The sequence below is a fragment of the Hevea brasiliensis genome, chromosome 2 (assembly GCF_030052815.1).
Source record: "Hevea brasiliensis isolate MT/VB/25A 57/8 chromosome 2, ASM3005281v1, whole genome shotgun sequence".
Classification (NCBI taxonomy): Eukaryota; Viridiplantae; Streptophyta; class Magnoliopsida; order Malpighiales; family Euphorbiaceae; genus Hevea; species Hevea brasiliensis.
In genome coordinates, this window is record NC_079494.1 from 80,182,658 (window position 1) to 80,326,836 (window position 144,179).

The 144,179-nt window shown below is 34.6% G+C and overlaps 1 non-coding gene across 1 annotated transcript; it reads right to left on the reverse strand.

The window, feature by feature from the left end:
* Positions 1-75,486: 75,486 nt before the first annotated feature.
* On the reverse strand, positions 75,487-75,592 carry LOC131178092 (small nucleolar RNA R71). The gene has a single exon (XR_009147225.1). It is a non-coding gene; the product is annotated as a small nucleolar RNA R71 (small nucleolar RNA).
* Between the last annotated feature and the right edge of the window lie 68,587 nt (positions 75,593-144,179).

Here is a 144,179-nt window from a genome sequence, read left to right on the forward strand (position 1 = left end):
AAATGTTTGATACATATAGTACATTTACATCATAAATATGAACTAATGGAGAGAAATCTCCTTGTATTGGTTGTATAGGAAATAAAAAATCCTGTGAAAAGATATGGAAGAGAAAAATGAGACAATAGAACAGTCTGTGACGGCAGAAGTACAAGTTGAGGCCCCAGCTCCACAAAGTGTCGAAGGCCTGACTGTACCAGATTTATCGGTACAAATTACTGCATAAATGGCCCAGCAAATGACCACTTTCTTTCAACAAATGGCTGATACTCTGTCAGCTCAAGCTCAAGCTCAAGCATAAACCCAACCCCCATAAGGGCAGTGTGAAATAGAGAAGAGGGAGAAACCTATGGGTCAGAGCTCGAACAATAATTTGGAGAAGAGAAAAGAATTTGAGGAGCCCCGAGCTCAGAAATATGACAGAGGCGGATCATCAAGGCAGAGACCACCAAGATCTAGTCGTCGAACAACTAGAAGTTCCTATTCTGCCCGTTTCTGCCATGTTTGTGGTAAGCTACATGGAGGTATTTGTCGTAAGGCCTCTAGAGCCTGCTATAATTGTGGAAAACTTGGACACTTTGTTAAAGATTGTACTAGAGCACCTCGATCAACTCTCGAAAGTTCACCGACAGTTAGTAAAGGTCGAGATAGAAATAGAGTTGGTACTCCTCACAACCATAACATAGTGAATCAACCCGAACATAGTAGCACATCAGTTAGAGCGTCCACTATGCGCTAAGGGGAAAGAATAGAAACTTCGGATGTAGCTGCTGGTAAGTTCTTAATAAAAAAAAAATAAAATTTATTGTTTGATCCTAGCACTACTTAGTTGTATGTTAGTGTTAGAACTATATGTTCTGTTATTATTCCTTTACATGGGAATAAATTTTGATGCAGTAGTGATTAGTCCTTTAAGATAAGGAATGTGATAATAAGTGAAATTAGTTCTAGAAGAGTTTATCAGCGAAAGGTATTTTCTAACACACCATAAATTATAAAGCTAAATGGCAAGCCTACTTAATGTAAGGCAATAGGACATAAAAGTAAATTGCAGTAATAGAATTGCTCTAGATGAGGGCAAAGATGTTACTGTTAGTAATTGTTAATGGATATTGTAAATAGAATAGGATTCGAATATCAGTAAATTCGAAAAGGATAAAATATAGGAAAGTTTGATCTATGGGAATGTATCGTAGTAACTATGCAATGTTCTTGATATTTATATTATAAGCTGCAGATTACAGTACTGACTTGAGATTATTGTGTAGAGCTACGTACGACTCGATAGTACACCAAGATGAGAATAGTTGCCAACGGCATCTGTATTGGTATAGCTATGTCAGGACAAAATTTTATTATTGGAAATGAGTTTGGAAATCCTACTTAGGGAGTTAAAACTCAAAAAAAATTAGATTATTGAAAGGTTATAGTTCACTATAAAAGGAAGTAAGTTATAGAATATTAATAGATAAAAAGAGTTGTGGAAGTAAAAATTTGAACAGTTGGTTTAGATATAACAAAAAAAAATGTTATGAATATGAGTAAGATTGTTGACTAGAATGGTCAAAGGACCCATGATTAGATAAATAATTTTAACATGGCCTCAATGGTCTTTCAAAAAGGGAACAAGAATTGAAATATTAGACAGAACGATAATAAAAAAAGATTAGTGCTGTATAAACAAAGTAAATGTTATATTAGATTCTTAAAAGTTTTACACAAATTCAGAGGAAAGAAGATTATACGATCATATAGAAATGAGAAAATAAACGTGTGAATATTGTAAGACGGCTATTGGGTAAAATTTCGCGGCCAAAATTTATTTTAAGGGGGGGGGGGGGAGAATTGTAACATCCCTATGTTCGGTAGTGCGTTCTACTGTTCCGGTGACCAGTGTCTGTCCGGACAGCTAGGATGCCAGGAATTATATTTAAATATTAGTGTGGAGATATAAGGTATTGAAATACAATAGAGAAAAATACAAGAAAAATAAAAGAGAGAAAATGGAACTAAGCTAAACGGACAAAACCGTACCGATGGGTGACCGCACCGGGAAGTTGCGACGTGGGCTGTTGACTAGCCTTGGACCGCGGGGAACCCTAGAAAATATTTTTGAGACTTAAATAGACATCTATTGAAAAATAAATGGTATTAGAAATGTCAAAGAAAAATTAAATAATTAGTACAAAGAAAAACAAAAAGATCGAGAAATCGACAAAAATCGGTGTTACAGAAAAAGCCGAAAAGCAACCCGAATACGGGCATTGTGGTCAATTGACACCCCGAGTTGCCTTTTTACCTAAATGTACATTAAAAATAAATGATATTAAACTTTGAAAATACCATGAAAAATTAAAATGGTGGTCTATAATTTAAATAGTGAAAGAAAAGAGGTTAAATGTGGGAATTGTGAAACTTTAATTAATTAATCTTTAAAATATTGTTAGTGCTCCACTAATGCAGCAATTTTGGACACCTATAAAAGCTAAATGGGACAGAAAATTCATCATCTTCAACCTTTAAACATACCATCCAAATCAAGCTCTTCCCAAGTTCTCCCATGGCCGTCTACCATTAAGCTTAAATCCACCTATGTTCAAGCCATCTTTTTCACTAGCTCCCTTCATTAAACTTGACCACCATACCTTGGGCAGTATACTTGGAGCAAGAAAGATAAGTTTTGGTGAGATTTTGAAGAAGTCCAAAAGAGGTAAGTGGGTGTTTTCAATTCTTGTTTCATTAAAAGTGTAACCAAGGTTGTGGGTAGTTGATTTATGGAAGAATTTTTGATGTTTGATGAATTATTGGAGTTGAGCCATTTCGACAGCCATGAAACCTCACCATGAACAGCTTGTCCTTGCATGTAAATGATTGTTTGGATCTTGATTTAAATGTTTAATTGTATTGAAGTTGAATTCCATGTGTAAAGTTTGATTTGTAAGCTTGAAAAGTGAAAATGGAAGTTGATGGGTATGTGTAAACTTATGGCAGCCTCATGAAGAAGATTGAAGTGTTTAAGTTCATGAAATATTGTTGAATTATGTTGCTTATGGTGGCAGCATGTGTATGTGAATACTTGTTTGGATTTGGACATGTAAATGAGGTATGTTCATGTGGTTAAATTATTGTAATTGGACTTTGAAAATTCTGAGTTATAATGTGTATATTGAGAATGGTTACAAGCTACCCAAAATGACAAAAATGTGATGTAATGTGTGATAATGGTATGGTACCAAATCAGAATTGGCATGAAAGGTTAACTTGGTAAGTATAGAATGTGTAATTGGTAAGTGATGAACAATGTGTAATAGGGTAGTGTACATTATAGCTTAGAACCTTAAGTGTATGACTCCAATTGGTATGAGACTAATTGGACGTGAAACTAGGTACAAAAAGTGTCAACTTTCATGAAGGAAGCTTACCTAAATTCTGTCCACAAAGTGACATAAAAATTGACCAAATCCGGAATAGGTAAGTGCAGGCCAGAATTTTTGACCATATGAACAGTAGTCATTAGTATGACCATAACTTACTCAAAATAGGTCCAATGGACCTGAAATTTTTACCATGGATAGTTTAGACATAGATCTACAATTCTTATGAGGACACCAAAGCCCAGAAATGGCCAGAACCAAGCCAAATAGCTTGCACAAGTTCAAGTACCAAAACTGGCCGAACCAAAAGTGACCTAAAAATGACCTAAGCCTACCATTTTAGTGTATTCTGTCCAGCATTGGTAAATTGACCATATCTTGGTCTACACAACTCAGAATGACCTGAAATTTTTCCCCAAATGCAATAAGACATAGACCTACAAGTTTGTAGTTTGGACCGAAACCTGAAAATCGAGGAAACTAGGTCATCCGGCTAGGTCAAAATAGTGTACCGAAATCCGGTAAATTGCAATAAAATACAATACACTTGAAAATGAATTTGGTAACATATACCAACACTAAAGGGCTATAAAATGTGACATATTGGTAACATTAGAATTGACTCACTTAGAATACATCAAGGGTCAACATTATAGGTTGACTAATGAAATGAATTGAAGAGAATAGTACCAAGAAAATTTAAATATTGGATTTTATTGTTAGAAACAAATTCATTGAGTACTGAAACACTTTAAATTGTGTGTTTCAGTTGAAAAGGATATTGGGAAGCATAAGGAACATTGAGTCAAGGCCTAGGGGAGACTCAAATCAGGTTTGTGCAAAACTAGTTTTTAATTGATTTTATTATGAAAATTTCATATGATTAAATGACGTTATTTTCCTTATGAATTATGTTTATCAAGTATTGAATTTAATTCAATGATTATTGAAATTGTTATAGTATGTATGAATTTAGCTTTATGAAATGGTATTTCAACAAGTGTTAAGCATTGTTGCGAATTGAATAAATTATGTTTTGGAAAATTGTGATAGAACATGTTTTGAATTGTGATGGGCAATTTGCATGGAAAAATGCAAATTTATGATTCGAATTGTGATGAGCATAAAAATTATTGGATATTGGAATTGACTTTGAATCGAATTGTATTGTGATTTATGCTCACTAAAAGGATTGTGATATTGTTTTATATCTCACTATAGATGCTTGACTAGGTTATTACTCGTCTCTCTCATTTGTTGAGAAGACAATGGAGTTAGTTGTGTTTTGATTATCATGGTACGTGCACAGGCTTAGATTCTCCTTTTATTAGAGGTTAGATCTAAGTTTTATGTTATGGCCCTTTCGGAAGATTTATTATTGTGATGTGTACTGTGCACGATGATTCGATCTTCCCGACCATAGGGAGTTAGAATTTGATTCGACCTCCCCGATCATAGGGAGTTAGAATCATCCTGAAGATGGCCCTTTTGGATTAGTCTTGCATAGTTAGTGAGATAAAGAATGATTTTTGAGATAAAGAATGGTTTTTGAGATAAAGAATGGCTTTTGAGATAAATAATGACTTTTGAGATAAAGAATGGTTTTTGAATAGTAAAGAATTTCAATTTCAAATGGGATTTATGTATAATTGATTTTATTGGAATTAATCTTTATTTCCATAAATTGTTGAAATTACCTTAAATGTTTAGTTGTGATTTAATAAATTGAAATTCGTGATCAAAGTCATTTTATACAAATGATTTATATTATTGGCAATGAATATTTTGAGTTTTGGAATTTGATGAGTATTCAGATTTTCAAATTATTTGCTGTAAATTTTATCAATGTATATTGTACTATGTTTTAAATTATAGTTGTGCACCACTGAGTTCACCACTCAGCGATAGCTTTGTATGCTATCGCAGGTGAAAAGAGCATAGAGCAGTTGGGTAAGCTTCTTTGAAGACACATTCAGATCAGCTCCAGGTATATCATAGGTATAGCCATGTACATAGGTTTTGATGTATGCATGTGATAATATATATGTAAATTATTTGAGCAGTTGTATCAAAACTCTAGTAAAATATTTTGGTATGTAATTAAATGTAAATTATTGTGATATAAATGTTGAGTCTTGTAATCAATGAAATGTTCTTTATGATGAGATTGGTTTGAAAATGAATTGATTTGATTATTGAGATTTGAATTGTGAATTGAAATGAAGTTTATTGGAGTTGTATTTGAGAAAACATATTGTGAGTGTTTTCCTTTTCAGGTTTGAAGAACTGTTTTCTCAAACTACACCCGGCACTTCGCCAAAATTTTGAAAAAATTTTATAACGCCAGATTTTAAGCAATGATACAAATTTCATCAAAACTGTTTTAAAATCTCTTATAGTATATCTAATGTGTTATCGGTAGGCGAAGTACGGTAATTCATTAGGTGTACTACGGGATCATGTTACATCTTACGGAGGAGTAGGGTGATATAGGGAGAGAGTTGAAATTTGTTGAAATGGTTGAATTAAATTTACTTAGAAATGATTTTTGATGAGTATGTTTAAGTTAGATTTTGATTGGTGTATGTTTGATGTAATTGAGGATTGTTGAAGTTAGGATTTAGGACAAACTTAGGGTTTTGCTCATGTGTTTGTAACACCCCTATTTGTATAGCCTGGTATATTTCACTATTCTGATGACCGGAGCCGGTCCGGACAATTAAGGGGATTAGAACCACACTTAAGACAACTAGATAAGCCATAAATACAAATTTTAAAGAACGTCAAGTTTAGCACATTAAAGTTAGGTAAAAGTAAATTTAAATTTATTTTTGGATTTATGCTAAGTTATGGTACTGAAACACTGTGAAACTGTGTGTTTCAGTGGAAAGGAACATCGGGAAAGAACCCGAGGAATCGAGTCAAGGCCAAGAGGTGACTCGCTTAAGGTTTGTACACAACTAACTATTTTGTTATCTTTCACTTCTAAATTGATTTGAACAAGTTTTTTTTATGATTTATAATTTTGTTGTGCTAAGGATTTTAATTTGTTGAATGAAATTGTATAAATTAAATGTAAATTTCTTATGCATTTAAGAATTTATTTCATGGTTTTGAGGATTGTAAATTTTAAGTTTGATGTGTTGCCAACCTTAAGCATGAATTTATGATGATTAAATATGTTGATGATTTATAAACACTTTGTAAATAGAAATTGTTTTGAATATGATTTGAAACCACAGTTGACATAGCAAAATATGTTGTGAATTCTCATTAGCTTGTCTAGTGAGATATCTCCTCCACTAGATGGGGCGAGTTCCTTCCTCTCTGGCTTGCCAGTTGGGGAAGAGTTTGAATGAGTACTCATATATACTAGCTAGTCTTTGTTCCTCCCTTTTAACCTCGGTTATTGGGAGAGTGTGAAATGTCATGGTGTACAACACGGCATCTATTTGAATTTTGGGTCATGGGTTCAACTGTGTGAATTGTTGGCAACGCCCTTTAAATTATGCACAGTTTGATAAATTGTGGTTGAAATAAATAATTTGTTAGTGATTCAAAATATTTTTGTATTGTTTCGGGATTTAAAAGAAATGTAGATAAATAGTTACTATTTGATCAAAATGTTATTCAAATGAATAATTTGCATGAATGAAAATATTGATTTCTGAATGTTATGAATTTTGAAGAATTTAGAAATTTTAAATTTTTATTTGTTATGAATTGTCAAGCATAACTTGTATTAAGTTTTAAATTATTAGTTTGTGCACCACTGAGTTCATCACTCAGCGATAACTTTGTATGCTGTCGCAGGTGAAAGAAAATATAAAGCAGCTGAGCAAGATTACTAAAAGGCATAGTAAGACTATCTTCGGGTATATCGTAGGTATACTCTTGTACTTTAGATTTTGATGTAATTCTGTAATTGTATGTATGAAATTTACTTTGAGCAGTTGTACCAACTCTTTTGTAACATATTTTTAGATTGTAATGAAATACAAATTATTATAAGGTTATCTTGAGATTTTATGTATTTATAAAGTTTTGCACTACTAAATTTTTTTGTTACCTTAATGAGAGGTTTCAACGTTTGATTTAATTTAAACTGTGTATTGAGTTGCTTGTGTTGATTTGTGAAATGAGATCGAATAATGGAGTTGTGATTGAGAAAAATATTGGGAGTGTCTTCATTTTCAGGTTTTGAAGAACTGTTTTCTTAAAATACAGACGGCACTCTGTCGAAATTTTTGTAAAAATTACGGAGATTTTAAATATCTAAAACTTAGATTTATGTTAGACTTTAAATAAAGGTTTTTAATATCTAAAAAAAAAATTTACCCACTAATTTAAAAATGAATGAAAATTGTTTTAAAACCCCTTGTAGTATATTTAATGGGTTACCGGTAGGCGAAGTACGGTAATTCATTAGGTGTACTACGGGAGCATGTTACATCTTACGAGGAGTAGGTGTGATAGTGTTGGTGAATGGAAGTCCTAATGGTCAATTAGTGACTATTTGGCTATATTTGATGAGGAATTGAAGTGATTTATGCCAATGGAATTGAGGTTAGGTATGCTGCCTTAGGTGACCTGCATGGCTGAATGTGAGTCCAGCAAGTTTGGACAGCTGCAACTTGAGAGGTGTAGGTTCAATTGGTGCAAGGCTAATTGGACATAAAACTAAACACATAGCACAACTTTGATGAAGAAACCTTTCCCAGAAAACAAACTTAGAATACCCTAAAAATTGACCAAATTCGGGTAACCAATTCTGGACCTGGTAAAAGTGACCAAATGAACAGTGTTGGTTCATTTGGCCATAACTCAGTGTAGAAATATCCAATTGACCTAAATTTTATATCAATGGAAAGCTTAAACAATTTAGAACAACTTTCATGAAGAACACAAGCCCAAATGCTGACCATAACCCATCCAAAATGCTAGCCAAAGTCAGGACCCCTACCCTACCAGAACCAGTTTTGCCCAGAAATTCTGGGTAGAGACTAATCTGGCTAGTTACGGTAATTTGGCCATATCTTGAGCTAGAAAACTCCAAATGGAGTGATTCAAAAAGGGAATTAAATAAGACACATAAAGGAACAACTTTCATGAAGAAATTTTTGTCAAAGTTTAACTCTAGCCAGGTCCAATGGAACTGTGAATTTGGACCTCAAATTCTGAAAATTTGAAATAAAACCTAGGAGGCTAGGAATTGAGTTTGACAATCAATGCCAACAAAAATAAAATGAAAAATGTGGTATCTTGGTGAACTTAGGCTTAAAAAATCTATTGTAAATTAATAAGTCAACCTTTGAAGGGAAATGTTCAAGTGAATAGTAACCCCAATGATATAGGAAATGGTATACTAAATTAGAAAAATTATTAGGATGGTTAATATAGATAATGTGATTAATGAATTTAAATTCTTAAAGTTGAGTGACTCTAAAATTTAAGGAAAATTTAGTTAAATTTGAAATCCATAAAATGTTCATGGATTACTTGAAATATGAATGATAATTTATATAAATAGTGTAATGAATAAATGGATCATGTTAATGTATGAATGGGACATTAGTTCTCATTATTGTAGAAAGGAAAAGTACTTTGAGTACAATGGTATATGGGAACCATTGTTGTGAATTGTGATCAACACGAATGATATAATGAATAAATATATGAATTATGATGAAGGCAAAATTTATGTAGAAATGTATTTTAAAAATTTATACTTCTGTTAGGAATAGAATTGAAATGTTATAAATTATAATTGGAATTTGTCATGAAATAATGAAGTCATAAAACACAATATATTAACATTTAATGATGTTATGTGCTCTTGTATTGCCTAGACATGTGTGTAAGATTGGATAGATTGGCATGCCAATAGTGTATTATTTTAGCAGTATTGCATAAGGCTTTATGCTTGTATTCATGGCTTTATGCCCGCACTCATGGCTTTTATGCCCGATTACTTGTTATCATGGCTTTTTAGCCATACTGACTGCATACGTGGTTGACGTTCCGCATTTCACGTCCCATGGTATGACGGCCCGAGGCACCACGGTGTCCAGTGCCAACGACCCATTATCCAGTTTAGTCAGCCTGTCATAGGTTACTTGAGCAGTAAAATTTATTGAAAAAAAAGTTAAAAATATTAGAAATTAAATAAATGAGTGAGAAGACCTAAAATAAATTAGATTAGTTATTTAGCAGAAAGAATTGAAATGAACTAGACTGATGTTAAAAATTTATCTATTATGAAATGTCTCTGAGAGCCTTAGTTATTATGAAATAATCAAAGATAACCTAGAAAGTATTGAATTAAACGATACAAAAGATTAGTAATAGAATTATAATTTAAATAAATGTTACAATAAACTATGTTTTATTTCCATCTGTATTTGTATATTATTTTCTTTGTTATGTTATTGCACCACTAAGCAGAAATGCTTAGCGCGATGGATTGTTTCCTTTGCGCAGGTACTAAAGTTAAAATCCAGTGGACAATTGACTAGGATTTTTGGAGTTCTGATCTGCAGAGTGTTCAAAGTTGTCACCTCCTCAGTAATGCATGTAGATGGGGCTTACATTAGTCATTTTATGTATTTTATATGTAAAAATATTTCATATGTTGTAATGTAAACTAAGAATTTGTAAGTAATATTTATGTGATGTAAATTAATAAATTGATTAGTTCATATATAATTAATAAATATATCATGTAAATTATGAAATTATGTAAATTAATGAAATTTCAAAATTTTGCTTATGTGATTTGAGCATGAATGAGATTGTATGGATTTGAAGACAGATTTGAAATATATAGATGATGCATGAAATGATGAGATTATTATTGTAAAATATTATTGAAAATTTCAAGTAGGTGATATTGAAATACGTCAACTGGATATAAAATAGGGAAAACTCCGTCAGTTTCTCTTATGAATTTAATTGATATTAATATATAACGAGAACAAATTATTTAAAGAATAAAGTAAAATAAGATAGGGTGCTCCGGCACCGCGTGTGACATGTCTCACTCGGCTACACAGTAGACGGGTGAGGGGTGTCACATTTAGTGGTATCAGAGCATAGTTTAGGCGTTCCTAGGCATAGATAGATAGAATAAGATTGTGTGCATAACATGCATTGCATTCATATGAGTCAAGGTGACACTAATGCAGATCTGTTTTCTCTGGTAAGGTTAAATAAGGAGGTAGCAGTTTCTCAACTACTTACGTCAAGTAAATTTTGAGGATGAAATTTTTGTTAGAGGGGAAGAATTGTGACATCCTCACTTTAGGTAGTCCGTACGTTTTACTATTCTGGTGACCAATGTCTGTCCGGACAGCTAGAATGACTGGAATTATATGTAAACTAGAGTGAGGAGTCATAAATAACCCAAATAATAGTAAAAAAAATTAAGGAAAAATTTTAGAAATAAAATGCACTAAAGTTAAATGAGCCGGTGCCCTGGCGATGGGTGACCCTAATGGGAAGTTGCTGTGAAGACAGCTAGTAGCCCTAAACTCGAGGGAAAATCCGTGAAATAATCTTTGGGACTCCAGAAAAGAGTCATTGAGGTTTCGATGGCATTAGAATGCCAAGAAAATGCTTAGAAAAATTTTTAGATCGGTACAAACAATTTTAGTCTATTAAGCAAAACGAAGGGCATTTTGGTCATTTCGTCTTCAGAGATGATTTTTGGCCAACTTGTCCAGTTAAATAAATAATTATTATGATATAAAATATGAATAACTATGTGACACCCCTTACCCATCTACAATAAAGCCGAGTAAGATGTGTCACACAGTGTACCGGAACACCCTATTTTATTTTAATCCATTTTATCCTTCCTTATTTATTTTTTTATCATAGCTATGAAGTAAAATTAGTGAAGTATAATTTATTTAAGTCATTTATGGAAAACATCAATTTATTTAAGGTTCTACAAATTTTATAGAAAATTCGACAGAGCACCGGCTAAAAATGGAGAAAACAGTTCTTCGGAACCTGTGAAAACACTTTCAAATTTTTCAATCAATCAATCCCAAACTCCATTTCATCAACAAAATCTCAATATTTTTCAATAATATTTCCATTTCTCAATCATTCATATCATATGATATTTATGTAAAAGTCATCAATAAATATTCACTTTTTCATTCAGAAGCACAATTTTCACTATTTACATCAATACCAAAATACATTACATAAGTCTTAATTACACATGAGAAAATAAAAGTTAATTACAAAATACCCAAAATGAAACCTAGTGTCTTACCAATGCACTGATGTCGGTGAGGTGACACAGACACTATGCAGAGCTGCAGAAGGTCTCACCCAGTATATGGTCTACTGGGCTCTCAGTCGGTCTCTCTAGAACCTACGTGTGGCAAAAAGCAACGCGCTAAGCAATAATGCTGAGTGGTGCCAATAATAAAATAAAAAGAAATAATAGAAAATAAATATACAGTGCATGTTTTGATGTCTTATGCAGACAATTTTTTGATCATTATTGGTAATCTTATTTATTTTGTATTTGTTATATTCATAATTTCATTAAATTTATCCACTTTCATTTTTAGTTGCCCTTGGGCAACCTACACTGGACGACTGGACTGGATAAATGGGTAAACTGGCACTGGGTATCAAGTACCTCGGGCCGTCACACCATCGGTCACATATGTATCTCCCGGTGTGCAACAGAACAGCTAATAAGCTGTAATAACATTAGGCACAAGGCCAACTCTCAACACAATGTCAGAATGGCTAAAAGCCATAAAATCAATGAATAGCATAGTGCCATGTGCAGTACTGCTAACTGAACCCTATTGGCATGCCAACCTATCCAAACCAATCTTGCTAGGTTTACTAGGGCATGTTACACTTTTAAACTTTACAATTCTTGAAATTTAGGTTTAGGTGTTACTATTCATTTCCTTAGTCAACTAAAATGTTGACTTTTGCATAAACAATAGGTACATCTGGGAAGTATCTCAATAGCAAATTCAACTTCCCTTTCTGGTGGCAAGCCAGTCAATTCTTCTGGGAACACATCTGGGAAGTCTCTTACTATGGGTATGTCACACAAATTTGGCTTAGCCTGCCTAGTATCCACCACATGTGCTAGGTATTCTTTACAGCCTTTTCTCATTAGTTTTCTTGCAATGGTGGCTGAGATGACATTGGACAAGAAATCTGTCCTTTCCCCCACAACTGTGATCTCATTACCCACAACTGTGATCTTTATATTGTCATTTAATCCCTCTTCAAATCTCTTACACCTTTTGGCTTTATTAGGGACTATCTCCCTTCCGTAATGGCTCAGTCTAACAAATTCCTTTTCATACTCTGCCACTGTCAACTGTCTCTGCCTCAGGTTAATGAACTCTTTTCTTCTCTCTTCTAGGTATACACTACCCACATATTTCTTCTTGAATTCTGAGAGGAAGAAGTCCTAAGTTATTACTTCTAGCTGCACTTCACTAGACACTGTATCCCACCATTGGTAAGCATCATCTTGCAACAGAGATACAACAGCTTCTAGGTTTTACTCTGGCATGCAGTGGAGTTATTTTAAAACTCTCCCTATTCTGTTCAACCAGTTTTCGGCTGCAACAGAATCATCTTCTCTCTTACCAAGGAAATCCACTGCTCTGAATTTTCTCAGTCTTTCCAGATGTGATTTCTGCTGTGGAAGTGGTGGTGGTGGTGGCATTACTCCAGCCATTTGTCTGAAGAACTCGGCCATTTGCTGGAACATGGCTGTGGAGGCTGAGCAGGCTCTGCTGGAGCAGGTTCTTCCCTATCCCCAGTCTCAGCTACTGTAGGTGGAGCATGACTCTCCACTTTCTTCTCAACTACCCTCTGAGATGTGGGGTCCATATCCTATTCAAAATAACAAAGACAAACAAATCTGCATTAGTGTCACCTTGACTCTTACAAATGCAATGCATGGTATGGACTCAATCTAGGCCCATAAATGCCTAAACCGTGCTTTGATACCACTAAATGTGACACCCCTTACCCGTCTACAGTATAGCCGAGTAAGATGTGTCACACGGTGTATCGGAACACCCTATTTTATTTTAATCCTTTTTATCTTTCCTTATTTATTTTTTTATCATAGCTATGAAGTACAATTGGTGAAGTATAATTTATTTAAGTCATTTATGAAAAACATCAATTTATTTGAGGTTCCGCAAATTTTATAGAAAATCCGGCAGAGTACCGACTAAAAATGGAGAAAACAGTTCTTCGGAACCTGTGAAAACACTTCCAAAATTTTCAATCAATCAATCCCAAACTCCATTTCATCAACAAAATCTCAATATTTTTCAACAACATTTCCATTTCTCAATCATTCATTTCATATGATATTTATGTAAAAGTCATCAATAAATATTCACCTTTTCATTCAGAAGCACAATTTTCACTATTTATATCAATACCAAAATACATTACATAAGTCTTAATTACAAATGAGAAAATAAAAGTTAATTACAAAATACCCAAAATGAAACCTAGTGTCCTACTAATGCACTGATGTCGGTGAGGTGACATGGACACTATGCAGAGTAGCAGAAGGTCTCACCCAGTCTGTGGTCTACTGGGCTCTCAGTCGGTCTCTCCAGAACCTACGCATGGCAAAAAGCGACACGCTAAGCAATAATGCTTAGTGGTGCCAATAATAAAATAAAAAGAAATAACAGAAAATAAATATGCAGTGCATGTTCTGATGTCTTATGCAGACAATTTTTCGATCATTATTGGTAATCTTATTTATTTTGTATTTGTTATATTCATATTTTCATTAAATTTATCCACTTTCATTTTTAGTTGCCCAAGTAACCTATACTGGACGACTGGACTGGATCAACGGGTAAACTGGCATTGGGTATCAAGTACCTCAGGCCGTCACACCATCGGTCACATATGTATCTCTCGGTGTGCAACAGAATAGCTAATAAGCTGTAATAACATTAGGCACAAGGCCAAGTCTCAACACAATGTCAGAATGGCTAAAAGCCATAAAATCACAGAATGGCATAGTGCCATGTGCAGTACTGCTAACTGAACCCTATTGGCATGCCAACCTATCCAAACCAATCTTGCTAAGTGTACTAGGGCATGTTACACTTTTAAACTTTACAATTCTTGAAATTTAGGTTTAGGTGTTACTATTTATTTCCTTAGTCAACTAAAATGTTGACTTTTGCATAAACAATAGGTACATCGGTTCTAATACTCCCAACATACCACATTTTGCATTCTAAAATTGTTGGTATTGGTTGCCAATATCATTTCTAAGCTTAGTGTTAGTTATTCAAAATTTTTAGATTTCAAGTCTCATGTTTACTGTTCCATTGGTCATTTGTAGAATAGGAATTTGGCAAAATTGTCTTCATGAAAATTGTTCCTTATTGTGTCTAGTTACATTTCTTTTTTTGAATCACTCCATTTGGAGTTTTATAGCTCAAGTTATGGCCTAAACACCGTAACTGGCCAGATTGGACAGAATCCAAAATTTTGGGAAAAACTGGTTCTGCCAGATTTGGTAACATAAGTTTGGTTGGCAATTTGACTAGGTTATGATTAGAATTTGGATTTATGTTCTTCATGAAAGTTTTAGGTCTATGTCTCAGATTTTTGCTGGTAAAATTTCAGGTCAATTGGACCTTTCTACACTGAGTTATGACCAAATGAATAGACACTGTTCATTTGGTCATTTTGCCTAGGCATAGTGCAAGTCACCCAGATTAGGGCAATTTTTAGGTCAACTTAGTTGGGTTTTCTGGGTAGGGTTTCTATACCAAAGTTGTGCCATTATATGTCTAGTTTCATATCCAATTGGCTTTGCACCAATTGAACCACTATAACTCCATTTATAATTGCCCAAACCTACTGGACTCATGCTTAGTCCTGCCGGTCAGCCAAGGCAGCTTACCCATACACAAATGCCAAGCCTCAACTCACTTCATTTCTTCTTCACACACAACCAAATGGTCACTAATTGATCATTAAAACTTATTTTCATCCTTACATGAACAAAGTCTCAAGTTTGTGTCCAAACCCTAACCTCTGCACTTCACATCTCATGCACATACCACCATCCAATTATACAAAGCATATAAACAATTCAATACACACTAGTAGGCATGTGTAATCAACTCAATTCAATAAAACCACTAAGCCCTCATTACTGGCCAAAATTTTGGTTCTTCATTTAAGCATAGTTTCATTCATTTTCCATGAAATTCCATCTCATTTTAACTTAATTCTAAGAATTAAAGAAGGCAGAGGTCTAAAAATTGCACTAACCTTCACTTAGTCACTTTTCAAGACTTAAAAACTTCACTTACTTCCTTTCAAATTACTTCACAAGGCTTGATCTAGTGGTAGGGATAATTTTTAATGAAGGCAAGTTAGGGTTTTGAGGTAGTTTGATGGGTGAACCAAAGCTTGGAAAAGCATTAATGGAGGAAGAGGATGGAGGTGCTGGTTCGGCCAAAGGAAGAAGATAAGGAATTCTGATTTTTTTCTTTCATTTGCTGCCCATTTATTTATTTTAAGTGAGTGCTAGCCATGTGTCATCATGTGATTGGTTAAAATTGTTTTAATGACATCATAATGATGTCAAAATTCCCATTTTCTTTCATTTTCTTTCCTTTTATTTTCTACTCATTTTCAATTAAATTTTTTAACAATATTTATTCACATTCTATGTCAAAATAATTATTTACTTAATTGGACAAGTCGGCCAAAAATCACCTCTGAAGGCGAAATGACCAAAATGCCCTCCGTTTGGCTTAACAGACCAAAATTGTCTGTATTGATTGAAAAATTTTTCTAAGCATTTTCTTGGCATTCTAATGTTATAAGAATCTCAATGACCCTTCTCTGGAGTCCCAAAAATTATTTTATGAATTTTCCCCCGGGTCTAGGGCTCCTAGTTGTAAAAACCGCAACTTCCCACTGGGTTACCCATCGCTAGGGCACCGGCTCATTTAACTTGGTTGTATTTTATTTCTAAAATTTTCCTAAATTTTTCTTATTAATATTTGAGTTAATTATGGTTCATCACTTTAGTTTAAATATTTTTTCGGACGTTCTAATTGTCCGGACCAACACTGGTCACCGGAACAGTAGAATGTACGGAGTTGCTACAGGGAGGGTGTTACAAAATATTGCTAAAAATTTAATTGAAAATGAGTAGAAAAGAAAAAGGAAAGAAAATGAGTTAAATGAGATTTATGACATCATTATGATGTCATTAAAATGCCCTCCACCAATCAAATTTCAACAAGCACTTTAAAAGGAGATAAATACATAGAAAATGAGATAAAATTAAACACAAATTCTATTCTTCTTCTCCTTGGTTTCTGCAACCCTCTTCCCTCAACCTCCAAACTTGATTCTTGCCACTAGAGCAAGACTTAAGCAGCAATTAGAAGAAGAAAAAGTGAGGTTTTATAAGCTTGGAGATTAGCTCTAGCAAGGTTAGTGCTATAATCAAGTTATTTTCCTTCTTTAATCCTTGTTAGTATAGTGAATTAAGTTAAATTTTTATGAAATTGAAAGAAGCTGATGAGAAATTGAAAGATAAATTTTTTGCAGTCATGGGAGAGAGTTGAAATTTGTTGAATTGGTTGAATTAAATTTACTTAGAAATGATTTTTGATGAGTATGTTTAAGTTAGATTTTGATTGGTGTGTGTTTGATGTAATTGAGGATTGTTGAAGTTAGGGTTTGGGACAAACTTAGGGTTTTGCTCATGTGTTGGTGAATGGAAGTCCTAATGGTCAATTAGTGACTATTTGACTATATTTGATGAGGAATTGAAGTGATTTATGTCAATGGAATTGAGGTTTGGTATGCTGTCTTAGGTGACCTGCAGGGCTGGATGTGAGTCTAGTAAGTTTGGGCAGCTGTAACTTGAGAGGTGTAGGTTCAATTGGTGCAAGGCCAATTGGACATGAAACTAGACACATAATGGCACAACTTTGATGAAGAAACCTTGCCCAGAAAACAAACTTAGAATACCCTAAAAATTGACCAAATTTAGGTAACCAATTCTAGACTTGGTAAAAGTGACCAAATGAACAATGTTTATTCATTTGGCCATAACTCAGTGTAGAAATATCCAATTGACCTAAATTTTATATCAATGGAAAGCTTAATCAATTTAGAACAACTTTCATGAAGAACACAAGCCCAAATGTTGACCATAACTCATCCAAAATGCTAGCCAAAATCAGGGCCCCTAACCTGCCAGAACCAGTTTTGCCCAGAAATTCTGGGTAGAGACTAATCCGGCCAGTTATGGTAATTTGGCCATATCTTGAGCTAGAAAACTCCAAATGGAGTGATTCAAAAAGGGAATTAAATAAGACACATAAAGGAACAACTTTCATGAAGAAATTTTTGTCAAAGTTTTACTCTAGCCAGGTCCAATGGAACTGTGAATTTGGACCTAGAAGGCTAGGAATTGAGTTTGGCAATCAATGCCAACAAAAATAAAATGCAAAATGTGGTATCTTGGTGAACTTAGGCTTAACAAATCTATTATGAATTAAAAAGTCAACCTTTGAAGGGAAATGATCAAGTGAATAGTAACCCCAATGATATAGAAAATGGTATACTAAATTAGAAAAACTATTAGGATGGTTAATATAGATAATGTAATTAATGAATTTAAATTCTTGAAGTTGAGTGACTCTAGGATTTAAGGAAAATCTAGTTAAATTTGAAATCCATGATATGTTCATAGATTACTTGAAATATGAATGATAATTTATATAAATAGTGTAATGAATAAATGGATAATATTAATGTATGAATGAGACATTAGTTCTCATTATTGTAGAAAGGAAAAGTACTTTGAGTACAATGGTATATGGGAACCATTGTTGTGAATTATGATCAACATGAATGATATAATGAATAAATATATGAATTATAATGAAGGCAAAATTTATGTAGAAATGTATTTTAAAAATTTATACTTCTGTTAGGAATAGAATTGGAATGTTATAAATTATAATTGGAATTTGTCATGAAATAATAAAGTCATAAAACAGAATATATTAACATTTAATGATATTATGTGCCCTTGTATTGCCTAGACATGTATGTCAGATTGGATAGATTGGCATGCCAATAGGGTATTTGTGACACCCCTTACATGTGTTAGGATGGATTGTTTCCTTCGCGCAGGTACTGAAGTTAAAATGCAGTGGACAATTGACTGGGATTTTTGGAGTTCTGATCTGCAGAGTATTCAAGGTTATCACCTCCTCAGCAATGCATGTAGATAGGGCTCACATTAGTCATTTTATGTATTTTATATGTAAAAATATTTCGCATGTTGTAATGTAAACTAAGAATTTGTAAGTAATATGTATGTGGTGTAAATTAATAAATTGATTAGTTAATATGTAATTAATATATATATCATGTAAATTACGAAATTTTGTAAATTAATGAAATTTCAAAATTTTGCTTATATGATTTGAGCATGAATGAGATTGTATGGATTTGAAGATAGATTTGAAATATATAAATGATGCATGAAATGATGAGATTATTATTGTAAAATATTATTGAAAATTTCAAGCAGGTGAATATTGAAATACACCAACTGGATATAAAATAGGGGAAACTCCGTTAGTTTCTCCTATGAATTTAATTGATATTAAAATATAACGAGAACAAATTATTAAAAGAATAAAGTAAGATAAGATAGGGTGCTTCGGCAGCAAGTGTGACATGCCTCACTCGGCTACACTGTAGACGGGTGAGGGGTGTCACAACTAATCAGTGGTAAGACCTATATTCTTTGATGGCAATGATTTTCTCTATTGGAAGAATATGATGCATTACATCCTCAAATTAGAGGGAGTAGACTTATGGCATGTTATTGAGTATGGCCCCTTTACCCCAACCAAAATCATAAATGGTGAACATGTGGAGAAATCAAAGAGTGAATGGAGCGAGCAAGAAAAAAGAAGGGTGGCTCTAAATGACAAATTAATTCATGTATTGTTTTATGGTCTAAGTAGAAGTGAGTATAACAAGGTGTGTATGATGTCTACCACCAAGGAATTTGGGATGCTTTAGTAGTTACCCATGAAAGGACTAGTTAAGTGAAGAAAAATAAGATGGGTTCTCTAATATACTAATATGAGTTGTTTAAGATGAAATCTGATGAAACCAATAGCCAAATATATGATAGGTTTATGGAAATCATTTAAGGAATTAAATCACTAAGGAAGATCTTTACAAATGAAAAGCTTGTAAAGAAAATCTTAAGAAGTCTTCCAAAGGAATGGCCACCAAAGGTGACCTCCCTAAAGGATGCTAAGGACTTGAGCAAGGTGGAACTTGATGAATTATTGGGATATCTCATTGACTATGAGATGACACTTAAAAGAGAGCGAGTGGAGGAACCAAGCAAAGCTAAGAAGAGCATTGCTTTTAAAGTGTCCTCTAAAGACTCAAGTGATGAAAAAGAGCTAGATGAAGAAGAATTTACCTTAGTGACAAGGAGGATTAGAAAAATGCTATTTTAAAATAGGAAGTTCATTCCCAAGAAGAACTTTAAGATGGATAAGGGTGAAAGTAGCAAAAGGGATCTAATCATTTGCTATGAGTGTAACAAATCGAGTCACATCAAACTGCAGCGCCCAAAGTTAAAGAAGCCTTTTAAGAAATTCAAGAAGAATGCACTCAAGGTAACATGGGATGAATCTAGTGACTCCGAATAAGAAGAGATTGAAGATGAAGTTGCCAACATATGCTTCATGGCATTGGAAGAAAGCTCCAATGAGGTAACTTTAAATAATAATGTTGTTGAATTTTCTTGCAATGAACTAGTTAGTGCTCTTAAAGTTATGAATGATGAACTAGAATTGAGTTATAAGAAAAACAAGCTTTTGAAAAGTGAACTAGCTAGCTTGAGGAAGGAAAGTGAGGCCTCATCTAAGGATTTTATACCTTTAAATGATAAATTGCAAAAATCCTTAAATAAGGTCTCATTAGAAAATTAGAAGTTAAAAAAAGAAATTCTTAAACTAAAGACTTCTCTTTTCAAATTTGTTAAAGGAAAGACAAACTTGATGCCATTTTGGACTCCCAAAGGTCCTTAGCATCAAGTACGGCCTTGACTATAGCCAACTTGCTCAAGCATCTCCTTTTAAGATCATGTTTTTGAAAGCTACTATTTTTAGTGAGCCTAGTCCCCAAGACTCTAGCCCAAGAGTGTTTAATTCTAAAAGGTAAGAGCCAAAGACATTTAATGGCAATGCACCTCCACATCAATATCGTATCCCTAGACAAAATGTTCATAGGGCATCTACACCTAGAAAATTTTCATCTAGACATAACTTCTTTAGGAATTATGCCTCTAGGCCTCATAACCATCATGATAATCATAATGCCTCATGCTCACATACTCATGATGGACATCAAAAGAGCAGTTACATAAGAAAATATGCATACTCATATGCATATAGACTAAGAATAAGAAGGTTCAATGGTCATTATCACTATTGTGGCAAGTTTTTCACACCAGCTATCGGTGAGCAATTAGAAAAGTTCATCTTGGCTATGGTAGAATGTTTGACTTTAAAGATGATGGAACTACTAACCCTCAAGGACCCAAGTACATTTAGGCACCTAAGGTGTGCTTGAAATCCTCAAAACTTGAAAGTAAATGGTATTTGGATAGTGGATATTCAAGGTATATAACTAGTAATGCAAACCTCTTCATTTCTCTTGAAAAGAAGGATGGAGGTGGACAAGTAACCTTTAGTGACAATAGCAAAGGTAAAATTATGGAAATAAGTAAGATTGATAAGGAAAATTCTCCAATTCTTGACAAAGTACTTCTTGTTGATGGTTTAAAATATTATTTGCTTAGTGTAAGTCAATTATGTGATAAAAGTTGTAGAGTTATCTTTGAACCAAAATCATGTTTTGTTTCTAGAATGTTCGATAATAAAATTTTATTTGTTGGTTAAAGAGTTGAAAATATTTATGTTATTGACTTACAAGTTATGTCTAACAAAGATATAAAGTATTTTATATCTATTAGTGGTGACTCTTGGACTTGGCATAGAAGGCTTGCACATGCTAGTATGGAGCTTCTTGTAAACTTGAGCAAGGATGAGCTTATAGAAGGTCTTCCAAAGATGAAGTTTTAAGAAACACAAAGTATGTGATGCATGTAAGCAAGTCAAGAGTTCATTTAAATCAATTCATAAGGTATCTACTTCTAAACCTCTTCAATTGTTGCATATAGATTTGTTTGGTCCAACTAGAGTAATTACTTTAGGTAGCACACATTATGCATTTGTTATTGTTGATGACTACTCTAGGTATACTTGGGTTGTGTTCCTTACTAATAAGGATGAGTGTTTTGATGCTTTTGAAAGGTTTTCAAAAGAAGGATCAAAATGAAAAAAGGTTTTTTAATATCTTTTATTAGGAATGATCACGGTAGAGAATTTAACAGTGAAAGATTTGAAAAATATTGTGACTCACTAGGGATCACTCACAACTTTTCATCTCCTAGGACTCCCTAACAAAATGGTGTTGTTGAAAGAAAAAATAGAACTCTTTCAAATATGATGAGGACTATGCAAAATAAATATAAGTTACCAACCTTTTTTTGAGCGAAGGCCATTAATACAACTTATTATATTTCAAATAGAGTTTTAATTAAACCTTTTTTTAAAGAAAACCATAAGCTCTGAAATGGCAGGAAACCTAAAGTAGGCTATTTTAGAGTTTTTGGTTGTAAATGCTTCATTCTAAATACCAATAACTTGGATAAATTTGGCTCTAAAATCAACGAAGGTATTTTCTTAGGGTACTTTATATCTAGTAAAGCATATAAAGTATTTAATAACAGAACCTTATTTGTTGAAGAGTCAATGCATGTTATATTTGATGAAGCTAATCTTTTGTTCCTACAAAGGATGTTTCTTATGATGATGAGTTTGTAGATAACCTTGATGAGTTGACCCTTGAAGATCCCTAATCTAGTAGATATCAAGCTCAACTCAAGGAAGATCCATTTAAGGCATTGGGAGATGAAGTTGAGCTTTACGAGCAACTAGGACAAATAGTTTCATATAAAGGAGTTCAGCAGGACTTGCCTAAGGATTGGACCTTTAATAAGGATCATCCCAAGGACCAAATCATTGGTGAAACTTCAAAAAGGGTAACAACTAGATCCTCCTTTAGAAATGTATTTAATAATCTTGAATTCATTTCACAAATAGAACCTAAGTCTATTGATGAGGCCATTAATGATGAAGGTTGGGTGCTTACTATGCAAGAAGAACTTAGCTAATTTGAAAGGAATAAGGTTTGGACCTTAGTTCCTAGGCCTAAGAACCATCCGTCCATAGGCACCAAATGGGTATTTAAAAATAAGTTAGATGAAGATGGCAACATAACTAGGAATAAAGCTAGGTTGGTAGCCAAAGGCTATAACCAAGAGAAGGGCATTGACTATGATGAGACTTTTACCCCCATAGCTAGATTAGAGGCCATTAGAATCTTGCTTGCATATGTATCATATATGAAATCTAGACTCTTTTAAATGGTTGTGAAAAGTGTCTTTTTAAATGGTTTTATTGATGAGGAGGTTATGTTGAGCAACCTCTCAATTTTGAAAATCATGAATTTCCAAATTATGTTTTTAAAATTAACTAAAGTCTTATACGTTTTGAAACAAACTCCTAGAGCTTGATATGATAGGCTAAGTAATTTTCTTTTGCAAAATGGTTTTTTAAAAAGAAAAATTGATACAACTCTTTTTGTAAAAAATTATGATCATGACATTCTTGTAGTACAAATATATATTGATAATATTATATTTGGTGCTACTAATAAATGTTTGTGTGAAGAGTTCTCTAACACCATGAAAAATGAGTATGAGATGAGCATGATGAGAGAACTCAAATTCATCAGTGGGCTTCAAATCAAGTAGGCTAAGGATGGCATCTTCATCAACCAAGCCAAGTACACTAAAGAGTTAATCAAGAGGTTTGGGATAAAGAACAACAAGCCAAGTAGGACTCCAATGAGCACAAACACCAAGCTAAATAAGGATGAAAAAGGAAAGTCGATTGATGAAAAGCTTTATAGAGTTATAATCGATAGTTTATTATATCTCACCACTAGTAGACCAAACATTATATTTTCGATATGCTTATGTGCATGCTTTCAATCATGTCCCAAAGAGTCTCATTTGCATACCGTAAAATGCATTCTTAAATATTTGAATGGTACATTGCATTTAGGTTTATGGCATGCCCACTAATGAATTTGATGTTTAGATAAATGCATTTGTATTGTGAGAATTAATTAAAATTGATTCTTTATTATTGAACATAAAATAGTTGTGCTTTGATTATTGTGCTTTCCATCTCTTTTGATGATGCGAAAAGGGGGAGATATATTGTGGATGACAAATATATCCATTGGAAATTGTTTCTGGCACCATCATTCAGCTAGAACTCATTACATATCATTTATCTAGAACTTCTTACATCTTCATATTGAATTTATTGAGTAAAAAATTTTCCTTTATATGCTCCATTGAGTTTTTTAATTGAGGGATCAATTGTTTTTAAAAAGGGGAGTACATTAAGGGAAAGTAATTTTAAAAAATCATATACTTCACTTGTACTTAATTTTTTTACCCATCTTCTAATTAGTTGTCATCATAAAAAAGGGAGAGATTATTGGACCATGATTTCTTAACCCATGTTTTGATGATAATAAGCAATTAGTGTGTTACTAATTATATTGAAAGTGTTTGTAATGAGTTTCTAGGCCTCAAATTCAAAATTATCAAATTGCTTTGAATCAAGGTTAAAGAAGAGCAAGATAAGGAAGCAAGTCTTTATAGGATCCTACAATATAAATTTTATTTATTTTTATGCCTTATGAATCCCATTTAATTAATTGTGTTGGCTTAAGTTTAGGTTTTACTAAGAAAATCTTGTTTAACTTAGTTTTTACCTAATTCTTGACCAAAAGGGAATTAAATGAATTTTTTATTTTTTCAAAAATATAAAATTAATCTTAGGAATTATTTTAGTTGAAAATAAAAATATAAAATTAATTTTAGGAAGTGTTTTAGTTGAAAATAAATTGAATTAGCTTTCCAACGCTTTAAACGGATTGAAAATTTAATTTCTAAGTTAAAAGTTATGCATTTTTCAAGTTTTTTGGATAACTGGACAGAAGGTGTCACACTTTACCCCTCTGTAAGATATGACATGATCCCGTAGTATACTTAATGAAATACCAAACTTCACCTATCGATAAATCATTAAATATACTACAAGGGATTTTAATGTATCAAATTCATTTCTAGGTTTAGCGTGGTGATAAAAGAATAATCAAAGCGTCTTTGATTCAAATTGGTGTCGTAAAATTAATTTAAGAAGAAATAGGCATTTTTAAAATTTTTGCAGAAAATCCGCATGGTGACAGCTTAAAATTCAATAAAACAAATTTTCACCTGTTAAAAATAACTTGTGACAATTTGAAAAATTCAATCTCAAACTTTCCATTATCAAATAATCACTTTCTCATCACAATTCAAAAAGAAAGATAACACTTGTATTCATTGAGATTAAAGAAATTCATATTACAAAAAATTACATTAACTAAAGTTACAAAATAATATTACATAATTTATGTACAACTGCTCGAATGATTATACATACATATAGTCAAAATTACATCAAAATGAATTTACAAAGGCTATATCAAGTACATATACCTGAAGCTCAATCAAACTTAGCTCCAAATCTCTCACTCAGCTGTCTTCTCCTTTCCCCTACCTGCGACAGCATAAAGAAGCTATCGTTGAGCGGTGAACTCAGTGGTACACAACTATAATTTAAAACTCAATATAAAACATGCTTTGCCAAATCATAACAAGGAGCTTGGAATATCCAATTTTCCATAAGTTAAGAAACCAAAGTTACAATTTTCAATCACACAATTCATTTATTTCAATCACATTTTATCAAAGCATTCACAAACCAATTGTGTTGCCAACAATCACACAGTTAGGGCCATGACACAAAATTTCCAATCAATGCCATATTGTACACCACGACAAAACAATCTACAACCTCACTAATCATAATTAATGAGGGAGGTGGCTAGCTAGCAATATGAGTACTCATCTGAACTCAATCTCAACTGGCAAGCCAAAGAGGGAGGAACACAATATCAATTTCACCTCAAATAATGAGGGACACAAATCAAATTGCCATGCCAACTATGATTTCAAAACAAATTCAAATAATTTCATTCAAAAAATCACATTGCAATTCAAATGATCACATTTCATGCATCAAATTCCCCTTATAGGGTTGGCAACACATCAAGTACTCAAACACTTATAAAAGCATTCAAAATCTGGCTCACCAAATTGATAGCCAACATCCGCCTTTCCATAATATAAATTCATTTCAAAATTTAAAAATCTTCAAAACAAGGTAAATAATTCTTAAATGCATAAGAAAAAGCATGGTTAAATCATACAAAGTTCATTTACAATGTTAAAACAAAAAGAAAGTCTAGTTGTGCACAAACCTTCTTTGAATTCTCTTTTCTTGGCTTAGTCCTTCCCTTCCTTAGAATGCTCCTTTTCCACTGAAATGACACATTTGTAAATCTTAATACTCATTTTAATCTTTACTAATAGCTAATCAAATAATTTCCTAAGTTACCATGCAATTTTATGATTTCTGGGTTCAAGGCAGATTCAAGACCTGACCTTAGAACCCAATTCTAACATAGTTTCAGTCATAATTTGGGAAAGTGATCTTAATGAAAGTTGTTCCTCTATGTCTTATTTTTATTTTACTTTTTGAATCACTCAATTTGGAGTTCTGTAGCTCTAGTTATGGTCAATTTACTAAACACTATCCCAGGTGTCTTACCCTATAATTCCATGTTTTCTAGATTTTTACCTTAAATTTTCATTCTGTATCTGGGCATCTTAAGCTCATAATTTGGACCAGGTCCCTAAAACAATGTTTTAGGCCTTTGTCTTAGGTTTCCAAATCATTTTGAATCACTTCAATTGGAGTTTTTTAGAGGAAGTTATGGCCTGATAACCATTTAGAGGTCACAGGGCAATTTGGCTAAGGTACAGGAATTCCAGATTTGGCATTCCTGACTTACCCTAATAATTTCTCTACTTTTCCCTAAGAACTGGGTTCACGTTAAAAGATGAAAGTTGTAGTCCTATGTCTTATGAGTATTTTGGCTTTAGAATCACCTAATTTTCATTTATATAGCACTAGTTATAGCCATTTTTCCAAAACTGGTCGGATGCCTAATTCCTCACATTTTTTAGGTTCAGTCCAAAATCAGGCAGATTTGCTAGACTAAATTTGTCTAGCAATTTGTTCAAGTTAGGGTCATAATTTGGTTTCATGATCTCCATAAGAATTGTTCTCCTATGTCTTAGGTTTCCATGTGTGACACCCCTCACCCGTCTACAGTGTAGCCAAGTGAGGAGTGCCACATTCGGTGCTGGAGCACCCTATCTTGTTTTAGCATATCTAATGTAAACTTTTAATATCATTTAAAAGTAGCAATCCATGTGTAGAAATTTTTTTTTTTATAACTTATTTCTGTGGAGACCCAAATAGAGCCTCCTATGTTTTTTTAGCATCTGGCGGGTTCCATTAGTTACCTGTTAAAAATAATTTCATATCTCTACATGTCATATCATGTCATTTTTGCTCATACAATTTCAAGTTCATTCATTCATTCATATAGAAATTCGTATGCAGAAATTCATATCTTTATTTATAATCCAAAAAATGTAATTACAATTTTTATTTACATCACAACTAGTAAATACATCATGATTATACATAATGAACCAAAATACTAGTCTATACATGGGCCCTACCAAAATACAAAAGAGTGGTGAGGTGACTCTGGATGGTGGCAGATCTGGTAAGAGCTCTATCAAGGCACTACTGGTGCGGCTGCTCGGACTGGTCTCCAATGCCTACGCGATGGAAAACTAACGCGCTAAGCATAACGCTTAGTGGTGCATAATTTATAATAACAATAACTGAAAAATTTAAATAATAATTATATATATGGCAATTTCATAATTTCTAGGTATTTTACATTTTCATTTCACTTTGGAAATAATTTAAATTATCGGGATATTTTCTATTTACTTATTATATATTTAGTCTTAATTAATTATTATCAGTGCCCAAGAAACCTATAACAGACTATAAAAGCTGGATACACGGGAGTATACGGGTTAGACAACCATATGTCTACCCTGTATACATTTGTCAGGCACGAGGCCAGTTGTCAAGCTTGTAAAGCTAGAAGTAAAGTAGGCACAATGGCCAATAAGTAGGCATATAGCCTGTATAACAATCATAATAGACATATATTATCAGTTCATGATTTTCTCGGTAGGCAGTACTACTATCTGTCGTCCCTAATTGGTATACCAATCGATCCAAACTAAATAAATAAGTTTAGGTATACTATGGGCAATTACACATTATTACATATTTATTTGAATGTTCATATCACTTTATAGTGGGAAAATAGGTTCCACATACCTCTTTCATGTGGTTTAGTGTTTAATAGCTTGTTAGGGTTAAATTCCCTACCATAAGATAATTTATCTCATGGACTTTTCTTTAGTTTCAGTTTTTGTGTCTCACATTTACCTATCCACTTGATCAGTTTGTAGCCACTGTTTGGCTACACTTCCTTCATGGAAATTGTTCCCTTATGTCTTATCTTTATTTTCCTTTTTGAATCATGTTAATTTGATTTTTAGAACTCAAGTTATGGTCAGATAACCATAACTAACTCATTTCCAGATTCTGGTTCCTTAACTAGGCAGCTTTTGGACTTAAATTTACTTAATTAATGGAACATGTTGCAGTCACTTTTAGGCATGGTGATCTTCATAGAAACTGTTTCCCTATGTCTTGTGGTCACTTAAATTTTTAATTACAATATTTCAAGTTTTGTGGAGTTATTTATGGCCAATTAACTGACCTGAGCTCATGTACCCTGTGCCAACAGGGGCTTAGTTCAGGACAGTGACTGCAGGTCACTTTTTGAGATTCTTACAGGCATAATTTGAGGTATGTTTCTAAAACAAAGTTGTATCCCTGTTTCTCAGGTTTCTAGAAAGGTATGGTTTATCCCAATTGGATTTTTCTAGTGGGAGTTATGACTAAAAGACTATTCTAGGGTCAAGTGAAGTTTGGTCAGATTCCAGGTTTTGATGAGTGACTTGTTCTAACTGTTTGACCTAGTTCTTTTGATTTCTGGGTTTTGGCCAAAATACCAATTTTGTAGGTTTGTGTCTTGTAGACATTTTGCCACTGGTTTCACTACATTTGAGTTCTTGTAGACCAAGTTATGGCCATTTTGCCAAAACTGGTTGGGTGAGTTTATGTCCAATAGTTTTTGGACAACCTAATTCTGGGCAGTTTTGTGACCCAATTTGGGCTAGCAATTTAGTTTGGTTTTTGGCATTTCTGGGTTCAGTGGTCTTCATGAAAATTGTAGCCCTATATCTAAGCTTTCCAATGGTATCAAATTCAGGTAATTTGGACCAATATAGAGGGAGTTATGACCAAATGAACATGTACTGTTCATTTGGTCATTTTCTGGGTTTTGTGTAGGATCACCCGGATTTGGGTAGTGTTTAGGTCAAGTTTTTGACAAAATTTAGGCATGGTGTCTACATGAAAAATGGGCTATTTTGAGTCTAATTCACCTCCAATTGGCCTCATACCAATTGGAGTCACACATTTTCAGTTATGGTTTCACAAACACACTGGACTCATTGAGTCCCAACCTGCAGAAAATTGACACTCTCAAAATTCAATCTCCTCCAACTTCCTTACTTCAATTTGCTTGCATAACACTTCTATAAGCAACAATCTCAACTCAATAGGTCAATTTCAAGCATTTACATAAAGTCCTTAATCATTTACATAAACCCTAGTTTTCAAAGTTTCAAATTTGCACAAACACTACACATTCAAACTCCCAAACATATCAACTTATCACACATTCTCATGGAACCATTTTTCATCAGTTGAAAGCAACAAACCTTAAGGTCCCATGGCTGCCAAAAATTCAAGGGATTCTTTCCTCAAGATTTTCTTTTTAATTTCATGAATTTTATACTTGGCTAAACACGCTTTTCATGTTTAATGAAGAGAAGGAGGTGGATTAGTGCACTAACCTTACTTGAGCTTCCTAAACTTAAACTTTCTTGCTTCTTACTACTATCAATAGCTTCCTTATGGAGTGGGGAGTATTTTTTGTGAAGTGAGCTATGGGTTTTGGGTGGAAGAAGCTTGGGAAATCAAGCTTGAAGCTTGACAACAATTGTAACACCCCTATTTGTATAGCCTAGTATATTTCACTGTTCCGGTGATCGGTGTCGGTCCGGATAATTAAGGGGATTAGAACCACGTTTAAGATACCTAGTTAAACCCTGAACACAAATAATTAGTAATTGTCAAATAGTTAAGTATAAATAAGAAAAACAGAACACAAGAAGTTAAGTGAGCCGAGAGTCACAACGATGGGTGACTTTCTCGGGAAGGACTGCGAGGTCGATTTAAACTCAAATTTCGAACCGTAAAATGTGACGCCGTGGTCCTTAGGACTATTGCAAACACAGTAGAAAAGAGAAAATCATGAAAAAGAATTGTTAAGTAGGTCAAATAATTAGGTCAGGGATTCGGAAGAAATATTGAATTACTTGCAAACTGGATCAAATTGGCGAGGGGCAATTTGGTCAATTTACCCCTAGAGCTGACTCCTGACCTAACTGTGCAATAAAATAGGAGAAAAGAAAATTTCAGGATTAAGAATTAAATTAAAGAACTAAGGAAAAATAAATGAAAGAAAAAAAAAGAAAAAGAAAAAGTTGAAAAAGGTTAATTACATCATGCATGACATCATGCATGATGCAATAAACCTAATAATTAAAAAAATTGAAATTTTAGGATAATTGTGTCTTACTAAAGATTTAAAAATACATAAAAGAAAGGAAAAAAAAAAGACTAGTATCTTCTTCTTCTTCTTCTCCAAGCCGATCTCACCCTCCCTCACTTCACCCTTAAAAACTCCATGGAAGCTTACTTTTAAGCTTTATAAACCCTAAAATTCCCATAATTTTTCCCATTATTATTGGTTAAACCTTACTTTGGCAACTAGAAAAGAAGATTGATCAAGAAAAAAAGAAAAGAAGTGGAGAGAATTGAAGAGTTGAAATACAACGAAAGAGGTTAGTGGTTGTTTCTGAATTCTCTCTTTTCATTCATGTTCAAGTAGTTAAATTACACTAGAAATTGGTAAACTATTGAAACAAATCAAAAGTGTGGACTATAAGTGAAATTCGGCCAGCAGTATGTAGGGTTGAGAATGAATGAATTTGATGCATTTGAATTGTTATTTAGGTTGAATTATGTGTGTAGACAATGGATAGATGTTTAGAATGCATTAGGTTTGAATTTTATGAATTAGGGTTTTGGCACCTAGGGTTTGGGAGAGAAAAAAGTGAGAATTAGTTTAATGATGTGGCTGACCTTACTTAAGTTGAAAAATGGCCATGTATGACCAATTGTGGTGTGTAGGAAGTGTTGGAATTAAGTTTAAATTCGGATTAGTTATGGTCATTTTGCAGGCAGCATGACCTAGGTCCCTTTCAGGGACCAATTGAAAATTTACCAACCCAATTGGTGTGAAGCTAATTGGGAATGAAACTATAAACAAAATGGCACATTTTTCATTGAAGAATCATGCCCAAAAAGTGGCCATAGCATAGTGAACAAGTTGGCCAAATCCAAAATTGGGCACACTACCCTGAACAAAAATGACCAAATAAATAGTATTTGTTCATTTGGCCATAACTTGGGCTAGGCAGGTCCAAATGGCCTGATTTTTGTTGCATTAGAAAGGTATGACATAGTACTACAACTTTCATGAAGAACACAAACCCAAATTATGCCCTTAACCAAGTCATTTAGCCACCCAAAGTTAGTGACCTAAAACTTCCAGAACCAAATTAGTTGCCCAGAAAATCTGGGTTAGACCAATCCGGCCAGCCATGTTCAAATGGCTATAACTTGGGCTACAAAACTCAAAATGGAGTGATTCAAAAAGGGAAATAAAATTAAGACAATAAGGAACAACTTCTATGAAGAAAACTTAGCCAAATTCTAACAGCAACATGACCAATGGAACAGTGCAACACAGGACATCAAAACTAAAAATTTGAAATTTTGCCTAAAAAACTTAAGTTCTTAGAAAAGAACCAAAACCAACAAATTAGGTAACCAAAATATGGTATGTGGGTGAAATTAGAATTACCATGCCTATTAAGCATTAGAAAGTTAACAAATTGACTTGAATAGTATCGTGAATAGTAACCCCAAAATATAAATTTTAAAGAACGTCAAGTTTAGCATATTAAAGCTAGGTATAAGTAGATTTGAATTTATTTTTGGACTTATGATAAATTGTGATACTGAAACACTGTGAAATTGTGTGTTTTAGTTGAAAAGAATACCGGAAAAGAACCCATGGCATCAAGTCAAAGCCAAGAGGTGACTCGCATAAGGTTTGTGCACAACATCAATATTCTTTAAAATTCATTTACAATGTGCATGAAATCTGTATTATGCTTTTGACTTAAATTGTTGAAAGTTTACTTGTATATATTTGAAATGGCATTAAATGTTTAGTAAATTGCTAAGAAAGTTTTGAAATCACAGTGTCATGACCATATATTTGAATGCCTCACTAGCATGACTAGTGGGGGAAATTAGTTTCAAATTTTGATTCCTTCTCTGGCTGAAGTGTTGAGGTGTGTGCCAGTAGAAGAAGAAATTAAATGAATATCTATATATTTGAGTTAGCTAGCCTTGTGATGTGATTTCTCATAAGCCCCTAGCTATTGAGATGATTATTGTTTCGAATGGCATGATATAACTGTGTATTTTTATGAAATTTGTTTTGAGACTTCCTAAATGAAATTGTTTGGACTAAAGGTTGTAAATCATGTTTTGTATCTATTTCTCATATTCCGTTCAGTATTTGAATAAATGTGTTTTGAATTATGCATAAATGTATTTTAGTATGTTGTGCACCACTGAGTCATAGTACTCAGCGATGGCTGTTATTGCTGTCACAGATATAGAGACTAGAGGAGCAGCAGAGTGAGCTGCTGAGGATTGTGGAGCCACCTTCCCTGAAGTTTTATCGGGTATATTTTATACCCTGATTGTAATAATTATTTTGATGTATGTAAATGTATGTACAAGTAGAACTGGTCATGAGCAGTTGTATAAAGTTTGTAATAATATTAGTTCGGATTTTTCTAATGTAAATTCTGGATTGATGAATGTAAATTGTTTTAACTTTAATGAAATATGAATGAAATTATTTTGTTTTAATTTGAATGAAATTACTTAGTATTATTTTTGATGAGGTTTGAATTGGAAATTATTGATTTGAATTTTGGAATTTGAGAAATGATGTTGAAATTTGTTGTGGTGGATGTTGAGTTGATGAGATAAATCATTGGAAGTGTTTTTTTCAAGTATTTGAAGAATTGTTTTATCAAAATACAGACGACACTCTGTCGAAATTTTTTTAAAATTTGCGAAAAAATAAAAAGGGACAAAAATTTTAACTAGTTTACAAACTCTAATTAAATGCTTTAATGCCTATTAGAAAATGCTCACCACTTCTAAAAAGTAAGAAAATGATTTTAAAATTCCTTGTAGGATACTTAATGAGTTATCGGTAGGTGAAGTTCAGTAGTTCATTAAGTATTCTATGGGATCATGTTATGCCTTATAGAGGGGTAAGGTGTGACATGTTTTAGTGGTATCAGAGCAAAATTTTAAAGTTTGTTTTAACTTGTGAATTTGTGTCTTTTCTTTGCTAAGTACAACTGCTCATTGTCCTTATTTGTTACATACAGTGCATTACATCATAAATATGAACTAATGGAGGGAAATCTCCTTGTGTTATTTGTTTAGGAGATATCCTACTCCAGACTGATATAGAAGAAGGGGATCACTCAGTTGAGCAATCTGTTGAAGCTGAGGCACAAGGGGAAACCCCAGCTCTACAAAATGTCAGTGGGTCAGTGGCACCAACCCCACAAATACCGCAGTTTCCTGCATAGTTCGCACAGCAAATGGCGGCAATGTTTCAACAGATGGCTGGGGGTATGCCTGCTCAAGCTCCACCCCAGACTTCTGTGGTGCAACCTCAAGCTCCAGTCAGACAGTATGACAAGCTGTTGAAGTATGGGGCTACAGAATTTAAGGGTACAGTAGACCCACTAGAGGTAGAGTAATGGTTGGAAAGAATGGACAGAGTATTCAAGAAATTGCACTGCCAAGATGAACTGAAATTTGAATATTCGGTATCTTTGCTACAAGAGGATGCTTATGATTGGTGGAAGACCATCCCCACAGCTTGGCTGAACCACCAGTACTGACCTGGGATGACTTCATCAGAGAGTTTAGACAGAAATACATCCCAGATGCATATGTGGATCAGAAACTACAAGAATTTCTGAGTTTGAAGCAAGGCAACAGAACAGTGGCAGAATATGAGAGGGAGTTCTCCAGCTTAAGCCACTATGCTGGGAGTCTCCTTTATACCAGTAAGGAAAGGTGCAAGAGATTTGAGACTAGTTTGAAGCCTAGTTTGAGGATGCAAGTAGTGGGATTCAGACACAGTAGCTTCTCTGAGCTCATTTCTCAGGCACTTGAGTTGGAAAGAACTGAATCAGAAGCGACCCCAGTAAAAGAAAAATCAGAGAAGACTGAGAAATCAGAGAAAGATAAAGGGGAAAAGTCAGTAGAGCAAAGTCCTAGTGGTACCTCTGGGAAGAAGAAAAAATTTGGGGGACCTAATAAAGGTCGAGGTGGAAGGTTTGGAAGGGGTAGATTCTCCGGACAGAGACCACCTTGGTCCGACCAGGGGTTCACATCCTCCCCGCCCCTGTGAAACTTGTGGCAAGATTCATGGGGGAGAATGCTATTGGGCAACGGGAGCTTGCTTTAACTGTGGAGGCAAGGGTCATCTTGCTAAAGACTGCACCAGTGCCCCTAGATTTGGTCCAGCTCCTACTACTGCAGAAGGATCTATTCAGAGTCCTACTACCAGAGGTTCACAATTGGTTGGCAGAGGAAGAGGCAGAGGTAGAGGCAATGCTTCGGGCAGTCAGGGTACTGTTGGTCAGTCAACATAAAAAAGTGCTTCAGCCAGGGTTTATACGATGAGACAGCGAGAAGAGGCTGAGACTTTCGATGTGGTAGCTGGTACATTCTCTATCTCTGATCAAGAAGCATTTGTGTTATTTGATCTGGGTTCAACCCACTCATATGTTAGTGCTAGCATAGTCAGTTCACTTGCTGTTTCGTGTGTCAAAATGGGTTTTGAAGTGCTAGTAACTAGTCCATCAGGACAAGAGGTTTGGGTCAACAGAATCTATAGAGACTGTCCTTTGGTGATCCAAGGACATGTTTTTCTGTCAGATTTGATTGAAATTCCCTTCAGAGATTATGATATCATCTTGGGCATGGATTGGTTAGCCAGGCATCATTTCATGATTGATTGTAGACTGAAGATAGTCACTTTTGGTCTCCCTTTGTACGGTGATGTGGTAATACATGGGGAGAGGCAATTACTGCCATCAAACATCATTTCGGCTACACTAGCCAGAAGGATGATCAGAAAGGGGTGTGAACCATACTTGGCACATGTGATAGACACCCAGATTCCAGCACTAAGGGACATCCCTACAGTATGTGACTTTCCGAATGTGTTTCCTGATGAATTGCTAGGATTACCTCCAGAAAGAGAGGTGCAGTTTGAGATTGATGTTATGCCTAGTGTGGACCCAATCTCCATAACACCATATAGAATGGCTCCAGCTAAATTGAAAGAGTTGAAAGTGCAGTTGCAAGAGCTGCTTGACAAAGGCTTTATCCACCCTAGTGTGTCACCTTGGGGAGCGCCAGTGTTGTTTGTTAAGAAGAAAGATGGCACTCTCCGTTTATGTATTGACTACTAACAGTTGAATAAGGTGACAATAAAGAATGGATATCCATTGCCCTGCATTGATGACTTATTTGATCAGTTGAGGGGTGCAGCAGTGTTATCTAAAATTGACCTGAGATTAGGTTATTATCAGTTGAAAGTACAAGAGCAGAGTATTCCTAAAACTGCCTTTAGAACCCGCTATGGCCATTATGAGTTCTTGGTCATGCCATTCGGGTTAACTAATGCTCTTGCTGCTTTTATGGATCTGATGAATACTATCTTTAGACCATACCTCGACCAGTTTGTTGTGATATTCATAGATGATATATTGGTCTATTCGAGGAGTGCAGAAGAGCGTGATAGACATCTGTGAATTGTGCTGCAGACTTTGAGGGTGAAACAGCTATACGCCAAATTATCGAAGTGTGAATTTTGGCTGAAGGAAATATCCTTCTTAGGGCATGTAGTATCAGTAGAGGGCATCAAGGTAGATCCAAGTAAGATAGAAGCTGTACTTAATTAGAGGCCACCCAGAAATATCATAGAGATTCACAGTTTTCTGGGTTTAGCTGGATACTACCGCCAATTTGTGAAAGGGTTCTCCATGTTGGCATCTCCATTGACTAAGCTGCTTCGAAAGGATGTGAAATTTCAGTGGACGGATAAATGCCAACAGAGTTTTGAAGAGTTGAAGAGATGTTTGACTGAAGCTCCAGTCCTAACTTTACCTACCTCGGGTAAAGAATACACAGTTTACAGCGATGCTTCTCACAATGGGTTAGGCTGTGTATTGATGCAAGAGCGGAATGTCATTGCCTATGCATCACATTAGCTAAAACCACATGAGAGGAACTATCCGACACATGACTTGGAGCTTGCAGCTATTATGTTCGCTCTTAAGATTTGGAGACACTATTTGTATAGGGAGAAGTGCTATATTTACACAGATTATAAGAGTTTGAAGTATCTAGGCACTTAGAAAGAGTTAAATTTGAGACAGAGGAGATGGTTAGAGTTGATAAAAGACTATAATTGTCTGATAGACTATCAGCCAGGGAAAGCTAATGTTGTGGCTGACGCCTTAAGTCGTAAGACTATGGCAAGTCTATGGGTTACTCCTTTGTCTATGGTACATGAGTTGAGATCATTACTTGCCAGCTTAGAGATTAATGATGAGGGGCAGACAACAGTTGCATGGCATGTACAGCCAGTGTTGATTGATCATATCAGAATGGCTGCTCAGAATGATGAAAGATATCAGAAGTTATTAGAAGAAGTTAGGCAGGGCAAGAAACCTAAGTTCTCAATTAGAGAAGATGGTCTACTGCTACACCAGGGCAGAATGTGTGTTCCTAATGATGTTGATTTGAGGTAGATCATTTTGAAAGAAGCACATGAGTCTCCTTTTGCTATGCACCTTGGTAGCACAAAAATGTATAGAGGGCTGAAAGAGCACTACTGGTGGATGGGTATGAAAAGAGATGTGGTAGAATTTGTTTCCAAATGCCTAACTTGTCAACAAGTAAAGGCAGAGCAACAAGTACCAGCTGGTTTGTTACATCCACTACCAGTACTAGAATGGAAATGGGAGAGAATAATAATGGATTTTGTGATGGGACTTCCGAGGACACAGAAGAGTTATGATGTAGTATGGGTCATTGTTGACAGACTGACCAAGTTTGCTCATTTTCTGCCAGTCCGGATGGACTACAGTTTAGAAAGATTGGCTAAGTTGTACATTGATGAGATAGTAAGACTGCATGGAGTGCCAGTATCCATCATATCAGACAGAGATCCTAGGTTCACTTCTAGATTCTGGGGTAGTCTTCAAAGAGCCCTAGCAATTAGATTGAACTTCAGTACGGCATTTCACCCACAGACAGATGGCCAGTCTGAGAGGGTAATTCAGATCTTGGAGGACATGCTACGGGCTTATGTGATTGAGTTTGAGGGCAGTTGGGACTCACACTTGCCTTTGATTGAGTTTGCTTACAACAACAGCTACCAATCAAGCATTGGGATGCCTCCATATGAAGCTTTGTATGGCAGAAAGTGCAGAACTCCCCTATGTTGGGATGAAGTAAGCGAAAGAAAGTTGATTGGGCCAGAAATTGTTCAGCAAACTGAAGAGAAAATCAGATTGATCAGAGATCGACTTAAGACTGCCTCAGACCGTCAGAAGTCCTATATTGATTTAAAGAGGAGATATTGAATATGCAGTGGGTGAGAAAGTATTCCTCAAGGTTTCCTTTTGGAAGAGAATTATGAGATTCGGCAGAAAGGGAAAACTGAGTCCTCATTTCATTGGGCCATATGAGGTTCTGGAAAGAGTGGGTCCTTTGGCATGTCGTTTAGCACTACCTCTAAAGTTAGAGAAGATACATAATGTCTTCCATGTATCCATGTTGAGGAGGTATCGATCAAACCCATCTCATGTACTACTAGCAGAAGAAATTGAAGTGAATCCAGACCTCACATATGAGGAAGAACCCATAGAGATTCTGGCTTATGAGGTGAAACAGCTACGGAACAAGCAGATACCGTTAGTGAAAGTGCTGTGGAACCATCATTTAGGCCAAGAAGCTACTTGGGAACGAGAGGAGGATATGAGGAGACAACACCCACAGCTATTCAGAAATTGATACCAGGTAAAAATTTCGAGACGAAATTTATTTTAAGGGGGGGGAGAATTGTAACACCCCTATTTATATAGCCTGGTATATTTCACTGTTCCGATGACTGGTGTCGGTCTGGATAATTAAGGGGATTAGAACCACATCTAAGACACCTAGTTAAGCCCTGATCACAAATAATTAGTAATTGTCAAATAGTTAAATATAAATAAGAAAAACAGAACACAAGAAGTTAAGTGAGCCGAGAGTCACAGCAATGGGTGACCTTCTCGGGAAGGATTGCTAGGTCGATTTAAACTCAAATTTTGAACCGTAAAATGTGACGCCGCGGTCCTTAGGACTATTACGAACACAGTGAAAAAGAGAAAATCATGAAAAAGAATTGTTAAGTAGGTCAAATAATTAGGTTAGGGATCCGGAATAAATATTGAATTACTTGCAAACCGAATCGAACTGGCGAGGGGCAATTTGGTCAATTTACCCCTAGAGCTGACTCCTGACCTAACTGTCCAATAAAATCGGAGAAAAGAAAATTTTGGGATCAAGAATTAAATTAAATAACTAAGGAAAAATAAATGAAAGAAAAAAAAGAAAAAGAAAAAGTTGAAAAAGGTTAATTACATCATGCATGATGCAATAAACCTAATAATTAAAAAAATTGAAATTTTAGGATAATTGTGTCTTACTAAAAATTTAAAAATACATAAAAGAAAAGAAAAAAAAGACTAGTATCTTCTTCTTCTTCTTCTTCCCCAAGCCGAACTCACCCTCCCTCACTTCACCCTTAAAAACTCCATGGAAGCTTACTTTTAAGCTTCATAAACCTTAAAGTTCCCATAAATTTTCCCATTATTATTGGTTAAACCTTACTTTGGCAACTAGAAAAGAAGATTGGTCAAGAAAAAAAGAAAGGAAGTGGAGAGAATTGAAGAGTTGAAATACAAAGAAAGAGGTTAGTGGTTGTTTCTAAATTCTCTCTTTTAATTCATGTTCAAGTAGTCAAATTACACTAGAAATTGGTAAACTATTGAAACAAATCAAAAGTGTGGACTATAAGTGAAATTCGGCCAGCAGTATGTAGGGTTGAGAATGAATGAATTTGATGCATTTGAATGGTTATTTAGGTTGAATTATGTGTGTAGACAATGGATAGATGTTTAGAATGCATTAGGTTTGAATTTTATGAATTAGGGTTTTGGCACCTAGGGTTTGGGAGAGAAAAAAGTGAGAATTAGTTTAATGATGTGGCTGATCTTACTTAAGTTAAAAAATGGCCATGTATAACCAATTGTGGTGTGTAGGAAGTGTTGGAATTAAGTTTAAATTCGGATTGGTTATGGTCATTCTGCAGGCAGCATGACCTAGGTCCCTTTCAGGGACCAAAACTGAAAATTTACCAACCTAATTGGTGTGAGGCTAATTGAGAATGAAACTAGACACAAAATGGCACATTTTTCATTCAGGAATCATGCCCAAAAAGTGACCATAGCATAGTAAACAAACTGGCCAAATCCGGAATTAGGCACACTGCCCTGTACAAAAATGACCAAATGAATAGTGTTTGTTCATTTAGCCATAATTTGGGCTAGGCAGGTCCAAATGACCTGATTTTTGTGGCATTAGAAAGGTATGACATAGTACTATAACTTTCATGGAGAACAAAAACCCAAATTATGCCCTTAACCAAGTCATTTAGCCACCCAAAGTTGGTGACCTAAAACTGCTAGAACCAAATTAGTTGCCCAGAAAATCTAGGTTAGACCAATCCGGCCAGCCATGTTCAAATGGCTATAACTTGGGCTACAAAACTCCAAATGGAGTGATTCAAAAAGGGAAATAATTAACACCCCTTACCCGACTACAGTGTAGCCGAGCAAGTTATGCCACTCAGTGTGCCGAGCACTCTATTTTATCTTAATTCATTTTTATTCTTCCTTTTTAAATATAATTTGTGAAATATAATTTATTTAAGCCATTTATCGAAATTATAATTTATTTGAGGTTCCGAGAATTTTATAGAAAATCTGGCAGAATACCGGCTAAAAATGGAGAAAATCGTTCTTCGGAACCTGTGAAAAACACTTTCTATGATCATATTCAATCATCTCATCACTCTCAAACTTCAATATCAAAATCTCAACATTTTTCACCATTCATTTCTCAATCATTCATCTCATGTGATAATCATGTACAAGTCACAGTTATGTATTCACTTTTCCTTTCACAAACACAATTTTCTTAACAATTCCTCTATTTGTCATTCATTCATTTCACATCATCATTAGACTCAAATCATAAATAAATTCTCACATGTGATTTATAATCACAAATTACAAGTACTTACATTAATACAAAATTATATTACATTTGTTTCAAATACACATGATAAAATAAGAGTTTAATTACAAAATTTACAAAACCTCAAAATACAAAATGGGACCTAGTGTTCTACCAATGCACTGTGGATGGTGAGGTGACACGGACACTATGCAGAACTGTGAACTGCCTTACCGACTCTGTGGTCTACTGGGCCCTCTGTCCAAATCTTCAGTACCTACGCGTTGCAAAAGCGACGCGCTAAGCATAAAGCTTAGTGGTGCCAATAATACAAGAAAATATAATATGCAAATAAAAATAATAATTTCCTTGCTATTGTGTTCATAAGAAATGAATAATTACTAACTTATTGTTTAGTCGAGGGCTAATCATGTTTTATGATATTAACTTCTTCATGCATTTCGTTAATTATTTTCTTCATGATCTTGAGCTTCTTTGTATTTTTGTAATCATTCCTGATACTTAATTTTCGTATTTTCTTTAATAATCAGTTCAATCACAGTTATACTTTTCCATGCCCAAGTAACCTATACTGGACGACTGGACTGGATAACGGGTCGTTGGCACTGGACACCGCGGTGCCTCGGGCCGTCATACCATGGGACGCAGAACGTCAACCATATATGCAGTCAGTATGGCTAAAAATCCATGATATCACATAATCGGGCATAAAAGCCATGCATACGGGCATAAAAGCCATGAATACGGGCATAAAAGCCATGAATACGGGCATAAAGCCATGAATACAGGCATAAAGCCTTTCGCAGTACTGCTAAAACAATACCCTATTGGCATGCCAAACTATCCAAACCAATCTTGTTAGGTATACTAGGGCATTTGATACTTTAAAATTCTTCAATCTTTGAATTTCAACTTTTGGTGTCACTATTCATTTCATTGGTCAACAAAAAAGTTGACTTTTGCATAGAAAATATGTACATTGACTTTGGCACTTCAAACATACCACATTTTTCATTTAAAACTTGTTGGCATTAAGCATTAATACCATTTCTAAGCTTTAACCAAGGGAAACAAAATTTTCAGTTTTTGAAACTTAACTTTACTATTCCATTAAGCACTGTTGCAGTGGGAATTTGAGGAAATAGTAAACATGAAAGTTGTTCCTTATTTTGTCTAGTTGAATTTCTTTTTTTGAATCACTCCATTTGGAGTTTTGTAGCTCAAGTTATGGCCAAAATAAGTTTACTGTTCACGTGTACTGTTCATGCTGCAATTTTGGGTTTTGGCAGATTTTGGTCCAACTTTGGTCAGTAGTTTGATCAAGTTAAGTTCATAATTTGGTCTAACTTTCTTCATATGAAATGTTCTACCATGCCTTAGGTTTCCATCGATTCAAGAATCGCCTAAATCCAAGTTTTCTAGAGAGAGTTATAGTCCTCCAAACATTACTGCTCAAATGAAAATCTACAGAGTTGCAGGTTTGATAACTCAACTTTGCCCAATAATTTGAATGGGTTAATGGCATAATTTGGGGTGATGTTCTTCATGAAAGTTGTTTGTCTATATCCTATCTTGTTGCTGTAAATATTTCAGGTCAATTTGACCATTCTACAGTGAGTTATGGCCAAATGAACAGTTACTGTTCATTTGGTCATTTCTGCAGGTGCTGGTTGCAGGGTATCCGGATTGGGGCCAACTTTTGGTCCTCTTGCTTTGGTCTTTTGGGCATGGTTTCTTCAGAAAAAATGTGCCATTATAAGCCTAATTTCATTTCCAATTGACCAAACACCAATTGAACCAACACAATCCAAGATATGGCAGTCCAAGTGGACTGAAATTTCAGTCACTATGCTGCTGTCTTTAGGCAGCCTTCCATTTCAGTTTTGCCATGCATTAACTCACTTCAAATTATGATTAACTTGCCTTAAATGGTCACTAATTGACCATTAAAATGTCCATTAATCACTTCATAAACCAAGTCCAATTCTTCACTCCCAAAACCCTAATTTCAAATTTCAAAACTTAATCAATTAAATTCCTATCACTTCTCATGCATATAACCTCATCAATCATCATCACTAATCATGTATATATGCAGGAATTCATCAAACCCCATAAGGTTCCCAAGGTTGCTGAATTAGGGATGTTTAATTCCTTAACTAATTCTTTCAATTTCTTGAATTTCCCACTTAATTTGGCATGCATACTACACCTAAAATTGAAAGAAAAGGTTTTAGTGCACTAACCTTTAAGTGGCAGATTTTTCCCAAGTTTAATCTTCACTTTTCTTGTACTCTCTTGGCTGCCAAACACTTCCTCTAGGTCCAAGGATTCATTTTAGTGTTGGGGTCTTGAGGAAATATGGTGAGGAAGCATGAGAATGAAAGCTTGCAAGGAATGGCTATGGTGGAAACCCTATCTTCTCTCTCTCTACGTTTTGGCTGGTTTTGGGGAAGGAGATGGCTGCTGTATTTTTGGTTAATTTGGTCTTCATTTAGTCTCTTTTATTAGTTAATAATATGGTTGTTTAATTATAATTGGTGGAGACTTTCAAATGACATCATAATGATGTCATATTTGGCATTTTTATGGATTTTTCTTTTCTTTTCATCACTACTCAATTTCAATTTAATTTTTAGTAATTTTTCTTCATATTTTATGTCATATTAATTATTTACTTAACTGGACAAGTCGGCCAAAAATCACCTCTGAAGGCGAAATGACCAAAATGCCCTCCGTTTGGCTTAACGGGTCAAAATTGTCTGTACCGATTGAAAAATTTTTCTAAATATTTTCTTGGCATTCTAATGCCATAGGAACCTCAATGACCCTTCTCTGGAGTCCCAAAAATTATTTTAAAATTTTTTCCCCGGGTCTAGGGCTCCTAGTTGCGAGAACCGCAACTTCCCTCCGATTACCCATCGCTTGGGCACCGGCTCATTTGACTTAGTTGTATTTTTATTTCTAAAATTTTTACTAAATTTTTCTTATTAATATTTGAGTTAATTATGATTCCTGACTTTAGTTTAAATATTTTTCCAAAAGGTCTAGCTGTCCGGACCGACACTGGTCACTGGAACAGTAGACTGTGCAGAATTGCTATCGGGAGGATGTTACAAAGACAATAAGGAACAACTTCTATGAAGAAAACTTACCAAATTCTAACAGCAATATGACCAATGGAACAGTGCAAGATAGGACACCAAAACTGAAAATTTAAAATTTTGCCTAAAAGACTTAAGTTTTGAGAAAAGAACCAAAACCAATAAATTAGGTAACCAAAATGTGGTATGTGGGTGAAATTAGAATTCCCATATCTATTAAGCATTAGAAAGTCAACAAATTGACTTGAATAGTATTATGAATAGTAACCCCGAAATACAAATTTTAAAGAACGTCAAGTTTAGCATATTAAAGCTAGGCATAAGTAGATTTGAATTTATTTTTAGATTTATGATAAATTGTGATACTGAAACACTGTGAAATTGAGTGTTTCAATTAAAAAGAATACCAGGAAAGAACCCAAGGCATCAAGTCAAGACCAAGAGGCGACTCGCATAAGGTTTGTGCACAACATCAATATTCTTTAAAATTCATTTACAAAGTGCATAAAATGTGTATTATGCTTTTGACTTAAATTATTTAAAGTTTACTTGTATATATTTGAAATAGCATTAAATGTTTAGCAAATTGCTAAGACAGTTTTGAAACCACAGTGTCATGACATTATATTTGAATGCCTCACTAGCATGACTAGTGGGGGAAATTAATTTCGAATTTTGATTCCTTCTCAGGCTAAAGTGTTGAGGTGTGTGCCAGTAGAAGAAGAAATTGAATGGATATTCATATATTTGAGCTACCTAGCCTTGTGATGTGATTTCTCATAAGCCTCTGGCTATTGAGATGATTGTTATTTCGAATGGCATGATATAACTGTGTGTTTTTATGAAATTTGTTTTGAGACTTCCTAAATGAAATTGTTTGGACTAAAAGTTGTAAATCATGTTTTGTATATGTTTCTCATATTCCATTCAGTATTTGAATAAATGTGTTTTGAATTATGCATAAATGAATTTAGAATGTTGTGCACCACTGAGTCAGAGTACTCAGCGATGGCTGTTATTGCTGTCGCAGATATAGAGACTAGAGGAGCAGCAGAGTGAGCTACTGAGGATTGTGGAGCCACCTTTCCTGAAGTTTTATCGGGTATATTTTATACCCTGATTGTAATAATTATTTTGATGTATGTAAATGTATGTACAAGTAGAACTGGTCATGAGCAGTTGTATAAAGTTTGTAATAATATTAGTTCGGATTTTTCTAATATAAATTCTGGATTGATGAATGTAAATTGTTTTAACTTTAATGAAATATGAATGAAATTATTTTGTTTTAATTTGAATGAAATTACTTAGTATTATTTTTGATGAGGTTTGAATTGGAAGTTATTGATTTGAATTTTGGAATTTGAGAAATGATGTTGAAATTTGTTGTGGTGGATGTTGAGTTGATGAGATAAATCATTAGAAGTGTTTTTTTCAGGTATTTGAAGAACTGTTTTATCAAAACACATACGGCACTCTGCTGAAATTTTTCTAAAATTTACGAAAAAATAAAAAGGGACAAAAATTTTAACTAGTTTACAAACTCTAATTAAATGTTTTAATACCTATTAGAAAATGCTTACCACTTCTAAAAAGTAAGAAAATGATTTTAAAATCCCTTGTAGGATACTTAATGAGTTATCGGTAGGTGAAGTTCGGTAGTTCATTAGGTATTCTACGGGATCATGTTATGCCTTACAGAGGGGTAAGGTGTGACAACAATGGAGGAAAATGGAGGAAGTGTGCCAGCCATGGGAGAGAAAGAGAGAGAAGAAGTGGAGGAAGAAGATGGAAGTGGGTGGGAGTTTGTCCTCTAATGTCAATTTATATTTTTATTTTTTTGTACTTAGCATTTTTAAATTTCCATAAGCCTTTTTATTTTCTTTTCTTTTCTTTTCTTTTCTTCTTCTTTTCTTCTTCTAATTCAATTCATAAAGTTTTTAATCTATATTAATTATTTTAATTCTCTCAAATTTTAATTTTGATATTTAGGTTAAAATTCACATATGGGGGTAAAATGACCAAAATGCCCTTCATGGTGCATATTGGGTTATTTTTATTATTTTTGTACTAATTAATAAATTCTCTAAAATTTTATCTTATTTTCTCTAAATATTTTCTATATTTTCTTAACATTTATTTCATCAATTTATGACTCCTCACTATAGTTTAAGTGTAGTTTCAGACATTCTGATTGTTCGAACAGACATTAGTCGCCGGAACAGTAGAATGTACGGACTACCTATGGTGAGGGCGTTACACCATGTGTTCTCCTATGTCTCAGGTTTCCATAGATTTAAGAATCACCTAAATTGAAGTTTTCTAGAATGAGTTATGCCTAATTGAATAAGTACTATTCATATGGTCATTTTCTCCAGGCTCAAAATTGGTAACCCGGATTCAAGCCTAATTTGAGATAACTTATGGTCATTTTCTAGGCAAACTCTCTTCACGAAAGTTGGAGCATTATGTCTTAGGTTTCATTTTCAATTGATTTCACACCAATTGGAGTTGTGTAGCTCAACTTATGAGTTTCTAAACACATTGCACTCAAGTGTCCAGATTCTAGCACATTCATCACACTACCATTCCATTAATTCCATTCACCAACCAACATCAATTCACCTTTAATGCACATTATTTGATCACAATTTGACCTTAGGAACACTAATTGCACTTCATATCACAAAAACCTTAATTTCACCAAACCCTAATTACTCATCTTCTAATTCCAACAATTTCAATCAAAGTCAACTATATAATTCATGTATACAACTTCACCCATACTAGAATTCATGTTCAATTAAGTCAAAACACGCAAACCCTAACCCTATCAAGGATGGCCAAAATTCATGCTTAGGGTTCATGCAAGATTCTTCAATTTTTTAAGTTAATTTCCCCATAACTAACCTTAATTCAAAGATTACATAATAATTTGAGCTTGTAGGGAAGCTTACCTCTAATGGAGATTTTCCAAACTTCCTATTCCTTCGCTTTTTTCAACTCTTCTTGCTTCTAATCTTCTATTCTAGGTCAATTAGAGGTTTTCTATAGATTTTTAATAGAAAATTAGGGAGGAAGATCAAGGTTTTAAGAGCTTGGTGTGTTGAAAATGGTGAAAGCATAGAGAGGGATGGAAGCCGGCCACTCTTAGAAGAAGAAGATGGAAATTGTTTTAGTTTTAATTTATTTTTGTCTCTCTCTCTCTCTCTCTATATATATATATATCTCAAATAATTATTTAAATTATAATTATTATAATTTTTAACAATTCTATTAATTCCATATGTATCCTTTTAAATTTTCCCACACGTATCCTTTAATTTAATTCTATTCTAGTGTTTTAATCTCACTCATTTTAATGGACATTGAGGTCAAAAATCAACTCTTAAAGTGAATTGATCAAAATGCCCCTCATCGGGTTATAATCCATCTTTTTTCATAATACTCGATGAGTCCTTAGGTTTTATTTCCCTTATTTGTACCTATTCTCTTTTCATTCCTTTGATTTTCTAATTCTCAATAATTTCTATATTAATCCTTTATTAAGGTTTCTACAGAGTTCCATACCAATTTAGGGTAGTAACTGATCTTATAGTTGTAACACCCCGAACTTCCGAGCTCTGAATAGTACCATTTTTGGTATGTGATTAGTACTATTCAAAGACACATTGATGACCAAAAATAAAAGGAAAATTAATTGAGATAGACACAATAAAAATTCAAGTGAACCAAAAACTTAAAGACTCATCGGGGATTATGAAAAAGAGAGATTAAAACCCTATGAGGGGCATTTTGGTCAATTCACTTCAAGAGTTGATATTTGACCAAAATATCAATTAAATTAAATGAAAATAAAATATTGAATTATGAAGAAATTTTGAGTAAAATTAAGTGTAAATATAAAAAGAAAAGAAAGGAAATAAAAATTTAAGTTTAATGACAATTATGACACAATTAAATTTATAATTTAAATAAACTAATTTTAGGGATAAATATATATATATGAGACAAGACAAATTTGACTAAAAATTAAAAAGCCATTCCACCTTCTTCTTCTTCTCTCTGTGCCGCCACCCTACTCTCTCTCTCTCCCTCTCTCTTTCTCTTTTCTTCTTCATTCTTCCATTAACAAGCCTCCTCGACCTTTGATTTTCCCATATTTCTTCTATTTATCTTCCACCAAATTGTTAGAAAATCCCTAATTAAGCATCAAAGGGAAGATTGGGAGAAAGAATAATAAGAAAGAGTGAAGGAAATTCAAGTTTGGGAAAAGCTTCCTTAAAGTAGAAAAAGAAGTTAGGACGGACAAGGAGAAGTAAGTAACAAGGAAGGAGAATTATTGAAGGTTTGTGCACAACTAGCATTTTTCTTTGTTTTTAAACTTGTAAATTGTTTGGAATGAGTTTATTTGAATGAGTTTGCTTTAAACGAGTTTACTTTGAATGAAATATGATTTTTCTCTTGCATTTGAGAAATTTGTGTGTTGCCATCCCTTTATAGGTTTTATGATGATTTGAATATGTTTATTGTTTTGCAAATATGATTATTGATTTAGAAACTCTTGAAAATTGTTTTGAAATCACAATTAGCATGACAGTCCTTTCGGAACCCCCCAGTAGTAATGGCTACTTGGGGTTTGATATTTGATATGATTATGTCCCCCATTAATAACAGTTAGTGGGGTGAGACTATATTTGTACTCATTAGCTAACTAGCCCTTCTCTCATTAATAATGGTTAGTGAGGTTGAGATTGCTTTGTCGTGGTGTACAACACGACATTGATCGTAAAATTTTGTATTATGGTCTAAACTGTGTGTTGATGTTGGCAACACTTATGTTTGTGAATGGTGATTTTCAAAGTATGATTTCTCATTCGAAATGTGATTTCAATAAATGATTCTTATGGACTCAGAAAGTTTTGTGATGCTATCATGATTATGCAAATATATGATTTTTTGTATTTTAACAAGTTGTGTTTTACCTTAAGTTTTAAAGTTATTAGTTGTGTCACACCTTACCCCTCTATAAGGCATAACATGATCCCAGAGAATACCTAATAAATTACCGAACTTCACCTATCGATAACTCATTAAGTACCCTACAAGGGATTTTAAAATAATTTTTTTACTTTTTGGAAGTGGTGAGCATTTTTGTAGGAATTAAAAACATTTAATTGAAGTTTGAAAACTAGTTAAGAATTTTGTCCCATTTTATTTTTTTGCAAATTTTATAAAAATTTCAGCAGAGTGCCGTCTGTATTTTGAGAAAACAGTTCTTCAAATACCTGAAAAAAACACTTCCAATAATTTTTTTTTCACAACTCCCAACCTAAATCAAGTCAAGTCAACAAAATTCAATTTAATTCCACAACTCAACTAAAAATTTGTCATCTGAAAATACTTCACAAATTCATTTCAATTTTACAAATAGTACTAAATTTACAAATACAGATCTTAATTTATAAAAAGAAAATTTAAAATATCATTATTATAATTTATTATACAACTGCTCAATTTTACATTGATACATAAGACATTACAATATTTATATCAAATAACTTCAAGGTATAATTAAATATCTGAACAAAAAGATCGGCGAAGGCCTTGCCAATTCAGCAGCTCACCCTGCTGCTTTTTCCATGCTCTTATCTGCGACAGCAAAATAAGCTATCGCTGAGTATAAAAATACTTAGTGGTGCACAATAAAATACAAAATGCGTAATATAAAACATTTATAAACAATTCATAATTCAAAAATCTCACAATCACATTTGACAATTTTTTAAATCACATTTATAGCGAATCATAATTTTCAAAGCTTAATATAACACAAATTTGATTAAACAATTTAATAATCATAGTGTTGCCAATCAATAACACAACTTAGGCCATGACACAAAATTTCCAAACATGCCGTGTTGTATAACACGACAAGGAAAACTCACCCCACTAATCGAAATTAATGAGGGAGGTGGCTAGCTAGCTAATGAGTACTCATCCAAACTCACCTCCTGACTGGAAAGCCAAAAAGGGAGGAATATAGTCAAACTCACCCCATAAATGGAGGAGGAACATAGTGATATTGCCATGCCAAGTGTGAATAAAAAACAATTTAAATCAAGTTATTCAAACATTTCATACAATTCACAAATCATATTTCATTCTAAACTTTTCATTTACAAAGTAGGCAACACACTATTTTTCAAATAAGATTTTCAAAGCCATAACAATCAAAATTATTCACAACATTTATTTCAAGAATTGTCAAGTAGAAATAAAGAATTTTAAGTTTGTTGTGCACAAACCTGATGTGAGTCACCTCTAGGCCTTGACTCAGTTTGCCCTATCCTTGTTCAGGTCTTTTTCAGTTGAAACACTAAATTTATAGTGTTTCAGTATCTTATCTCACAATAATTCCAATAATTAATTTATATATGTTCAATTCTAGCTCCAGTATGCTTAAACTTACATTCTTAAAAATTTTCATGTTGAGGTTACTATTCATGGTACTATTAAAGTCAAAATATTGACTTTCTTATGCTTAATAGGTATGGAAAATCCAATTATACCCACATACTACATTTTGGTTACCTAACTTATTGGTTTTGGTCATTTTCTCAAAACTTAAGTCTTTTAGGCAAACTTTCAAATTTTCAATTTTGGTGACCTATTTTTTACTGTTTCATTGGTCATGTTGCTGTTAGAATTTAGCTAAGTTTTCTTCATAGAAATTGTTCCTTATTGTCTTAAATTTATTTCCCTTTTTGAATCACTCTATTTTGAGTTTTGTAGCTCAAGTTATAGCCATTTGAACATGGCTAGCTGGATTGGTCTAACTTAGATTTTTTGGACACCAAAACTGGTTCTGGTAGTTTTAGGTCACTAAATATGGGTAGCTAAATGACTTGGTTAAGGGCATAATTTGGGTTTGTGTTCTTCATGAAAGTTGTAGGTCTATATCTCGGCTTTCTACTGGTAAAATTTCAGGTCATTTGAACTGGCTAGCCCAAGTTATGGCCAAATGAACAAACACTGTTTATTTGGTCATTTTTGTACAGGGCAGAACACCCAATTCCGGATTTGGCCAATTTGTTCACTATGATATGGTCACTTTCTGGACATGATTCCCGAATGAAAAATGTGCCATTTTGTGTCTAGTTTCATTCCCAATTGGCTCACACCAATTGGGTTGGTAAATTTTTAGTTTTGGTCCCTGAAAGGGACCTTGGTCATACTGCCTGCAGAATGACTGTAAGCAATCGGAATTCAAACTTAATTCCAACACTTCCTACACACCATAATTGGTCATACATGACCATTTTCAGTTCAAACAAGGTCAAACACACCATTTGACCAATTCTCAAAATTTTGTCTCCCAAACCCTAGGTGCCAAAACCCTAGTTACACATTTGCATAATTCAATGAAATCATAGTGTACATCTAATGTCTATATACCTCATTCACCTCAACTAATAATTCAAATCCACCAAATTCATTCATTTCAAACCTAAACCCTAGTTGATCGAAATTTATGTTTACCAAGACATGCATGATTTTTGCAATTTCTAAATTTAAATCCTCATCTTCAAATTCACTTCCATGCATACATAACTAATTTAACTTAAAAGAAAGCTTACCTCAATGAAGCTTTTCTATCTTCTCTAATTCTTAAATTTTCCCTTTCTTTTTCACTTTCAATCTTCAAATCAAGACTCAAGGATAATTTTTTGTTAAGGAAAGTCTACAATTGATGGTCAGTTTTAGGGTTTTGGAAAGCTTACGAGAGCTTTCATGGAGGAAGGAAGAAGAAAAATGAGAGAGAGTGGAGAGAGAAAGTGGCGGCCTAGATGGGAGAAGAAGACCAAAAATTATGTTTTTATTTTTATTTTCATTTTATGTCTATTTATCCAAATTTTGAATTAGTCAAATTATTTAATTAATTAATAATCATTTATAAGGTCATGCTTATGTCACCCTATGATGTCATAATTTTCCATCTCTTTTCCTTTTTCTTTTTCATTTATTTTTCTTTAGTTCTTTAATATAATTCCTGATTCTGAAATTTTCTTTTCTCTGATTTATTTGCCAATTAGGTCAGGAGTCAGCTCCAGGGGTCAATTGGCCAAATTGTCCCTCGCCGGTTCGACCCGGTTTGTAAATAATTCAATATTTCTTCCGGATCTCTGACCTGATTATTTGACCGACTTAAAAATTCTTTTTCGTGCTTTTCTCTTTTTCACTGTGTTCGCAATAGTACTAAGGACTATGGCGTCACATTTTATGGTTCAAAATTTGAGTTTAAATCGACCTCGCAGTCGTTCCCGAGAAGGTCACCCATCGCTGTGACTCTCAGCTCATTTAACCTCTTATGTTTTGTTTTTCTTATTTATACTTAACTAATTGACAATTACTAATTATTTGTGTTCAGGGTTTATCTAGTTGTCTTAGACGTGGTTCTAATCCCCTTAATTATCCGGACCGACACCAGTCACCAGAATAGTGAAATATACCAGGCTATGCCAATAGGGGTGTTACAAGTTGTGCACCACTGAGTGATTGAGACACCCCTTACCCGTCTACAGTGTAGCTGAGCAAGATATACCACACAGTGTGCTGGAGCACGAAATCATATTTCAATTCAATTTACCCTTTTTACTTATTTATTTACAATTTTTGATTAATCTGAATTGTTCGTAAATTTTATAGAAAATCCGGCAGAGTGCCGACTGTAAATTGGAAAAACAGTTCTTCTGAACCTGTTTAAAAGACACTTCCAATATAATTTCCAAATCCAGAACTCCATTATACACACATCTCAACTCAATCTCAAAATCTTAATACTAATTTCAGAATTTTTCTGTTCACATCATCACTTGAAGCACATTCATGAATATTTCTCAACATTTCATTTTTTTCAACATAATATACAGAAAATTTCAATAACATGAAATTTTATATCTTTACATTATCACATAAGCTCAAGAGTTTGTAATTACAATCAAAACTAATACAAAATGCAAGATACAAAATGCCACCCAAAATCCTAATGTCCTACCAAGTGCACTGCAGATGTGAGGTGACTCTAGACTCAGTATGCAGCTCTGAAAGTTCACCCAGTCTGATGTCTGCTGGGCTCCCCAGCTATGTCTCTAGTACCTGCGCGTGGAAAAAGCGACGCACTAAGCAATTCTGCTTAGTGGTGACAATATAAAATAAAATAACTAAATTAAAGTAAATATGCAGAATGTATGTTTACATCATTGGTAGACTTAATTTCTGATATTTATTGTAGTATTGTTCAATTAAAATTTGGTAAGATTTATTATCATTGCCCAAGTAACCCCTACTAGTCGACTGGACTGGATAAACGGGTAAACTGGCACTGGGTACTAAGTACCTTAGACCATCACACCATCGGTCACATTGTATCTCCCGTTGTGTAACGGAACAGCTAATAAGCTGTAATAATTATCAGGGATAGAACCCAGGTATAACAACTCAATCAACACAGCCAAAGGCTATTATGTCACAGAATGGCACGGGAGGCCATAAAACATAGAATGACATGAAGCCATATGCAGTACTGCTAACAGAACCCTATTGGCATGCCAACCTATCCAAACCAATCTTGTTAGGTGTACTAGGGCATGTTACACTCTTAAATTATACAATTCTTGAAATTCAAGTTTAGGTGTTACTATTCATTTCATTAGTCAACAAAAATGTTGACTTTTACATGGATAATAGGTACATTGGTTTTAATACTCCCAACATACCACATTTTGCATTCTAAAATTGTTGGTATTGGTTGCCAATACCATTTCTAAGCTTAATGTTAATTGTTCAAAATTTTCAAATTTCAAGCTTTGTGTTTACTATTCCATTAGTCATTTTTGCAGTGGGAATTTGGCAAAGTGGTCAACATGAAAGTTGTTCCTTATTTTGTCTAGTTACATTGTTTTTTTTTTTAATCACTCCATTTGGAGTTTTGTAGCTCAAGTTATGGCCCAAAAACCACAACTAGCCGGATTACAAATTTTCCAAATTTTCTGGACTTACCAAATCTATAGTATTTTGAGCAGTGACTGCAGGTCACTTTTTGAATATGTTATGGTTATAATTTGGGTTAGCTTTCTTCATAAAAGTTGTAGGTATATATCTCAGCTTGTTGTTGGTAAAATTTCAGGTCAAGTGGACCTTTGTACACTGAGTTATGACCAAATGAATAAATACTATTCATTTAGTCATTTTGCCCAGGCAGAATGTAGGTCACCTGGATTAGGGCAATCTTTAGGTCAACTTGGTTTGGTTTTATGGGCATGGTTTCTGCACCAAAGTTGTGCCATTATGTGTCTAGTTTCATGTCCAATTGGCCTTGCACCAATTGAACCTCTACAACTCTAGTTATTGCTGTCCAAACTTGCTGGACTCATGCCTAGTCCTGCAGGTCACCAAGGGCAGCCACACTAACCTCAATTCCCACTGCTTAAACCACTTCATTTCTGATTCACACACAGCCAAATGGTCAATAATTGACCATTAAAACTTACTTCCACCATTACATGATCAAGGTCTCAAGTTCAAGCTTAAACCCTAGGTCAAGCATCCCAAAACTTACATTCACCTACCTTTCACTATCTTAACCAGTAGATTAATGTTAAGGGCAGCCACAATACCATTTTAATTCTAAGAATTCTTCAAAACCCTACCAAGTTCAAGGCTGCTAGAATTTTAAGCAAGACATACACATGATGTTTACTTAATTTTCTTACGAATTTGCATCAATTACCATTCCTTCAACATGAATTGAAAGACAAAAATCAAGTTTAGTCACTAACCTCTAATGGAGCTAATCCAAAGCTTGCAAGAACTCTTCCTTTTGATTTCTTTTTGCTGCAAAAAGCTTTACTAAGATGAAAGAACAAGAATTTGTGTTGGGAACTTAGGCTTTAGTTGGGTAAAAACCAAGAAAATCAAGCTTGGTAAAGCTTGGCTATGGTGGACAATGGGAGAGCATGGGTGACGTTTTTGAAGAAGGGAGAGGGCTGCTGAAATTTTCTAGAATTTTGCCTCCTTTTCTCTATTTTTAATGGATTATAATTGTATTTCTTGAATTTTGATTGGCCAAAGATTTTAATGACCTCATGTTTACATAATGCTTATGTAATAAAGCTAAATTTCTTTCATTTTCTTTTCTTTCCTTTCCTATTCATTTTTAAATAATTTTTTTTATCAATATTTGTTCATCTTTTATTTCATATAATTTATTTACATAAATGGACAAGTTGGTCAAAAATCATCTCTGAAGACGAAATGACCAAAATGCCCTCCGTTTGGCTTAACGAGCCAAAATTGTGTGTACCGATTGATTAAATTTTTCCTTGTGTTTTCTTAACATTTTATTGTCATTGGAACCCCAATAATCCTTCCCTGAGGTCCCAAAAATTATTTCATGAAGTTTTCCCCAGGTCTAGGGTTGCTAACGGCCTTCACCGTCACTTCCCCTTCGGGTTACTCATCACTAGGGTTTCTGCTCGTTTAACTTTAGTGTATTTCATTCCTATAAATTTTCCTTGATTTTTATGAGCATTATTTGGTTTATTTATAACTCCTCACTCTAGTCTATTTATAATTTCAAACATTCTAGCTGCTCAGACTGACATTGGTCGCCTGAACAGTAGACTATATGGACTAGCTAAAGTGAGGATGTTACAGTGATATACTCAGCGATAGCTTATTTATGCTGTAGAAAGTAAGGGAAAAGAGAAAGCTGCTAAGTGAGAGACTTGTCAGCATAGAAACATGGAATACATTATGGATTTTATCCAGTTCTGGTGGTAAAGCTAGCTAATAGGCCACTGGTCCCACACGTTCAATGACTTCATATGGGCCAATGAACCTAGGGCTTAACTTACCCTTTCTCCCAAGCCTCAGTTCTTTCTTCCATGGTGAGACTTTGAGAAATACTTTGTCGCCAACTGCACACTCTATATCTTTTCTCTTCAAGTCGGCATAAGGTTTCTGTCTATCTGAGGCAACTTTCAAATTTGCTTTGATTATTTTCACTTTCTCCTCAGTCTATTTCACCAGGTCTGGTCCTACCAGCTTATCTTTGCCCAATTTAGTCCAACATACTGGGGTTCTACACTTCCTCCCATACAGTGCTTCATACGGGGCCATTTGAATGCTAGCTTGGTAGCTATTATTATATGCAAATTCTGCCAGTGGGAGATATCTATCCCAACTCGCCTCAAACTCAATGACACAACTCCTTAGCATATCCTCTAGGATCTATTACATAATTCACATTGTTACTATCATTTCTATTTGTAAATTGTGAAAATTCAATTAGGTTCTAGGTTTACCTGAATTACTCGTTCCGACTGTCCATCCGTCTGAGGATGAAAAGCCGTGCTAAAGCGGAGTTGTGTGCCCAAGGCTTCTTACAACTTTTTTCAGAATCTCGATGTAAACCTTAGGTCTCGATGAGATATGATGGAAAGTGGGATTCCATGTAGTCTAACTATCTCACTAATATACAATTCTGCTAGCTTCTCCAGTGAGTAGTCAGTCCTAACTGGCAGAAAATGTGCTGACTTCGTCAATCTATCCACTATCACCCACACTGCATCATGCTTCCTTTGGGTGAGAGGTAGACCACTAACAAAATCCATAGTGACCCGGTCCCATTTCCATTCAGGTATGCTTATAGGCTGTAACAATCCTGATGGAGCTTGATGTTTTGCTTTAACTTGCTGACATGTCAAACACTTAGTCACATAGTCAGCTATATCTTTCTTCATACTAGGCCACTAATAATGAGGCTTCAAATCATTATACATTTTTGTGCTTCCCGGGTGCATAGCATAAACACTAGTGTGTGCTTCTTTCAGAATACTAGTCTTCAGTTCCCCATCATATGGTACACACACTCTTCCTCTGTAGTACAGACACCCTTCTGCTTTCACCTCATAATCAATTTCCTTTCCCTCTGGAATTTTATCCACAATGGCCATTAATTTTTCATCTGCCTTCTGCCCATCTTGTATCTACTGTAGTAGGTTTGGCCTCACTTGTACACAATCATAGTCCTTTAGGAACTCAATCCATTGCCTCTGTCTAAGATTGAGCTCCTTCTAGGTTGGCAAATATTTTAGACTCATGTGGTCTGTATAGATATAACATTTTTCACCATATAAATAATGCCTCCATATCTTCAGTGCGAAGATAATTACTGCTAACTCTATGTTAGTAGTATGCCCTAGAGCATATCATTTAGTATGTATCTTGTACATATTTTTATTAATAAAAGGCATTTCCACTTTTCCGTTTACATAATATATTTATGTGTAATAGAAAAGGTCCATTGATATTTTGTTAGAAATATTATTCTTAAGTTGTTAAGAATATGAGTGACAATATTTCTTGTACAAAGTATCATAAATAGGTTCACAATCGAGGATACTTCATAATAAGGACATGACTTATCCAGAAAGATTGTATTCATGTTTGTTCCCAAGTTATTTATATGAGATATAAATAAGATGGAATGGTGAGTCTCATGCCATATAACAAATATGATAGGCACTTATAAATGATAAGTAGGCCGAACCAGTGACACTTATGACAAGCACATGGAGTTTACTCTTGTCAATGTTTTGTCATAAATCATATTAGTGCATATAATCTTTAGACCTGAGATAGCACAGTTATCTTGTATATAGGTAGTTTGAGTTTGATAATGCTTTCATACTTGTACTATGTATGGGTATATGGGCATGTGTTGGCTCCTGCTAGTTATATATGGAGGTAGGTGTTGATCAAGATGGAATCTGTTCCTCTAAGTAAATAGAGATAAAATCCTATGTTCATTTAATTGTTCTTGATGTTTAAAGTTCATGGCCAGGACAGATAGATTGATTCTGAAAAGAGTTTCAGATGAGAAAATCTTTGTATTCAAGTAATGGAATGAAAAGATAACATAATATTAATAGCAAATGGAGTTTGACATAAACCATGACTCACTTGAGTTGGGATTTTGTAATGAGAGATTCTAGTGCATGGTAACATATGATTATAGGTTCATTTAAGGTAAATCTTATTACTAATTGGGTGGCCATGGCATGCTATGCTAGGTGTTAACCATGGTCTATGAGGTTCATAAAATGATTTAGAGAAATCATTTATGGTAAGAAAGAGTTCTGATGATATTAAGAGTTGATATCATGTCTCATTGCCAATTAGTGATGAGCCTAGTAAGTCACACACATACACAAGTTATCACCTATTTAAATATGATTTAATTAATTAATTAAAGAGTTTAATTGATTAATTAAATAGATTTGGTTTGCAATTAAATTGCAAAGTCCCTAGCATGACTTGAAACCAAATCTAGATTATTGGATGTGTAGTATAAATTAAATTTATATTTAAAGTGTTTAAATATGAATTTAATTGATGAGAAATTAATTAATAGAGATTAATTAATTAATTTATATTTGATATAAATTAATTAGAAGAAGAAAAATAATTATTTTGGGTTAAGAACTCAAAATTAAGACACAGGGACATTTTGGTCATTTTGCAGTGTGACACGTGGCACCATGAGATGGTGACACATGGCATAACACATAAGCTTGCCAAATGTTTTTAATCATGTAAGATGATTAAAATTAAGATTAAATATAGGTTTGACACTTGGCACAATGTGATTGGGTCACTTAAACCTAGAGCTAATCAAAAGGTGACATGTGGCTAGGGTTTAATGTGTTAACCTAGCTATTTAAGTGTGGTTATGAAAAGAAAACATAACCAGCAGCCTCTCCTCTCATTTGTCATGCCACTTTGAGCCTCTCCAGCTATTTTCTCTTCATCTCTCATCAATTCAAAGAGATTAGCCATCAATCTCTTGAATTAAGAACACTAGAAATTGTTTCTAGTGTCCTGTTTACATCTCTAATCTCTTAAAAGGCAGAACTTGAATTTCTAATTAATAGAAAAGGCTTTAGAAGCTGTTCAAGGGCTGCCATAGGTGTTCTTGGTGTGGACAAGCTAGAGGGACAACATCTGGTGTCCTGAAGACGAATCTCAAAGGCGCAGACACGCTGCAGCACATCAAGAGGTTAGTGTAATCGTTCTTGATTTAATCTAGGGCTCTAAATTAATCTAATTAATTTTAAAATCTTAAATGGCAAATACAGATCCAAAAACATATTAAAAGAGTTTTAATATGTTGTTTATCATTGAAATCAAATAGATAAAAATAAATCTTGCATGGTGCATGTGACCCTAGGTGAAAATTTTTGAATTCAATGGTGTAAACTTGTGTTTTTCACGCTTCCGTTCCTTCACTCTAAGTCTTGAGTAGGGTAGTTCTGTTCATGTTGCCTTAACTGCCTATAAGCATAGGCGACCACTTTCCCTCTTGCATCAATACACACCCTAACCCATTATGCAAGGCATCACTGTAGACCACAAAGTCATTTCCCAACATTGGCTGTGTTAACACTGGTGCTTCTGTCAACATAGCCTTCAGCCTCTCAAAGCTGGCTTGGCACTTATCGTTCCAGCCAAATTTCACATTCTTATGTAACAACTTGGTCATTGGAGCAGCTATAAGAGAGAACCCCTTCACAAATCTTCTGTAATACCCAGCTAGCCCCAAGAAACTTCTGACCTCAGTTGTATTTCTGGGAGGCTTCCATTCCATCACTGCTTCTATCTTTTTGGGATCCACTCTAATCCCCTCAGCTGATACTATGTGTCCAAGAAAGGAGATTTCACTCATCCAGAAGTCACACTTGGACAACTTAGCATGCAGCTTCTTTTCTCGCAGGGTTTGCAGAACAATCCTCAAATGTTCATCATTTTCTTCCCTGGTCTTGGAATACACCAGAATATCATCAATAAAGACCACTACAAACCGATCTAAATATGGATGAAAGATACGGTTCATAAGGTCCATAAATGCTGCTGGTGCATTTGTTAACCCAAACGGCATCACTAGAAATTCATAATACCCATACCGGGTTCTGAATGCAGTTTTTAACACATCTGCATCCTTTACCCTCAACTGATGATACCCTGATCTGAGATCAATTTTTGAAAATACACCGGATCCCTTCAACTGATCAAACAGATCGTCAATTCTGGGCAACGGATATTTATTCTTCACAGTTACTTTATTCAACTGCCGGTAATCAATACACAATCTCAAGGTTCCATCCTTCTTCTTCACAAACAGCATCGGAGCTCCCCATGGTGACACACTGGGGCGTATCCTGCAACTGAATTTTCAACTCCCTAAATTCAGTTGGTGCCATCTTATAAGGAGCAATAGAAATTGGTGCTGTACCCGGCATTACCTCAATAGCAAACTCGACTTCCCTTTTTGGTGGTAAACTAGGCAATTCTTCAGGAAATACATCTGGGAAGTCTTTTACTGTGGGTATATCATACAGATTCGGCTTAGCCTGCCTAGTATCAACCACGTGTGCTAGGTAAGCTTCACAGCCTTTTCTCATCAATCTTCTTGCAACTATGGTTGAGATAACATTGGACAGGAAATCTGTCCTTTCACCCACAACAGTAATCTCATTGCCCTCAGAAGTTTTCAGAGAAATCCTCTTCAATTTGCAATCAACTATTGCCTGATGATGTGACAACCAGTCCATTCCCAAAATCACGTCAAACTCGTGGAGGGCAACTCAATTAGGTTTGCCAAGAATTCATACCCCTGAATCCTCAATGGGCAACCTTTATACACCGTATTCACTACCACACTGTGGCCTAGTGGATTTGTGACCAGAATGTCTTGATCACTCTCCTCTACTGAAACTCCCCTCTCTACGGGTAGTTTGATGCAGATGTATGAATGAGTGGATCCTGGATCCATCAATGCATGCACAGATGTGTTGTAGAGAGAGAATGTACCCCTGATAACGTCCGGGGCATCTTGCTGCTCCTGAGCTCTGATGACATAAGCTCTGGAAGGTACTTTGGCCTCTGGCCTCTCAGCTGACTCAGATGCAGGCCTCAGTGATGGACTAGCTGCTTCAGATTTACTGGGCTTCCTACCCCTTTGTGGTGCAGAAGCAGGTCTGTCAGCTTGTATTGGAGCAGCTGTAATAGTCCTCTTCAGACAATTCTTGATCTGATGCTCTGTAGATCCATACCATAAGCATGCACCAGTCACTCGCCAACAGTCTCCCTTATGCTACTTCTGGCAGTATGGACAGGTAGAAGATGCTGGGGCTGGTCCCCTAAACACCGTCCCTGGAGAGCTACCCACTGATGGTGTGGACTGGCCTCTCCTAGGTGTGAACGGTGGTGCAGGCCTCGACCGACTGACCTTGTGGTTGTCCTGAACCCTGAGCAGGAGGACCCTTACTCTTCTTACTGGGAGCAGAAAATGAACTAGATTGACCTGGACCCCTCTTCTGCTGTCTTTCCCTTCTAGATTGCTCATTTATTCGGACCCTTTCTACTTTCGATGCAGCATCTACTAATTTGGCAAAATCTGTGATCTCCAATGCCGTTATCATGACTTTGATATTGTCATTGAGCCCTTCTTCGAACCTTCTGCACCTCTCTGCCTCTGTAGGGACTATCTCCCTCCCATACCCGCTCAGTCTGATGAATTCTCACTCATACTCTACCACTGATAGTTGCCTCTATTTCAGACTGATAAATTCTCTTCTTCTCTCTTCTAAATATACTTTACTGACATATTTCTTCCTAAACTCGGTGAGGAAGAATTCCCAGGTGATCCGTTCTGATTGCACCTCACTAGTTACTGTGTCCCACCACTGATATGCATCATCCTGAAGTAGGGACACAGCACCCTCCAGGTTCTGCTCGGGGGTGCAATTAAGCTATTTCAACACTTTGATTGTTCTATCCAACTATTTTTTTGCTGTAATGGGATCATCCTCCTTCTTTTTGAAGAAATCCACAGCCCCATGTTTTTGCAGTTTCTCTAAATGGGACTTCTGTGGTGCTGGTGGAGGTTGTGGCTGTGGTTGTGATGGTGGAATTGCCCCCATCATTTGTCTGTAAAACTCGGTCATTTGTTGAAATAGTACAAACTGAGGTTGGGCAGGTGCCTCAGCTGCTGGTGGAGCAGATTCTCCCTTACCCCCAGATTCAGCCCTTGGTGGAGTACGACTCTCCACCTCTTCATCAACTGCTCTTTGAGAAGCAGGATCCATATCCTAATCAAAAAAAGAAAACAAATAGATCTGCATTAGCGTCACCTCAACACTTACAAATGCAATGCAATGGTATGCACTCTATCTAGGCCCAGAAACGCTTAAACCGATGCTCTGATACCACTAAATGTGACACCCCTTACCCGTCTACAGTGTAGCCGAGCAAGATATGCCACACAGTGTGCCGGAGCACCAAATCATATTTCAATTCAATTTATCCTTTTTACTTATTTATTTACAATTTTTTATTAATCTGAATTTTTCGTAAATTTTATAGAAAATCCGGCAGAGTGCTGGCTGTAAATTGGAAAAACAGTTCTTCTGAACCTGTTTAAAAGACACTTGCAATATAATTTCCAAATCCAGAACTCCATTATACACACATCTTAACTCAATCTCAAAATCTTAATACTAATTTCAGAATTTTTCTGTTCACATCATCACTTGAAGCACATTCATGAATATTTCTTAACATTTCATTTTTTTCAACATAATATACAGAAAATTTTAATAACATGAAATTTTATATCTTTACATTATCATATAAGTTCAAGAGTTTGTAATTACAATCAAAACTAATACAAAATGCAAGATACAAAATGCCACCCAAAGTCCTAATGTCCTACCAAGTGCACTGCAGATGTGAGGTGACTCTAGACTCAGTATGCAGCTCTAAAAATTCACCCGGTCTGATGTCTGCTGGGCTCCCCAGCTATGTCTCCAGTACCTGCGCGTGGCAAAAGCGACGCGCTTAGCAATTCTCTTTAGTGGTGACAATATAAAATAAAATAACTAAATTAAAGTAAATATGCAGAATGTATGTTTACATCTTTGGTATACTTAATTTCTGATATTTATTGCAGTATTGTTCAATTAAAATTTGGTAAGATTTATTATCATTGCCCAAGTAAGCCCTACTAGTCGACTGGACTGGATAAACGGGTAAACTGGCACTGGGTACTAAGTACCTCGGACATTACACCATCGGCCACATTGTGTCTCCCGGTGTGCAATAGAACAGCTAATAAGCTGTAATAATTATCAGGGATAGAACCCAAGTATAACAACTCAATTAACACAGCCAAAGGCTATTATGTCACAGAATGGCACGGGAGGCCATAAAACACAGAATGGCATGAAGCCATATGCAGTACTGCTAACAGAACCCTATTGGCATGCCAACCTATCCAAACCAATCTTGCTAGGTGTACTAGGGCATGTTACACTCTTAAATTATACAATTCTTGAAATTCAAGTTTAGGTGTTACTATTCATTTCATTAGTCAACAAAAATGTTGACTTTTACATGGACAATAGGTACATTGGTTTTAATACTCCCAACATATCACATTTTGCATTCTAAAATTGTTGGTATTGGTTGCTAATACCATTTTTAAGCTTAATGTTAATTGTTCAAAATTTTCATATTTCAAGCTTTGTGTTTACTGTTCCATTAGTCATTTTTGCAATGGGAATTTGGCAAAGTGGTCAACATGAAAGTTGTTCCTTATTTTGTCTAGTTACATTGTTTTTTTTTTAATTACTCCATTTAGAGTTTTGTAGCTCAAGTTATGGCCCAAAAACCACAACTGGCCGGATTACAAATTTTCCAAATTTTTTGGACTTACCAAATCTATAGTATTTTGAGTAGTGACTGCAAGTCACTTTTTGAATATGTTATGATCATAATTTGGGTTAGCTTTCTTCATGAAAGTTGTAGGTATATATCTCAGCTTGTTTCTGGTAGGTCAAGTGGACCTTTGTACACTGAGTTATGACCAAATGAATAAACACTGTTCATTTGGTCATTTTGCCCAGGTAGAATAGAGGTCACTCAGATTAGGGCAATCTTTAGGCCAACTTGGTTTGGTTTTATGGGCATGGTTTCTTCACCAACGTTGTGCCATTATGTGTCTAGTTTCATGTCCAATTGGCCTTGCACCAATTGAACCTCTACAACTCTAGTTATTGCTATCCAAACCTACTGGACTCATGCCTAGTTCTGCAGGTCACCAAGGGCAGCCACACTAACCTCAATTCCCACTACACAAACCACTTCATTTCTGATTCACACACAGCCAAATGGTCAATAATTGACCATTAAAACTTACTTCCACCATTACATGATCAAGGTCTCAAGTTCAAGCTTAAACCCTAGGTCAAGCATCCCAAAACTTACATTCACCTACCTTTCACTATCCTAACCAGTAGATTAATGTTAAGGGCAGTCACAATACCATTTTAATTCTAAGAATTCTTTAAAACCTTTCCAAGTTCAAGGCTGCTGGAATTTTAATCAAGACATACACATGATGTTTACTTAATTTTCTTACAAATTTGCATCAATTACCACTCCTTCAACATGAATTGAAAGACATAAATCAAGTTTAGTCACTAACCTCTAATGGAGCTAATCCAAAGCTTGCAAGAACTCTTCCTTTTGATTTCTTTTTGCTCCCAAAAGCTTTACTAAGATGAAAGAATAAGAATTTGTGTTGGGAACTTAGGCTTTAGTTGGGTAAAAACCAAGAAAATCAAGCTTGGTAAAGCTTGGCTATGGTGGACAATGGGAGAGCATGGGTGACGTTTTTGAAGAAGGGAGAGGGCTACTGAAATTTTCTAGAATTCTGCCTCCTTTTCTCTATTTTTAATGGATTATAATTGTATTTCTTGAATTTTGATTGGCCAAAGATTTTAATGACCTCATACTTACATAATGCTTATGTAATAAAGCTAAATTTCTTTCATTTTCTTTTCTTTCCTTTCTTAGTCATTTTTAAATAATTTTTTATCAATATTTGTTCATCTTTTATGTCATATAATTTATTTACATAAATGGACAAGTTGGTCAAAAATCATCTCTGAAGACGAAATGACCAAAATGCCCTCCGTTTGGCTTAACGAGCCAAAATTATCTGTACCGATTGATTAAATTTTTTCTTGTGTTTTCTTAACATTTTATTGTCATTGGAACCCCAATAATCCTTCCCTGAGGTCCCAAAAATTATTTCATGAAGTTTTCCCCGGGTCTAGGGTTGCTAACGGCCTTCACCTTCACTTTCCCTTCAGGTTACTCATCACTGGGGTTTCGGCTCATTTAACTTTAGTGTATTTTATTCCTATAAATTTTCCTTGATTTTTATGAGCATTATTTGGTTTATTTATAACTCCTCACTCTAGTCTATTTATAATTTCAAACATTCTAGCTGCTCAGACTGACATTGGTCGCCTGAACAGTAGACTGTATGGACTAGCTAAAGTGAGGATGTTACAGTGATATACTCAGCGATAGCTTATTTATGCTGTAGAAAGTAAGGGAAAAGAGAAGGCTGCTAAGTGAGAGACTTGGAAGCAGGATTTTGGTTTTGACTGTGGGTATATATCGTAGGTATACCCCTATAATTTCCTTTTGATGTCTTTTGTACCTATATGTTGGATGTATGGACATTGAGTAGTTTGTATTTAAAAGCATTATATTGCTATCACATTTTGAGTTTGTAACAATTTGTATTTTATTTTGAGGCTTATGCAAAATGTATCTTTTGTAATAATAAGTTTATTTCCTCTAATGAATGTCTACTTGATATGTAATTGAATTTTAACTATTCCCATACAGTTTTCCACAAAAGAATTAATAAGATAAAAAGCTATGATTGGTTTAAAATCCCTTGTAGCATAATTAATGGGTTCTCAGTAGGTGTAGTTCAGTGATTCATTAGGTATGCTATGGGAACATGTTATGCCTTACAAGGGATAAGGTGTGACAACAGTCACTTCCCGTATCGGTCACCCATCGCTGGGACTTAGGCTCATTTAACCTATTTGTGCTTCATTTTTATTATTTTCATCCAACCTTATTTGATCTTTATTAATTTAATTTATGGTTTTTCTATAGGGTTTAAATATGGTTCCAGACATCCTAACTGTCAGAACAGACATTGGTTACTAAAATAGTAGAATATATGGAACTGCCTAATATGATGGTGTTATAGAAGGGACTTCAGCAATCAAATTAGGGGACTTAGGCAGCTAAAATCTATTTTTCAAAAATGATATTTTAATATAATGAACTTCTGCAGTCAAAGAAGGGGACTTCGGCAGTTGAACTAGGGTTTCTAAAAGACGTTGTAACAGGTTATTAAGTGGTTGAATGGCTATTTTTGTATTTAATGGACCCCCAACTATCATATCTATGCCAAAACTATAAATATAAGGTGTTTTTTATTTTAAGAAAGTTACAACAATTATTTATTTGTAAATTTATTATGTTAGAACTTTCTTTCATACTTTCTCTTTCTAGAACTTGAGCCTAAGTATTTAATCCATTGGAATTTCTTTTGTGTTGTAATTTTTTTTGTTGTTTTGAGATAGAAATTGAGTTTGTTTAGTGAATTTATTATTTTTCTTTATTAAAGAATGGTTGCAAAACATTAAATTTCTCTTGAGTAAAAAGGGTATGCAAAAGTGCTTAGGTTCATACTTAAGGTTGTAAGAGTTTGTAAGTGTTAGAGATTGCACTTAAGATTGTAAGGGGTTTGATTTTCATCTAAAGAATATTGTTATAGTGGAGTGGAATTATCAAGGAGGGCCTTGAGGAAAGAGGACGTAAACTTGAGATAGTCGAACCTCTATTAATTGATTGTGTCATCATTTTTTTTCCTTTCTTCTTTGTATTTTAATTTCCTCAAATTTCTTTTAGATTTTAAATTTTTCATCAAAACCCAATTCACACCTCTCCTCTTAAATGAAGGCATGGAAGCATGGATTTAAGGGCATTAGAGCATTGAATTTTAAAAATTAAACTAGGATTACATGCACCATACCAAGTTAGTTATATGCCTAGCCTATTTCTAATGCCCAAAAGCATACCAAAAAACATTTTAGCATGCACTAAGAGTTCATTTGTCATCTAAGATTGTGAATTAACAATTAATTCATTAAACCCTAACTAATGGAAGAGATTAATTTAACTAAACTCCAAGGCGCTGAATCAAACAATCTTACTCCCTTAGGGTGCTCCTAGGACTCCAATTGTAGTCCCTCAAGCTTTTCCACCACAAGCACACCAATGGCAGCCCCTTTAAGCTCCTTTTTCTTATTTGTCAAACAACCAAAGTGAGATAGGCTTGCTTTAGTGAGGGTTTATGGATGTGGATGCACTAGAAACTCTTTTTAGTAAAATTAATTCAAAGGTAATCAAAACTTTCCCTTGAATTAATGAAAAGAAAATAAAAGGAGGGAGAACACCATTCTTGCCGTCCAAATGGGAGAGGAGGAAGAAGATGAATTTCTTCTTCTTTCTTCATTTATATACATAAGACAAAATTCACTTACTTACTTACCACATGTCACCATAAGATTTAATCTTACTTTTCTTTGACTTAATCTTATCAAGCCAAGTGTCAAGCTTCAATTAAATCATTAAAAGGTAGTCTTCTATCATGGGAAGACAAATGGCATACTCACATGGGTGCCACTTGTCACCATCTCATGGTGCCATATGTCACCATGTGAAAAGACCATTTTGTCCTTGTTTGTAATTTTGAGTTCTTAACCCAAAATTGTATTTCTCTGTTAAATTAATTTATATCAAATATAAATTAATTAATTAATTAATCTCCATTAATTAATTTCATAATTAAATTCATATTTAAACTCTTTAAATATAAATTTAATTTATATTTTACATTCAATAACCTAGATTTGGTTTCAAGTCATGCTAGGGACTTTGCAATTTCATTGTAAACCAAACCTAATTAATTAATTAATTAAACTCTTCAATTAATTAATTAAATCACATTTTACTTGGTGATTAACTTGTGTATATATGTGACTTACTAGGCTCATTACTGATTGGCAATGAGAAATGATATCAACTCTTAATATCATTAGAACTCTTTCTTACCGTAAATGATTTCTCTAAATCATTTTAAGTATCTCATAGACCATGGTTAACACCAAGCATAGCATGCCATGGCCACCCAATCAGTAATAAGGAATACCTTAGATGAACCTTTAATCATATATTACCATGCATTAAAATCTCTTTGTTACAAAATCCCAATTATAGCTGGAGTCATGGTTAATGTCAAACTCCATTTGCTATGAATATTATGTTCTCTTTTAATTCTAATTCTTGATTAATCAAACTTTCTTGTTGGAAACTCGCTATCTGTCCTGGCCAGAAACTTGAATTATCAAAAACAATTAAATGAACATAGGATTTTATCCCTATTTACTTAGGGTAACAAATCCCATCTTGATCAAAACTTATCTCCATATATAACTAGTAGGAGCCAATACATGTCCATATACCCATACACAGTACGAATATGAAAGCAATATCAAACTCAAATCACCTATATACAAGATAACAGTGTTATCTCAGGTCTAAGATTGTATGCACTGATATGATATATGATAATGCATTAACAAGAGTAAACTCCACGTACTTGTCATAAGCGTCATTGGTTCGGCCTACTTATCATATATAAGTGCCTATCATGTTTGTTATGTAGCAAGAGACTCACCACTCTAACTTATTTATATCTCATATTAATACTTTGAGAACAAACATGATTATAATCTTCCTAAATAAGTCATGTCCTTTTGTGAAATATCCTCGATTGTGAACCAATTTATAATACTTTGTGCTAGAAATATTGTTACTCATATTCTTAATAACTTAAGAATAGAATTTCTAACAAAATATTAATGGAACTTTTCAATTACACATAAACATATTATGTAAACAGAAAAGTGTAATTGCCTTTTATTAATGAAATATATATACAAGATACATACAAAATGATATGCTCTAGGGCATACTACTAACAATCTCCCACTAGCACTAGAGCCATTCATTATAGTATCTTAGACCCATCTTCTCAAGATGTCAGTCTAATTGAGCTTGTGACATAGCCTTTGTGAATGGATCAGCTGGATTTTCGGCTGATGCTATTTTCTGCATGGCTATATCGCCTCGCCCAACTATCTCTCTGATAATGTGGTAGCGCCTTTCTATGTGTTTGGACTTCTGGTGAGACCGGGGTTCTTTAGCCTGAATGACCACTCCATTGTTATCATAGTAGAGAGGAACTGCTGACTCAATGGAAGGAACTACTACAAGTTCTGTCACAAACTTCTTTATCCAAACAGCCTCTTTTACAGTATCTGATGTAGCAATATACTCGGCTTCTATAGTGGAATCAATAGTCGTACTCTGTTTAGAATTCTTCAACTAACTGCACCTCCATTACAAATGAACACAAAGCCAGAGATAGACTTTCTATCATCAATATATGATTGAAAATCAGAACCAGTATAACCATCCAATTGTAGGTCACCACCTCTATAGATCAAGAATAAATCCTTAGTTCTTCTCAAGTACTTAAGGATATTCTTGACAGCTATCCAGTGTTCTAGACCTAGATTGGATTGAAATCTGCTAGTCAAACTAACAGCATACGTGATATTCGGCCTAGTACACAACATTGCATACATTAAACTTTCAATAGCTGAAGCATATGGAATCCTGGCCATTTTGTCTCTTTCTTCAGGTGTCTTTGGAGATATCTCCTTAGAAAGATGGATACCATGTCTTGCTGGCAAAAATCCTCTCTTGGAATCAAGCATGTTAAACCTTTTTAACACCTTTTCCAAGTATAGACTTTGAGATAAACCAATTATTCTTTTCGCTCTATCTCTATAGATGTGAATTCTAAGAATATAGGTTGCTTCCCCTAAGTCTTTCATGGAGAATGTATTTGATAACCATACCTTGACAGTTGTTAACATATCTATGTCATTGCTAATTAATAAAATATCATCTACATATAATACAAGGAAAGTGACAGCACTCCCACTAACCTTCTTATAAACACATGGCTCATCCTCATTTTTGACAAAACTAATTGATTTAATGGATTCATCAAAACAAATGTTTCAACTCCTCGAAGCTTATTTTAACTCACAAATAAATCATTTTAGCTTGCATACTTTGGAATGATCTTGGGATTCAAAACCCTTAAGCTGTTCCATGAAAATGTTTTCTTCAATGTTTCCATTGAGAAAAGCCGTTTTGAAATCCATTTGGCAAATTTCATAATTATAGTATGCAGCTATTACTAACAAAATCCTAATGGATTTAAGCATGGCAACAGGCGAGAAAGTCTCCTCATAGTCAATTCCTTGCCTTTGGCAAAACCCTTTCGCAACCAGCCTTGCTTTATAGGTCTCCACCTTTCCATCAGAATCAATTTTCTTTTTGAAAACCCATTTATTACCTATAGGTACAATACCTTCAGGTGGGTTAACAAGATCCCAAACTTGGTTCTTATACATGGAATCCATTTTGGATTTCATAGCTTCAATTCATTTAGAAGAATCTATATTTGATATAGCTTCTTCATAAGTTAAAGGATCATCTCCATGATCTGTTTCTTCATGAGTAAACAACTCTTATTCATCTTCATGAAGAAAACCATATCTCTTTGTGGGTGAGATATTCTGGTTGATCTACGAGGAATTATTGTAGATGTTTCATCAACAGGCATAGGTTGACTAGATGGATCTATATCCATCTGATTTATTGGTTGGTTATAATTCTCTAATTCTAAATCTATTTGCCTTCCTTTGCCACCTTCTTGAATAAACCGTTGTTCAAGAAATATGGCATCTCTGCTTACCACAACCTTTTGTGATGTAGGTAAATAAAAATAATATCAAAAACTTTCTTTTGGATATCCAACAAATCGACCCTTTTTGTATTTGGTTTCCAATTTATCAGTCTTCAGCTTTTTAATGTAAGCAGGACAATCTTAACATGCTTAAGACTTGATTTTCTTCCATGCCATATTTCATAAGGTGTGGAAGAGACCTATTTAGATTGAATCCTATTTAGAATATGCAAGACTGATTCTAATGCAAATCCTCAAAAAAAGATTGGCATGTTAGTATAGCTTATCATGCTACGTACCATATCTAATAGGGTATGATTTCTCCTTTCAGATACACCATTTAATTGCGGCGTTCCTGGAGGAGTCAACTATGCATGCTCTTTCAAGTATTCATCAAATTCAGTACTTAAGTATTCACCTCCACAATCTGATCGAAGAGTTTTAATACTTTTTCCCATTTGATTTTCCACTTCAGATTTAAATTCTTTGAACTTTTCGAAGGATTCATGTTTTTATTTCATCAAATACAAATACCCAAACCTTGATTTATCATCTGTAAAGGTAATAAAGTAATGAAACCCACCTCTAGCCATTTCCTTAAATGGACCACATACATCACTATGTATTAGTTCCAAAATATTTTCAGCTCTTAATTCTTGTCCAACAAAAGGTGATCTAGCCATTTTGCCTTGAAGGCAGGATTCACAAGTTGGAGTAGGTTCAGAACCCAATGAAGATAAAATCCCTATTTTCTCCAGCTTTGTAATCCTATCTTCTACAATGTGACCTAATCTTAAGTGCCAAAGATGTTTTGGACTGGAATTGATTTTCATTATGGAATTACATTCATTTAGATTGCTTGCATTCAATTTGTATTTATCATTATTATCCAAATAATAAAGTCCATCATACATATAACCCGAGCCAACATATTCATTTTCAAAATAAATATTACAAACATTATTTGTGAACTGAAATTCATAACCATTTCTAGTCAAACTAGATACAAAAATAATATTCTTAAAAGCATCAGGTACATACAAAATATTATTTAAATACAAAACATGTCCATACATGTACAAAGATTTAGATCCTATGGGTAAAGCTTTAATAGTTGAGCCATTGCCAATTCGGAGTCTAACATCTAGTGCTTGCAAGATGTTACTACTTGCCAGTTCCTGCATATCAAAAGAAATGTGAGAACTCGCACCAGTATCTAAAACCCAAGCTGTAGATGAACTATAAGCATCATCAGAATCTAAATAATAAGATATAGACATACCTTCTGAAGGTTTATCTTTCTTGTCCTTCAGAGATGCAAGATACTCTGGGCAGTTCCTTTTTCAGTGCCTATCCTTCTCGTAGTGGAAACACTTTCCTTTGCCATTGTTAGCTTTGGTCTTGGCTTTCTGTTTAGCTATTTTCTTGGAAGGTCTAGGAACTTGAGGTTTCTTTTTCTTAATGCCCTTCTTCTTCTTGGACTTTCTAACAGAGGAAGAAGATGCAACCAAAGCTACCTCTTTTTCTTTATTGCCTGGCATATTCTTTTGGGCAATAACCAGCATGTTAAGTAAGCCAGCCAAAGTACATTCTTGCTTAGTCATATGGAAATTTGTCACAAAATTCCCAAATGACTCTGGTAGGGACTGAAGGATCAAATCCGTCTACAATTAGAAATCCATGTGAAAATCAAGATGTTCTAGCTACTCTATAAGTCAAATCATCTTGTGGACATGATCTCCTACATTTTATCCCTCTAACATCCTCATTCGGAATAGCTGTCTAGACATCTCATACCTAGCATTCCTACTATGTTCACCATACAACTCTTGCAGGTGAAGAAGGATCTCATTTGCACTTTGCATGTTTTCATACTGCTTCTGCAACTCATTAGTCATAGAAGCAAGCATATAACATCTGGCTCTCATATCATGCTCCTTCCACTTATCCAAAGTTTCTAATTCCTCTAGAGTGGCCCCTGGAGGTAAGGGACTAGGAATCTTTGAATTTAGAACATATCCAATATGCTCTAAATTTAGGACAAGTTTCAAATTTCTGAGCCAATCAGAAAGATTAGGTCCTGTCAACCGATTATGATCAAGTATGCCCGCATGGATATTGGATGGTGGTGGTTGTTGTGTGCTCATTTTTATCAGAATATAAACTACAGAAAATTACAAGATTAATTAGTAAATGTACCAAGTAATTAACCAAATGATTAAGGTCTTTTAATCAAATTGGTCCTCCCACTAACTTGGCGAATCGTACACTTCCAAAGTAGGAAACGAAAATCCTAGTTAGATGAATTTCTAGTGGGTGATTGAATTCTTATAGTCTTATTAATCACCCTCAGGCACATCCATTATTGGAATCACAATAAACTATAAGTGAGCAACTCTTTACCCATCACATCTCATGTGAGATTCAATCATTTATTTGGCCCCTAATGCTCAAACTCTCAGGCACATCCATTATTGATTTATCTTGCATTAGTTAAGTTGATCCCATTGAGTCAGCAAACATGCAGATAACTTTAATGACCTCAGGCACATCCATTATTGGCCCCCAAGCATTTACATACTTACAATATCTTATGCTTAACAATTATTCTTAAGAAAATCTCTTAAACAAATGCATCATTCCCATGTTTTTCATAGCTAACAATGCAAGTGTTTAAAATTTCTTAAATAATTGTCTCAATGGAAAGGCATGATATAATTACCATAAATATACCATTACCAACTTAATCATTTGTTTGGAAGATTTCATGGTCGGCTTAATTACTATTATGGTCTCTGATACACTTGAATTGTATAGATGTTTTTAAGCACATTTGTATACTATATTATAGCATTTAGGTAAGTAATCTCATGCATAGTAGTTAATTTCATTAGTTTTTGTAATTTCTATTGTCAAGCTCTTAATCCCATGTTTTTTACATCATTTCAGGTGTTTGGGTGAAGCCCTAGGGCATAGGAGTCCGGAAGGAAACTTGGAAAGGCCAAAGGATTGAGAAAATCTGCTGATACACCTTACACGGGTCATGTAAACAAAGCCACAAACCCATGTAACCTTCTGCCAGATGAAAGCCAGAGAGCCAATGGAGGAACAAAAGTACACGGGTCATGTAATTAGACCCGTGTAATTTGTAAGGACTCGTGTAAGTCTCTATCGGGCACAAGCTTGAAGAATTTTCTGAAAACAAAAGTATACTGGTCGTGTAACCAGGCCCGTGTAGCCAACGCAGACTCGTGTAAACCTCTATGCTAATGCAAGACTCCGCCATTCCGCTCCAGTAAGTTACATGGCTCGGGGTCGTGTAATGACACATAGGCTGTGTATCATGTGGTAGCCAGTTTCCTAACCCGAATTCTCGCTCTTGTTTACACATTCAAAACAGACTCCTAAGGCTTTTTGGACTCAAAATGACCTAACCCTAGAACAGCTATTATAAATAGAAGCAGAATATATCAAGAAGGGGGATCAATCTTTTTACAAAGCTTTTTAGGAGTTTCAGAAGAGTACTCGCGTCTGCATTCTCTTCAACCATTTTGAGGAGAAGAATATCAGTATCAAGGAGGAGTTTTTCAGCCGAAGTTCCACAAAATCAAAGCTACAAACCCTCTTCGGTTCTTTCATTCCATTTCCTTAAATGGATTTTTATTGTTCTTTACTTCATTTTTATTATGTTTGCTGAACTCACCATGAGTGAGTAGTTTTCATATGCTAGAATTGGGAAAGTAACCTTGTAATCATTATTATGGATAAACATTAAGTTTTGTTTGTTGGATTCGAGAATTGTTTCTTGATTTTATTTCTTGTGAACTTAATGCATGCTATGTGTTGGTACTCACTTAGTATTGATTATAGATGTTAATTGAAGGACTGAAAGGTGAAGATTAATATTAGAAAATCAAGATTTTGAACCTAGGAATTCTGACCTAGACATAGGCTGATTACCTTTGTGGAATTTCAAAATTGGTCAAAGACCTTAAAGGGTTTTAATTAATTTGATTGCCACGAAAGTCGGGTTTAAGTTAATTAAAATACTCCCTAGGTGCCTTGAGAGAGGACTTAGGATACCTTAGGATTAATTTCCATCAAGGCAAACGATTCTCAATCCAGTAAATAAACAAGATAGTCATCCATAGTAAGATTCAAGTGTGAAATCTTAAATATGGAATTGTTTCAAAATAGATTATTTCATTTTAAGTTTATCATTATAGTGTTTAAAATAAACAACTTTCATTCCCTCATTACTCGATAGCCTAAATAGTCAAAATTACTGTGTAGATTGGTACTTACTAATCACATTCCTCGTGGGACGATACTTTACTCACTACTTTATTACTTGTTAGCGATCCGTGCACTTGCGGGGTTATAAAACTAGCAAACAAGTTTTTAGCTCCGTTGTCGAGGAATTTGGCTTTAGTAATATCGAGCTACAGGCAATTTAGCTGATTTAGACAATTATATTTATTATCTAATTTTATTTGATTTGTTTTATTTCTTTTCTTTTCTCTCAGGTGCTTGACCTGGTATATGACCAGAACAAGGCCAGAAGACCCATAGTGGACTATGATCCCGAAATAGATAGAAATCTGAGAGCCATCAAGAGGGAAAGGAAACATGAATAGCATGATCAAGAAAATCCCGAAATTCCAACCATGGCCGATAATAATGACAGGCCAAGACTCTTGAGAGACTATGGAGCTCCATCTGTCTAAGGATTTCAGCCCAGTGTCACAAGACCCACAGTGGAAGCCAACAACTTTGAGTTGAAACCAGCATGGCTTCAAATGATTTAACAAACCCAGTTAGGAGGTTCACCAACAGAAGATCCACACTATCACCTCCAGTGCTTTCTTGCCCTATGTGACACGTTTAAGATGAATGGAGTGTCTGATCAAGCTATAAGACTCAGAGCATTCCCATTCTTCCTTTGAGACAGAGCAAGGAAGTGGTTACTTTCTCAACCAGCTGGAACGTTCACCACTTGGGAAAACCTCTCACAAGCTTTTCTAGCAAGGTATTTCCCACCTGCAAAGACTGAAAGACTGAGGCTTGAGCTCAATACCTTCAGACAAAAGGAAGGTGAATCACTCTATGATGCATGGGAAGATATAAGGACCTGCAGAGGGAATGTCCACACCATGGCATAGAGGATTGGCTACTAGTGCAAAATTTCTATAATGTGTTACTACCTTCTATAAGGAGCACAGTAGATTCGACTGCAGAAGGTGACCTGATGGAGAAAACGGTGACACAAGCACTTGAACTTCTAGAGAGAGTCGCATATCATAATTATGAGTGGTCAAATGAAAGAGGAACTGCAAGGAGAACAGCAAGGGTCCTGGAAGTGGATGCCCTAAGCATGATAAATGCTTAATTTGATCAGCTCACAAAGAGACTCGACAGAATGCAAGCTAATGCTGTAGGGATGAACAGTCAATATGAGGACAACTATGGAGGAGGATACATGACCTCAGAATTCAATAGCTTCAATGAACCCTCCATAGAACAAATGAACTATCTCAATAACTGGGGAAACTTCAACCAGAGGTAGCCCAACAATCCATATTCAAACACTTATAACCCTAGATGGAGGAACCACCTAAATTTCTCATGGTCAAACCAACAAAATCAGCCAATAAGCAAACAATAGGGGTACAAACCACCAGCACCCCCTGGATTTCTGAACAGAGGCTAAAACTTTGCACAGCCACCACCACCTCCTCAACCTCAGCAACCTGAACCGAAGATGACCATGGAATCCATGATGGAAGGTTTCCTAGTAGCTCAGCAACAACAGAATGAATTGAGTAAACAGCTGACTTCCAGATGAAGGAGCGAAAGCATGAAAATTATTATATTAGAATATTGAATTCAAAAATTTTCTTCTAGGGTCTCATGCATCATGCAAGATTCAATTTTTACCTATTGATATCAATGTTCAATTGCATATTAAAACTCTTTTAATATGTATTTGGATCTATGTTTGCCATTTAAGATTTTAGAATTAACAGATTAATTCATTAGAACCTTAGATTAAATCAAGAACATGTGCACTAACCTTTTGATGCACTATAGTTGTGTTTGGTACCTTTGTGAAGCACCTAGGATCCCAGATGTTGTCCCTCTAGATTGTCCACACTAAGATCACCAATGGCAACCCCTTGAATAGCTTCTAAAGCCTTGCCAACCAATTAGAAAATAGGGATTTGCCTTTAGAGAGATTGTAGATGTATACAGGACACTAGAAACGATTTCTAGCAATTTTTAATTCAAGAGAATATAGGCAATTCTCTTTGAATTGATGAAAGAAGAAGAAGAAGAGAGAGGAGAGCTTCTTTGGGTGGCAGCACATATGAGAGAATATCAGATTAGTTTTTCATTCTTTCATAACATCACATTATATTATTAGGTCATCACTTAAAACTCTTGCCACATGTCATCTTCTGATTGCCTCTTAGTTTAATTGACCCAATCACATTGTGCCAAGTGTTAAACCTAGATTTAATCTTGACTTTGATCATCTTACATGATTAAAAGACAAATGGAAAGCTTATATGGTGCCATGTGTCATCATCTCATGGAGCCATATGTCACCCTGTGAAATAACCAAAATACCCTTGTATTGTAATTTTGAGTTCTCAACCCAAAATAATTATTTTTCCTCTTCTAATCAATTTATATCAAATTTAAATTAATTAATTAATCTCCATTAATTAATTTCTCACAATTAAATTCATATTTAAACAATTTAAATATAAATTTAACTTATACTATACATCCAATAACCTAAATTTGGTTTTAAGCCATGCTAGGGACTTTGCAATCTAATTGCAAACCAAACCTATTTAATTAATCAATTAAACTCTTTAACTAATTAATTAAATCACATTTAACTTGATGATTACTTGTGTATATGTGTGACTCACTAGACTCATCACTAATTGGCAATGAGATATGATATTAACTCTTAATATCATCAGAACTCTTTCTTACCATAAATGATTTCTCTAAATCATTTTATGCATCTCATAGACCATGGTTAACACCTAGCATAGCATGTCATGGTCACCCAATTAGTAATAAGGAACACCTTAAATGAACCTTTAATCATATGTTACCATTCACTAGAATCTCTCTGTTACAAAATCCCAATTCGAGCTGGAGTCATGGTTTATGCCAAACCCTATTTGCTATGAATATTATGTTCTCTTTTAATTCTAGTTCTTGATTAAAAAGATTTTCTCATCAGAAACTCTTTTCTGATTAAATCTATCTATCCTGGCCAGGAACTTAAAACATCAAGAATAATTAAATGAACATAGGATTTTATCCCTATTTACTTAGGGTAACAGATTCCATCTTAATCAATACCTACCTCCATATATAACTAGTAGGAGCCAACACATGCCCATATACTCATACACAGTGCACATATGAAAGTAGTATCAAACTCAAACCACTTATATACGAGATAACTGTTGCAACACCCTCCTGGTAGCAACTCCGTACATTCTACTGTTCCGGTGACCGGTGTCAGTCCGGACAGCTAGAACGTCCAGAAAAATATTTAAACTAAAGTCAGGAACCATAATTAACTCAAATATTAATAAGAAAAATTTAGTAAAAATTTTAGAAATAAAATACAACCAAGTTAAACGAGCCGGTGCCCTAGCGAGGGGTAAACCGGAGGGAAGTTGCGGTTCTCGCAACGAGGAATCCTAGACCCGGGGGAAAAATTGTAAAATAATTTTTGGGACTCCAGAGAAGGGTTACTGAGGTTCCCATGGCATTAGAATGCCAAGAAAATACCTAGAAAAATTTTTCAATCGGTACAGACAATTTTGACCCGTTAAGCCAAACGGAGGGCATTTTGGTCATTTCGCCTTCAGAGGTGATTTTTGGCCGACTTGTCCAGTTGAGTAAATAATTATTATGACATAAAATATGAATTAATATTTATGAGAAAGTGATTAAAAATGATTGAAAGAAATAAAGAAAAAAAAAGAAATAAGATTTATATATATGATGTCTTGATGACCTCAATTAAAAATTTCTAAACCAATGGGGGGTTAACAAATTTTACTAAGGCATAAGAGGGATATAAAATAAGACCAAATTATAAAAAAAACTTACATCTTCTTCTTCAACTCCTATGGCCGGTACCCTTCCCATACCCTTTCCTCCATTGATTCTCAAATTTAGCTTTAAATCTTCCAACATCCAACCTTAAAACCTTAAGCTATCTTTACAAAAATTAATCTACACACCTTAAGCAAGCTCTAGGCAGCCACAAAGAGGAGAAAATCTAGAGTTTCACAAGCTCAATAAGTTGAGCAAAGAGGTTAGTGCTACACTTTCATTCTCCTTCTTTTAAATCTTAGTTAGAACATCATTTTGAGCTAAGAAATTTTAAGAAATTGAAGTAAATTATATGTGTTATGGTACCTTCAATTTTCGGCAGCCCTATGGAAGTATGAGGTTGATTGTTTTAATAAATTTAGAGTGGCTAGAAATGATGGTTAAGGTATTAATATACATGGACATTAAACTAAGTATGTTAATTAAGGTTATGAGTAAATTGATTTAGACATTAGGGTTTGGAAAGGTGAAAATGTGACTTGGCTTAGGAAATTGTTAGAGGACTTTTTAATGGTCAATTAGTGACTATTTTAGGTAATTTGACCAACAAATGGACTGAAAAATAGGACTCCAAAATGAGGTTGCAGGCTGCCCTAGGACAGCAGTATAGGGACTGAAAATTCAGTCCATTTGCACTGCCATAACTTGGGCTGTGTTAGTCCAATTGGTGTTTGGCCAATTGGACATGAAACTAGGCTTATAATGGCACATTTTTGCTGAAGAAACCATGCCCAAAAGACCAAAGCAAGAGGACCAAAACTTGGCCCCAATCCGGATACCCTGCAACTGGTTCTGCAGAATTGACCAAATAAATAGTAACTGTTCATTTGGCCATAACTCACTGTAAATTTGGTCAATTGACCTGAAATTTTTACAGCAACAAGTTAAGACATAGAAAAACAACTTTCATGAAGGAACCTACCCCAAATTATGGCCAGAACCTAACCCAAATGGCAGTGGCAGTCACTGTTCATGTTACTGTAGATATGGTAATTCTGCAGATTTGGCAATCCGGCCAGCTTGGGTTTTTGGGCCATATCTGGAGCTACAAAACTCCAAATCGAGTGATTCAAAAAAGGAAATTCAACTAGACAAAATAAGGAACAACTTTCATGTTTTACATTTCTTCAAATTCCCACAGTAACAGTGTCCAATGGAACAGTGAAGTTGACTCACCAAAACTGAAAATTCTGCTTGTGTTGAGTTACACTTTGGAATGGTATTAACACTTAATGCCAACAAGTTTTAAACACCAAATGTGGTATGTTGGGAGTGCCAAAGTCAATGTACACATTTTTATTCTAAAAGTCAACATTTTTGTTGACCAATGATGAATAGTGACACCAAAAATTTGAAATTCACAAATTGAAGAATTTAAAACTTTCAAATGCCCTAGTATACCTAACAAGATTGGTTTGGATAGTTTGGCATGCCAATAGGGTTCGATTAGCGATCGCACATGGCAATATGCCATTCCGTGATTTCATGGCTTTTAGCCATTCGACTTTGTATTGAGACTTGGCCTTGTGCTCGATATTATTCTGACTTGTTAGGTACATTGCATTTGCCGGGAGATGCATATGTGACCGATGGTGTGACGGCCCGAGGTACTAGGTACCCAGTGCCAGCTTACCCGTTATCCAGTCCAGTCGTCTAGTGTAGGTTACTTGGGGCAACCAAATGAATAAAACTGAACAATGTTAACGAAATAATGAATATACCAACACCAAACAAAGAAAGCATACACATTCTATACACATTTATTTTCTTGCTATTTTCTTTTATTATATTATTGCACCACTAAGCATTATTGCTTAGCGCGTTGCTTTTGCCACGCGTAGGTACTGGAGATCCCGATCGTGAGCCCAGTAGACCGCAGACTGGGTGAGTTTATCCTGTAGATCTGCACAGTGTCCGTGTCACCTCACTACCTGCAGTGCATTGGTAGGGCACTAGGTGTCATTTTGTCATTTTGATATTTTGTAGCAGATTTTTACTTTCTCATATGTATTTGAACTTATGTAATATATTTTGATGTTCATGTAAATAATGAAAGTTATGACTATGAATGCAAAATTTGAGCATGTATTTATCGCTTGTATATGAGAAATGGATGTTTGAGAAATGAAAAGATTATTGAGAATTGAAATTGAGAAATATTGTTGAGATTTTGGATATTGGAGTTTGAGATGATGGAATACAAATATTGGAAGTGTTTTTAACAGGTTCCGAAGAACTGTTTTCTCCATTTTTAGCCGGTACTCCGCCGGATTTTCTTTAAAATCTTCGGAACCTCAAATGAATAATACTTTTGATAAATGGTTAAAATAAATTATATTTCATAAATTATATGCAAAAGCATGATATAAATTAATTAAGGTATATTAGAGTGTGCCGATACACCGTGTGGCATTATTTACTCGGGTATACTGTACACGGGTAAGGGGTGTCACGTTTAGTGGTATCAGAGCACGGTTTAGGCGTTTCTGGGCCTAGATTGTGTCCATACCATGCATTGCATTTGTAAGAGTCGAGGTGACACTAACGCAGATCTGTTTATCTTTCTTATTTTGAATAGGATATGGATCCTTCATCTCAGAGAGCCGTTGAGGAGGAAGTGGAGAGTCATGCTCCACCTGCAGCAGCTGAGACTGGGGGCATGAGAGAATCTGCTCCGCCAGCTCAAGCAGAGCCTGCTCAGCCTCCACAGGCCATATTCCAACAAATGGCCGACTTCTTTAGACAAATGGCTGGAGTAATGCCAGCACCACCACCACCACCACCAGCTCCACAGCAGAAATCACACCTGGAAAGGTTAAGAAAATTTGGGGCAGTGGATTTCTATGGCAAGAGAGAAGATGACTCTGTTGCAGCCGAGAATTGGTTGAACAGAACAGGCAGAGTCCTAAAACAACTCCAATGCACTCCAGAGCAAAACCTGGAAGCTGCTGTATCCCTGTTACAAGATGATGCCTATGAATGGTAGGACACGGTGTCCAGTGAAGTGCAGCCAGAAGCTGTAACTTGGGACTTCTTTCTCTCTGAGTTCAAGAAGAAATATGTGAGTACTGTATACCTAGAAGAGAGAAGAAGAGAATTTATTAACCTGAGGCAGAGACAATTGTCAGTGGCTGAGTATGAGAAAGAATTCGTCCGATTAAGCCGCTACGGAAGGGAGATAGTCCCAAATGAAGCTGAAAGATGCAAGAGATTTGAAGAGGGACTAAATGACAACATCAAGATCTAGCTCACTGCCTTGGGAATCACAGAATTTACCAAGTTAGTGGAAGCAACAATAAAGGTTGAAAAGGTTAGAATCAGTGAGCAGACCAGAAGGGATAGACAGCAGAAGAGGGGACCAGGTTAGTCTAGTTCTGCTCCTGGGTTTGGGAAGAAGTTTAAGGGTCCTCCTGCACAGAGTTCGGGTCAGCCACAGGGTCAGGGTCAGTCCCAGGGGCCCAGTCCACACCATCAGTGGGCAGCTCTCCAGGGATGGGGTTCAGGGGACCAGCCCCAACATCTTCTGCATGTCCACATTGCCTGAAATGGCACAAGGGGGAATGTTGGAGAGTAACTGGTGCCTGCTTGAGGTGTGGGTCAACAGAGCATCAGTTGAAGAACTGTCCACGCAGAACTACTACAGCTACTCCAACACAAGCAGACAGACCTGCTCCTGCACCACTAAGGGGTAGAAGGTCTGGTAAATCCGAAGCTGTGGGACCATCTTAGAGGCCTGCATCTGAGCCAGCAGAGAGGCCTGACAGTAGACCACCAGCAAGGGCTTATGCTATGAGAGCTCAGGAGGAGCAAGATGCCCCAGACGTCATCAGGGGTATGTTCTTCCTCTACACTACACCTGTGCATGCATTAGTGGATCCAGGATCCACTCATTCCTACATTTGCATCAACCTACCTGTAGAAAGGGGGATATTGGTAGGGAAGAGTGACCAAGACATTCTGGTCACTAATCCATTGGGCCACAGTGTGGTAGTGAACAAAGTGTACAAGGGTTGCCCTTTAAGGATTAAGGGGTATGAATTCTTGGCAGACCTAATTGAGTTACCCTTCCATGAGTTTGACGTGATTTTGGGAATGGACTGGTTGTCACGTCATCAGGCAATAGTTGATTGCAAATTGAAGAGAATTTCTTTGAAAACTCCTGAGGGTAATGAAATTACAGTTGTGAGTGAAAGGACAGATTTCTTGTCCAATGTCATCTCAGCCACTGTTGCAAGAAGAATGATAAAAAAAGGCTGTGAAGCCTACCTAGCACATGTGGTGGATACTAGGCAGGCTAAGCCAAACCTGAGTGACATACCCACAGTGAGAGATTTCCCAGAGGTATTTCCTGAAGAGTTGCCTAGTTTGCCACCAGAAAGGGAAGTTGAATTTGCTATTGAGACACTGCCGGGTACAGCACCCATTTCCATTGCTCCTTATAGGATGGCACCCACTGAATTGAGGGAGTTGAAAACTCAGTTGCAAGAGTTGCTTGATAAGGGGTTCATACGCCCCAGTGTGTCACCATGGGGAGCTCCAGTGCTGTTTGTGAAAAAGAAGGATGGGACTTTGAGACTTTGTATTGACTACCGGCAGTTGAATAAAGTGACTGTGAAGAACAAATATCCGTTGCCTAGAATTGATGATCTGTTTGATCAGTTGAAGGGAGCAGGAGTATTTTCCAAGATTGATCTCAGATTAGGGTATCATCAGTTGAGGGTGAAGGATGCAGATGTGTCAAAGACTGCATTTAGGACCCGGTATGGGCATTATGAGTTCCTAGTGATGCCCTTTGGCCTAACAAATGCATCAGCGGCATTCATGGACCTTATGAACCGTATCTTTCATCCACACTTAGATCGGTTCGTAGTGGTCTTTATTGATGATATTTTGGTGTATTCCAAGACCAGGGAAGAACATGATGAGCATTTGAGGATTGTTACGCAAACCACGAGAGAAAAGAAGCTGTATGCTAAGTTGTCCAAGTGTGACTTTTGGCTGAATGAGATTGCATTCCTTGGACACATAGTGTCAGCTGATGGGATTAGGGTGGATCCCAAGAAGATAGAAGCAGTGATGGAATGGAAGCCTCCCAGAAACACAACTGAGGTCAGAAGCTTCTTGAGGCTAGCTGGGTATTACAGGAGATTTGTGAAGGGATTTTCCTTAATAGCTGCTCCAATGACCAAGTTGTTACACAAGAATGTCAGATTTGACTGGAATGACAAGTGCCAGACCAGTTTTGAGAAGTTGAAGGCTATGTTGACAGAGGTACCAGTGTTAACACAGCCAGTGTCAGGAAAGGACTTTGTGGTCTACAGTGATGCCTCACATAATGGGCTAGGGTGTGTATTGATGCAAGAGGGGAAGGTGGTCGCCTATGCTTCCAGGCAGCTAAGGCCACATGAACAAAATTACCCTACCCATGATCTAGAGCTTGCAGCAATTATCTTCGCACTGAAGATATGGAGGCATTACTTGTATGGTGAAAAGTGCTACATTTACACAGACCACAAAAGCCTGAAATATTTGCCAATCCAAAAAGAGCTCAACCTTAGACAGAGGCGATGGATTGAGTTCCTGAAGGATTATGACTGTATAATTGACTACCATCCTGGGAAGGCAAATGTAGTTGCTGATGCTTTGAGCAGAAAATCCATGACAGCTTTGAGATCATTGAATGCCCGTCTATCTTTGGCTCGAGATGGAGCTATTTTGGCTGAGTTGCAAGTGAGGCCAAACTCTGCAGCAGATACTAGATGGGCAAAGCGGATGAGAAGTTAATGGCTATTATGAGCAAGATCTCGAGAGGAAAAGCAAGCGACTATGGGGTGAAAGCAGATGGGTGTCTCAGACATTACAAAGGAAGACTGTGTGTACGGATAATGGGGAATTGAAAGCCAAGATTCTAAAAGAGAGGCACACACCAGTGTATATGCTATGCACCCAGGAAGTACAAAGATGTATCATGATCTGAAGCTCCAGTATTGGTGGCCTGGTATGAAGAAGGACATAGCTGACTATGTGACTAAATGCTTGACATGTCAGCAAGTCAAGGCAGAACATCAAGTTCCATCAGGTTTGCTATAGCCTATACGCATACCTGAATGGAAGTGGGATCGGGTCACCATGGATTTTGTAAGTGGTCTACCTCTCACCCAGAAGAAACATGATGCAGCATGGGTGATAGTTGATAGATTGACAAAGTCAGCACACTTTCTGCCAGTTAGGACTGACTACTCACTAGAGAGGTTAGCAGAATTGTATATCAGTGAGATAGTTAGACTGCATGGAATCCCACTTTCCATCATATCTGATCGAGACCCAAGGTTTACATCGAGATTTTGGAAAAAGTTGTATGAATCCTTGGGTACACAACTCTATTTCAGCACAGCTTTCCATCCTCAGACGGATGGGCAATCTGAAAGAGTAATCCAGGTAAACAATTGAAACCCATGAAATTGATACAAATATAGAACTGAAATGATAATAATAACATGAAATATATGTCAGGTCCTTGAGGATATGCTGAGGAGTTGTGTCATTGAGTTTGAGGGAAGTTGGGATAGATACCTCCCACTGGCAGAGTTTGCATACAACAATAGCTACCAAGCTAGCATTCAAATGGCCCCATATGAAGCACTATATGGGAGAAAATGTAGAACTCCAATGTGCTGGACTGAATTGGGCGAAGATAAGCTGGTAGGGCCAGACCTGGTGAAACAGACTGAGGAGAAAGTGAAACTAATCAAAGCAAATCTGAAGGTTGCCTCAGACAGACAGAAATCTTATGCTGACCTGAAGAGAAAAGAAATAGAATATGTGGTTGGCGACAAAGTGTTCCTCAAGGTGTCACCGTGGAAAAAGGTATTGAGGTTTGGAAGGAAAGGTAAGTTAAGCCCTAGGTTCATTGGCCCATATGAAGTCATTAAACGTGTGGGTCCAGTGGCCTATAGGCTAGCTTTACCACCAGAGCTGGACAAGATCCACAATGTGTTCCACGTGTCCATGCTCAGAAGATACCGCTCAGATCCTTCACATGTCATCTCCAGGGAAGAAATTGAAATACAACCGGATTTGACATATGAAGAAGAACCTCTACGGATCCTAGCTCGGGAAGTAAAAGAATTGAGGAACAAACAGATTCCACTGGTGAAAGTGCTTTGGAGGCACCACAACACCGAGGAGGCAACTTGGGAAAGTGAAGAGACAATGAGGAAACAGTTCCCTCAACTGTTTGCATCAGGTAAATTTCGAGGACGAAATTTAAATTAGAGGGGAAGAGTTGTAACACCCTCCCGATAGCAACTCCGTACATTCTACTGTTCCGGTGACCGGTGTCGGTCCGGACAGCTAGAACGTCCGGAAAAATATTTAAACTAAAGTCAGGAACCATAATTAACTCAAATATTAATAAGAAAAATTTAGTAAAAATTTTAGAAATAAAATACAACCAAGTTAAACGAGCCGGTGCCCTAGCGAGGGGTAAACCGGAGGGAAGTTGCGGTTCTCGCAACGAGGAACCCTAGACCCAGGGGAAAAATTGTAAAATAATTTTTGGGACTCTAGAGAAGGGTTACTGAGGTTCCCATGGCATTAGAATGCCAAGAAAATACCTAGAAAAATTTTTCAATCGGTACAGACAATTTTGACCCGTTAAGCCAAACGGAGGGCATTTTGGTCATTTCGCCTTCAGAGGTGTGTAACACCCCTAAGTTCGGTAGTGCGTTCTAATGCTCCGGTGACCAGTGCTGTCCGGACGGCTAGGAAGCCTAGAACTACACTTCAATATGGATGAGGAGATATAAATAATGAAATACAAGAAAATAAAATACAAGAAAAACAAAGGAAAAATCATAGCAAAGAAATGTAACCGAATAAGCGAGCCAAAAAACCTAGCGATGGGTGACCGCACCGGGAAGTCACGGCGTGGACCGTTGACTAATACGGATTTGCGGGAACCACTGGAAAACATTTTTAAGACTTAAATAGAACCTTATTGAAGAATAAATATCATTAGAAAGATCAAAGAAAAATTAAATAATTAGTACAAAGAAAAGTGAGAAATCGAAAAACAGACAAAACCCGGTAATACCGAAAAATCGGGAATGCCACCTGAACAGGGGCATTATGGTCATTTGACATCCTGAAGTGTCTTTTGACCTAAATGTCCATTAAAAATAAATAATATTACACTTAGAAAATGAAATGAAAAATTAATTTGGTGGTACCTAAAGTAAATAGCTAAAATCATGGGTTAATGTGGGATTAAGTGAAAGTTTAACTTATAATATGATTTAATTTTTTAGTGGACCACTAAGGGAATTAATTAAACACATAGTGGGACATGTGTACACTTAATATGCAGCTGAAACTCCATCTTCTCCACATGAATTCAACATTGCCGTGAATGAAGGTGAGAGGAAACTCCATAGCCATTTTTCATGCAAGCTTTCTTAACTCTCCATTTTCAACTCCAACCTCTTAGGTTTCTTCATTAAACTTTGTCTACACATCACAAGGAAGATATTGATACCAATTTTGAGAAATTTGGTGAAGGTTTAGCAAGTTACAATCAAAGGTAAGTTTACATTTTTTGAGAATTCCTTTGTTAAGTTTTGTGTGCATGTTATGGGTGTTGGTTTGGTGAAAGAAAATTTTGAGTTTGAAGAGTTATTGTTGTTTTCATTTTGGACAGCCATGAGTCATGTTTTTGATGAGATATTTGTGCATATAATTGATGAGAAATAATGTTGATCATGGTGATTTAGTAACCTAGTGAATTATTTCATGTTTATATGGTGATTTATGCACTTGGATGGGAATTGGTAAATTGGACGGCACTTTGATGTTGAAGAAAGTTTGCGGCAGCTTGGGAACACTTGAGTAATTGTATGTGTTGAAGGAAGTGTCGGCAGAATATTGACCTAGAAGGATTGATGATATGTATGTAGATTGATATTGAAAAGTGTATGTAAGATTTGTAATGGTTAGGTGTGTATGTAATGGTACTTAGAAATTGTAAATGTGAATTATACTTGGTGTGTTGAGGGTAATGGTAATCTGCCCAAAATAATGTTAATGTAAAGTAGAAAATGCTTTTGGTAATGTACCAAAACAGATTGGTAGGGTATGGAAGTAAACTTTGCAAGGTAATGTGTGTTTGAATTGGGGTTTGAAAGACATAAAGAGGGCAGTGTACATTTTAGCCAATAAGTTTAAATGTGTAACCTCAATTGGTATGAGACCAATTGGAGGTGAAACTAGGCACAAAATGTGCCAACTTTCATTGAGAAAACATACCAAAATTCTGCTTGCAAGGTGACCTAAGAAAATGACCAATTCGGATTAGGTGCAATTAGGACCTGAAAAATGACCAATTGGGCAGCAGTGAGTGTTTAGGCCATAACTCACTCAAACCAGGTCCAATTGACCTGAAATTTTGACCAAGAATAGTTAAGATCCATGCCTACAAGTCTTATGAAGACACAAAAGCCCAGAAATGACCATAAGCAAGTCAAACAACTTGCACAAGTTCGGGTCCAAAAACTGGCCGAACCAGAGTTGACCAAATTGACCAAAAATTGACCTAATTGGTACCATTTGACCAGCAATAGTATAATGACCATAACTTGGTCTACTTAACTCGGATTGACCTGAAATTTTTCCCCGCATGCAATAAGACCTAGATCTACAAGTTTGTAGTTTCGACCGAGACCCGAAAACCGAGGGAACTAGATCGTCCGGCTAGGTCAAACCAGTATCCCGGAATCCGACAAATTGCAATAAAATGCAAGGAAACGCAGTATACATAGAAACGAGTTTGGTAAAACGTACCAAACCTAAAACCCTATCGAATGAGACATATTAACGACACTAAAACCTAATTTACCTAAAACGCAATGAGGGTCGGTATATTAGGTGATTAAGTGAATAATTGAGTTCAGTGCATTATTTACCAAACACCATCGATAGAGACAGTTTAATTTAGTACTGAAACACTTCAAATTGTGTTTCTCAGTTAACAAGGACTCAGCAAAAGGGAAGGAAACACTGAGTCCAGACCAGGGGGACAGTCATCAGAGGTTTGTGCACAACGGCTATTTCTTTTGAAATTTTCAATTGAAATGAATTATGACTATTTGTATATTATTATTTTAAATTGTGTTTGTGCACAACAACTGTTTCTTTTGAATTATTTTCAATTGAAATAAATATTGACTATTTGTATATTATTGTTTTAAATTGTGGAAATGTGTTTGATGGACACTTATTGATTGAAAAACATTGTGAATGGTTTGAAACTGTGAAAAATTGTTTGAATGATATTGATGGATACTTATTGATTGAAAAGCACTGTAAATGGTTTTTGTGGAAATTGAAGTGAATTACGAATTGTGTTGCCATTTTGTGAATGAAATTATAACTTTGGAAATTTATTGGATTCTTACGGATCATTTGAATAAAATGTTTGGAATTGTTTTGACTCACAATTGGCATGACACTGATACTATGTTCCTCCTCCATTAATGGGGTGAGTGTGATTATTCCTCCCTCTTTGACTTATCGATGCAGGGTGAGTATGATTATGTTCCTCCTCTTTGACTTCGATCGAGGTGAGTATGGATGAGTTCTCATTAGATAGCTAGCTTCCTCCCTCATTGATTTCGATTATTGGGGTGAGTATGTCTTGTCGTGGTGTACAACACGGCATATATGGAAAAATTTGTGTCATGACCTAAATTGTGTTATTGATTGGCAGCATTGTATTGTTCAATTATTTGATCGAATGGTGTTATTGATTTGCAAAACGATATTATTCAGTTATTTGATCAATTGTGTTATTGATTTGCAAAACGATATTATTCAGTTATTTGATCAATTGTGTTATTGATTGTAAAACGATATTATTCAGTTATTTGATTGAATTGTGTTATTGATTTGCAAAACGATATTATTCAGTTATTTGATCGAATTGTGTTATTGATTTACAAAAAGGTATTATTAAGTTATTTGATCAAATTGTGCATGAATTGGCAATACGGTATTCTTAAACTATTTGACTAAATTGTGTTATTATGAATTTTGATAATTTGTGAATTGGAGTTTAAATTCCTTATGACATTCATTGTCTTGAATTTAACTATGGTTTTAAGTATCCACTATTGATATGATTTATGAATTGTGAATTAAAATTGTATTTGGTTAATGTTGTGCACTCGAGACATTGTCTCAAATGATAGCTTTATTCTTTATCGCGGTAGAGAGACGAGCGAAGCGGCAGACTAGGTGCTAATACATCGATGAGGATTACAGTATAATGAGTATACCAATATTTTGCATTTTATCTTGTAATGTATGACCTTTGTATGTACATTTTGTTTTTGGTTTTGGCGATTGTAAATTCAAATTGTACCTTGAAGTTGTAAATTTATTATGAGTTATTTGAATTGTAAAAATTGTATTATATTTCCTTATCTCAGACTTTGAAAAATTTCTATGGAATTGAGTTAAGAAATGTGTTGTATTGAGAAAAATGTTAGAGTTGAGATTTGGAAAATAATTGAAGTGCTTTTTATAGGTTTTCTGAAGAACTGTTTTGTCCAAAATACAAATGGCACCTTGCCAAAATTTTTACAGATATTCCAAATAAATCAAATGAGTTAGTTGTTTCACTTCAGTTCACCAAAGTCTTTAACACCTGTAAATAGTGCTCACCACTGTAAAAGAAGTAAGAAAAGTTTTTAAAATCCCTTGTAGTGTATTTAATGGGTTATCAGTAGACGGAGTTGGTAATTCATTAGGTATACTTCGGGATCATGTTATGCCTTACAGAGGGGTAGGGCGTGACAAGGTGATTTTTGGCCGACTTGTCTAGTTGAGTAAATAATTATTATGACATAAAATATGAATTAATATTTATGAGAAAGTGATTAAAAATGATTGAAAGAAACAAAGAAAAAAAAAAGAAATAAGATTTATATATATGATGTCTTGATGACCTCAATTAAAAATTTCTAAACCAATGGGGGATTAACAAATTTTACTAAGGCATAAGAGGGATATAAAATAAGACCAAATTATAAAAAAAAACTTACATCTTCTTCTTCAACTCCTATGGCCGGCACCCTTCCCATACCCTTTCCTCCATTGATTCTCAAATTTAGCTTTAAATCTTCCAACATCCAACCTTAAAACCTTAAGCTATCTTTACAAAAATTAATCTACACACCTTAAGCAAGCTCTAGGCAGCCAAAAAGAGGAGAAAATCTAGAGTTTCACAAGCTCAATAAGTTGAGCAAAGAGGTTAGTGCTACACTTTCATTCTCCTTCTTTTAAATCTTAGTTAGAACATCATTTTGAGCTAAGAAATTTTAAGAAATTGAAGTAAATTATATGTGTTATGGTACCTTCAATTTTCGGCAGCCCTATGGAAGTATGAGGTTGATTGTTTTAATAAATTTAGAGTGGCTAGAAATGATGGTTAAGGTATTAATATACATGGACATTAAACTAAGTATGTTCATTAAGGTTATGAGTAAATTGATTTAGACATTAGGGTTTGGAAAGGTGAAAATGTGACTTGGCTTAGGAAATTGTTAGAGGACTTTTTAATGGTCAATTAGTGACTATTTTAGGTAATTTGACCAACAAATGGACTGAAAAATAGGACTCCAAAATGAGGTTACAGGCTGCCCTAGGACAGCAGTATAGGGACTGAAAATTCAGTCCATTTGCACTGCCATAACTTGGGCTGTGTTAGTCCAATTGGTGTTTGGCCAATTGGACATGAAACTAGGCTTATAATGGCACATTTTTGCTGAAGAAACCATGCCCAAAAGACCAAAGCAAGAGGACCAAAACTTGGCCCCAATCCGGATACCCTGCAATTGGTTCTGCAGAATTGACCAAATGAACAGTAACTGTTCATTTGGCCATAACTCACTGTAGATTTGGTCAATTGACCTGAAATTTTTACAGCAACAAGTTAAGACATAGACAAACAACTTTCATGAAGGAACCTACCCCAAATTATGGCCAGAACCTAACCCAAATGGCAGTGGCAGTCACTGTTCATGTTACTGTAGATATGGTAATTCTGCAGATTTGGCAATCCGGCCAGCTTGGGTTTTTGGGCCATATCTGGAGCTACAAAACTCCAAATGGAGTGATTTAAAAAGGAAATTCAACTAGACAAAATAAGAAACAACTTTCATGTTTTACATTTCTTCAAATTCCCACAGTAACAGTGTCCAATGGAACAGTGAAGTTGACTCACCAAAACTGAAAATTCTGCTTGTGTTGAGTTACACTTTGGAATGGTATTAACACTTAATGCCAACAAGTTTTAAACACCAAATGTGGTATGTTGGGAGTGCCAAAGTCAATGTACACATTTTTATTCTAAAAGTCAACATTTTTGTTGACCAATGATGAATAGTGACACCAAAAATTTGAAATTCACAAATTGAAGAATTTAAAACTTTCAAATGCCCTAGTATACCTAACAAGATTGGTTTGGATAGTTTGGCATGCCAATAGGGTTCAGTTAGCAGTACTGCACATGGCAATATGCCATTCCGTGATTTCATGGCTTTTAGCCATTCTGACTTTGTATTGAGACTTGGCCTTGTGCCTGATATTATTCTGACTTGTTAGGCGTTACATTTACTGCCAGGAGATGCATATGTGACCAATGGTGTTACGGCCCGAGGTACTAGGTACCCAGTGCCAGCTTACCCGTTATCCAGTCCAGTTGTCTAGCGTAGGTTACTTGGGGCAACCAAATGAATAAAAGTGAACAATGTTAACGAAATAATGAATATACCAACACCAAACAAAGAAAGCATACACATTCTATACACATTTATTTTCTTGCTATTTTCTTTTATTATATTATTGCACCACTAAGCATTATTGCTTAGCGCGTTGCTTTGCCAGCGTAGGTACTGGAGATCGATCGTGAGCCCAGTGGGCCGTAGGCCCAGGTGAGTTTATCCTGTAGATGCGCACGGTGTCCGTGTCACCTCACTACTGCGATTGCATTGGTAGGGCACTAGGTGTCATTTGTCATATTAATATTTTGTAGCAGATTTTTACTTTCTCATATGTATTTGAACTTATGTAATATATTTTGATGTTCATGTAAATAATGAAAGTTATGACTATGAATGCAAAATTTGAGCATGTATTTATCGCTTGTATATGAGAAATGGATGTTTGAGAAATGAAAAGATTATTGAGAATTGAAATTGAGAAATATTGTTGAGATTTTGGATATTGGAGTTTGAGATGATGGAATACAAATATTGGAAGTGTTTTTAACAGGTTCCGAAGAACTGTTTTCTCCATTTTTAGCCGGTACTCCGCCGGATTTTCTTTAAAATCTTCGGAACCTCAAATGAATAATACTTTTGATAAATGGTTAAAATAAATTATATTTCATAAATTATATGCAAAAGCATGATATAAATTAATTAAGGTATATTAGAGTGTGCCGATACACCGTGTGGCATTATTTACTCGGGTATACTGTACACGGGTAAGGGGTGTCACAACTGTGCTATCTCTGAAGGATCAGAAGCATGAAAAATATAAGTTTAGATCATTGAATTCAAAATTTTTTTTATCTAGGGTCACATGCATCATGCAAGATTCATTTTTATCTATTTGATTTCAATGATAAACAGTATATTAAAACTCTTTTAATATGTTTTTGGAACTACATTTGCCATTTAAGATTTTAGAATTAACATATTAATTCATTAGAACCCTAGATTAGATCAAGAACAAGTGCACTAACCTTTTTGATGCACTATAGTGTGTTTAGCACCCTTGGGATGCGCCTAGGACACCAGATGTTGTCTCTCTAGATTGTCCACACCAAGATCACCATTGGCAGCCCCTTTAACAGCTTCTACAGCCTTTCCAATCAATTAGAAAATCAGGTTTTAGCGTTTGAGAGATTATAGATATATACAGGACACTAGAAACGATTTTTAGCAATTTTAATTCAAAAGAATGCTGGCTATTCTCTTTGAATTGGTGAGAGATGAAGAAGAAGAGAGGGAGAGGCTCCTTTGGGTGGTGGCACCAAAGAAGCACAGTAGCCTTTTTTTTTTCTTTTTCATAACAACACATTATATAGCTAGGTCACCACTTAAAATCCTTGCCACATGTCACCTTCTGATTGGTTCTAGGTTTAATTGACCCAATCACATTGTGCCAAGTGTCAAACCTATATTTAATCTTGACTTGATCATCTTACATGATTAAAAGACACATGACAAGCTTATGTGTAGTGCCATGTGTCACCATCTCATGGTGCCACATGTCACCACTGAAATGACCAAAATACCCCTATGTTTTAATTTTGAGTTCTCTACCCAAAATAATTATTTCTCTTCTTCTAATCAATTTATATCAAATATAAATTAATTAATTAATTTCTATTAATTAATTTCTCATTAATTAAATTCATATTTAAACAATTTAAATATAAATTTAACTTATACTATACATCCAATAACCTAGATTTGGTTTCAAGCCATGCTAGGGACTTTGCAATCTAATTGCAAACCAAACCTATTTAATTAATCAGTTAAACTCTTTAATTAATTAATTAAATCATATTTAATTAGTGATTACTTGTGTATGTGTGTGACTTACTAGGCTGATCACTAATTGGCAATGAGACATGATATCAACTCTTAATATCATCAGAACTCTTTCTTACAATAAATGATTTCTCTAAATCATTTTATGTAGCTCATAGACTATGGTTAACACCTAGCTTAGCATACCATAGCCACCCAATCGTAATAAGGTTTACCTTAAATGAACTTATAATCATATGTTACCATGCACTAGAGTCTCTGTTACAAAATCCCAATTCGAAATTTGTAGTCATGGTTTATGTCAAACCCTATTTGCTATGAATATTATGTTCTCTTTTAATTCCAATTCTTGATTAAAAGATTTTCTCATCGAAACTCTTTCTGAATAAATCTATACATCTGGCCAGGAACTTGAAACATCAAGAATAATTAAATGAACATAGGATTTTATCCTATTTACTTAGGGTAGCAGATTCCATCTTGATCAACACACGCCTCCATATATAACTAGTAGGAGCCAACACATGCCCATATGCCCATACAGTAGAAGTATGAAAGCGATATCAAACTCAAACCACCTATATACAAGATAACTATGCTATTTCAAGTCTAAAGATTATATGCCTTGATATGATTTATGACAATACATTAACAAGAGTAAACTCCATGTGCTTGTCATAAATGTCCTTTGGTTCGACCTACTTATCATTTATAAGTGCCTATCATGTTTGTTATATGGCATGAGACTCACCATTCCATCTTATTTACATCTCATATAAATAACTTGGGAACAAACATGATTACAATCTTTACGGATAAGTAATGTCCTTATTGTGAAGTATCACGATTGTGAACCTATTTATGATACTTTGTGCTAGAAATCATTACTCATATTCTTAACAACTTAAGAATAGAATTTTTAACAAAATATCAATGGACCTTTTCTATTACACATAAATATATTATGTAAGCGGAAAAGTGAAGATGCCTTTTATTAATAAAACATGTACAAGATACATACTAAATGATATGCTCTAGGGCATACTATTAACAATCTCAGGTCTAAAGATTATATGCACTAATATGATTTATGACAATGCATTGACAAGAGTAAACTCCATGTGCTTGTCATAAATGTCATTGGTTTGGCCTACTTATCATGCATAAGTGCCTATCATGTTTGTTATATGGCATGAGACTCACCATTCCATCTTATTTACATCTCATATAAATAACTTGGGAACAAACATGATTACAATCTTTCTGGATAAGTCATGTCCTTATTGTGAAGTATCCTCGATCGTGAACCAATTTATGATACTTTGTGCTAGAAATACTGTCACTCATATTCTTAATAACTTAATATTAGAATTTCTAATAAAATATCAATGGACCTTTTCTATTACACATAAATATATTATGTAAACAGAAAAGTGAAAATGCCGTTTTATTAATAAAAAATGCCGTTTTATTAATAAAACATGTACAAGATACATACTAAATGATATGCTCTAGGGCATACTACTAACAATCTCCCACTAGCACTAGAGCCATTTATTACAATATCTTAGATCCATATTCTCAAGATGTCAGTCTAACTGAGTTTATGACATAGGCTTAGTGAATGGATCGGTGGATTTTCTGCTGATGTTATTTTCTGCATGAATACATCGCCTCGACCAACTATCTCTCTGATAATGTGGTAGTGCCTTTCTATGTGTTTGGATTTCTAGTGAGACCAGAATTCCTTATATCCAAACAACCTCTTTTGCAGCATCTAATGCAGCAATGTACTCAACCTCTGTAGTGGAAACAATAGTCATACTACATTTGGAACTCCTCCAGTATTGCACCTCCATTACAAATGAACACATACCCGGTAGAGTTTCTATCTTAGATATATGATTGGAAATCAGAACCAGTATAACCATCCAATTGTAAGTCACCACCTCCATATATTAATAATAAATCGTTAGTTCTTCTCAAGTACTTAAGGATATTCTTGTGACTATCGATGTTCCAAACTGGATTGGATTGATACACACTAGTCAAACTAACGACATATGCTATATCCGGCCTAGTACACAACATTGCATACATCAAACTTCCAATAGCCAAGCATATGGAATCCTAACCATTTATCTCTTTCTTGAGCGTCTTTGGAGACATCTCTTTAGAAAGGTGGATACCATGTCTCACTTTGGTAACAATTCTCTCTTGGAATCAAGCATGTTAAACCTCTTTAACACCTTTTCCAAGTATAGACTTTGGGATAAACCAATTATTCTTTTAGCTCTATCTCTATAGATGCAATCCCAAGAATATAGGTTCGATTATTGGGGTGAGTATGTCTTGTCGTGGTGTACAACACGGCATATATGGAAAAATTTGTGTCATGACCTAAATTGTGTTATTGATTGGCATTGTATTGTTCAATTATTTGATCGAATGGTGTTATTGATTTGCAAAACGATATTATTCAGTTATTTGATCAATTGTGTTATTGATTTGCAAAGCGATATTATTCGGTTATTTGATCAATTGTGTTATTGATTTGTAAACGATATTATTCGTTATTTGATTGAATTGTGTTATTGATTTGCAAAACGATATTATTCGATTATTTGATCGAATTGTGTTATTGATTTACAAAAAGGTATTATTAAGTTATTTGATCAAATTGTGCATGAATTGGCAATACGGTATTCTTAAACTATTTGACTAAATTGTGTTATTATGAATTTTGATAATTTGTGAATTGGAGTTTAAATTCCTTATGACATTCATTGTCTTGAATTGAACTATGGTTTTAAGTATCCACTATTGATATGATTTATGAATTGTGAATTAAAATTGTATTTGGTTCATGTTGTGCACCACTGAGACATTGTCTCAAATGATAGCTTTATTCTTTATCGCAGTAGAGAGACGTGAGCAGCAGACTAGGCTGCTAATACATCCAGTGAGGGATTACCTGGTATAATGAGTATACCAATATTTTGCATTTTGTAATCAGAATGTATGACACTGTATGTACATTTTGTTTTTGGTTTTGAGCAGTTGTAAATTCAAATTGTACCTTGAAGTTGTAAATTTATTATGAGTTATTTGACTTGTAAAAATTGTATTATATTTCCTTATCTCAGACTTTGAAAAATTTCTATGGAATTGAGTTAAGAAATGTGTTGTATTGAGAAAAATGTTAGAGTTGAGATTTGGAAAATAATTGAAGTGCTTTTTATAGGTTTTCTGAAGAACTGTTTTGTCCAAAATACAAATGGCACCTTGCCAAAATTTTTACAGATATTCCAAATAAATCAAATGAGTTAGTTGTTTCACTTGATTCACCAAAGTCTTTAACACCTGTAAATAGTGCTCACCACTGTAAAAGAAGTAAGAAAAGTTTTTAAAATCCCTTGTAGTGTATTTAATGGGTTATCAGTAGACGGAGTTGGTAATTCATTAGGTATACTTCGGGATCATGTTATGCCTTACAGAGGGGTAGGGCGTGACAAGGTGATTTTTGGCCGACTTGTCTAGTTGAGTAAATAATTATTATGACATAAAATATGAATTAATATTTATGAGAAAGTGATTAAAAATGATTGAAAGAAACAAAGAAAAAAAAAAGAAATAAGATTTATATATATGATGTCTTGATGACCTCAATTAAAAATTTCTAAACCAATGGGGGATTAACAAATTTTACTAAGGCATAAGAGGGATATAAAATAAGACCAAATTATAAAAAAAAACTTACATCTTCTTCTTCAACTCCTATGGCCGGCACCCTTCCCATACCCTTTCCTCCATTGATTCTCAAATTTAGCTTTAAATCTTCCAACATCCAACCTTAAAACCTTAAGCTATCTTTACAAAAATTAATCTACACACCTTAAGCAAGCTCTAGGCAGCCACAAAGAGGAGAAAATCTAGAGTTTCACAAGCTCAATAAGTTGAGCAAAGAGGTTAGTGCTACACTTTCATTCTCCTTCTTTTAAATCTTAGTTAGAACATCATTTTGAGCTAAGAAATTTTAAGAAATTGAAGTAAATTATATGTGTTATGGTACCTTCAATTTTCGGCAGCCCTATGGAAGTATGAGGTTGATTGTTTTAATAAATTTAGAGTGGCTAGAAATGATGGTTAAGGTATTAATATACATGGACATTAAACTAAGTATGTTCATTAAGGTTATGAGTAAATTGATTTAGACATTAGGGTTTGGAAAGGTGAAAATGTGACTTGGCTTAGGAAATTGTTAGAGGACTTTTTAATGGTCAATTAGTGACTATTTTAGGTAATTTGACCAACAAATGGACTGAAAAATAGGACTCCAAAATGAGGTTACAGGCTGCCCTAGGACAGAAAGATAGGGACTGAAAATTCAGTCCATTTGCACTGCCATAACTTGGGCTGTGTTAGTCCAATTGGTGTTTGGCCAATTGAACATGAAATTAGGCTTATAATGGCACAATTTTGCTGAAGAAACCATGCCCAAAAGACCAAAGCAAGAGGACCAAAACTTGGCCCCAATCCGGATACCCTGCAACTGGTTCTGCAGAATTGACCAAATGAACAGTAACTGTTCATTTGGCCATAACTCACTGTAGATTTGGTCAATTGACCTGAAATTTTTACAGCAACAAGTTAAGACATAGACAAACAACTTTCATGAAGGAACCTACCCCAAATTATGGCCAGAACCTAACCCAAATGGCAGTGGCAGTCACTGTTCATGTTACTGTAGATATGGTAATTCTGCAGATTTGGCAATCCGGCCAGCTTGGGTTTTTGGGCCATATCTGGAGCTACAAAACTCCAAATGGAGTGATTTAAAAAGGAAATTCAACTAGACAAAATAAGAAACAACTTTCATGTTTTACATTTCTTCAAATTCCCACAGTAACGATGTCCAATGGAGCAGTGAAGTTGACTCACCAAAACTGAAAATTCTGCTTGTGTTGAGTTACACTTTGGAATGGTATTAACACTTAATGCCAACAAGTTTTAAACACCAAATGTGGTATGTTGGGAGTGCCAAAGTCAATGTACACATTTTTATTCTAAAAGTCAACATTTTTGTTGACCAATGATGAATAGTGACACCAAAAATTTGAAATTCACAAATTGAAGAATTTAAAACTTTCAAATGCCCTAGTATACCTAACAAGATTGGTTTGGATAGTTTGGCATGCCAATAGGGTTCAGTTAGCAGTACTGCACATGGCAATATGCCATTCCGTGATTTCATGGCTTTTAGCCATTCTGACTTTGTATTGAGACTTGGCCTTGTGCACGATATTATTCTGACTTGTTAGCCGCATTGCACACCGGGAGATGCATATGTGACCAATGGTGTTACGGCCCGAGGTACTAGGTACCCAGTGCCAGCTTACCCGTTATCCAGTCCAGTTGTCTAGCGTAGGTTACTTGGGGCAACCAAATGAATAAAAGTGAACAATGTTAACGAAATAATGAATATACCAACACCAAACAAAGAAAGCATACACATTCTATACACATTTATTTTCTTGCTATTTTCTTTTATTATATTATTGCACCACTAAGCATTATTGCTTAGCGCGTTGCTTTTGCCACGCGTAGGTACTGGAGATCCCGATCGTGAGCCCAGTAAACCGTAGACTGGGTGAGTTTATCCTGTAGATCTGCACAGTGTCCGTGTCACCTCACTACCTGCAGTGCATTGGTAGGGCACTAGGTGTCATTTTGTCATTTTGATATTTTGTAGCAGATTTTTACTTTCTCATATGTATTTGAACTTATGTAATATATTTTGATGTTCATGTAAATAATGAAAGTTATGACTATGAATGCAAAATTTGAGCATGTATTTATCGCTTGTATATGAGAAATGGATGTTTGAGAAATGAAAAGATTATTGAGAATTGAAATTGAGAAATATTGTTGAGATTTTGGATATTGGAGTTTGAGATGATGGAATACAAATATTGGAAGTGTTTTTAACAGGTTCCGAAGAACTGTTTTCTCCATTTTTAGCCGGTACTCCGCCGGATTTTCTTTAAAATCTTCGGAACCTCAAATGAATAATACTTTTGATAAATGGTTAAAATAAATTATATTTCATAAATTATATGCAAAAGCATGATATAAATTAATTAAGGTATATTAGAGTGTGCCGATACACCGTGTGGCATTATTTACTCGGGTATACTGTACACGGGTAAGGGGTGTCACAACTGTGCTATCTCTGAAGGATCAGAAGCATGAAAAATATAAGTTTAGATCATTGAATTCAAAATTTTTTTTATCTAGGGTCACATGCATCATGCAAGATTCATTTTTATCTATTTGATTTCAATGATAAACAGTATATTAAAACTCTTTTAATATGTTTTTGGAACTACATTTGCCATTTAAGATTTTAGAATTAACATATTAATTCATTAGAACCCTAGATTAGATCAAGAACAAGTGCACTAACCTTTTTGATGCACTATAGTGTGTTTAGCACCCTTGGGATGCGCCTAGGACACCAGATGTTGTCTCTCTAGATTGTCCACACCAAGATCACCATTGGCAGCCCCTTTAACAGCTTCTACAGCCTTTCCAATCAATTAGAAAATCAGGTTTTAGCGTTTGAGAGATTATAGATATATACAGGACACTAGAAACGATTTTTAGCAATTTTAATTCAAAAGAATGCTGGCTATTCTCTTTGAATTGGTGAGAGATGAAGAAGAAGAGAGGGAGAGGCTCCTTTGGGTGGTGGCACCAAAGAAGCACAGTAGCCTTTTTTTTTTCTTTTTCATAACAACACATTATATAGCTAGGTCACCACTTAAAATCCTTGCCACATGTCACCTTCTGATTGGTTCTAGGTTTAATTGACCCAATCACATTGTGCCAAGTGTCAAACCTATATTTAATCTTGACTTGATCATCTTACATGATTAAAAGACACATGACAAGCTTATGTGTAGTGCCATGTGTCACCATCTCATGGTGCCACATGTCACCCTGTGAAATGACCAAAATACCCCTATGTTTTAATTTTGAGTTCTCTACCCAAAATAATTATTTCTCTTCTTCTAATCAATTTATATCAAATATAAATTAATTAATTAATTTCTATTAATTAATTTCTCATTAATTAAATTCATATTTAAACAATTTAAATATAAATTTAACTTATACTATACATCCAATAACCTAGATTTGGTTTCAAGCCATGCTAGGGACTTTGCAATCTAATTGCAAACCAAACCTATTTAATTAATCAGTTAAACTCTTTAATTAATTAATTAAATCATATTTAATTTAGTGATTACTTGTGTATGTGTGTGACTTACTAGGCTGATCACTAATTGGCAATGAGACATGATATCAACTCTTAATATCATCAGAACTCTTTCTTACAATAAATGATTTCTCTAAATCATTGTATGTAGCTCATAGACTATGGTTAACACCTAGCTTAGCATACCATAGCCACCCAATCAGTAATAAGGTTTACCTTAAATGAACTTATAATCATATGTTACCATGCACTAGAGTCTCTCTGTTACAAAATCCCAATTCGAGCTGTAGTCATGGTTTATGTCAAACCCTATTTGCTATGAATATTATGTTCTCTTTTAATTCCAATTCTTGATTAAAAAGATTTTCTCATCAGAAACTCTTTTCTGAATAAATCTATCTGTCCTGGCCAGGAACTTGAAACATCAAGAATAATTAAATGAACATAGGATTTTATCCCTATTTACTTAGGGTAACAGATTCCATCTTGATCAACACCTGCCTCCATATATAACTAGTAGGAGCCAACACATGCCCATATGCCCATACACAGTAGAAGTATGAAAGCAGTATCAAACTCAAACCACCTATATACAAGATAACTATGCTATTTCAAGTCTAAAGATTATATGCACTGATATGATTTATGACAATACATTAACAAGAGTAAACTCCATGTGCTTGTCATAAATGTCACTGGTTCGGCCTACTTATCATTTATAAGTGCCTATCATGTTTGTTATATGGCATGAGACTCACCATTCCATCTTATTTACATCTCATATAAATAACTTGGGAACAAACATGATTACAATCTTTCTGGATAAGTAATGTCCTTATTGTGAAGTATCCACGATTGTGAACCTATTTATGATACTTTGTGCTAGAAATACTGTTACTCATATTCTTAACAACTTAAGAATAGAATTTTTAACAAAATATCAATGGACCTTTTCTATTACACATAAATATATTATGTAAACGGAAAAGTGAAGATGCCTTTTATTAATAAAACATGTACAAGATACATACTAAATGATATGCTCTAGGGCATACTATTAACAATCTCAGGTCTAAAGATTATATGCACTAATATGATTTATGACAATGCATTGACAAGAGTAAACTCCATGTGCTTGTCATAAATGTCATTGGTTTGGCCTACTTATCATGCATAAGTGCCTATCATGTTTGTTATATGGCATGAGACTCACCATTCCATCTTATTTACATCTCATATAAATAACTTGGGAACAAACATGATTACAATCTTTCTGGATAAGTCATGTCCTTATTGTGAAGTATCCTCGATCGTGAACCAATTTATGATACTTTGTGCTAGAAATACTGTCACTCATATTCTTAATAACTTAATATTAGAATTTCTAATAAAATATCAATGGACCTTTTCTATTACACATAAATATATTATGTAAACAGAAAAGTGAAAATGCCGTTTTATTAATAAAAAATGCCGTTTTATTAATAAAACATGTACAAGATACATACTAAATGATATGCTCTAGGGCATACTACTAACAATCTCCCACTAGCACTAGAGCCATTTATTACAATATCTTAGATCCATATTCTCAAGATGTCAGTCTAACTGAGTTTATGACATAGGCTTAGTGAATGGATCAGCTGGATTTTCTGCTGATGTTATTTTCTGCATGAATACATCGCCTCGACCAACTATCTCTCTGATAATGTGGTAGTGCCTTTCTATGTGTTTGGATTTCTAGTGAGACCAGAATTCCTTATATCCAAACAACCTCTTTTGCAGCATCTAATGCAGCAATGTACTCGGCCTCTGTAGTGGAAACAACAGTCATACTCTGTTTGGAACTCCTCCAACTGACTGCACCTCCATTACAAATGAACACATACCCAGAGGTAGACTTTCTATCATCGATATATGATTGGAAATCAGAACCAGTATAACCATCCAATTGTAAGTCACCACCTCCATATATTAATAATAAATCGTTAGTTCTTCTCAAGTACTTAAGGATATTCTTGACAGCTATCCAGTGTTCCAAACCTGGATTGGATTGATACCTGCTAGTCAAACTAACAGCATATGCTATATCCGGCCTAGTACACAACATTGCATACATCAAACTTCCAATAGCCGAAGCATATGGAATCCTAACCATTTTATCTCTTTCTTCAGGCGTCTTTGGAGACATCTCTTTAGAAAGGTGGATACCATGTCTCACTGGTAACAATTCTCTCTTGGAATCAAGCATGTTAAACCTCTTTAACACCTTTTCCAAGTATAGACTTTGGGATAAACCAATTATTCTTTTCGCTCTATCTCTATAGATGCAATCCCAAGAATATAGGTTGCCTCCCCTAAGTCTTTAATGGAGAATGTATTTCACAACCATACCTTTATAGTTGCCAACATACCTGTGTCATTACCCATCAATAAAATGTCATCTACATATAAGATAACGAAAGTGACAGCACTATCACTAACCTTCTTATATACACATGGTTCATCCTCATTTTTTATAAAACCAAATGACTTAATGGCTTCATCAAAACGGATGTTCCAACTCCTCGAAGCTTGTTTCAACCCATAAATAGATCCCTTTAGCTTGCATACTTTGGAACTATCTTGGGATTCAAAACCCCTAGGCTGTTCCATGAAAATGTTTTCTTCAAATGTATCCATTGAGAAAAGCTATTTTGACATCCATCTACCAAATCTCATAATCATAGTATGTAGCTATTGCTAATAGAATCCTAATTGATTTAAGCATGGCAACAGGCGAGAAAGTCTCCTTATAGTCGATTCCTTGCCTTTGGCGAAACCCTTTGCTACTAGCCTTGCTTTGTAGGTCTCTACCTTTTCATCAGAACTAATTTTCTTCTTGAAAACCCATTTGTTCCCTATAAGTACAATACCTTCAGGTGGGTCAACAAGATCCCAAACTTGATTCTTGTACATGGAATCAATCTTGGATTTCATAGCATCAATCCATTTTGAAGAGTCTATATCTGATATAGCTTCTTCATAGGTAAGTCGATCATCTCCATGATCTACTTCTTCATGAGTAAATAACTCTTGTTCTTCTTCATGAAGGAAACCATATCTCATTGGTGGGTGAGATATACTGGTTGATCTGTAAGAAATTATTATAGATGTTTCATCAATATGTGTAGGTTAACCAGATGGATCTATATCCATCTGATCTATTGGCTGGTTAGAATTCTCCAATTCAAACTCTATTTGCCTTCCTTTGCCTCCTTCTTGAACAAACTGTTGTTCAAGAAATGTGGCATCTCTACTTACCACAATATTTTATGATGTAGGCAAATAAAATAATATCCAAAACTCTCTTTTGGATATCCAACAAATCGACCTTTTTCTGATCTGGTTTCCAATTTATCAGTGTTCAGCTTTTTGATATAAGCTGGACAACCCTAAATTTTAACATGCTTAAGACTTGGTTTTCTTCCATGCCATATCTCATAAGGTGTGGAAGATACTGATTTTGATGGAATCCTATTCAGAATATGCAAAGCTGATTCTAATGCAAATCCCCAAAAGGAGATTGGCATATCAGTATAGCTCATCACACTACGTACCATATCCAATAAGGTACGAGTTTCAGATACACCATTCAGTTGTAGTGTTCCTGGAGGAGTCAGCTAGGAAACAATGCTATGCTCTTTCAAGTATTCATCAAATTCAATACTCAAGTATTCACCTCCACGATCTGATCGAAGAGCTTTAATACTTTTTCCTGTTTGATTTTCTACTTTAGATTTAAATTCTTTGAACTTTTCAAAGGATTCATGTTTGTATTTCATCAAATAAAAATACCCAAATCTTGATTTATCATCAGGAAAGGTAATAAAGTAATGAAAACCATCTCTAGCCATTTCTTCAAATGGACCACATACATCACTATGTATTAGATCCAAAATATTTTTAGCTCTTAGTCCTTGTCCAACAAAGGGTGATCTAGTCATTTTGCCTTGAAGGTAGGATTCACAAGTTAGAGTAGGTCCAGAGCCCAATGAGGATAAAATCCTCATTTTCTCCAGCTTTGCATTCTTATTTTCTGCAACATGACCTAATCTTAAGTGCCAAATATATTTTGAACTTGAGTTGATTTTCACCATGGTATTGCATTCTTTTAGATTGTTTGCATTAGATTTGTATTTAACATTATTATCTAAATAATAAAGTCCATCATGCATATAACCCGAACCAATATATTTATTTTCAAAATAAATATTGCAAACATCATTTATGAACTGAAATTCATAACCATCTCTAGTCAAACTAGATATAGAAATGATGTTCTTAAAAGCATCAGGTACATGCAAAACCTTATTTAAATACAAAACATGTCCACACATGTATAAAGATTTAGATCCTATGGCTAAAGCTTCAACAGTTAAGCCATTGCCAACCCAGAGTCTAATATCTCGTTACTGTAAGCTACTACTACTTGCTATACTCTGGGCAGTTCCTATTCCTGTGCCCATCCTTCTGGCAGTGGAAACACTTTCCTTTGCCTCCATCAGCTTTGGTTTTCCCTTTCTGTTTAGTTATTTTCTTGGAAGGACCAGGAATTTGAGGTTTCCTTTTCTTATTGCCCTTCTTCTTGTTGAACTTTCCAACAGAAGAAGATGTAATCAAAGCTACCTCTTTTTCTTTATTGCCCAGCATATTCTTTTGGGTAATAACTAGCATGTTAAGTAGACCAGCCAAGGTGTATTCCTGCTTAGTTATATGAAAATTTATCACAAAATTCCCAAATGACTCAGGAAGGGACTGAAGGTTCAAATCTGTCTACAGTTGGAAATCCATGTTAAAGTCAAGATGTTCCAGCTGCTCAATAAGCTGAATCATCTTGTGGACATGATCCCCAACATTTTGTCACTCAGACATCCTCATGCGAAATAGCTGCCTAGATATCTCATACCTGGCATTCCGGCTATGTTCACCATACAACTCTTATAGGTGAAGGAGGATTTTATTTGCATATTGCATGTTCTCATGTTGCTTCTGTAACTCATTACTCATAGAAGCAAGCATGTAACACTTGGCTCTCATATCATGCTCCTTCCACTTGTCCAGAGTTTCATGTTCCTCTTGAGTGGCCTCTGGAGGTAAGGGACCAGAAACCTGTGAGTCTAGAACATATCCTATATGTTCAAGGTTCAGGACAAGTTTCAATTTTCTTAGCCAATCAGAAAGATTAGGTCCTGTCAACCTATTGTGATCAAGTATGCTCGCAAGGATATTGGATGGTGGTGGTTGTGGTGTGCTCATTATTATCAGAAAATTAACTGCAGAAAATAACCAGATTAATTAGTAAATGTATCATGTATTTAACCAAAATGATTATGGTCTTTTAATCAAATTGGTCCTCCCACTAACTTAGCGAATCCTACACTTCCAAAGTAGAAAACGGAAATCCTAGTTAAATGGATTTCTAGTGGGTGATTGAATTCTTATAATCTTATTAATCATCCTTAGACACATCCATTATTGGAATTATAATAAACTATAAGTGAGCAACTCTTTGCCCATCATATCTAATGTGAGGTTCAATCCTTTACCTAGCCCCTAATGCTCAAAATCTCAGGCACATCCATTATTGACTTATCTTGCATTAGTTAAGTTGATCCCATTGAGCTAGTAAACATGCAAATAATTTTAATGTCCTCAGGCACATCCATTATTGGCCACCAAACCATTTACATATTTACAACATCTCATGCTTAAAAATTATTCTTAAGAAAATCTCTTAAATTAATTGCATCATATGCAAGTATTTAAAATTTCTTAAAATAATGGCCTTAATGGAGGGCCCATGATATAATTACCTTTAATTATACCATTTCCAACTTAATCATTTTTTTGGAAGATTTTGTGGTCGGCCTAATTACTATTATGGTCTCACTTTGCACATTATCCAATTAGCATGCATATATCATATACTTGCATACATTCCCATACATCTCATGCATTCATGGATAAACATATAAATATGGTATGATCATGGACTTTCTAAAGGATTCAATTCTGAGTCACCAAGAATTGAATCAGGGCATTCCTAGGTGCATTTCATTCATTCATATTACAAGAGTTGCTGAAGCAGTACATAATCAACACTTGATCTTGAATTTCTTCCACTGGTCCCACTAATGCTCTTGACCTCCTTGATCTTCTTGTAATCCAATTACATAGTAATCATTGGCATGCCAAGGCGAATTTACAAGAACCAAATAAATGAAATTACAACCCAAAAATATTACAACCTTTATAATATATGCCACTAAAATAAATTAATTAAATTACAATCCAAAGAAATATAAAAGAAATAAATCCAATCACATTAGTCTTTTATTGTCCATGATCATCCATCATGCATATCACTATTTAACAATTAAATAAAATATACATACTAAAATTAAATTGAATATCTCATATTCAACTTAAAAATCCACATTTAAATATGATTCAAATAAATTTAAAAATTCAGATTTGAATTACATTCAAACAAATTTAAAAATTCAGATTTGAATCACATTCAAATAAATTTAAAAATTCAGATTTGAATCAAAATTTAATTGTGTGATTAAAAATCCTAATTAAACATTTTAATTTGTCATGGGCCTAATTATGGGCCTTGAAAATAAGCCCACACTCAAGCCCAAGTCATGCGCACCCTAGGTTTGCACAACCATGCAAGCCGCCACCATGGTGACTCCAAACAAGCATGCCGCTGAAGGAACGGAAGCGTGAAAAACACAAGTTTATACCATTGAATTCAAAAATTTTCACCTAGGGTCACATGCATCATGCAAGATTTATTTTTATCTATTTGATTTCAATGATAAACAACATGTTAAAACTCTTTTAATATGTTTTTGGATCTGTATTTGCCATTTAAGATTTTAAAATTAATCAGATTAATTTTAGAACCCTAGATTAAATCAAGAACGATTACACTAACCTCTTGATGCAATCGCAGTGTTCGCGCTTTGAGATTCGTCTTCAGGACACCAGATGTTGTCCCTCTAGCTTGTCCACACCAAGAACACCTATGGCAGCCCTTGAACAGCTTCTAAAGCCTTTTCTATTAATTAGAAATTCAAGTTCTGCCTTTTAAGAGATTAGAGATGTAAACAGGACACTAGAAACAATTTCTAGCGTTCTTAATTCAAGAGATTGATGGCTAATCTCTTTGAATTGATGAGAGATGAAGAAGAATAGATGAAAACCCTCAAAGTGGCGTGAAAAAGGAGAGGAGTGGCTGCTGGTTATTTTTTCTTTTCATAACCACACTTAATAGCTAGGTTAACACATTAAACCCTTGCCACATGTCACCCTTTGATTAGCTCTAGGTTTAAGTGACCCAATCACATTGTGCCAAGTGTCAAACCTATATTTAATCTTGATTTTAATCATCTTACATGATTAAAAAACATTTGGCAAGCTTATGTGTAATCCCATGTGTCACCATCTCATGGTGCCACGTGTCACACTGTGAAATGACCAAAATGCCCCTGTGTCTTAATTTTGAGTTCTTAACCCAAAATAATTAATTTTTTTTTCTTCTAATTAATTTATATCAAATATAAATTAATTAATTAATCTCTATTAATTAATTTCTCATTAATTAAATTTATATTTAAACACTTTAAATATAAAGTTAACTTATACTATACATCCAATAATCTAGATTTGGTTTCAAGTCATGCTAGGGACTTTGCAATTTAATTGCAAACCAAACCTATTTAATTAATCAATTAAACTCTTTAATTAATTAATTAAATCATATTTAAATAGGTGATAACTTGTGTATGTGTGTGACTTACTAGGCTCATCACTAATTGGCAATGAGACATGATATCAACTCTTAATATCATCAGAACTCTTTCTTGAAGGACGGAAGCGTGAAAAACACAAGTTTATACCATTGAATTCAAAAATTTTCACCTAGGGTCACATGCATCATGCAAGATTTATTTTTATCTATTTGATTTCAATGATAAACAACATATTAAAACTCTTTTAATATGTTTTTAGATCTGCATTTGCCATTTAAGATTTTAAAATTAATCAGAATAATTTTAGAACCCTAGATTAAATTAAGAACGATTACACTAACCTCTTGATGCACTACAGCGTGTCTGCGCCTTTGAGATTCGTCTTCAGGACACCAGATGTTGTCCCTCTAGCTTGTCCACACCAAGAACACCTATGGCAGCCCTTGAATAGCTTCTAAAGCTTTTTCTATTAATTAGAAAATCAAGTTACGCTTTTAAGAGATTAAAGATGTAAACAGGACACTAGAAACAATTTCTAGTGTTCTTAATTCAAGAGATTGATGGCTAATCTCTTTGAATTGATAAGAGATGAAGAAGAAGAGATAAAAACCCTCAAAGTGGGGTGACAAAGGAGTGTGGCTGCTGGTTGTATTTTATTTTCTCATAACAACACTTAAATTGCTAGGTTAACACATTAAACCCTTGCCACATGTCACCCTTTGATTAGCTCTAGGTTTAAGTGACCCAATCACATTGTGGCAAGTGTCAAACCTATATTTAATCTTGATTTTAATCATCTTACATGACTAAAAAACATTTGGCAAGCTTATGTGTTATGCCATGTGTCACGATCTCATGGTGCCACGTGTCACACTGTAAAATGACCAAAATGCCACTGTGTCTTAATTTTGAGTTCTCAACCCAAAATAATTATTTTCTTCTTCTAATTAATTTATATCAAATATAAATTAATTAATTAATCTCTATTAATTAATTTCTCATTAATTAAATTCATATTTAAATACTTTAAATATAAATTTAATTTATACTACACATCCAATAATCTAGATTTGGTTTCAAGTCATGCTAGGGACTTTGCAATTTAATTGCAAACCAAACCTATTTAATTAATCAATTAAACTCTTTAATTAATTAATTAAATCATATTGAAATAGGTGATAACTTGTGTATGTGTGTGACTTACAAGGCTCATCACTAATTGGCAATGAGATATGATATCAACTCTTAATATCATCAGAACTCTTTCTTACCATAAATGATTTCTCTAAATCATTTTATGAACCTCATAGACCATGGTTAACACCTAGCATAGCATGCCATGGCCACCCAATTAGTAATAAGGTTTACCTTAAATGAACCTATAATCATATGTTACCATGCACTAGAATCTCTCTGTTACAAAATCCCAACTCAAGCTAGAGTCATGGTTTATGTCAAACTCCATTTGCTATGAATATTATGTTCTCTTTTAATTCTAGTTCTTGATTAAAAAGATTTTCTCATCAGAAACACTTTTCTGTATAAATCTATCTGTCCTGGCCAGGAACTTGAAACATCAAGAATAATTAAATGAACATAGGATTTTATCTCTATTTACTTAGAGGAACATATTCCATCTTGATCAACACCTACCTCCATATATAACTAGTAGGAGCCAACACATGCCCATATACCCATACACAGTACAAGTATGAAAGCAGTATCAAACTCAAACTACCTATATACAAGATAACTGTGCTATCTCAGGTCTAAAGATTATATGCACTGATATGATTTATGACAAAACATTGACAAGAGTAAACTCCATGTGCTTGTCATAAGTGTCACTGGTTCGGCCTACTTATCATGTATAAGTGCCTATCATGTTTGTTATATGGCATGAGACTCACCATTCCATCTTATTTATATCTCATATAAATAACTTGGGAACAAACATGAATACAATCTTTCTGGATAAGTCATGCCCATATTATGAAGTATCCTTGATTGTGAACCTATTTATGATACTTTGTGCTAGAAATATTGTCACTCATATTCTTAACAACTTAAGAATAATATTTCTAACAAAATATCAAAGGACCTTTTCTATTACACATAAATATATTATGTAAACGAAAAAGTGGAAATGCCTTTTATTAATAAAATATGTACAAGATACATACTAAATGATATGCTCTAGGGCATACTACTAACAATCTCCCACTAGCACTAGAGCCATTCATTACAATACCTTAGACCCATCTTCTCAAGATGTTAGTCTAACTGAGCTTGTGACAAAGGCTTAGTGAATGGATCAGCTGAATTTTTCAGCTGATGTTATTTTTCTGCATGACTATATCACCTTGCCCAACTATATCTCTGATAATGTGATAGTGCCTTTCTATGTGTTTGAATTTTGGGTGAGACCTTAGTTCCTTAGCCTGTATGACTGCTCCATCGTTGTCACAGTGTAATGGTACTGCTGACTCAATGGAAGGAACTACTGTAAGTTCTCTTACAAACTTCTTTATCCAAACAGCTTTCTTTGCAAAGATCGATGCAAAGAATATACTACTTCAGTAGTGGAATCTGCAATCGTGCTCGCTTGGAACTCTTCCAACTGACTGCACCTCCATTACAAATGAACACATATCCAGAGGTAGACTTTTTATCATCGATATCTGATTGGAAATCAGAATCAGTATAACCATCCAATTGCAAGTCTTCCACCTCCATAAATCAAGAATAAATCCTTAGTTCTTCTCAAGTACTTAAGGATATTCTTGACAACTATCCAGTGTTCCAAACCTGGATTGGATTGATACCTGCTAGTCAAACTAACAGCATATGCGATATCCGGCCTAGTACACAACATTGCATACATTAAGCTTCTAATAGCCAAGCATATGGAATCTCGCCATTTTATCTCTTTCTTCAGGTGTCTTTGGAGACATCTCTTTAGAAAGATGGATACCATGTCTCACTGGTAACAATCCTCTCTTGGAATCAAGCATGTTAAACCTCTTTAACACCTTTTCCAAGTATAGACTTTGGGATAAACCAATTATTCTTTTCGCTCTATTTCTATAGATGCGAATCCCAAGAATATAGGTTGCCTCCCCTAAATCTTTCATGGAGAATGTATTTGACAACCATACCTTTATAGTCGTCAACATACCTGTGTCATTACCCATCAACAGTATGTCATCCACATATAAGACAAGGAAAGTGATAGCACTATCACTAACCTTCTTATATACACATGGCTCATCCTCATTCTTGATAAAACCAAAGGATTTAATGGCTTCATCAAAACGGATGTTCCAACTCCTCGAAGCTTGTTTCAACCCATAAATGGATCGCTTTAGCTTGCATAACTCGGAACCATCTTGGGATTCAAATCCCCTAGGTTGTTTCTTGAAAATGTTTTCTTCAATGTATCCATTGAGAAAAGCTGTTTTGACATCCATCTGCCAAATCTCATAATCATAGTATGCAGCTATTGCTAATAAAATCCTAATTGATTTAGGCATGGCAACAGGCGAGAAAGTCTCCTCATAGTCAATTCCTTGCCTTTGGCGAAACCCTTTCGCTACTAGCCTTGCCTTATAGGTCTCTACCTTTTCCATCAGAACCAATTTTCTTCTTGAAAACCCATTTGTTCCCTATAAGTATAATACCTTCAGGTGGGTCAATAAGATCCCAAACTTGATTCTCGTACATGGAATCAATCTCGGATTTCATAGCATCAATCCATTTTGAAGAGTCTATATCTGATATAGCTTTTTCATAGGTAATTGGATCATTTCCATGATCTACTTCTTCATGAGTAGACAACTCTTGTTCTTTTTCATGAAGAAAACCATATCTCATTGGTGGGTGAGTACCCTAGTTGTTCTACGAGGAACAGCTGTAGATGTTTCATTAACGGGTATAGGTTGACTAGATGGATCTATATCCATCTGATCTGTTGGTTGGTCAGAATTCTCCAATTCTAACTCTATTTGCCTTCCTTTGCCTCCTTCTTGAACAAACTGTTGTTCAAGAAATATGGCATCTCTACTTATCACAACCTTTTGTGAAGTAGGTAAATAAAAATAATATCCAAAACTATCTTTTGGATATCCAACAAATCGACCTTTTTCTGATTTGGTCTCCAATTTATCAGTGTTCAGCTTTTTGATATAAGTTGGACAACCCCAAATCTTAACATGCTTAAGACTTGGTTTTCTTCCATGCCATATCTCATAAGGTGTGGAAGAAACTGATTTTGATGGAATCCAATTCAGAATATACAAAGCTGATTCTAATGCAAATCCCCAAAAGGAGATTGGCATATCAGTATAGCTCATCATACTACGTACCATATCCAATAGGGTACGATTTCTCCTTTCAGATACACCATTTAGCTGTGGCATTCCTGGAGGAGTCAGCTGAGAAACAATGCCATGCTCTCTCAAGTATTCATCAAATTCAGTACTCAAATATTCACCTCCACGATCTGATCAAAGAGCTTTAATACTCTTTCCTGTTTGATTTTCTACTTCAGATTTAAATTCTTTGAACTTTTCAAAGGATTCATGTTTGTATTTCATCAAATACAAATACCCAAATCTTGATTTATCATCAGTAAAGGTAATAAAATAATGAAAGCCCCCTCTAGCCATTTCTTTAAATGGACCACATACATCACTATGTATTAGCTCCAAAATATTTTCAGCTCTTAGCCTTTGTCCAACAAAGGGTGATCTAGTCATTTTTCCCTGAAGGCAAGATTCACAAGTTGGAGTAGGCTCAGAGCCCAATGAGGATAAAATCCCCATTTTCTCCAGTTTTGCAATCCTATCTTCTGCAACATGACATAACTTTAAGTGCCAAATATATTTTGAACTTGAGTTGGTTTTCACCATGGCATTGCATTCATTTAGATTGCTATACCGCCGTTGGAAACACTTTCTTCGGCAATGGAAACACTTTCTGTTGGTAATGGAAACACTTTCCTATTGGGTGGAGACACTTTCCTTTGCCTTTATCACTTTAGTCTTCCTTTCTGCTTAGCTATTTTCTTGGAAGGACCAGAACTGAGGTTTCTTTTTCTTATTGCCCTTCTTCTTGTTGGACTTTCCAGGTAAGAAGATGCAACCAAAGCTACTTCTTTTCCTTTATTGCCCGGCATTTTCTTTTGGGCAATAACCAAAGATGTTGAGTAAACCCTAAGGTGCATTCTGTTTAGTCATATGAAAATTTGTCACAAAATTCCCAAAAGACTCAGGAAGGGACTGAAGGATCAAATCCGTCTGTAGTTGGAAATCCATGTTGAAGTCAAGATGTTCCAACTGCTCAATTAGCCGAATCATCTTGTGGACATGATCCCCAACATTCAGTCCCTCAGACATCCTCATACGGAATAGCTGTCTAGATATCTCATACCTAGCATTCCTGCTGTGCTCACCATACAACTCTTGTAGGTGAAGGAGGATCTCACTTGCACTCTGCATGTACTCATGTTGCTTCTGTAACTCATTACTCATGGAAGCAAGCATGTAACACTTAGCTCTCTTAACATGCTCCTTCCACTTGTCCAAAGTTTCATATTCCTCTTGTGTGGCCTCTGGAGGTAAGGGACCAGGAACATTTGAATCTAGAACATATCCTATATGTTCAAGGTTCAAGACAAGTTTCAAATTTCTTAGCCAATCAGACAGATTAGGTCCTGTCAACCTATTGCGATCAAGTATGCTTGCAAGAATATTGGATGGTGGTAGTTGTTCTGTGCTCATTATTATCAGAAAATTAATTGCAGAAATGACCAGATTAATTAGTAAATGTATCATGTAATTAACCTAATATGATTATGGTCTTTTAATCAAATTGGTCCTCCCACTAACTTAGCGAATCCTACACTTCCAAAGTAGAAAACGGAAATCCTAGTTGGATGGATTTCTAGTGGGTGATTGAATTCTTTTAATTCTATTGATCATCCTCAGGTACATCCATTATTGGAATTACAATAAACTATAAGTGAACAACTCCTTGCCCATCGCATCTCATGTGAGGTTCAATCCTTTATCTAGCCCCTAATGCTCAAAATCTCAGGTACATCCATTATTGACTTATTTTGCATTAGTTAAGTTGATCCCATTGAGCCAGTAATTATGCAAATAATTTTAATGTCCTCAGGTACATCCAATATTGGCCACTAAACCATTTACATATTTACAACATCTCATGCTTAACAATTATTCTTAAGAAAATCTCTTAAATAAATTGCATCTTATGCAACTATTTAAAATTTCTTAAAATAATTGCCCCAATGGAGGGCCTATGTTATAATTACTTTAATTATAGCATTTCCAACTTAATCATTTGTTTGGAAGATTTTATGGTCATTCTAATTACTATTAAGGTCTCACTTTGCACATTATCCATTTAGCATGTATATATCATATAATTGCATACATTCCCATACATCTCATGCATTCATGGATAAGCAGTAAATATGGTATGATCATGGACTTTCTAAGGGATTCAATTCTGAGCCACGAAGAATTGAATCAGGGATTTCCTAGGTGCATTTCATTCATTCATTCATTTTACAAGAGTTACTGAAGGAGTACATAATCAACACTTGATCTTGAATTTCTCCCACTGGTCCCACCAATGCTCTTGACCTCCTTGAACTTCTTGCAATCCAATATTACATGGTAATCCTTGGCATACCAAGGCGAATTTACAAGAACTTAAATAAATGAAATTACAACCCTGAAATTATTACAAACTTAATAATACATGCCCAAAATAAATTAAAATAAATTAATTAATTTACAATACCAAAGAAATATAAAAGAAATAAATCCAATCACATTGGTCTTTTATACTCCATGATCATCCATCATGCATATCACTATTTAACAATTAAATAAAACATACATACTTAAATTAAATTGAATATCTCATAATCAACTTAAAAATCCAGATTTGAATATGATTCAAATAAATTTAAAAATTCAGATTTGAATCTCATTCAAACAAATTTAAAAATTCAGATTTGAATCACATTCAAACAACTTTAAAAATTCAGATTTGAATCTCATTCAAACATTTTTTAAAAAATCAGATTTAAATCACATTCAAACATTTTTTAAAAAATCAGATCTGAATTTTATTCAATCAATTTTAAAAAATCAGATTTAAATATAATTCAAACAACTTTAAAAATTCAGATTTGAATCACATTCAAACAACTTTTAACATTCAGGTTTGAATCACATTCAAATAATTTTTAAAATTCTGATTTGAATCATAATTTAATTGTGTGATAAAAATTCTAATTAAACAATTTAATTAGACATAAAATGGATCTTAGATCATACAACAATTGCACATTCACCATCCATTTACCTTTGCACACCATTGTGATGCATCAACCATGCGCACCATGGTGTTCATCATTTGTGCCGCCACCTTGACTTTGCAACCAGCAATAAACTTTTGATCTCATGATCAAACACACAATTAAATCATATAAACATCAATCTAAATGGCAAATATAGTGGCTCTGATACCAATTGAAGGACGGAAGCGTGAAAAACACAAGTTTATACCATTGAATTCAAAAATTTTCACCTAGGGTCACATGCATCATGCAAGATTTATTTTTATCTATTTGATTTCAATGATAAACAACATATTAAAACTCTTTTAATATGTTTTTGGATTTGTATTTGCCATTTAAGATTTTAAAATTAATCAGATTAATTTTAGAACCCTAGATTAAATCAAGAACGATTACACTAACCTCTTGATGCACTGCAATGTCCGCGCTTTGAGATTCGTCTTCAGGACACCAGATGTTGTCCCTCTAGCTTGTCCACACCAAGAACACCTATGGCAGCCCTTGAATAGCTTCTAAAGCTTTTTCTATTAATTAGAAAATCAAGTTCTGATTTTTAAGAGATTAAAGATGTAAACAGGACACTAGAAACAATTTCTAATGTTCTTAATTCAAGAGATTGATGGCTAATCTCTTTGAATTGATAAGAGATGAAGAAGAAGAGATAAAAACCCTCAAAGTGGCGTGACAAAGGAGTGTGGCTGCTGGTTGTATTTTATTTTCTCATAACAACACTTAAATAGCTAGGTTAACACATTAAACCCTTGCCACATGTCACCCTGTGATTAGCTCTAGGTTTAAGTGACCCAATCACATTGTGCCAAGTGTCAAACCTATATTTAATCTTGATTTTAATCATCTTACATGATTAAAAAACATTTGGCAAGCTTATGTGTTATGCCATGTGTCACGATCTCATGGTGCCACGTGTCACACTGTAAAATGACCAAAATGCCCCTGTGTCTTAATTTTGAGTTCTCAACCCAAAATAATTATTTTCTTCTTCTAATTAATTTATATCAAATATAAATTAATTAATTAATCTCTATTAATTAATTTCTCATTAATTAAATTCATATTTAAACACTTTAAATATAAATTTAATTTATACTACACATCCAATAATCTAGATTTGGTTTCAAGTCATGCTAGGGACTTTGCAATTTAATTGCAAACCAAACCTATTTAATTAATCAATTAAACTCTTTAATTAATTAATTAAATCATATTGAAATAGGTGATAACTTGTGTACGTGTGTGACTTACTAGGCTCATCACTAATTGGCAATGAGATATGATATCAACTCTTAATATCATCAGAACTCTTTCTTACCATAAATGATTTCTCTAAATCATTTTATGAACCTCATAGACCATGGTTAACACCTAGCATAGCATGCCATGGCCACCCAATTAGTAATAAGGTTTACCTTAAATGAACCTATAATCATATGTTACCATGCACTAGAATCTCTCTGTTACAAAATCCCAACTCAAGCTAGAGTCATGGTTTATGTCAAACTCCATTTGCTATGAATATTATGTTCTCTTTTAATTCCAGTTCTTGATGAAAAAGATTTTCTCATCAGAAACTCTTTTCTGAATAAATCTATCTGTCCTGGCCAGGAACTTGAAACATCAAGAACAATTAAATGAACATAGGATTTTATCTCTATTTACTTAGAGGAACAGATTCCATCTTGATCAACACCTACCACCATATATAACTAGTAGGAGCCAACACATGCCCATATACCCATACACAGTACAAGTATGAAAGCAGTATCAAACTCAAACTACCTATATACAAGATAACTGTGCTATCTCAGGTCTAAAGATTATACGCACTGATATGATTTATGACAAAACATTGACAAGAGTAAACTCCATGTGCTTGTCATAAGTGTCACTGGTTCGGCCTACTTATCATGTATAAGTGCCTATCATGTTTGTTATATGGCATGAGACTCACCATTCCATCTTATTTATATCTCATATAAATAACTTGGGAACAAACATGAATACAATCTTTCTGGATAAGTCATGTCCTTATTATGAAGTATCCTTGATTGTGAACTTATTTATGATACTTTGTGCTAGAAATATTGTCACTCATATTCTTAACAACTTAAGAATAATATTTCTAACAAAATATCAATGGACCTTTTCTATTACACATAAATATATTATGTAAACGAAAAAGTGGAAATGCCTTTTATTAATAAAATATGTACAAGATACATACTAAATGATATGCTCTAGGGCATACTACTAACATTTCTTACCATAAATGATTTCTCTAAATCATTTTATGAACCTCATAGACCATGGTTAACACCTAGCATAGGATGCCATGGTCACCCAATTAGTAATAAGGTTTACCTTAAATGAACCTATAATCATATGTTACCATGCACTAGAATCTCTCGGTTACAAAATCCCAACTCAAGCTGGAGTCATGGTTTATGTCAAACTCCATTTGCTATGAATATTATGTTCTCTTTTAATTCCAGTTCTTGATTAAAAAGATTTTTCTCATCAGAAACTCTTTTCTGAATAAATCTATCTGTCTGGCAGAACTTGAAACATCAAGAACAATTAAATGAACATAGGATTTTATCTCTATTTATTTAGAGGAACAGATTCCATCTTGATCAACACCTACCTCCATATATAACTAGTAGGAGCCAACAGATGCCCATATATCCATACATAGTACAAGTATGAAAGCAGTATCAAACTCAAACTACCTATATACAAGATAACTGTGCTTTCTCAGGTCTAAAGATTATATGCACTGATATGATTTATGACAAAACATTGACAAGAGTAAACTCCATGTGCTTGTCATAAGTGTCACTGGTTCGGCCTACTTATCATTTATAAGTGCCTATCATGTTTGTTATATGGCATGAGACTCACCATTCCATCTTATTTATATCTCATATAAATAACTTGGTAACAAACATGAATACAATCTTTCTGGATAAGTCATGTCCTTATTATGAAGTATCCTCGATTGTGAACCTATTTATGATACTTTGTGCTAGAAATATTGTCACTCATATTCTTAACAACTTAAGAATAATATTTCTAACAAAATACCGATGGACCTTTTCTATTACACATAAATATATTATGTAAACGGAAAAGTGGAAATGCCTTTTATTAATAAAAATATGTACAAGATACATACTAAATGATATGCTCTAGGGCATACTACTAACAATCTCCCACTAGCACTAGAGCCATTCATTACAATATCTTAGACCCATCTTCTCAAGATGTCGGTCTAACTAAGCTTGTGACAAAAGCTTAGTGAATGGATTAGCTGGATTTTTCAGCTGATGTTATTTTTCTGCATGGCTATAATGCCTTGCCCAACTATATCTCTGATAATGTGGTAGTGCCTTTCAATGTGTTTGAATTTTGGGTGAGACCTTAGTTCCTTAGCCTGTATGACTGCTCCATTGTTGTCACAGTGTAGTGGAACTACTGACTCAATGGAAGGAACTACTGTAAGTTCTGTCACGAACTTCTTTATCCAAACAGCTTCTTTTGCAGCATCTGATGTAGCAATATACTCAGCCTCTATAGTGGAGTCTGCAGTCGTGCTCTGTTTGGAACTCTTCCAATTGACTGCACCTCCATTACAAATGAACACATATCCAGAGGTAGACTTTCTATCATCGATATCTGATTGGAAATCAGAATCAGTATAACTATCCAATTGCAAGTCTCCACCTCCATAAATCAAGAATAAATCCTTAGTTCTTCTCAAGTACTTAAGGATATTCTTGTGACTATCGATGTTCCAAACCTGGATTGGATTGATACCTGCTAGTCAAACTAACAGCATATGCGATATCTGGCCTAGTACACAACATTGCATACATTAAACTTCCAATAGCCGAAGCATATGGAATCCTGGCCATCTTATCTCTTTCTTCAGGTGTCTTTGGAGGCATCTCTTTAGAAAGGTGGATACCATGTCTCACTGGTAACAATCCTCTCTTGGAATCAAGCATGTTAAACCTCTTTAACACCTTTTCCAAGTATAGACTTTGGGATAAACCAATTATTCTTTTCACTCTATCTCTATATATGCGAATCCAAAGAATATAGGTTGCCTCCCCTAAGTCTTTCATGGAGAATGTATTTGACAACCATACCTTTATAGTTGTCAACATACCTGTGTCATTACCCATCAACAGTGTGTCATCCACATATAAGACAAGGAAAGTGATAGCACTGTCGCTAACCTTCTTATATACACATGGCTCATCCTCATTTTTGATAAAACCAAAGGATTTAATGGCTTCATCAAAACGGATGTTCCAACTCCTCGAAGCTTATTTCAACCCATAAATGGATCGCTTTAGCTTGCATACCTTGGAACCATCTTGGGATTCAAAACCCCTAGGTTGTTCTATGAAAATGTTTTCTTCAATGTATCCATTGAGAAAAGCTGTTTTGACATCCATCTGCCAAATCTCATAATCATAGTACGCAGCTATTGCTAATAAAATCCTAATTGATTTAAGCATGGCAACAGGCGAGAAAGTCTCCTCAGAGTCGATTCCTTGCCTTTGGCAAAACCCTTTCGCTGCTAGCCTTGCCTTATAGGTCTCTACCTTTCCATCAGAACCAATTTTCTTCTTGAAAACCCATTTGTTCCCTATAGGTACAATACCTTCAGGTGGGTTAATAAGATCCCAAACTTGATTCTTATACATGGAATCAATCTCGGATTTCATAGCATCAATCCATTTTGAAGATTCTATATCTGATATAGCTTCTTCATAGGTAAGTGGATCATCTCCATGATCTACTTCTTCATGAATAGACAACTCTTGTTCTTCTTTATGAAGAAAACCATATCTCACTGGTGGGTGAGATACCCTGGTTGTTCTACGAGGAACAGCTGTAGATGTTTCATCAACGGGTATAGGTTGACTAGATGGATCTATATTCATCTGATCTGTTGGTTGGTCAGAATTCTCCAATTCTAACTCTATTTGCCTTCCTTTGCCTCCTTTTTGAACAAACTGTTGTTCAAGAAATGTGGCATCTCTACTTATCACAACTTTTTGTGAAGTAGGCAAATAAAAATAATATCCAAAACTATCTTTTGGATATCCAACAAATCGACCTTTTTCTGATCTGGTCTCCAATTTATCAGTGTTCAGCTTTTTGATATAAGCTGGACAACCCCAAATCTTAACATGCTTAAGACTTGGTTTTCTTCCATGCCATATCTCATAAGGTGTGGAAGAAACTGATTTTGATGGAATCCTATTCAGAATATACAAAGTGATTCTAATGCAAATCCCCAAAGAAAATTGGCATATCAAGATAGCTCATCATACTACGTACCATATCCAATAGTGCGATTTCTCCTTTCAGATACACCATTCAGCTGTGGCGTTCCTGGAGGAGTCAGCTGAGAAACAATGCCATGCTCTCTCAAGTATTCATCAAATTCAGTACTCAAATATTCACCTCCACGATCTGATCGAAGAGCTTTAATACTCTTTCCTGTTTGATTTTCTACTTCAAATTTAAATTCTTTGAACTTTTCAAAAGATTCATGTTTGTATTTCATCAAATACAAATACCCAAATCTTGATTTATCATCAGTAAAGGTAATAAAATAATGAAAGCCCCCCTCTAGCCATTTCTTTAAATGGACCACATACATCACTATGTATTAGCTCCAAAATATTTTCAGCTCTTAGCCCTTGTCCAACAAAGGGTGATCTAGTCATTTTGCCACAAGGCAAGATTCACAAGTTGAAGTAGGCTCAGAGCCCAATGAGGATAGAATCCCCATTTTCTCCAGTTTTGCAATCCTATCTTCTGCAACATGACATAACCTTAAGTGCCAAATATATTTTGAACTTGAGTTGGTTTTCACTATGGCATTGCATTCATTTTGATTGCTATACTCTGGACAGTGGAAACACTTTCCTGCTGGCAGTGGAAACACTTTCCTTTACCTTTGTCAACTTTGATCTTTGTTTTTCTTTTCTGTTTAGCTATTTTCTTGGAAGGACTAGGAATCTGAGGTTTCTTTTTCTTATTGCCCTTCTTCTTGTTGGACTTTCCAGTAGAAGAAGATATAATCAAAGCTACCTCTTTTCCTTTATTGCCCGCCATATTCTTTTGGGCAATAATCAGCATGTTGAGTAAACCAGCTAAGGTGCATTCCTGTTTAGTCATATGGAAATTTGTCACAAAATTCCCAAAAGACTCAGGAAGGGACTGAAGGATCAAATCCGTTTGTAGTTGGAAATCCATGTTGAAGTCAAGATGTTCCAACTGCTCAATCAGCCGAATCATCTTGTGGATATTATCACCATCATTCTTTCCCTCAGACATCCTCATACTGAATATCTGTCTAGATATCTCATACCTAGCATTCCTGTTGTGCTCACCATACAACTCTTGTAGGTGAAGGAGGATCTCACTCGCACTCTGCATGTTCTCATGTCGCTCAGAACTCATTACTCATGGAAGCAAGCATGTAACACTTAGCTCTCATATCATGCTCCTTCCACTTGTCCAAAGTTTCATGTTCCTCTTGAGTGGCCTCCGGAGGTAAGGGACCAGGAACGTTTGAATCTAGAACATATCCTATATGTTCAAGGTTCAGGACAAGTTTCAAATTTCTTAGCCAATCGCATGATTAGGTCCTGTTAACCTATTGTGATCAAGTATGCTTGCAAGGATATTGGATGGTGGTGGTTGTTTTGTGCTCATTTTTATCAAAAAATTAACTGCAGAAAATAACTAGATTAATTAGTAAATGTATCATGTAATTAACCAAAATGATTATGGTCTTTTAATCAAATTGGTCCTCCCACTAACTTAGCGAATCCTACACTTCCAAAGTAGAAAACGGAAATCCTAGTTGGATGGATTTCTAGTGGGTGATTGAATTCTTATAATTCTATTGATCATCCTCAGGTACATCCATTATTGGAATTACAATAAACTATAAGTGAGCAACTCATTGCCCATCACATCTCATGTGAGGTTCAATCCTTTACCTAGCCCCTAATGCTCAAAATCTCAGGTACATCCATTATTGACTTATCTTGCATTAGTTAAGTTGATCCCATTGAGCCAGTAATTATGCAAATAATTTTAATGTCCTCAGGTACATCCAATATTGGCCACCAAACCATTTACATATTTACAATATCTCATGCTTAACAATTATTCTTAAGAAAATCTCTTAAATTAATTGCATCTTATATAACTATTTAAAATTTCTTAAAATAATTGCCCCAATGGAGGGCCTATGTTATAATTACTTTAATTATAACATTTCCAACTTAATAATTTGTTTGGAAGATTTTATGGTCATTCTAATTACTATTATGGTCTCACTTTACACATTATCCAATTAGCATGCATATATCATATAATAGCATACATTCCCATACATCTCATGCATTCATGGATAAGCAATAAATATGGTATGATCATGGACTTTCTAAGGGATTCAATTCTGAGCCACCAAGAATTGAATCAGGGCAATCCTAGGTGTATTTCATTCATTCATTTTACAAGAGTTGCTGAAGGAGTACATAATCAACACTTGTTCTTGAATTCCTCCCACTGGTCCCACCAATGCTCTTGACCTCCTTGAACTTCTTGCAATCCAATATTACATAGTAATCCTTAGCATACCAAGGCGAGTTTACAAGAACTTAAATAAATGAAATTACAATCCAAAAATTATTACAAACTTAATAATACATACCCAAAATAAATTAAAATAAATTAATTAATTTACAATCCCAAAGAAACATAAAAGAAATAAATCCAATCACATTGGTCTTTTGTAGTCCATGATCATCCATCATGCATATCACTATTTAACAATTAAATAAAACATACATACTTAAATTAAATTGAATATCTCATATTCAACTTAAAAATCCAGATTTGAATATGATTCAAATAAATTTAAAAATTCAGATTTGAATCTCATTCAAACAAATTTAAAAATTCAGATTTAAATCACATTCAAACAACTTTAAAAATTCAGATTTGAATCACATTCAAACATTTTTTAAAAAATCATATTTGAATCACATTCAAATATTTTTTAAAAAATCAGATCTGAATTTTATTCAATCAATTTTAAAAAAATCAGATTTAAATATGATTCAAACAACTTTAAAAATTCAGATTTGAATCACATTCAAACAACTTTTAAAATTCAGATTTGAATCACATTCAAACAATTTTTAAAATTCTGATTTGAATCATAATTTAATTGTGTGATAAAAATTCTAATTAAACAATTTAATTAGACATAAAATGGATCTTCGATCATACAACAATTGCACATTCACCATCCATTTACCTTTGCACACCATTGTGGTGCATCAACCATACGCACCATGGTGTTCATCATTTGTGCCGCCACCTTGGCTTTGCAACCAGCAATGAACTTTTGATCTCATGATCAAACACACAATTAAATCATATAAACATCAATCTAAATGGCAAATATAGTGGCTCTAATACCAATTGAAGGAACAGAAGCGTGAAAAACACAAGTTTATACCATTGAATTCAAAAATTTTCACCTAGCGTCACATGCATCATGCAAGATTTATTTTTATCTATTTGATTTCAATGATAAACAACATATTAAAAATCTTTTAATATGTTTTTGGATCTGTATTTTCCATTTAAGATTTTAAAATTAATCAGATTAATTTTAGAACCCTAGATTAAATCAAGAATGATTACACTAACCTCTTGATGTACTGCAGCGTGTCTGCGCCTTTGAGATTCGTCTTCAGGACACCAGATGTTGTCCCTCTAGCTTGTCCACACCAAGAACACCTATGGCAGCCCTTGAACAGCTTCTAAAGCTTTTTCTATTAATTAGAAATTCAAGTTCTGCCTTTTAAGAGATTAGAGATGTAAACAGGACACTAGAAACAATTTCTAGTGTTCTTAATTCAAGAGATTGATGGCTAATCTCTTTGAATTGATGAGAGATGAAGAAGAATAGATGAAAACCCTCAAAGTAGCGTGACAAAGGAGAGGAGTGGCTGCTGGTTATTTTTTCTTTTCATAACCACACTTAAATAACTAGGTTAACACATTAAACCCTTGCCACATGTCACCCTTTGATTAGCTCTAGGTTTAAGTGACCCAATCACATTGTGCCAAGTTTCAAACCTATATTTAATCTTGATTTTAATCATCTTACATGATTAAAAAACATTTGGCAAGCTTATGTGTAATCCCATGTGTCACCATCTCATGGTGCCACGTGTCACACTGTGAATGACCAAAATGCCCATGTGTCTTAATTTTGAGTTATTAACCTAAAATAATTAATTTTTTTTCTTCTAATTAATTTATATCAAATATAAATTAATTAATTAATCTCTATTAATTAATTTCTCATTAATTAAATTCATATTTAAACACTTTAAATATAAATTTAACTTATACTATACATCCAATAATCTAGATTTGGTTTCAAGTCATGCTAGGGACTTTGTAATTTAATTGCAAATCAAACCTATTTAATTAATCAATTAAACTCTTTAATTAATTAATTAAATCATATTTAAATAGGTGATAACTTGTGTATGTGTGTGACTTACTAGGCTCATCACTAATTGGCAATGAGACATGATATCAACTCTTAATATCATCAGAACTCTTTCTTACCATAAATGATTTCTCTAAATCATTTTATGAACCTCATAGACCATGGTTAACACCTAGCATAGCATGCCATGGCCACCCAATTAGTAATAAGGTTTACCTTAAATGAACCTATAATCATATGTTACCATGCACTAGAATCTCTCTGTTACAAAATCCCAACTCAAGCTGGAGTCATGGTTTATGTCAAACTCCATTTGCTATGAATATTATGTTCTCTTTTAATTCCAGTTCTTAATTAAAAAGATTTTTCTCATCAGAAACTCTTTTCTGAATAAATCTATCTGTCCTGGCCAGGAACTTGAAACATCAAGAACAATTAAATGAACATAGGATTTTATCTCTATTTACTTAGAGGAACAGATTCCACCTTGATCAACACCTACCTCCATATATAACTAGTAGGAGCCAACAGATGCCCGTATATCCATACATAGTACAAGTATGAAAGCAGTATCAAACTCAAACTACCTATATACAAGATAACTGTGCTATCTCAGGTCTAAAGATTATATGCACTGATATGATTTATGACAAAACATTGACAAGAGTAAACTCCATGTGCTTGTCATAAGTGTCACTGGTTCGGCCTTCTTATCATGTATAAGTGCCTATCATGTTTGTTATATGGCATGAGACTCACCATTCCATCTTATTTATATCTCATATAAATAACTTGGTAACAAACATGAATACAATCTTTCTGGATAAGTCATGTCCTTATTATGAAGTATCCTCGATTGTGAACCTATTTATGATACTTTGTGCTAGAAATATTGTCACTCATATTCTTAACAACTTAAGAATAATATTTCTAACAAAATACCAATGGACCTTTTCTATTACACATAAATATATTATGTAAACGGAAAAGTGGAAATGCCTTTTATTAATAAAAATATGTACAAGATACATACTAAATGATATGCTCTAGGGCATACTACTAACAGCCGCCACATATTTCTTTGCAACTAGCAATGAATCAATCATCTTATGATCAAATCACACAATTAAATCATATATTAAACAATCTAAATGGCAAATATAGTGGCTCTGATACTAATTAAAGGAGTGGAAGCATGAAAATTATTATATTAGAACATTGAATTCAAAAATTTTCTTCCAGGGTCTCATGCATCATGCAAGATTCAATTTTTACCTATTGATATCAATGTTCAATTGCATATTAAAACTCTTTTAATATGTATTTAGATCTATGTTTTCCATTTAAGATTTTAGAATTAACAGATTAATTCATTAGAACCCTAGATTAAATCAAGAACATGTGCACTAACCTTTTGATGCACTGTAGTTGTGTTTGGTACCTTTGTGAAGCACCTAGGACTCCAGATGTTGTCCCTCTAGATTGTCCACACCAAGATCACCAATGGCAGCCCCTTAAACAGCTTCTAAAGCCTTGCCAGCCAATTAGAAAATAGGGATTTGCCTTTAGAGAGGTTGTAGATGTATACAGGACATTGGAAACGATTTCTAGCAATTTTTAATTCAAGAGAATATAGGCAATTCTCTTTGAATTGATGAAAGAAGAAGAAGAAGAGAGAGGAGAGCTTCTTTGGGTGGCGGCACATATGAGAGAATATCATATTAGTTTTTCATTCTTTCATAACATCATATTATATAATTAGGTCATCACTTAAAACCCTTGTCACATGTCATCTTCTGATTGCCTCTTAGTTTAATTGACCCAATCACATTGTGCCAAGTGCCAAACCTAGATTTAATCTTGACTTTGTGTGACACCCCTCACTCGTCTACAGTGTAGCCGAGCAAGACATATCACACTCGGTGCCGGAGCACCCTATCTTATCTTACTCTAATCCTTAATTTATTTTAAACTCGTTTTAATTTAAAATAATTCATATTCTATGAAGAAACTAATGGAGTTTCCCCCTATTTTATTATTATTTGACATTTTTCACGATTCACCTACTTTAAAAATCCCATAATATTTTGAAATAAAAATCTCATCCATACTAATCATAATCATCTGATCAGTTCAAATATTCTCTACATAATTCAATTTTACATTCATTTCCATACAATATCATTCACGCTCCATTCACATATTAAAATTCTCATAATTCCATTAATTTACATAATTTGCAAACTAATTGAATAAATTCACAATTTACATGATACACAAATTAATTACAATTCCATAATCTTTATTACAATTAATAACTAATTATAAATACACAAAATAACTTTTGTGAGCCCTATCTACATGCATTGCTGAGGAGGTGACAGCTTGAACACTTCTGACACTTCTACAGATCTGGACTCTAAAAATCCCAGTCAAATGTCCACTGGGTTTTAGCTTCAGTACCTGAACGAAGGAAACAAATCCATCGCGCTAAGCATTTCTGCTTAGTGGTGCAATAATAAAACAAGAAAATAATATATACAAATAAAGAAAGAATCAAGCTTCCTAAATATTCAAGTATCAATTTGATTTAAAATGATATTTGAGTATTAACTATCTTATATGCTAATTTGTCCCTCTTTGGAAGTACTGAGTTTATAGCCTTACAGTAATAATATTCAATATACATTTTATTTTAAGAGTATTGTATTTGAGGTCTCTCTACGATTCTGCAAATTGTATTTTTGTTATGTTTCTATTGCTAATCTTTTTCCTCATTTCATTCAATACTTTTTAATGTTTTTAATTACTAATGTTCTTAAATAATTTCAATAATTTACACTGCCGAGATAACCTATGACAGGCTGACTAAACTGGATAACGGGTCATTGGCACTGGACACCGCGGTGCCTCGGGCCGTCATACCATGGGACGCGGAACGTCAACCACGTATACAATCAGTATGGCTAAAAAGCCATGATAACACATAATCGGGCATAAAAGTCATGAGTGCGGGCATAAAGCCATGAGTGCGGGCATAAAGTCTTTCGCATCAACTATTTATATTATCTATATATTAACCATTATAATAGCTTTCTAATTTATTATACCCTTTCCTATATTATTGACTACAATAGTTCTTATAGTTTGTCCTTCTACTTCACATATTTTAGTGGTTACTATTCATTTGACCATCTCCATTCATAAGTTGACTTTTTGATTTAGAATAAATTTGTGGAGCCTAAGTTCACCAATATACCACATTTTACTTTTTATTTTATTGGCATTGATTTCTAATACCATTTCAAAGCTTATTTTTTGAATATTTGAACTTAACATGTAAGGTTACTATTCATTTAGTCATTTTTTTTTTCAAATATTGACTTTCTCATATATAATAGTTACATGAGTTTTAATTACATAGATTTACCACATTTCGGTTTCCAAAAGTGTTGGCATTAGTTGCCAATCATTGCTTCTAACCAATGGAGAGTAAATCAGATTTTCAGTTTTTTGGGTGCTAGAGTTCACTGTTCTATTAGGCTATTCTACAGTGAGAATTTGGTCAAGTGTTCTTAATAAAAGTTGTTCTTTATTATGTCTAGTTACATTTCACTTTTTGAATCACCCTATTTGGAGTTTTCTAGCTGAAGTTATGGCTATTTTACCATAACTGGCCAGATTGACCTGTACCCAGAATTTCTGTGCAATCCTGGTTCTGCCAGATTTGGTATCTTGACTTTGGTGGACAATTCCATTAAGTTCTGGTCAAAATTTGGAATTATGCTATTCATGAAAGTTGTTCTAAATTGTCTAATCTTTCCATTGATATAAAATATAGGTTATTTGGACATTTCTACATTGAGTTATGACCAAATGAACAAACACTGTTCATTTGGTCAATTTCCAGGACCAGCAGGTTGGTTACCCAGATTTGGTCAATTTTTAGGTCATCCTAAGATTATTTTCTAGGCAAGTTTTCTGCATTAAAGTTGTGCCATTATGTGTCTAATTTTATGTCCAATTAGCCTTGCACCAATTAAACCTACACAACTCAAGTTAAAGCTATCCAACCTTGCTGGACTCACACCCAGCCCTGCAGGTCACTTAAGGCAGCACCTCTAACCTCAATTCCCATGGAACAATTCACTTCAATTCCTACTCAAACACAACCAAATGGTCACTAATTGACCATTAGAATTTTCTTTCACCAATACATGAGTAAAATCATAAATTTGTTGCTCAAACCCTAACTCCAATAACTTCAATTCTCCATATACATGCAATCAATGAATCAAAGCATCAAATTTATGTTCAATGGCAGCCATGTACAACTATAACTCAATCTAATCAATGAAACCCTAATTTATACTAAGGCTACTGAAATTGGTGGAATTTATTCATGCAAAACTTGTTTCAATTCTCTTAATTTCACCCTCATTTCATACTCCACATGATATATATACAAAGTTTTAAGGATGAATTAGCACTAACCTTGTTGTGTGTCAATCCAAGCTTGACAAACTCCTTTATTTTCACTTTTTTTTTGCTGCCCAAATCTTGCTCTAGTAGTGATGACAAGTTTTTGTGAAGGGAAGATGGGGTTTTGAGGTGATTTGGTAGGTGAGATGAAGCTTGCGTGAAGTTTTTAATGGTGGAAGAGAGTGGGAAGTGGGTTTCGGCTGGTTTTGGGAAGAAGAAGAAGGCAGATTGTTTCTTCAATTTTTCTGCCCATTTTAGGCTTTTAATTATGTTTATAGATAGGTGTTACAATGTGATTGGGTGGGAGTGCTTTAGTGACATAAGCATGAGGTCAAAATTGCAATTTTAATTCATTTTCTTTTCATTTCTTTTCTACTCAATTTCAATTTAATTTGTAGCAATATTTATTTATATTTTATGTCATAATAATTATTTACTTAACTAGACAAGTCGGTCAAAAATCATCTCCGAAGATGAAATGACCAACATGCCTTTCGTTTGGCATATTGAGCCAAAATCGTCTGTACCGATCGAAAAATTTTTCTAAGCCTTTTCTTGGCATTCTAATGCCATCGAAACCTCATTGACTTTTCTTTAGAGTCTCAAAAATTATTTCATGAATTTTCTCCCCGGTTTAGGGCTCCTAGCTGCGAGGACCGCAACTTCCCACTGGGTTACCCATCGCTAGGGCACTGGCTCATTTAACTTGGTTGTATTTTATTTCTAAAATTTTTCTTAAATTTTTCTTATTAATATTTGAGTTATTTATGACTCCTCACTCTAGTCTAAATATTTTTTCTAGATGTTCTAGCTGTCCAGACCAACACCAGTCACCGGAATAGTAGAATGTACGGAATTGCTACAGTAAGGGTGTTACAACTCTTCCCCTCTAATAAAAATTTCGTCCTCGAAATTAACCAGGTGTAAATAGTCGAGGAGCTGCTACTTCCTTATTTCTTCACCTTACCAGAGAAAACGGATCTGCATTAGTATCACCTCGACTCATATGAATGCAATGCATGTTATGCACACTATCCCTTTCCATCTATCTATGCCTAGGAACGCCTAAACCGTGCTCTGATACCAATAAATGTGACACCCCTTACCCATCTACAATGTAGCAGAGCAAGACATGTCACACTCAGTGCTGGACCATCCTATCTTATCTTACTTTAATCCTTAATTTATTTTGAACTCGTTATAATTTAAAATAATTCATATTCTATGGAGAAACTAACAGAGTTTCCCCCTATTTTATTATCATTTGACATTTTTCACGATCCACTTGCTTTAAAAATCCCATAATATTTTGAAATAAAAATCTCATCCATACTAATCATAATCATTTGATCAGTTCAAATATTCTCTATATAATTCATTTTTGCATTCATTTCCATACATAATCATTCATGCTCCATTCACATATCAAATTCTCATATTTCCATTAATTTACATAATTTGCAAACTAATTGAATAAATTCAAAATTTACATGATACACACATTAATTACAATTCCATAATCTATATTACAATTAATAACTAATTACAAATACACAAAATAACTTTTGTGAGCCCTATCTACATGCATTGCTGAGGAGGTGACAGCTTGAACACTTCTGACACTTCTGCAGATCTGGACTCTAAAAATCCCAGTCAAATGTCCACTGGGTTTTAGCTTCAGTACCTGCGCAAAGGAAACAAATCCATCGCGCTAAGCATTTTTGCTTAGTGGTGCAATAATATAACAAGAAAATAATATATATAAATAAAGAAAGAATCAAGCATTCTAAATATTCAAGTATCAATTTGATTTAAAATGATATTTGAGTATTAACTATCTTATATGCTAATTCGTTCCTCTTTAGAAGTACTGAGTTTATAGCCTTACAGTAATAATATTCAATATACATTTTATTTTAAGAGTATTGTATTTTAGGTCTCTCTACGATTCTGTATATTGTATTTTTGTTATGTTTCTATTGCTAATCTTTTTCCTCATTTCATTCAATACTTTCTAATGTTTTTAATGACTAATGTTCTTAAATAATTTCAATAATTTACACTGCCCAGGTAACATATGACAGGCTAACTAAACTGGATAATGGGTCGTTGGCACTGGACACCGCGGTGCCTCGGGCCGTCATACAATGGGACGTGGAACGTCAACCACGTATGCAGTCGGTATGGCTAGAAAGCCATGATAACACATAATCGGGCATAAAAGACATGAGTGCAGGCATAAAGCCATGAGTGTGGGCATAAGCCATGAATACAGGTATAAAGCCTTTCGCTGTACTGCTAAAACAATACCCTATTAGCATGCCAATCTATCCAATTGACACACGTGTCTAGACAATACATGGGCACATAGGTACCATTAAATATTAATATGTCATCTTATTTCATTATTTCATTATAAGTTCCAATTATAATTTATAACGTTTTAATTTCGTTCTTAGTAGAAGTATAAATTTCTAAATCATAATTATGTATAGTTTATACATTCATCATAATTCATACATTCCTTACATCATTCATTTTGGATCTCAATTTACAACAATGGTGTTCATGTACCATTGTACTCAAAACATTCTTTTTGTTTCTCATATGGCATTAATTATGCAAAGTATAAATTTTTAGCTACAAAAAGAGGCATAAGCCCTAACTATCTATTTTTTTTTCATGATTTAGGTACATTATCATTCATATTTCAAGTAGTCCATGAATGTTTCATGGATTTCAAATTTAGCTAAGTTTCCTTAAATCCTAGTGTCACTCAATTCCAAAAATTTAAATCAACTATTTATATTATCTATATATTAACCATTACAATAGCTTTCTAATTTATTATACCCTTTCCTATATTATTAACTACAATAGTTCTTATAGTTTGTCCTTCTACTTCACATATTTTAGTGGTTACTATTCATTCGACCATCTCCATTCAAAAGTTGACTTTTTGATTTATAATGAATTTGTGGAGCCTAAGTTCACCAATATACCACATTTTACGTTTTATTTTTGTTGGCATTGATTTCCAATACCATTTCAAAGCTTATTTTTTGAATATTTAAACTTAACATGTAAGGTTACTATTTATTTGGTCATTTTTTTTCAAAATATTGACTTTCTCATATATAATAGTTACATGAGTTTTAATTACATAGATTTACCACATTTTGGTTCCCAAAAGTGTTGGCATTAGTTGCCAATCATTGCTTCTAACCAATGGAGAATAAATCAGATTTTCAGTTTTTTGGGTGCTAGAGTTCACTATTCCATTAGGCCATTCTACAGTGAGAATTTGATCAAGTGTTCTTAATCAAAGTTGTTCTTTATTGTGTCTAGTTATATTTCACTTTTTGATTCACCCCATTTGGAGTTTTCTAGCTCAAGGTATGGCCATTTTAGCATAACTGGCTGGATTGACCTGTACCCAGAATTTCTGGGCAATCCTGGTTCTGCCAGATTTGGTGGCTAGATTTTGGTGGACAATTCCATTAAGTTATGGTCAAAATTTGGAATTATGTCCCTCATAAAAGTTGTTCTAAATTGTCTAATCTTTCCATTGATATAAAATATAGGTCATTTGGACATTTCTACACTGAGTTATGGCCGAATGAACAAACACTGTTCATTTGTTCAATTTCCAGGACCAGCAGGTTGGTTACCCGGATTTGGTCAATTTTTAGGTCCTCCTAAGTTTATTTTCTGGGCAAGTTTTCTTCATCAAAGTTGTGCCGTTATGTGTCTAATTTCATGTCTAATTAGCCTTGCACCAATTGAACCTACAAAACTCAAGTTAAAGCTGTCCAACCTTGCTGGACTCACACCTAGCCCTGCAGGTCACTCAAAGCAGCACCTCTAACCTCAATTCCCATGGCACAAGTCACTTCAATTCCTACTCAAACACAACCAAATAGTCACTAATTGACCATTAGAATTTCCTTTCACCAATATATGAGCAAACTCATAAATTTGTTGCCCAAACCCTAACTCTAACAACTTTAATTCTCCATATACATGTAATCAATGAATCAAAGCATCAAATTTATGTACCTTGTTGTGTGTCAATCCAAGCTTGACAAACTCCTTTATTTTCACTTCTTTTTGCTACCCAAGTCTTGCTCTAGTAGTGATGGCAAGTTTTTGTGAAGGGAAGATGGGGTTTTGAGGTGATTTGGTAGGTGAGATGAAGCTTGGGTGAAGTTTTTAATGGTGGAAGAGAGTGGGAAGTGGGTTTCGGCTGGTTTTGGGAAGAAGAAGAAGGCAGATTGTTGCTTTAAATTTTTTGCCTGTTTTAGGCTTTTAATTATGTTTGTAGATAGGTATCACAATGTGATTGGGTGGCAGTGCTTTAGTTGTAACACCCCTTACCCGTCTATAGTATAGCCAAGTAAGATATGTCACACAGTGTATCGGAACACCATATTTTATTTCAATTAGTTTTATTTTTTCTTAATTTATTTCTAATGGTTATAAAGTGCAATTTATGAAATATAATTCATTTAAGTCATTTATTAAAATTATAAATTTATTTGAGGTTCCGCAAATTTTATAGAAAATCTGGCAGAGTACCGGCTAAAATTAGAGAAAACAGTTCTTCGGTACCTGTGAAAAACACTTCCAATACATTTTCAATCATTCCCAAACTCCATTATATCAACAAAGTCTCAATATTTCTCAACAATACTTTCATTTCTCATTCATTCATTTCACATGATATTCATATACAAGTCATAAATAAATACTCAATTTTTTATTTATAAACACAAATTTTCACTATTTACATTAATACCAAAATATATTACATAAGTCTCAATTATATGTCACACCCTACTCCCCTGTAAGATGTAACATGATCCCGTAGTACACCTAATGAATTACCGTACTTCGCCTATCGATAATCCATTAAATATACTACAAGGGATTTTAAAACAATTTTCATGAAATTTAAATCATCGATTAAAATCTGGTGTTATAAATTTTTTTTTTTGGGCAAAGTGCCGGTTATATTTTGAGAAAATAGTTCTTCAAAACCTGCAAAGCACACACTCCCAATACGTTTTCTCAAATACAACTTCAATAACTTCATTTGAACCCGTAATTCAAATCTCAATAATCAAATCAATCTCTTTATAAAAGAAACATTTCATTGATTACAAGACTCAAAATTAATATTACAAAACTATTCAGATAAATGAAATCCCAAATTTACCTTTACAATAATTTACATTTAATTACATACCGAAATATTTTACAAGAGTTTTTATACAACTGCTCAAATAATTTACATACATATTATTACATGCATACATCAAAACCTATGTACATGGGTATACCTATGATATACCTGGAGCTGATCTGAATGTGTCTTCAAAGAAACTTACTCACTGCTCTATGCTCTTCTTACTGCGACTGACATAAAGCTATCGCTGAGTGGTGAACTCAGTGGTGCACAATTATAATTTAAAACATAGTACAATATACATTGACAAAATTTACAGTAAATAATTTGGAAATCTGAATACTCATCAAATTCCAAAACTCAAAATATTCATTGCCAATAATGTAATCATTTGTATAAAATGACTTTGACCACGAAATTCAATTTATCAAATCATGAATAACCATTTAAGGTAGTTCCAACAAAATCAATTATACATAATCATAACTGAAATCACAATTCTTTACTGTTCAAAAACATTCTGTGTCTCAAAAACCATATTGTATCTCAAAAACCATGCTGTATCTCAAAAATCATGCTGTATCTCAAAAATCATTCTTTATCTCAAAAATCATTCTTTATCTTACTAAATATGCAAGACTAATCCGAAAGGACCATATTTGATGTGATTCTAACTCCCTATGGTCGGGGAGGTCGAATCAGATTCTAACTCCCTATGGTCGGGGAGGTCGAATCATCGTGCATAGTACACACCACAATAATGAATCTTTCGCAAGGGCCTTAACGATAAAAAACTTAGATCTAACCTCAAATCAGAGGAAAATCTAAGCCTGTGCACGTACCATGGTAATCAAAACACAACTAACTCCATTGCCTTCTCAACAAATGAGAGAGAGGGGTAATAACCTAGTCAAGCATCTATAGTGAGATATAAAACAATATCACAATCCTTTTAGTGAGCATAAATCACAATATAATTCGATTCAAAGTCAATTCCAATATCTAATAATTTTTATGCTCATCACAATTCAAATCATAAATTTGCATTTTTCCATGAAAATTACCATCACAATTCAAAACATGTTCTATCACAATTTTCTAAAACATAATTTATTCAATCCATAACAATGCTTAATACTTGTGGAAACACCATTTCACAAAGCTAAATTCATACATACTATAACAATTTCAATAATCATTGAATTAAAACCAATGCTTACTGAACATAATACATAAGAAAAATATGTCATTTAATCATATGAAATATTCAAAACAAAATCAGTTAAAAACTAGTTGTGCACAAACCTCTGATAACTGTCTCTTGGCTTTGACTCAGTGTTTTCTTCCCTTTCCCTGAGTCTTTGCTAACTGAGAAACACAATTTGAAGTGTTTCAGCACTCATTTAAACTGTCTCTAACGATAATGCTTGATAATTAATTCATTGAATTCTATTATTTGCTTAGTCAATCTAATATGTTGACCCTCGATACATTCTAGGTAAATTAGGTTTTAATGTTACCAATATGTCACATTTGTAGCCTTTTAGTATTGGTACATGTTACCAAATTCATTTCCATGTATATTGCGTTTTATTGCAATTTGCTGGATTCCGAAATACTAGTTTGACCTAGCCGGACGACCTAGTTCCCTCGATTTTCGGGTTTCGGTCAAAACTACAAACTTGTAGATCTATGTCTTATTGCACGCGGGGCAAAATTTCAGGTCATTCTGTGTTTACTAGACCAAGTTATGGTCATTTTACTATTGCTGGTCAGAATGTACCAAAATTGGTCACTTTAGGTTATTTTAGGTCAAATTTGGTTCGGCCAGTTTTTGGACCCGAACTTGTGCAAGCTATTTGACTTGCTTATGGTCATTTCTGGGCTTTGGTGTCTTCATAAGACTTGTAGATATATGTCTTAACTATTCATGGTTAAAATTTCAGGTCAATTGGACCTGTTTTGAGTGAGTTATGGCCAAAATACTAACTACTACCCAAATAGTAAATTTTCAGGCCTTAATTGCATTAATCCGGATTTGGTCACTTTTCAAGTTACCTTACAAGCAGAATTTTGGTAAGATTCCTTCATGAAAGTTGGCACATTTTTTGCCTAGTTTCACCTCTAATTGGTCTCATACCAATTGGAGCCACACACTTAAAGTTCTAGGCCAAAATGCACACTACCCTATTGCACATTATCCATCACTCATCAAGGATACATTTAACACCTATCAAAATTACACATTCATGCCCATTCTGGTTTGTACCATAACCTAAACACAATTCACAACATATTGTTGGTCATTTTGGCAGCTTACAATCACCCTCAATATGAACCATTTAGTGCATAATTTTTTAAACTCAATTACAACAATTCAATCACTTAACCTAGCTCATTTACATGACCAATCTCACACCATCATACATATACCCAAGCTGCCATAACAACTATCACAATTCAACATTAATATTTCATAAACCAAACATGAAATAACATCCTTATGGTTCACCAAAGCTGCCGATTCATGCATTACACTCCATTAATTTCCAAGCTTCCAATTTCAAATACACATTCACATATACTAAGTATACATCACCCAACTTAATTCCTACACACATAAACATTTAATCAACCTTTTAATCTACCATTTACAAGTAAGAATAAACTGTCCTCAAGGAGTTTCCATGGCTGCCAAAAGTACACATCCCCCTTTAAACATCAAACCTCAAAAATCTCTCCATAATTCAAGTACCCATAACATCCTTACAAACTTTAATGAACAATAATAAAAAACACAAACTTAACACTTTGGAAACTCTTCAAAATCTCTCCAAAACTTGGTCTTCTTGTTGCCTATCTACTGCCCAAGGTGTATGGACAACTTTTAATGAAGGAAGGTGGAAGGAAAGAAGCTTAAATCTCACATGCATGGAGCATTCAAGGTGGGCGGCAATGGTGGACTTCTTTTCACCATTTTCGGCTGAGTTTGGGAGCTTGAAGATGATGTTGAATCTGCTGTCCAAAGGGTGAGTTAGTGGTCCACTTTGATGGGTGAGTGCAGCACTAACCTTAATCTAATATTAATTTAATCTTAACTTTCATTTTCCCACATTTAACTCTCCATTTTTGCTATTTACATTAGGTACCACTAATTTATTTTTTTATGACATTTTCCAAGTGTAATATCATTTATTTTTAATGGACATTTAGGTCAAAAGACAACTCGGGATGTCAAATGACCACAATGCCCCTGTTCGAGTTGCATTCCAGATTTTTCGGTAACACTGGGTTTTGTCCGTTTTTTGATTTCTCACTTTTCTTTGTACTAATTAAATAATTTTTCTTTGATATTTCTAATGGTATTTATACTTCAATAGACATTTATCTAAGTCCTAAAAATATTTTCCAGGGTTCCCCGGGGTCCAAGGCTAGTCAATGGTCCACGTCGTGACTTCCCGGTGTGGTCACCTATCGCTAAGGTTCTCGGCTTGCTTAACTTGGTTACATTTCTTTGCTATTATTTTTCCTTTGTTTTTTTTATATTTTCTTTTCTTGTATTTCATTATTTTATGTCTCCTCACTCATATTGAAGTGTAGTTCTAGGCATTCTAGCTATCCGAACAACACTGGTCACCGGAATAGTAGAACGCACTAGCGAACATAGAGGTGTTACATTATACATGAGAAAATAAAAGTTAATTACAAAATACCAAAATGAGACCTAGTATCCTACCAATGCACTGAAGTCTGTGAGATGACACGGACACTATGCAGAATTGTAGACGGCCTCACCCAGTCTGAGATCTGCTAGGCTCTCTGTCTGTCTCTCCAGAACCTACGCGTGGCAAAAAGCGATGCGTTATGCAATAATGCTTAGTGGTGCCAATAATAAAATAAAAAGAACTAAAAGTAAATAAATATGCAGTAAATGTATTGATGTCTCATGCAGACAAATTTTCGATAACTATTTATGGACTTATTTATTTGGTACTTGTTATATTCATTATTTCATTAAATTTATCAATTTTCATTTTTGGTTGCCCAAGTAACCTATACTGGAAGACTGGACTAGATAAACGGGTGAACTGGCACTGGGTATCAAGTACCTCGGGCAGTCACACCAACGGTCACATATGTATCTCCCGGTGTGCAACAGAACAGCTGATAAGCTGTAATAAATATTAGGCACAAGGCCAAGTATCACCATAATTTCAGAATAGCTAAAAGCCATTAAATCATAGAATGGCATAATGCCATGTGCAGTACTGCTAACTGAACCCGATTGGCATGCCAACCTATCCAAACCAATCTTACTAGGTGTACTAGGGCATGTTACACTTTTAAATTTTGCAATTCTTGAAATTGAAGTTTCATTATTACTATTTATTTCATTAGTCAACTAAAATATTGACTTTTTCATAGACAATAGGTATATTAGTTCTAATATCCCCAACATACCACATTTTGCATTCTAAAGTTGTTGGTATTGGTTGCCAATACCATTTCAAAGCTTAGTGTTGGTTATTCACAATTTTCAGATTTTAAGCACTAAGTTTATTGTTCCATTGGTCATTTGTACAGTAGGAATTTAGCAAAATTGTCTTCATAAAAGTTGTTCCTTATTGTGTCTAGTTACATTTCTTTTTTTAAATCACTCCATTTGGAGTTTTGTAGCTCAAGTTATGGCCTAAATACCATAACTGGCCGGATTGCAAATTTTCCAGATTTTCTGGACAGAACCAAATTTATAGTGTTTTGTACACTGATTGCAGGCCAATTTTTTAACATGTTATGATCAAAATATGGGTTTGGTTTCTTCATGAAAGTTGTAGGTCTATGTCTCAGCTATGTGTTGGTAAAATTTCAGGTTAATTGGACCTTTCTATACTGAGTTATGACCAAATGAATTAACACTATTTATTTGGTCATTTTGCCCAGGCAGAATGCAAGTCACTCGGATTAGGGTAATTTTTAGGTCAACTTGGCTTGAGTTTCTGGGCAGGATTTCCTCACCAAAGTTGTGCCATTATGTGTCTAGTTTCATGTCCAATTGGCCTTGCACCAATTGAACCTGTACAACTCCATTTATAGCTGCCCAAACCTGCTGGACTCACACCTAGTCCTGCAGGTCACCAAGGGCAGCGTGCCTAAAATCAACTCCAACATTCTTACTCACTTCAATTCATCCTCACACACATTCAAATGGTCACTAATTGACCATTACAAAGTTAACATACCATTACATGAGCAAACCCTAATGTTGTTCAAATGTCCAAGTTTTCAAGTTCATTCATGCACTATACTTGCATTTCACTTACACAAACATGTTCAATCACTCATCTAATACTAAGGGCAGCTCATAAACACTTTACGTCAAGTAAATTCATCAAACCCTAGCCATCCCTAGGCTGACAAAATTGTAGGGATGAATATACATAAGTATAAGAAAAACAAAATAAACATTTGAATGTGTGTGAGAATGTTTATTTTGTTTTTCTTATACTTTTCCACTTATCTCATGCCAATAAACATGAATTAGGTAAAGAGATAAGAAATTGGACACTAACCTCTTTGGGCAGAATTTCAAGCTAATAAAACTTCAATCCTTTCTCTTCTTTTTGCTACAACTAGCTTCTCCAAGATGTGGGAATGATTTTTAGTGAAGTGAGTTTAGGGTTTTGTGGGGTGGAAGCTTAGGAAAATCAAGCTTTAAAAGAGGTAATGGAGAGAGCTTCTTGGCTATGGTGGACGAAAAGTGAGGAAGAAGAAAGCAGATTTCTTTTTTTTTTTGTTTCTCCCATTTTATCTCTTTTTATTTGTTTTAAGTGGGCTTGGTTAAATGTGATTGGTGGAAAAGGGTTTAATGACATCATGTGATGTCAAAATTGACATTTTATCTCATTTTCTTTTCTTTTATTCTCTACTAATATTCAATTTAATTTTTAGCAATATTTATTCACATTTTATGTCATAATAATTATTTACTTAACTGGACAAATCAGCCAAAAATCATCTTTGAAGACGAAATGACCAAAATGCCTTTTATTTGGCTTAATAGACCAAAATTGTCTGTACCGATTGAAAATTTTTTCTAAGCATTTTCTTGATATTCTAATGTCTTAGAAACCTCAATGACTCTTCTGTGGAGTCCTAAAAATTATTTTATGAATTTTTTCCACGGTCTAGGGCTCTTAGTTGCGAGGACCGCAACTTCCCACTGGGTTACCCATCACTAGGGCACCGGCTCATTTAACTTGATTGTATTTTATTTCTAAAATTTTTCCTAAATTTTTCTTATTAATATTCGAGTTAATTATGGTTCCTCACTTTAGTTTAAATATTTTTTCAGATGTTCTAGCTGTCCGGACCGACACCGATCACCGGAACAGTAGAATGTACGGAATTGCTACAGTGAGGGTGTTACATTAGTGACATAAGCATGAAGTCAAAATTGTAATTTTAATTCATTTTCTTTTTATTTCTTTTCTACTCAATTTCAATTTAATTTGTAGCAATATTTATTCATATTTTATGTCATAATAATTATTTACTTAACTGGATAAGTCGGTCAAAAATCATCTCTGAAGACGAAATGATCAAAATGCCCTCCGTTTGGCTTATTGAGCCAAAATTGTCTGTATCAATCGAAAAATTTTTCTAAGCTTTTTCTTGGCATTCTAATGCCATCAAAACCTCATTGACTCTTCTCTGGAGTCTCAAATATTATTTCATGAATTTTCTCTCGGGTTTAGGGCTCCTAGTTGCGAGGACCGCAACTTCCCACTGGGTTACTCATCACTAGGGCATCGGCTCATTTAACTTGATTGTATTTTATTTCTAAAATTTTTCTTAAATTTTTATTATTAATATTTGAGTTATTTATGACTCCTCACTCTAGTCTAAATATTTTTTCTAGACGTTCTAGCTGTCAAGACTAACACTGGTCACCGGAACAGTAGAATGTACAAAATTGCTACAGTGAGGGTGTTACACTTTGATCATCTTATATGATTAAAAGACAAATGGCAAGCTTATATGGTGCCATGTGTCATCATCTCATGGCGCCACATGTCACCATATGAAATGACCAAATTACCCTTGTGTTGTAATTTTAAGTTCTCAACCCAAAATAATTATTTCTCCTCTTCTAATCAATTTATATCAAATATAAAATAATTAATTAATCTCTATTAATTAATTTCTATTAATTAATTTCTCACAATTAAATTCACATTTAAACAATTTAAATATAAATTTAACTTATACTATACATCCAATAACCTAAATTTGGTTTCAAGCCATGCTAGGGACTTTGCAATCTAATTGCAAACTAAACCCATTTAATTAATCAATTAAACTCTTTAAATAATTAATTAAATCACATTTAACTTGGTGATTACTTGTGTATGTGTGTGACTCACTAGGCTCATCACTAATTGGCAATGATATATGATATTAACTCTTAATATCATCAGAACTCTTTCTTACCATAAATGATTTCTCTGAATCATTTTATGCATCTCATAGACTATGGTTAACACCTAGCATAGCATGCCATGGTTACCCAATTAGTAATAAGGAATACCTTAAATGAACCTTTAATCATATGTTACCATGCACTAGAATCTTTGTTACAAAATCCCAATTCGAGCTGGAGTCATGGTTTATGTCAAACCCCATTTGCTATGAATATTATGTTCTTTTTTAATTCCAGTTCTTTATTAAAAAGATTTTCTCATCAGAAACTCTTTTCTGATTAAATCTATCTGTCTTGGCCAGGAACTTGAAACATCAAGAACAATTAAATGAACATAGGATTTTATCCCTATTTACTTAGGGTAACAGATTCCATCTTGATCAACACCTACCTCCATATATAACTAGTAGGAGCCAACACATGCCCATATACCCATACACAGTACAAGTATGAAAGCAGTATCAAATTCAAACCACCTATATATAAGATAACTGTGCTATCTCAGGTCTAAAGATTATATGAACTGGTATTATTTATGACAATGTATTGACAAGAGTAAACTCCATGTACTTGTCATAAATGTCACTGGTTCGGCCTACTTATCATGCATAAGTGCCTATCATGTTTGTTAGATGGCATGAGACTCAGCATTCCATCTTATTTACAGCTCATATAAATAACTTGGGAACAAACATGATTACAATCTTTCTGGATAAGTCATGTCCCTATTATGAAGTATCCTCAATCGTGAACC